This window comes from Rhinoderma darwinii, chromosome 2 (genome assembly GCF_050947455.1).
Source record: "Rhinoderma darwinii isolate aRhiDar2 chromosome 2, aRhiDar2.hap1, whole genome shotgun sequence".
In the NCBI taxonomy this organism is placed as follows: Eukaryota; Metazoa; Chordata; class Amphibia; order Anura; family Rhinodermatidae; genus Rhinoderma; species Rhinoderma darwinii.
Window position 1 is genome coordinate 424971232 of NC_134688.1, and position 144179 is coordinate 425115410.

At 44.4% G+C, this 144179-nt stretch overlaps 1 protein-coding gene across 4 annotated transcripts; it reads left to right on the forward strand.

Moving 5' to 3' along the window:
• Positions 1–261: 261 nt before the first annotated feature.
• Positions 262–94302, forward strand: LOC142741491 (uncharacterized). 4 transcript variants are annotated; one of them, XR_012881162.1, is made up of 23 exons: positions 262–323; positions 424–681; positions 18334–18384; positions 18463–18484; positions 18941–18959; positions 23740–23763; positions 25448–25486; positions 27350–27400; positions 27609–27653; positions 29295–29318; positions 31014–31052; positions 32910–32960; positions 33171–33215; positions 35598–35621; positions 37286–37324; positions 38172–38222; positions 38429–38473; positions 39343–39363; positions 42095–42142; positions 42442–42519; positions 70308–70412; positions 93044–93197; positions 93603–94302. XR_012881162.1 is itself a non-coding variant. In XM_075850864.1 (20 exons), exons 2-19 carry the CDS (start codon positions 652–654, stop codon positions 42138–42140), a joined length of 666 nt encoding a protein of 221 aa, XP_075706979.1. In that variant the 5' UTR covers positions 262–323; positions 424–651; the 3' UTR covers positions 42141–42142; positions 42442–42524. The 4 variants fall into 4 exon arrangements, 1 of the variants encoding a protein (XP_075706979.1); XR_012881164.1 differs by lacking the exon at positions 23740–23763; XR_012881163.1 differs by lacking the exons at positions 93044–93197; positions 93603–94302 and adding an exon at positions 72347–72622.
• Positions 94303–144179: the final 49877 nt, after the last annotated feature.

Sequence of the window (144179 nt, forward strand, 5' to 3'; positions counted from 1 at the left end):
GGCGTTTTTTACATGTGTTTCTCCACAAAAAACATAGCAAAAGAATATAACATTTAGGTACAGAATATACAGTTATTCTTATTAACATTACATGAAAGAAAGACAATCTGCACATATCATGTCAATAGTTTATTATGTAATACATTAGATTTAAAAGACTGTACGCTAAGGGAAATTTATTCCCACTTTTCAGTGGTATTGCATTTTATAGACGGTACCACCTTAAATGGCATGAAGCTGTCCCATTGTGACATCATGAAGGAAGGTGATATAAGCAGCCGCCGACCAGACACTTCTTTGAGGGTTTCAGTTGGAGTTGGATTGTAAGTATGCCTTTCATTGACCACTGTTTATTTTTTGTTTCTTCCCACCTACCTTGTAAATGTTTCCTTCATGTTTATGTTTTTTTCCTCTTATTTATAGGCGTTTTTTGTGAGATTTTTGCGACAGACGACTGTTCAAGGAGGAAGAGGAGCGTTTGAGGAGCGGATTACCGTTGGAGGAGGAAGAGGGGCGGTATACCGTTGGAAGAGGAGCGGATTACCGTTGGAGGAGGAAGAGGAGCGGACTACCGTTGGAGGAGGAAGAGGAGCGGACTACCGTTGGAGGAGGAAGAGGAGCGGATTACGTGGATAAAGACCTGCTGAGGACATGGACTATCCACTATTTTTCCCGGATTATGTAAGTCAGAATTTCCCATCCAATAAAGAATTTGAGGAGAGTGACATTTTGTTAATTTGATAATATAATCCAGGTAATCCCCAGTGTGTGATTTACTTGTACAGGATACAATATAGGAGAATATAGCAGACAGTCTGTACTCTGGGCTGTCTGTGTAGATTGTTCTGTCTGTAATTATTTAAAATTCTCCAGTGATCACATGATGTAACATTGATGACCCCCCTAGAGGAGACCAGTGGTGATAGGGGAGGAAATCTGTAGAATGGAGACCACTAAATAGTAAATACCTTACATTTATTGTCAGTTATTTCCCATGATGGAGCATTTCCAACTGCCAATTTGAATTCTCCCCTGAAGTGGGCGGAGCTTAGTTGGAGCATGAATCTGTGCACCTGATAATGGTGTGTGGTTAGTGTGTGGTCTATGGCCGGGCTCATGACTGTGGGTGTTATGTGGTCTCTACTTTTTTGTTTTTCTTCTGATAAGCAGAAATATATTCCATACATATAAAGAGAAAGCACATTGTCAACATAAAGCATGAACCTGGTCTAAGACCTTATTCAGACTTCACTGCAATAACACGCAGTATTACAGAATTGTAGAACTGGTTCAGGTTGTATCATCTGTAATGTTAATGAAAATGTTTGAAGTTTTTTTTACGGTGTAAAGCTTCTGTTACATGCCAAATTTGCTACAGATTTTGCTGTAGATTTGTCACAGATTTTCTCTTTTGCTTGGTAAAGGGTGACGTTTAAGGTGAAAATCTGCAACATTTCTGCAACAGAATTGACGTGCTGCACATTTTTTTGCTACATCTGGATGGAGTTTTGAAAACGCTATTTACATACAGGGGCATAACTAGAGTCCTATGGGCCCCAGGGGCAATTTTGGACTTAGTCCCACTACCCCCTTCCTGTATGTTGATCGCATCTGCAAGACCCAGTGGCCTTGCTAGGAACTATAAGGCCCTATTCACACGGTGGAATTTTTGCGGCGGAACCCGCCACGGATTACGCCTAAAAATACCGCCTCTCATTCATTTCAATGGGAGTCTGGTGCTTCTTTTTTCCGCTAGCTGATTTTTTCAGCTAGCGGAAAAATTGAAGTCAATGGGAGGAGGAATCTTCCTGCAGGAGTAATTCCGCAGCGAATTTTGCAGTGGGACCCGCCACGCAAAATCTGCCTTGTGAACCGAGCCTTCAACTACGACCCCACAACTATATGTTTTGCCCCCCCTTCAAAAAAAATATACTGTATATATTTATATATAAATGCCAAAAGAGAACAAACACAGCACTCCTCAAAACACTGTAAGGCCCTGTTTTTTTGCCAAGGTTTTTTCTACGGAAACCGCGTCAAAAACCGCGGCAAGAAACGCCCGAAATTGCCTCCCACTGATTTCAATGTGAGATGGAGGCGTTTTTTTCTCGCAAGCTCACGGGAAAAAGAAATGACATGCTCTATCTTGAGGCGTTTTCCACCTCAAAAACCCCATTGAAATCAATGGGAGACAGAAAAAAACATATATAACAAATATAATATCAATAGAATCATATAAAAAGGTACTTATGCTTATACAAAAATATATTAACATAGTGATAAATGTATATAGTGTAATACCCATATTGTGTTAATAAGGTCACTCAAAAAGATTGGCAATGTACCTGTGAATACATGTGAACATTATATAGTCAGGTGTATTTAACATACAAAAATTAAAAACAAACTACTCCACCATCGCTGGATCGGCTGTCAGTGTTCTACAAAGGACTTTCCTGCCATGACTAAGAACGCAGACCGCGTTCGAAACGCGTAGGCTTGGGCATTTACCCCTACTACTCCTACCTTCTGCCTGGGGACTGCGTCTCTCTTCCAATTTTAATATTTTCTGCAATAAACATGGGACTTGCTTTTCCCTTTTAAATCAACACCAGCGCTGGATCATTTTCTTCTCCACCCTACTGCCCTATATTGTACATGCTGTGATCGGCGCTGTAATGTAGATAACAACAGTGTTTTATATTTAGTAAAACTATGATTTTTTACGGAGTTATGACCTAAGCTTTATGCTAATAAGTTTCTTAATGGACAGCTGGGCGTGTTTTACTTTTTGACCAAGTGGGCGTTGTACAGAGGAGTGTATGACGCTGACCAATCAGTGACCAATCAGCGTCATACACTTCTCTCCATTCATTTACACAGCACATAGCGATATAGCTATATCGCTATGTGCAGCCCCATACACACACATTAATGTTAATCAAGTGTCCTGACAATGAATATACATTACCTCCAGCCAGGACGTGATGTGTATCTAGAATCCTGACCACTTCTCTGTGATTTATAGCACAGTGAGATCTCGCTGTGAATGACAGTTTACAGTGTAATCTTGCGAGACTACACCTGCTATGCTGTAACTCACAGAGAAGTGCAGAGAAGTGGTCAGGATTCTGAATACATATCCCGTCCTGGCTGGATGTAATGTCTATTCATTGTCAGGACACTTGATTAACATTAATGTGTGTGTATGCGGCTGCACATAGTGATTTAGTAAGAACACGATGCTGCTGTGTAAATGAATGGGGAGAAGTGTATGACGCTGATTGGTCACTGATTGGTCAGCGTCATACACTCCTCTGTACAACGCCCACTTGGTCAAAAAGTAAAACACGCCCAGTTGGTCATTAAGAAACTCATTAGCATAAAGCTAAAATAGGTCATAACTCCGTCAAAAATGATTGTTTTTCTAAATAAAAAAACACTGCTGTAATCTACATTACAGCGCCGATCATATTATGTACAAGATAGGCCACATATAATGTGGTGACAGAGCCTCTTTAATTATCTAGTATGAATTCATACTAAATGGGGTATAATACAAACTGAAGTTATTATATATATATATATATATATATATATATATATATATATATATATATATTTAAACAAAAAAAAAACTCCGTCGCGAACATAGAAAATCCACCATATACATATATGGAACATATCCATTCCCCTAAAGAGATATAGCTACTGTCACAAACCTATACCAAAATGACACGATTTTATGGTGGGATATAACATATATACCACAGAACGGTCCTCAAATAAATCGGGTACCATAAACGTGATATATTGTAAACAAATACAAGGCGACTATATTCTCATAGAAGCGGAGAGAATAATTATTGATTATATCTAGTTAGTCAAGATTAACAGAATATGTATCAAACAAGCTAGTAGTGAGATAATTGAAATCCATGCAATATGATGTATTATGTATAGATATAATGAATAATTATCCTCTCCGCTTCTGAGAATATAGTCGCCTTGTATTTGTTTACAATATATCCCGTTTATGGTACCTGATTGATTTGAGGACCGTTCTGTGGTCTATATGTTCTGTTATATCCCACCATAAAATTGTGTCCTTTTGGTATAGGTTTGTGACCTTAGCTATGTTTCTTTAGGGGAGTAGATATGTTCCCTATACGTATATGGTGGATTTTCTATGATCGCGATGGAGTTTTTTGTATGTTACATACACCTGAGTGACTATATAATGTTCACATGTATTCACAGGTACGTTGCCAATCTTTTTGATTGACCTTATTAACACAATATGAGTATTACACTATATACATTAATCACTATGTTAAATATATTTTTGTATAAGCATAAGTACCTTTTTATATGATTCTATTGATATTATATTTGTGTGTGATTTTGTATTCTTTTCACTATTTTTGTATGGAATATTTTGTTGAGATTTGTAATTATGAAATGCATATATATCTGCTCACTTCATTGCACTGTTATACATGAGAAAGGCTCAGACTGACCTGAAACGTATGTGAAATTAAACACGATCACTTTTTTCACTCATTTGGCTGTGCTACTTCACTTTCCTTTTTCTCTACATTGAAGGGTCATTGGGCTGTGACCCAGGAGGCGTGCACCCACCCAAGTTGTGGTCCAGTGCGGCTGATCTATATTAATCTATTGAGGACTTCAGGATGGATGAAAAAAAGTTGGTTTAATCACCAGAAAGTTAGCGACGTTGAATGTTTCAGAACCGAAACGTCGCTCACTTTCTGGTGATTAAACCAATATTTTTTTCATCCATCCTGAAAGTCCTCAATAGATTAATATAGATCAGCCGCACTGGACCACAACTTGGGTTGTTACTTTTTCCACGGTTACTTCTATATTTATCTGTTTTCACTTTGTCATTATGGGGTATTGAGTGCAGAATAATGGGGAAAAACTTTTTTTTTTTAGCACAAAACCTCAACATAACAATATGTGAAAAAAAATGTAAAGGGTCGGAAGACTTTCCGAATGCATTGCAACACACACACACACACACACACACACAAACACACACACACACACACACACACACACACACACACACACACACACACACACACACACACACACACACACACACACACACACACTTAGGAGTGGGAGAGCCTATGACAACCTGCCAGCCTGAGTGGTAGAAGATGGAGTCACTCTCTCAGACTTAGGAGCAGGTGCAGACAAATTACCCACGGGCGTCGACACAGAAGCTGTGTCTGGCAGATCCTTTACAGCCGACTTAGTGGGCCCCTTTGCAGGGAAACTCACCGCGGCAGTAAAATGCCAAAAATCGTCACTTTGTGCCCCCATATAGACGTTAGGCCCTGTTTATGCCCCCATATAGAAGTTAGGCCCCCAGTTTGTACCCCAACAAATTTAGTGCCCTCTGTAGATAGTGCCACACAGCCCACCTTCCACGTAGTGAGGTAGTGCCACACATCCCCCTCCTCCCAGGTAGTGCCACACAGCTCCTGCTGTTACTGTCTATATATGGACAGTGTTGTCAGGGGCAACCCCAGATCCATAGTCCCGGGCAGAGCACTACTAGCACTCTGCCTGGCAGTGGCGTAGCAAAAGGCTCATGGGCCCTGGTCCAAGAATTCAGCTTAAGCCCCCCTACCCAACACCACCATACCCCTGCGCACCCCTATGCCCAGCTGCCTTGCCCGACAGACCCCATGTATAATGCCCACAGTATAATGCCCCCATAGCTGCCCCCACAGTATAATGCCCCCCATAGCTGCCCCCACACAGTATAATGCCCCCATAGCTGACCACCACAGTATAATGCTCTCCATAGCTGCCCCCCACAAAGTATAATGCTCCCCATAGCTGCCCCCACACAGTATAATGCCCCCATAGCTGACCACCACAGTACAATGCCCCCATAGCTGCTCCCACAGTATAAATCCACCACACATTATAATGCCCCCCATAGCTGCCCACCACACAGTATAATGCTCCCCATAGCTGCCACCCACACAGTATAATGCCCCCACAGCTGCCCCACACAGTATAATGCCCCCCATAGCTGCTCCCACAGTATAAATCCACCACACAGTATAATGTTCCCCGTAGCTGCCCCACACAGTATAATTCCCGCCATAGCTGCACCATACAGTATAATGCCCCCCATAGCTGCACCATACAGTATAATGCTCCCATAGCTGCACCCTACATTATGATGCCCCCCCATAGCTGCACCATACAGTATAATGCCCCCATAGCTGCACCATACAGTATAATGTCCCCCATAGCTGCGCCGTACAGTATAATGCCCCCCATAGCTGCCCCATACTGTATAATGCCCCCCATAGCTGCCCCATAACGCATAATGCCCCCCATAGCTGCACCATACAGTATAATGCCTCCCATAGCTGCACCATACATTATAATGCCCCCATAGCTTCTCCAAACCGTATAATGCCCCCATAGCTGCACCATACAGTATAATGCCCCCCATAGCTGCACCATACAGTATAATGCCCCCCATAGCTGCATCACACAGTAGAATACCCCCCATAGCTGCACCATACAGTATAATGCCCCCATAGCTGCACCATACAGTATAATACCCCCATAGCTGCACCATACAGTATAATGCCCACCATAGCTGCCCCATACAGTATAATGCCCCCATACAGAATAATGCCCCCATAGCTGACCACCACAGTACAATGCCCCCCATAGCTGCTCCCACAGTATAAATCCACCACACAGTATAATGCCCCCCATAGCTGCCCCCACACAGTATAATGCTCATAGCTGCCCCCCACACAGTATAATGCCCCCATAGCTGCTCCCACAGTATAAATTCACCACACAGTATAATGCTCCCCATAGCTGCCCCACACAGTATAATGCCCGCCATAGTTGCACCATACAGTAGAATGCCCCCCATAGCGGCCCCATACCGTATAATGCCACCATAGCTGCACCATACAGTATAATGCCCCCATAGCTGCACCATAACATATAATGCCCACCATAGCGGCACCATACAGTATAATGCCCGCCATAGCTGCACCATACAATATAATGCCCCCATAGCTGCACCATAACATATAATGCCCACCATAGCGGCACCATACAGTATAATGCCCCCCGTAGCTGCACCATACAGTATAATGCCCCCCGTAGCTGCACCATACAGTATAATGCCCCCATAGTTGCCCCAAATCGTATAATGCACCCATAGCTGCACCATACAGTATAATGCCCCCCATAGCTGCCCCATACAGTATAATGCCCCCATAGCTGCACTATACAGTATAATGCTCCCATAGCTGCAACATACATTATAATGCACCCCATAGTTACTCCATACTGTATAATGCCTGCCATAGCTGCACCATACAGTATAATGCCCCCCCATAGTTGCACCATACAGTATAATGCCCGCCATAGCTGCACCATACAGTATAATGCCCCCATAGCTACCCCATACCGTATAATGCCCCCATAGCTGCACCATACAGTATAATGCTCCCATAGCTGCACCATACACTATAATGCCCCCCATAGCTGCACCATACAGTATAATGCCCCCATAGCTGCACCAAACAGTATAATGTCCCCCATAGCTGCACCGTACAGTATAATGCCCCCATAGCTGCACCGTACAGTATAATGCCCCCATAGCTGCACCATACAGTATAATGCCCCCATAGCTGCACCATAACGTATAATGCCCACCATAGCGGCACCATACAGTATAATGCTCCCCGTAGCTGCAGCATACAGTATAATGCCCCCCTAGCTGCCCCAAATCGTATAATGCCCCTATAGCTGCACCATACAGTATAATCCCCCCATAGCTGCCCCACACTGTATAATGCCCCCATAGCTGCCCCACACTGTATAATGCCCCCATAGCTGCCCCATACTGTATAATGCCCCCCATAGCTGCACCATACAGTACAATGCTCCCATAGCTGCACCATACATTATAATGCCCCCCCATAGCTGCACCATACGGTATAATGCCCCCCACAGTATAATGCCCCCATAGCTGCCCCCACAGTATAATGCCCCCCATAGCTGCCCCCACACAGTATAATGCCCCCCATAGCTGACCACCACAGTATAATGCTCTCCATAGCTGCCCCCCACAAAGTATAATGCTTCCCATAGCTGCCCCCACACAGTATAATGCCCCCATAGCTGACCACCACAGTACAATGCCCCCCATAGCTGCTCCCACAGTATAAATCCACCACACATTATAATGCCCCCCATAGCTGCCCACCACACAGTATAATGCTCCCCATAGCTGCCACCCACACAGTATAATGCCCCCACAGCTGCCCCACACAGTATAATGCCCCCCATAGCTGCTCCCACAGTATAAATCCACCACACAGTATAATGTTCCCCGTAGCTGCCCCACACAGTATAATGCCCGCCATAGCTGCACCATACAGTATAATGCCCCCCCATAGCTGCACCATACAGTATAATGCTCCCATAGCTGCACCCTACATTATAATGCCCCCCATAGCTGCACCATACAGTATAATGCCCCCATAGCTGCACCATACAGTATAATGTCCCCCATAGCTGTGCCGTACAGTATAATGCCCCCCATAGCTGCCCCATACTGTATAATGCCCCCCATAGCTGCACCATAACCCATAACGCATAATGCCCCCCATAGCTGCACCATACAGTATAATGCCTCCCATAGCTGCACCATACATTATAATGCCCCCATAGCTTCTCCAAACCGTATAATGCCCCCATAGCTGCACCATACAGTATAATGCCCCCCATAGCTGCACCATACAGTATAATGCCCCCCATAGCTGCACCACACAGTAGAATACCCCCCATAGCTGCACCATACAGTATAATGCCCCCCATAGCTGCACCATACAGTATAATGCCCCCATACAGAATAATGCCCCCATAGCTGACCACCACAGTACAATGCCCCCCATAGCTGCTCCCACAGTATAAATCAACCACACAGTATAATGCCCCCCATAGCTGCCCCCACACATTATAATGCTCATAGCTGCCCCCCACACAGTATAATGCCCCCCATAGCTGCTCCCACAGTATAAATTCACCACACAGTATAATGCCCGGCATAGCTGCACCATACAGTAGAATGCCCCCCATAGCGGCCCCATACCGTATAATGCCCCCATAGCTGCACCATACAGTATAATGCTCCCATAGCTGCACCCTACATTATAATGCCCCCCATAGCTGCACCATACAGTATAATGCCCCCATAGCTGCACCATACAGTATAATGTCCCCCATAGCTGTGCCGTACAGTATAATGCCCCCCATAGCTGCCCCATACTGTATAATGCCCCCCATAGCTGCACCATAACCCATAATGCATAATGCCCCCCATAGCTGCACCATACAGTATAATGCCTCCCATAGCTGCACCATACATTATAATGCCCCCATAGCTTCTCCAAACCGTATAATGCCCCCATAGCTGCACCATACAGTATAATGCCCCCCATAGCTGCACCATACAGTATAATGCCCCCCATAGCTGCACCATACAGTAGAATACCCCCCATAGCTGCACCATACAGTATAATGCCCACCATAGCTGCCCCATACAGTATAATGCCCCCATACAGAATAATGCCCCCATAGCTGACCACCACAGTACAATGCCCTCCATAGCTGCTCCCACAGTATAAATCCACCACACAGTATAATGCCCCCCATAGCTGCCCCCCACACAGTATAATGCCCCCCATAGCTGCTCCCACAGTATAAATTCACCACACAGTATAATGCCCGCCATAGCTGCACCATACAGTAGAATGCCCCCCATAGCGGCCCCATACCGTATAATGCCCCCATAGCTGCACCATACAGTATAATGCTCCCATAGCTGCACCATACATTATAATGCACCCCATAGTTGCTCCATACTGTATAATGCCCGCCATAGCTGCACCATACAGTATAATGCCCCCATAGCTACCCCATACCGTATAATGCCCCCATAGCTGCACCATAAAGTATAATGCTCCCATAGCCGCACCATACACTATAATGCCCCCCATAGCTGCACCATATAGTATAATGCCCCCATAGCTGCACCAAACAGTATAATGTCCCCCATAGCTGCACCGTACAGTATAATGCCCCCATAGCTGCCCCATAGCTGCACCATACAGTATAATGCCCCCATAGCTGCACCATAACGTATAATGCCCACCATAGCGGCACCATACAGTATAATGCCCCCCGTAGCTGCACCATACAGTATAATGCCCCCATAGTTGCCCCAAATCGTATAATGCACCCATAGCTGCACCATACAGTATAATGCCCCCATAGCTGCACTATACAGTATAATGCTCCCATAGCTGCAACATACATTATAATGCACCCCATAGTTGCTCCATACTGTATAATGCCCGCCATAGCTGCACCATACAGTATAATGCCCCCCATAGTTGCACCATACAGTATAATGACCCCCATAGTTGCACCATACAGTATACTGCCCGCCATAGCTGCACCATACAGTATAATGCCCCCATAGCTACCCCATACCGTATAATGCCCCCCATAGCTGCACCATACAGTATAATGCTCCCATAGCTGCACCATACACTATAATGCCCCACCATAGCTGCACCATACAGTATAATGCCCCCATAGCTGCACCAAACAGTATAATGTCCCCCATAGCTGCACCGTACAGTATAATGCCCCCATAGCTGCACCATACAGTATAATGCCCCCATAGCTGCACCATAGCTGCACCATACAGTATAATGCCCCCATAGCTGCACCATAACGTATAATGCCCACCATAGCGGCACCATAGCTGCACCATACAGTATAATGCCCACCATAGCGGCACCATACAGTATAATGCCCCCCGTAGCTGCACCATACAGTATAATGCCCCCATAGTTGCCCCAAATCGTATAATGCACCCATAGCTGCACCATACAGTATAATGCCCCCATAGCTGCACTATACAGTATAATGCTCCCATAGCTGCAACATACATTATAATGCACCCCATAGTTGCTCCATACTGTATAATGCCCGCCATAGCTGCACCATACAGTATAATGCCCCCCATAGTTGCACCATACAGTATAATGCTCCCATAGCTGCACCATACACTATAATGCCCCACCATAGCTGCACCATACAGTATAATGCCCCCATAGCTGCACCAAACAGTATAATGTCCCCCATAGCTGCACCGTACAGTATAATGCCCCCATAGCTGCACCATACAGTATAATGCCCCCATAGCTGCACCATAACGTATAATGCCCACCATAGCGGCACCATACAGTATAATGCCCCCCGTAGCTGCACCATACAGTATAATGCCCCCATAGCTGCCCCAAATCGTATAATGCCCCTATAGCTGCACCATACAGTATAATGCCCCCCATAGCTGCCCCACACAGTATAATGCCCCCATAGCTGCCCCATACTGTATAATGCCCCCCATAGCTGCACCATACAGTATAATGCTCCCATAGCTGCACCATACATTATAATGCCCCCCCATAGCTGCACCATACGGTATAATGCCCGCCATAGCTGCACCATAGAGTATAATGCCCCCATAGCTGCCCCATACCATATAATGCCTCCCATAGCTGCACCATACAGTATAATGCTCCCATAGCTGCACCATACAGTATAATGCCCCCCATAGCTGCCACATACAGTATAATGCCCCCCATAGCTGCACCATACAGTATAATGCACCCCATAGCTGCAGGTCCGACCGCTGGGACCTCCACCGATCCCGAAAATGGGCTTACCTGCACAGTACCGCTCCTGTCATATGAGGTGCACAGGGACAGTCAGGTAAGCCCATTCTCGGGATCGGTGGGTGTCTCAGTGGTCAGAACAAACCGATAAGATATTTATCACCTATCCTGTGGATAGGTGATAAATATTGATTATGGGAAAACCCCTTTAATAGATACTACTACTATTCAATAAACAAATATCGCTGAACAAAGCCCAGTATACTAAGGCCTAAAACAGACTATGGCTTACAAGAGTAAATGGCAGGGCATGGAGCCAATGGCTCTCTGCGATGCCCTAGTAAGCGGCACTCAACAGGGGAACAAGGTCTACTGCCGGGACCCCTTCCCATCCAGGCCCTGTGGTAGTCGCACCCTCTGCGACCGTGATTGTTAGAACACTGTCCACATGTATTGTATTGTAAGCTGTCACAGATTTTTTTGCAGAACTGCACCAAAAATCCACGAGAAATCTGCGACATCTGAACTCACCCTAAGGCCTAATTCACATGTGTGTCCGTTTTGTGCGCATAAAAAATGCAGCGTTTTTACTGCATTGCATTTCCATTTCGCATCCGTGTACAGTGTGCGTCTGCATTTTTTACGCACGTATGTCATGAATTTTTTACGTCAGCAAAAAAAACCTGAAGGAGGTGTTTTATTTTTTCCTCATCATTTCTTTAGGAACTGTTGCATGAATCACGCACATCCGTGTGCTGTCCGTTTTTTCACGCACCCATTGACTTCAATAAGTGCGTGATGTGCAGAAAACACACAAGAATAGGACATGCAGTGAGTTTCACGCAGCGGAAACACGCTACGTGAAAAACACTGAATGTTTGAATGGCCCCATTGAATTGCATAGGTCCGTGTGACGTCCGTTGTTTTAACGCGCGTAACACGGACGTGAAATATACGCTCGTGTGAATAAGACCTTAGGATAGTTCTAAAGAGTATATTTTATGCTGTGTGAACATAGTCTAAAGGATTTAAAAGCGTATAGTGATGTTCAGACATGGCAAATTTATTATGGGGAATCCGTACCAAAAATCTGCAATAAAGTTACAGTATAATACATATGAATGTGATTTTAAAAACTCCATTTACATGTAGCAGAATTTTTTTTCCCAGATTTCAGGACAATGCAAAGGATGAAATCAGCTTATGTTATTATTATAATTTTTGTGGTGCTTTTTTGTTGCAGCCAGATGTTACATTAAAGTCCATAGTAAGGCTGGGTTCACACGACCACTTTAACGTCCGTAATCGACGGACGTATTTCGGGCGGAAGTTCCGGACCGAACACAGTGCAGGGAGCCGGGCTCCTAGCATCATAGTTATGTACGATGCTAGGAGTCCCTGCCTCTCCGTGGAACTACTGTCCCGTACTGAAAACATGATTACAGTACGGGACAGTTGTCCAGCAGAGAGGCAGGGACTCCTAGCGTCGTACATAACTATGATGCTAGGAGCCCGGCTCTCTGCACTGAGTTCGGTCCGGGACTTCCGCCCGAAATACGTCCGTCGATTACGGACGTTAAAGTGGTCGTGTGAACCCAGCCTAAAATATCAAGAGCACTACATACACTGCGTTTGTGTTTTTGGCAATTTTGAGTCAATTTTTTGGTCAGTGGCTTTTTTTTCCAAAGACCGCATGCTCTGAGTATGACACTAAGGGCATGGTGACACGTGGTGTATTTCTGCAGACACTGTCCGCATCAATGCCGCACATAATCTGCATTGCAGTTTCCGTTGCACCTTTGCCTAAAATGTGAAGTAAATTGCTGCGGAATAGTCGTTGCGGATTCAGGTGAAGAGTACATCCTGCTCTCTTTTAAAACATTCCTTCTCAATCTAGCTATAGACCTCGAAACACATAGGTCCAGCCAGAATGATGAAATATCCTGTTCGTGAAAGCAATCCGCAACGCAACACACATAACATCTGCGGATTTCATTGCGTCATTTTGCAACTCCATTGAAGTCAATGGAGAAATTCTGCCACAAGTCCGCATCAAGTCCGCAACAGCCAGTGTATGCTGCGGACACCAAGTTCCGCACCGCAGCCTATGGTCCGCAGCAGAGTTGTCTGCAACGTCTGCACGAAGATAACTAAAAAGGTGTGGAAACCAATGGACAGACTGTGTGCTGCGAATTTCCAGTGCGGACTGTCCGTAGCAGAATTCCACAGCAATTCCGCCACGTGTGAACATGCCCTAAGGCCTCCATCATACTGAGTATTTTTAGGCAATTTAAACGGCAAAATAAAACACTTCTAAAAATGCTAGCGTTATTAAAAGGTAACATGCTTTTTTTATGGCGTTTTTCATTTGGTATAATTTTGTACGTGCTTTATTTATGGCATTTTTGAATGCCTATAGAGAATCCAATGGGAAAACGCCAGAAAAATCACTATACCCAGAGCATGCTGCGTTTGGAAAAATAAACACTAACTACAAAATTGCCTCAAAAACGCCACAAACCAAAATGAAGTCATACGTAGTGCATGTGATATTTTACTATAGAATTTAATGTGACATTAAAAAAACGAAGCAAAACGTGGCGTGGGAATCCAGCTTAAATGAAAAACGCCACCAAAAACACCACTAGAAACGCCTTAAAAAAAAGCATTTTAAATTTTAATACGGCGAAGCGTTTTTAGAAGCGTTTTTTAAGAAGTTTGAATTGCTTGAAAAATTCAGTGTATGGAAAAGGCCTGAAGCATTTTTTTAAAACATTTTTTTTTAAATTTGTATAATTTTGTACATGTGTTTTTCCAGGCAGTTTTGAAGTTCTATAGAGAAACCTGTGGAGAAAAATTCCTAAAAAAATCTTAATACCTTCAAGCATGCTGCATTTTGATAAAAACGCCACTGACCCCAAAAATTATTATGCTGTGTATATAAAGAGGCTCTGACACTAGTTTTTTTAATTCCCTATCACCTGACTAATCTAATAGGCGCTATGATGCTGATAACTACAGTGTAAAAAAAAAAATCTAAAATGTTTATTATTTGCAAAGTTATGAGCATTTTTCTAAATATGCTAATTTGGCTATACCTGTCAAATAGGAGGTGACTCTCTCTTTTCACTCTGGGCTGTGCAATGTTTTCTGTATGACGCTGTCCAATCAGCATCATACAGTTCTCCTCTTCACAGCCCAGCGTGATCCCATCTTCAATCGCGAGATCACGCTGTGTTGTCACTTCCGGCCACAGGTCCTTCAACACAGCGACTCAGCGCTCCTCCAGGAAAATGGTCCCTGCATCGCTCCATGCTGCTGCTGCGGATGACAGTCATTCTAGCACAGCTGGAGGCGATGCAGGGACCGTCTTACTGGAGGAGCACTTAGTCGCTGTGTTGAAGGACCTGTGGCCGGAAGTGACAACACAGCGTGATCTCGCCATTGAAGCTGGGATCACGCTGGGCTGTGAAGAGGAGAACTGTATGACACTGATTGGACAGCGTCATACAGAAAACATTACACCGCCCACAGTGAAAAGAAAGAGTCACCTCCTATTTGGCTATTAGAGCCAAATTTACATATTTAGAAAAATGATAAACTTTTTTGAAAAAACAATTACACTGTATTTGTCAGCATCATAGCGTCTATTAGATTAGTTAGGAGATAAGGAATGAATAAACTAGTGACAGATCCACTTTAAACATTCTCATATCTTATTATAGCATTTAATCCTTTAACCCGTTAGTGACCGCCAATACGCCTTTTAACGGCGGCCACTAACGGGCTTTATTCTGATGCATGTGCCTTTTTACGGCACTGCATCAGGATGAGTAAACAGAGCAGGGAGCCGTCAAATCTCCCTGCTCTCAGCTGCCATAGGCAGCTGAGGGCTGGGGGCGTCCCTGCTCTGCCGTGTGAGATCGATATAAGTATCGATCCCACATGTTTAACCCCTCAGATGCTGCCTCAATAGCGAGTACCGCATCTGAGTGGTTTTTGAGAGAGGGAGGGAGCTCCCTCTCTCTCCCACCGACACCTGGCAATACGATCGCCGAGTGTCAGTGTCGTCTATGGCAGCCGGGGGCCTAATAAAGGCCCCCAGGTCTGCCTGTCATGAATGCCTGCTAGATCATGCCTCTGGCATGACCTAGCAGATGCTTGTCCGTTTTAAACGGACAGGCAGTAATACACTGCAATACAAAAGTGTATTATAATAGCGATCGGAGAATCGCATAGTGAAGTCCCCTAGTGGGACTAGTAAAAAAAAAAAGTTTAATAAAGTTAATTTAAAAAAAATTTGAAAAAAATGAAAAACCCAGCTTTTCCCCTTACAAAATGCTTTACTATTAAAAAACCAAAATAAATTTAAAAAGTTACGCATATTTGGTATCGCCACGTCCGTAACGACCCCAACTATAAATCTATTACATTATTTAACCCGCACGGTGAGCGCTGTAAAAAATTTAATAAAAAACTATGGAAAAATTGCTGTTTTCTGTGAATCCTAACTTAAAAAAAATGTTATAAAAAGTGATCAAAAAGTCACATCTACTCCAAAATGGTACCAATAAAAACGACAAGTCTTTCCGCAAAAAAAAAAGCCCTCATACAACTGCATCGGCGAAAAAATAAAAACGTTACGGCTCTTCAAACATGGAGACACAAAAACAAATAATTTTGAAAAAAAAGCGTTTTGGGTTGTTCAGGCTAGGGGCTGTTTTTTATACTGATGACCTATCCACAGAATAGGTGATCAGTATATGATTGGTAGGGTTGGGCTCCAGAGGCTATGCAGGGTTGATGCCGGAAGCAGATGGCTCCGACCACTGTATTGCGTCCATGCTGGGGTACTGCAGCTCTGCTCCTATTCAAGTGAATAGGAGCTCAGCTGCAGTACTGCAGCACGACCACTATACTGTGACCAGAGCCATCTGCTTCCAGCACCGACCCTGCATAGCTTTCGGCGCCCGGAGGCAGCTGGAACATCTGATCAGTTGTGGGGTCCGGGGTTTGGACCCCCACGATCATATACTGAGGACCTATCCTGTGGATAGGTCATCAGTATAAAAAAGAGCCCCCTACCTGGACAACCCATTTAACAACCGGGCCTATTTGGGCCTTACTGACCAAACTGTTATTTTTTTATCCTCGCATTCCAAGAGTCATAACTTTATTTTTTATTTTTCTGTCGATGTAGCTTTATGAGGGCTTGTTTTTTTGGGGTACATATAATGTATTGATTATCTTTTATTATGTTTTTGGGAAGGGAATACAAAAAAAGAACAATTCCACTATTGTTTTCTTATTGACAAATTAGTTTTTTTTTATGCCATGTGCCATGTTGTATAAATAACAAGTTATCATTATTCTATGGGTCGTTACAAATGTGGCAGTACCTCATTTTTTATAATATTTAATAAAAAATAGAGGTTTATTTTATTTTGGGGGGGGGGGGGGACTTTTATTTAAATTAAAGGCTATGTAAACATTTGTAAGGCAATTTTTTTTATTTCTTTTTTAATAAAAAGGTGTATCAGTGTGTCTTGTGCAACTTTACAAATACTTTTTATTCAAAAATATTTTTACTTTTTTAGATACAGCTGCTCCGTATTCTCTATACACAGCAGCTGTATCTTCTAACGCTATTCACTGAATCCGTCAGTCCTGCGGACCTGACGGGTTCAGTGACAGCGTGTCCTGCGTGTCCCTGACACGCAAGATCCACCTGTAAACTATCACATCTAAGTTCATAACTTAGATGTGACAGTTTACAGGTGGATCCCGTGTGTCAGAGACACGCAGGAACCGCTGTCACTGAACCCGTCAGCTCCGCAGGACTGACAGATTGAGTAAATAACGCTAGATACAGCTGCTCTGTATGCAGTTAAAAATTCCAATAAAAGAACATTGGGGGACTGGAAGTCTAGTTGCACAGTCTTCTTTGATCACGATATGACTCTTCATCATGTTACCGACACCGCTGTACTCCATGTATATGCAGGAGCAGAAGTATAGTGATTACAGCGGATCCAGTCACATGACAAAGAGTCGTATCGTCATCAAAGAAGACTGTGCAATTAGACTTCTAGTCCCCCGGTAACACTAAATATCTATAAAAATCTCAGAATCAGCGTGACGGTGGACCGGAATATATATTAGCAGTGTACTCACATATTGCAGTGAGTACACGGCGAATCATTTTTGGTCCCCACATAACCCCTTTAAATGAAGGATTATATTTTGACATAATATCAGTGCATGTATGCTATTTTTACTCCATCTTATAAATAAGTATGTACATGTTTGTGTAAGGTGCTTTGCATGTTTGCACTAGTGATATATTGAGTGGTGCCAACCAAACATAAGTATAGAGCCTGTTATATAGGAGTAAATCCCAAAAACTGGAACAGCAAACAGTCCAGCCAGGAAAGTGTTAATGATTTTACTTGTTGCCCCCACCAGACTATCACATACAATCCAATAGATTAGATGGATAAAGAGAGATATTTGATGGTCAGCAGATAACATGTAGGTTTTTTTCTTACTTTTACAGGTTCCGGCATCTCTATATATAAAGGAACTGCAGACGCAGAGCTACATCGAGGTAAACGTAATATTACATAACCGTATACCACGTGGCACATATATATTCTCTGCTTACCCTCTGTCTTTACTATTGCAGGCTGCAGTGAAAGAAGCACAGGGTGAGTGACATTCTATAGCAATTTATCTCCATAGTTTCCATGTTTGACATCTTCTACTGACACATTTGTCACTTCATAACCCCCCATTATGTTATAATATTGTGATAGTTACATGGTGAGGTTGAAAGAAAATCGTCCTATTACACATTGTAGTCGTGCTGCTCAAATATGGCATCTCTGTGATAGGAGTAAAAGGGTCAGTAAAGCCCATTACAAACCAATTGAGTCATAATATGGCTGCATTTTAGTGCCCATGCGTATTATATCTGTAAGACCCAGACCTGCGGCTTCACTGGCTAAGATCTAAGATGATCGGAGTCTATAGTGATCTGACAACTGAGTGGGGTCCTGATCTTGTAGCAATAATATGAACGCTAAAATGAGTTTAGTTTTATTCTTATTTTATATAATTACTTGTGCAAATCTCATTTTAAATTAGTGTTTTTCTTTTTTCAGTTGCAGAACGAAGATTCCGGTAAGTAAATCTTCATTGTTAGGGTATGTGCACACACAAAATCAAAATAGTCTGAAATTACGGAGCTGTTTTCAAGGGTAAAAAAACGCCCACGAAAAAGAAGTGCATGTCACTTCTTGAGACGTTTTTGGAGCCGTTTTTCATTGACTCTATAGAAAAACAGGTCCAAAAACGGCCGTTAAAAACGCTGCGAAAAACGCGAGTTGCTAAAAAAACGGCTGAAAATCAGGAGCTGTTTTCCCTTGAAAAACAACTCTGTATTTTCAGACGTTTTTTAGTAAGCGTGTGCACATATAGTGAATCATCAAGGTACTCAGGAACTCTTGCGGCTTTTCTGTTTCCTTTAATATTTAGCGCACGGATTGGTTGGAGTCCAGTATAATTTCTATATTCCATGCTGCACTATTTTTCTCTTATAAAATCCAGGATATTTAAATAAGGCTAGGGCTACATGGCGACGCTGGTCGGGTGATACAAAGATCGCTAGGTTGCATTGCGACATCGCAAGTATGCTTGTGAATGTGGTTCTCTTACAACATGTGACGTGATGCGACCACATCTGCTGGATTTTTGGTCGCAGATCGCAAGCGACTTTTCCAGCACAGAGTTAAATCGCATGTGACTGTGACTCATTTTCGACATGTGGTTGTATTTTGGATGTCGCAAACCCTAAATAGTATGCGACTTGCAACCAAATAGCACACCAAAATAGTCCTGCAACTTTAATGTAACAGCATGTCGCAGAGAAAACGCACACTTTTTTTTTTCTTGTCGCACAAATTTAATGTAACTTGATGTTGTGCAACCAAACTCGCCGTGTAGTAACAGCCATATGCTCAGTGGATGACAAAGGGGAAAGCTTCAAGTCTCCTATGCTCCCTATCTGGTATGACACAGTGTAGCTGGAAATGTACTCCCCAACGCAGCACGTCTGTTATGACCACATTGCTGAACAACCTAACATTGTTCACTTCACTGGCATTGTTCTGAACAGAAAAGTCCCTTTGAAGCTAAAGTCATTACTTCTGTTTGTGGTGTGGTGTATACGTCAGGAAAATCTTCTGTCATATAAGCCAAATTACCCATAAACTATAATGGGCAATCACATAATTGCCAACTGTCCCGAATTTGCTTGGAATGTCCCGAGTTTTCAGAAACGGTCCCGGAAAATTACTGTCCCAGGACTTGGTCGCAGATACAATTGAATACTATGGCAGAGCAGAAAACTATTCTCTTCCTGCTTTGCCATTCACTCCTGGAGCGAAATCCCCGGCCAAAGCGTTTTGCCGACACCATGTCCAGTGATTCCACTGCAGGAGGTGCGACTGACGTTGCTGCCCTTATATGGACAGTGAAGTCAGGGCTCTCTCTATAAGCGGAATTCCCAGCCATGGCGTTGGCAACGCTTTGGCCGGGATTCCGGCACTCCATGAGTAGCCCATGACATCACTGTCCATATAAGGGCAGTAACGTCAGGGGCACCTCCTGCAGCGGAATCACCGGCCAAAGCATTGCCGACACCTGGCCGGGGATTCTGCTCATAGAGGGAGCCACAATGGCTCTATCTACAGGAGTTGGGGGCTATGTACAGGGGGAGTATGTAGCACTATCTACAGGGGAGTATGTGGCAATATATACAGGGGAAGTATGTTGCACTATATACAGGGGGCATATATGGCACTATATATGGGGTAGTATTGGCACTATCTACAGGGGGAGTAAGTGGCACTATTTACACGGGGCTGTGTGTGGCACTATCTACAGGGGTCTGTGTGTGGCATTATCTACAGGGAGGTGTGTGGCAACATCTACAGAGAGATGTGTGGCCACATCTACAGGGGGTCTGTGTGGCATCATCTACAGAGGGTCTGTGTGGCATAATCTACAGGGGGTCTGTGTAGCATCATCTACACAGGGGCTGTGAGGCATCATCTATAGGGGGGCTGTGTGGCATCGTCTACAGGGGGCTGTGCGGCATTGTTTACAGAGGCTGTGTGGCATCGCCTACAGTGGGTGTGTGTGGCATAATCTACAGCGGGGTGTGTGGCAACATCTACTGGGGGGGTGGCATCTACAGGGGGCTGTATGGTATCATCTACAGGGGGGCTGTATTGCATCATCTACAGGTGATGTGTGTAACATCATCTACAGGGGTGTCTGGGGCATCATCTACAGGCAGGCAGTATGACATCATCAATGGGGGGTCTGTGTGGCATCATCTACAGTGGGTAAGTGTGGCATCTACAGGGGGGCTGTGTGTCACTATCTACAAGGGGCATTGTGGTATTATCTACAGAGGGCACTGTGTGGCATCGTCTACAGGGGGCTGTGCGGCATTGTTTACAGAGGCTGTGTGGCATCGCCTACAGGGGGTATGTGTGGCATAATCTACAGCGGGGTGTGTGGCAACATCTACTGGGGGGGTGGCATCTACAGGGGGCTGTATGGTATCATCTACAGGGGGGCTGTATTGCATCATCTACAGGGGATGTGTGTAACATCATCTACAGGGGTGTCTGGGGCATCATCTACAGGCAGGCAGTATGTGGCATCATCTACAGTGGGTAAGTGTGGCATCTACAGGGGGGCTGTGTATCACTATCTACAAGGGGCATTGTGGTATTATCTACAGAGGGCACTGTGGCACTATCTACAGGGGGTTTGTGTGGCATCTACAGATGGGCTGCGTGGCACCATCTACAGAGGGCACTGTGGCCTTATCTACAGGGTGTATTGGCATAATCTATAGGGAGCAGTGTGTGGCAATATCTACGGGGAGCAGTGTGTGGCAATATCTTCAGGGAGCAGTGTGTAGCACTATCTACTGGGGGCAGTGTGGAGCACTATCTACAAGGGGCAGTGTGGCACTATCTATGCTGGTTTGTACGCTACCAGTAATGGTCAGCACATATCACCTAGCCCTAGTGATGAAGTGAGAGATCACCTGTCTGTAAACAACCGGATAACCAGAGTCATACCGGCCACCACAGTAGTTGTCAGCCAAACTAGTGCAGGCATTTTGCTAGTTTTTTTTGTATGCAGAAATTCTGGAAAGCCACGCCCCACTAGTCACACCCACCAGATAAACCACGCCTCCATAAGCCACACCCGCCTAAGACGCCTCAGCCTAAGTGTCCCTGGAAATTTTTTCAAATATAGGCAACTATGCAATCATACTGCATGCCAAGATGTTGTCCTTTTGGCATATGTTTGGTCAGGATATGTCAGGATCTCACAGACGCAACTAATGTACTGTATATTGAACAGTGCAGTCATCTGTGCATTTCAATGTACACAAAAAATATACCATGTGGTACATACTGTGTATTCTTAACAGTCTTAGGCCTCATTCACACGAGCGTATCCGATTCACGTGCGTGAAAAACGCGCGTGAATCGAGTCCGTGTGTTATGCATCTGTGTGCTTTGCGAGGGGCATGCGTTATTCATGCACTCGCAAAGCACTTTTTTTTGTATTATTTTCAACTGAATTGATGGGCAAATCATGCACCGCACACTCAATGGGCGTGTAGGTGCGTAATAATGCCCCAATATAGGACATGCAGTGAGTTTCACGCAGCGGACTCTCGATGCGTGAAAAATCACGCATATGTGAATGGCCCCATTGAAATCAATGGGTTTGTGTGCTGTGCGTTGTTTCAATGCATAGCACACGGACGTGATTCACGCTCGTGTGAATGAGGCCTAAGGCAGACACACGCAACTGAGGGTACATCTGTAACCTTTTTAAATTATAAAGAACGTAAAAAAAACTGTCAAAATTTAATAAAATTAGCAAAAATACAAAATGAGAGGCAGGTGGCCAAGGATAGTAAAACAAATCCCCAAAAATTCTTCAAGTAAATAAATGCAAAAATGCCAAGGTCTGAACATGTAGGACCCCTTGATAGTGGTAATGGGGAGTTGGTCACAGGGGATCAAGAGAAGGCAGAGTTACTAAATGGGTTCTTCAGCTCTGTGTATACAGCAGGAAAAAGAGCAGCTGATGTAGCCGGTGCCAGTGCTGTTAATATATCAGTTGATATACTGAATTGGATGAATGTAGATATGGTCCAAGCTAAATAAAATAAAATAAATGTGCACAAGGCCCCGGGACCAGATGGGTTACACCCTAGAATTCTTAAAGAGCTTAGTTCAGTTATTTCTGTCCCCCTTTTCATAATATTCAGAGATTCTCTAGTGACTGGTATATATAGGACATGTCGTGAGTTTTACGTAGCGGACACACGCTACGTGAAAATCACAGACTGTCTGAACGGCCCCATTGACTAACAAGTCCGTGCGAGCTGCGTGAAAATCACGCGCGTTGCACGGACGTATTATACGTTCGTCTGAATAAGCCCTTACTGTGAAAACTGTGAATTTATGGAATAGTCACAGCAGGGACAGTGGATGGCTTTAAAAAAGGCTTAGATCATTTCCTAGAACAAAAAAAATATTAGCTCCTATGTGTAGAAATTTTTCCTTCCCTTTCCCGTCCCTTGGTTGAACTTGATGGACATGTGTCTTTTTTCAGCCGTACAAACTATGTAACTATGTAACTGTACAGACACAGTTCCATAAGTTTGTCTATATGTTCAGCAAACATAAACGTGGAACGCAGTGTGAATTTAGCCTCACAGATACAAATGACGACTGTATTATTTCTGGGAGGACATTCACTTATAAATTAGATTCTTCTAGATACTATTACGCCAGAAAACTGATGAAATGAATAATTCTCACTGTACTCACTGTCTTCTCTATTCTGTGACTATCAGGACTCTGTTTCCAGAAGACGTGCTGTAAGTATATCATTGTAAGATATTGTGTAATGAATGAAGACAATGGAGGAGATTTATCAAAAATGATGCAAGTGAGAAGTAGATCAAAAGCCCACATAGCGTTTTTAGGAAAAACCCTGCGCTTTTTGCTGCATTTCTCCAGCTTTTTTTTAAGGAAGAAACAGTGGCGGCCAGATGTTTGCTGAAATTCAACAGGGAAATACTAAACACACTATAAACAATGTTTTTTACTTGTGGCGTTTTTCTGACCTTTTGGTGCGCTTTATGGGTCAGTGGTGTTTTTCTTCAACACGCAACATTCTCCATAGGAGTTTTATATAGACTTTTCTATACTTGAAAAAAATGCATTAAAAACGCATGTTCTATTAAGAAGCGCTAGCAAAAAAAAAGTCCACAAAAAAACAGCGTGAAAAAATCCTTAGGCCCTGTTCGCACGTTTTTTTTGCAGGCAGAAAAATCTGCCTCAAAATTCCTTCAGGAATTTTGAGGCAGATTTTGACCTGCCTGTAAATTCTGCTGCGATCTTTGCTGCGTTTTTTACTCACGGCCATTAAGCGCCGCAGGCAAAAAGCGCCACGAACACTACTTTTTCTGCCTCCCATTGATTTCAATTGAGGCGCAAGAGTGGCAAAAAAAAACAGGGCAATTTTTTTTTTACTGCGAACGGCTAAAACTTGCTGCGGAAAAAAATCCCTCCACCTCCCATTGAAATCAATGGGGAGCGATTTCAGCTGTTTTTTGGTGCTGATTCCGAAGCAGTTTCCACATCAAAGTCAGCATAAAAAAACTCTGTGTGAACTGGTCCTTAGGCCACTTTCACACAGCAGTATTTTGGTCAGTATTTTGAAGCCAAAACCAGGAGTGGAACATAAATTGAAAAAGTATGATGGAAATATTTGCACCTCTCCTGTGTTTTAGACCTACATCTAGTTTTGGCTTACAAATACTGATACAAAATACTCACCTAAATACTGTGAAAGTGGCCCTAGTCTGGACTTACATACAGCGTTACGCTGCGTTTTTCGTGGCGTTTTAATGGTGGTTTTCGCAGCATTATTTTATGTTTTTTTTTTGTGCGGTTAGATGTTATACTTAGGCCCTATGCACACGTCAGTGCCCGTAATCACGATCCGCGTAATTACGTGCAAGGCCGGCCATTGGCGGCCGCGGACAGCCACCCGCATTTTCGGCCCGTGCTTGAATACAAAGTATGGGAGTATGGATGGTATAAATAGGACATGTCCTATCTTTTGCGGAGGCTTTCTACGGCCTGGGCACCTTCCCGAAAATATATGGGAAGGTGTCCGTGATCAATAGAAATAAATGGGTCTGTAATTGCGGACAAAATCTACGGTCGTGTGCATGTCGCCTAAAGTCTATAGTACAATATAAAATGTACTACATAGATAAAAACTGCATGTGTGATTCCAGCCTTGTATTCACACATTGAGGTTGAATTGCAGTTTTTGCTGCGGTTTTGTGCAAAATTGCAGTCAAACTATGATTCAACAACACAGCGTGTGACTGCAACCAGATTAGTTACTATGGGCAACTACTCCTCAATTCACTTTTGATAAATCTCCCCCAATGTGTAGCACCCGGAGGAGTGACTGTTACCCCCTTATTATATGTAACATTGTTACCCCCTTATTATATGTAACATTTCTTCTTTTTTTCACAATAGATGGATTGAGAAGGTGATGAAGGCACCGAGAGAATTCAGGTATTTATCTGTTATCTGTCTTCTTGACATAGGGACTCAGAATTAGCCTGGGATTTGTGTCAATTTAACAACATTAAATCCTGAGGTTTTAATTCATGTAGTTTATTGAGATTTCACTATACGGGTAGCAACACACACAGTGTAAACACTGGGGATTTTCCGCAACGGATTCATTGCCGAAAATCCGCTGCGTATTAGGCCTCATTTACACGAGCGTGTGCGTTTTGCGCACGCAAAAAACGCAGCGTTTTTCATGCGCAAAAGGCACTTGACAGCTCCGTGTGTCATCAGTGTATAATGCGCGGCTGCGTGATTTTCGCGCAGCCGCCATCATAGAGATGAGGCTAGTCGACGTCCGTCACTGTCCAGGGTGCTGAAAGAGCTAACTGATCGGCAGTAACTCTTTCAGCACCCTCGACAGTGAATTCCGATCACAATATACACCAACCTGTGAATAAAAAAAAGACGTTCATACTTACCATGAACTTCCTGCTTCCTCCAGTCCGGTCTCCCTGCCGTTGCCTTGGTGACGCGTCCCTCTCTTGTCATCCGGCCCCACCTCCCAGGATGACGCGGCAGTCCATGTGACCGCTGCAGCCTGTGATTGGCTGCAGCCTGTGCTTGTCCTGTGATTGGCTGCAGCTGTCACTTGGACTGAATTGTCATCCCGGGAGGTCGGACTGGAGGAAGAATCCGGGAGTTATCGGTAAGTCAGAACTTCTGTTTTTTTTTACACGTACATGTATATTGTGATCGGAAGTCACTGTCCATGGTGCTGAACCAGTTTAACTCTTTCAGCACCGTGGACAGTGACTGTCTCCTGACGTCGCGTACCGGAAATTTTTTTGCCGGGTTCGGTCAAAACGAGTTCGGCCGAACCCGGTGAAGTTCGGTGCGCTCATCTCTAATTTGACACTCCGTTTGGATGTTTGTAAACAGAAAAGCACGTGGTGCTTTTCTGTTTACATTCAACCTTTTGACAGCTCTTGCGCGAATCACGCAGTTCGCACGTAAGTGCTTCCGTGCGGCATGCATGGTTTTCACGCACCCATTGACTTCAATGGGTGCGTGATGCGCGAAAAACGCACGATTATAGAACATGTCGTGAGTTTTACGCAACGCACTCGCGCTGCGCAAAATTCACGCATCGTCTGCACTGCCCCATAGAGTAATATAGGTGCGTACGACACGCGTCAAAAGCACGCGCGTCGCACGCGCGTATATTACGCTCGTGTAAATGAGGCCTTACAGTGGCAGCAGTGTGGGTGAGATTTCAACAAATCTTGTCCCCACACTGCGGTAAATCTCCGCCGGAATAACCGCACATAAATTGCCCTGCGGTGCGGTTACTTCAACGTCAGCATGTCAATTAATTCTGTGGATACGCAACAAAGCAGCGTGTGTTGCGATATTTGTGGCGGAATCACAGCGATGCGCCGCAAAAATCGCAAGTAAGAAAAAATAAAGTTATACTTACCCAGAGTTCCCTGCTGCTTCTCCAGTCCAGCCTCCCTGGATGACGTTGCAGGCCATGTGACCGCTGCAGCCAATCACAGGCAACAGTGTCATATGGGCCTGCAACATCATTCAGGGAGGCCAGAGCGGACGTCAGAGGAGGGAGGGGGTAAGTATGTGCGATCGTTTGCACAGCGGAATGTACACATGAAATAACGCACCACAGTGTGGTGTGGGATTTCGGACGGCAATCCCTGCAGTGTTCAGGGCGGATACGCTGCGCAGCTTGATGCAGTGTATCCGCACTGAATACGTTGTGTGTGTTCCTAACCTACATGAGATTTTCTGTAACTTTCAAATAGGACAAAGTCTCAATAATCCTAAACAAATATGTGCTTTTTGTTATAGACCATTTAAGTTCAAGGAATATAAATGGCGCCCTAAACTGGAGACCATCATGTAAGTATGAAGAAGCAGAAGAGCGGACATCATACTGCTGGATACTATGGGTTGACATATGAACCCATTGTGATCTGTTGTAAGGTTTTCCTCTATAATCCCCCCCCCCCCAACAAGTATTTGTATAATCATGTATCCCCGCTGACTGCCAGTCATATATATTATATATTTATATAAGAACTGTTTTATGTAATATATATATAAACAGGGAGGTTGCAGTAGAAGAAACAGAGGATCCCGTGCAGATTCCCAGGTGAGGAACCAATAGTTATAACTCAGCATATGGCATCAAGGGGTTAAACAAAAATTAATTGTAGTTTTCTCTTACATGGCTTTTGCCAGCAGTTGCTCCAAATATGGAAGAATGGAGAAGTCCTGTATGACCTAAACAGACTGTCCAGAGACGTTAGACTCTGTTCACATCTATAGTATAATCGGCCAACACTGGTGCTGCAGTGGCATTTTACTGAATTTTTTTACATTCGTTTTGCCATCTGTACTTTATAGAAAGAAATGTAAAGACATTGACTACGTAATGTCACCCTTTGTTACCAGAACAATATTGTATATCGTTTTAGAAGACTTTTTATAATATGTTTAGAATATTGCAGGGCAGTAATGTTTTGCTGCAAGGATCTAACAATGGGCGTGTAGGTGCGTAATAATGCCCCAATATAGGACATGCAGTGAGTTTCACGCAGCGGACTCTCGATGCGTGAAAAATCACGCATATGTGAATGGCCCCATTGAAATCAATGGGTTTGTGTGCTGTGCGTTGTTTCAATGCATAGCACACGGACGTGATTCACGCTCGTGTGAATGAGGCCTAAGGCAGACACACGCAACTGAGGGTACATCTGTAACCTTTTTAAATTATAAAGAACATAAAAAAAACTGTCAAAATGTAATAAAATTAGCAAAAATACAAAATGAGAGGCAGGTGGCCAAGGATAGTAAAACAAATCCCCAAAAATTCTTCAAGTAAATAAATGCAAAAATGCCAAGGTCTGAACATGTAGGACCCCTAGATAATGGTAATGGGGAGTTGGTCACAGGGGATCAAGAGAAGGCAGAGTTACTAAATGGGTTCTTTAGCTCTGTATATACAGCAGGAAAAAGAGCAGCTGATGTAGCCGGTGCCAGTGCTGTTAATATATCAGTTGATCTACTGAATTGGATGAATGTAGATATGGTCCAAGCTAAATAAAATAAAATAAATGTGCACAAGGCCCCGGGACCAGATGGGTTACATCCTAGATATCTTAAAGAGTTTAGTTCAGTTATTTCTGTCCCCCTTTTCATAATATTCAGAGATTCTCTAGTGACTGGTATATATAGGACATGTCGTGAGTTTTACGCAGCGGACACACGCTACGTGAAAATCACAGACTGTCTGAACGCCCCATTGACTAACAAGTCCGTGCGAGCTGCGTGAAAATCACGCGCGTTGCACGGACGTATTATACGTTCGTCTGAATAAGCCCTTACTGTGAAAACTGTGAATTTATGGAATAGTCACAGCAGGGACAGTGGATGGCTTTAAAAAAGGCTTAGATCATTTCCTAGAACAAAAAAAATATTAGCTCCTATGTGTAGAAATATTTTCCTTCCCTTTTCCCGTCGCTTGGTTGAACTTGATGGATATGTGTCTTTTTTGAGCCGTACAAACTGTGTAACAATGTAACTGTACAGACACAGTTCCATAAGTTTGTCTATATGTTCAGCAAACATAAACGTGGAACGCAGTGTGAATTTAGCCTCACAGATACAAATGACGACTGTATTATTGCTGGGAGGACATTCACTTATAAATTAGATTCTTCTAGATACTATTACGCCAGAAAACTGATGAAATGAATAATTCTCACTGTCTTCTCTATTCTGTGACTATCAGGACTCTGTTTCCAGAAGACGTGCTGTAAGTATATCATTGTAAGATATTGTGTAATGAATGAAGACAATGGAGGAGATTTATCAAAAATGATGCAAGTGAGAAGTAGAGCAAAAGCCCACATAGCGTTTTTAGGAAAAACCCTGCGCTTTTTGCTGCATTTCTCCAGCTTTTTTTTAAGGCAGAAACAGTGGCGGCCAGATGTTTGCTGAAATTCAACAGGGAAATACTAAACACACTATAAACAATGTTTTTTACTTGTGGCGTTTTTCTGACCTTTTGGTGCGCTTTATGGGTCAGTGGTGTTTTTTTTCAACACGCAACATTCTCCATAGGAGTTTTATATAGACTTTTCTATACTTGAAAAAAATGCATTAAAAACGCATGTTCTATTAAGAAGCGCTAGCAAAAAAAAAAGTCCACAAAAAAACAGCGTGAAAAAATCCTTAGGCCCTGTTCGCACGTTTTTTTTGCAGGCAGAAAAATCTGCCTCAAAATTCCTTCAGGAATTTTGAGGCAGATTTTGACCTGCCTGTAAATTCTGCTGCGATCTTTGCTGCGTTTTTTACTCACGGCCATTGAGCGCCGCAGGCAAAAAGCGCCACGAAAACTACTTTTTCTGCCTCCCATTGATTTCAATTGAGGCGCAAGAGTGGCAAAAAAAAACAGGGCAATTTTTTTTTTACTGCGAACGGCTAAAACTTGCTGCGGAAAAAATCCCTCCACCTCCCATTGAAATCAATGGGGGGCGATTTCAGCTGTTTTTTGGTGCTGATTCCGAAGCGGTTTCCACATCAAAATCAGCATAAAAAAACTCTGTGTGAACTGGTCCTTAGGCCACTTTCACACAGCAGTATTTTGGTCAGTATTTTGAAGCCAAAACCAGGAGTGGAACATAAATTGAAAAAGTATGATGGAAATATTTGCACCTCTCCTGTGTAAGCCAAAACTAGACCTACATCTAGTTTTGGCTTACAAATACTGATACAAAATACTGACCTAAATACTGTGAAAGTGGCCCTAGTCTGGACTTACATACAGCGTTACGCTGCGTTTTTCGTGGCGTTTTAATGGTGGTTTTCGCAGCATTATTTTATGTTTTTTTTTTGTGCGGTTAGATGTTATACTTAGGCCCTATGCACACGGCAGTGCCCGTAATCACGATCCGCGTAATTACGTGCAAGGCCGGCCATTGGCGGCCGCGGACAGCCACCCGCATTTTCGGCCCGTGCTTGAATACAAAGTATGGGAGTATGGATGGTATAAATAGGACATGTCCTATCTTTTGCGGAGGCTTTCTACGGCCTGGGCACCTTCCCGAAAATATATGGGAAGGTGTCTGTGATCAATAGAAATAAATGGGTCTGTAATTGCGGACAAAATCTACGGTCGTGTGCATGTCGCCTAAAGTCTATAGTACAATATAAAATGTACTACATAGATAAAAACTGCATGTGTGATTCCCGCCTTGTATTCACACATTGAGGTTGAATTGCAGTTTTTGCTGCGGTTTTGTGCAAAATTGCAGTCAAACTATGATTCAACAACACAGCGTGTGATTGCAACCAGATTAGTTACTATGGGCAACTACTCCTCAATTCACTAGTTTTGATAAATCTCCCCCAATGTGTAGCACCTGGAGGAGTGACTGTTGCCCCCTTATTATATGTAACATTGTTACCCCCTTATTATATGTAACATTTCTTCTTTTTTTCACAATAGATGGATTGAGAAGGTGATGAAGGCACCGAGAGAATTCAGGTATTTATCTGTTATCTGTCTTCTTGACATAGGGACTCAGAATTAGCCTGGGATTTGTGTCAATTTAACAACATTAAATCCTGAGGTTTTAATTCATGTAGTTTATTGAGATTTCACTATACGGGGAGGAACACACACAGTGTAAACACTGCGGATTTTCCGCAACGGATTCATTGCCGAAAATCCGCTGCGTATTAGGCCTCATTTACACGAGCGTGTGCGTTTTGCGCATGCAAAAAATGCAGCGTTTTTCGTGCGCAAAAGGCACTTGACAGCTCCGTGTGTCATCAGTGTATAATGCGCGGCTGCGTGATTTTCGCGCAGCCGCCATCATAGAGATGAGGCTAGTCGACGTCCGTCACTGTCCAGGGTGCTGAAAGAGCTAACTGATCGGCAGTAACTCTTTCAGCACCCTCGACAGTGAATTCCGATCACAATATACACCAACCTGTGAATAAAAAAAAGACGTTCATACTTACCATGAACTTCCTGCTTCCTCCAGTCCGGTCTCCCTGCCGTTGCCTTGGTGACGCGTCCCTCTCTTGTCATCCGGCCCCACCTCCCAGGATGACGCGGCAGTCCATGTGACCGCTGCAGCCTGTGATTGGCTGCAGCCTGTGCTTGTCCTGTGATTGGCTGCAGCTGTCACTTGGACTGAATTGTCATCCCAGGAGGTCGGACTGGAGGAAGAATCCGGGAGTTATCGGTAAGTCAGAACTTCTGTTTTTTTTTACACGTACATGTATATTGTGATCGGAAGTCACTGTCCATGGTGCTGAACCAGTTTAACTCTTTCAGCACCGTGGACAGTGACTGTCTCCTGACGTCGCGTACCGGAAAAATTTTTGCCGGGTTCGGTCAAAACGAGTTCGGCCGAACCCGGTGAAGTTCGGTGCGCTCATCTCTAATTTGACACTCAGTTTGGATGTTTGTAAACAGAAAAGCACGTGGTGCTTTTCTGTTTACATTCAACCTTTTGACAGCTCTTGCGCGAATCACGCAGTTCGCACGTAAGTGCTTCCGTGCGGCATGCGTGGTTTTCACGCAGCCATTGACTTCAATGGGTGCGTGATGCGCGAAAAACGCACGATTATAGAACATGTCGTGAGTTTTACGCAACGCACTCGCGCTGCGCAAAATTCACGCATCGTCTGCACTGCCCCATAGAGTAATATAGGTGCGTACGACACGCGTCAAAAGCACGCGCGTCGCACGCGCGTATATTACGCTCGTGTAAATGAGGCCTTACAGTGGCAGCAGTGTGGGTGAGATTTCAACAAATCTTGTCCCCACACTGCGGTAAATCTCCGCCGGAATAACCGCACATAAATTGCCCTGCGGTTACTTCAACGTCAGCATGTCAATTAATTCTGTGGATACGCAACAAAGCAGCGTGTGTTGCGATATTTGTGGCGGAATCACAGCGATGCGCCGCAAAAATCGCAAGTAAGAAAAAATAAAGTTATACTTACCCAGAGTTCCCTGCTGCTTCTCCAGTCCAGCCTCCCTGGATGACGTTGCAGGCCATGTGACCGCTGCAGCCAATCACAGGCAGCAGTGTCATATGGGCCTGCAACATCATTCAGGGAGGCCAGAGCGGACGTCAGAGGAGGGAGGGGGTAAGTATGTGCGATAGTTACACAGCGGAATGTACACATGAAATAACGCACCACAGTGTGGTGTGGGATTTCGGACGGCAATCCCTGCAGTGTTCAGGGCGGATACGCTGCGCAGCTTGATGCAGTGTATCCGCACTGAATACGTTGTGTGTGTTCCTAACCTACATGAGATTTTCTGTAACTTTCAAATAGGACAAAGTCTCAATAATCCTAAACAAATATGTGCTTTTTGTTATAGACCATTTAAGTTCAAGGAATATAAATGGCGCCCTAAACTGGAGACCACCATGTAAGTATGAAGAAGCAGAAGAGCGGACACCATACTGCTGGAGACTATGGGTTGACATATGAACCCATTGTGATCTGTTGTAAGGTTTTCCTCTATAATCCCCCCCCCCCCCCCCAACAAGTATTTGTATAATCATGTATCCCCGCTGACTGCCAGTCATATATATTGTATATTTATATAAGAACTGTTTTATGTAATATATATAAACAGGGAGGTTGCAGTAGAAGAAACAGAGGATCCCGTGCAGATTCCCAGGTGAGGAACCAATAGTTATAACTCAGCATATGGCATCAAGGGGTTAAACAAAAATTAATTGTAGTTTTCTCTTACATGGCTTTTGCCAGCAGTTGCTCCAAATATGGAAGAATGGAGAAGTCCTGTATGACCTAAACAGACTGTCCAGAGACGTTAGACTCTGTTCACATCTATAGTATAATCGGCCAACACTGGTGCTGCAGTGGCATTTTACTGAATTTTTTTACATTCGTTTTGCCATCTGTACTTTATAGAAAGAAATGTAAAGACATTGACTACGTAATGTCACCCTTTGTTACCAGAACAATATTGTATATCATTTTAGAAGACTTTTTATAATATGTTTAGAATATTGCAGGGCAGTAATGTTTTGCTGCAAGGATGTAACAATGGGCGTGTAGGTGCGTAATAATGCCCCAATATAGGACATGCAGTGAGTTTCACGCAGCGGACTCTCGATGCGTGAAAAATCACGCATATGTGAATGGCCCCATTGAAATCAATGGGTTTGTGTGCTGTGCGTTGTTTCAATGCATAGCACACGGACGTGATTCACGCTCGTGTGAATGAGGCCTAAGGCAGACACACGCAACTGAGGGTACATCTGTAACCTTTTTAAATTATAAAGAACATTAAAAAAACTGTCAAAATGTAATAAAATTAGCAAAAATACAAAATGAGAGGCAGGTGGCCAAGGATAGTAAAACAAATCCCCAAAAATTCTTCAAGTAAATAAATGCAAAAATGCCAAGGTCTGAACATGTAGGACCCCTAGATAATGGTAATGGGGAGTTGGTCACAGGGGATCAAGAGAAGGCAGAGTTACTAAATGGGTTCTTTAGCTCTGTATATACAACAGAAGAAAGAGCAGCTGATGTAGCCGGTGCCAGTGCTGTTAATATATCAGTTGATATACTGAATTGGATGAATGTAGATATGGTCCAAGCTAAATAAAATAAAATAAATGTGCACAAGGCTCCGGGACCAGATGGGTTACACCCTAGAATTCTTAAAGAGCTTAGTTCAGTTATTTCTGTCCCCCTTTTCATAATATTCAGAGATTCTCTAGTGACTGGTATAGTGGCAAGGGACTGGCGCAGGGCAAATGTGGTGCCTATTTTCAAAAAGGGCTCTGGGTAATTATAGACCAGTAAGCTTAACATCCATCGTGGGGAAAATATTTGAGGGGCTATTGTGGGACTATATACAGAATTATGTGACAAAAAATAGTACTATAAGTGATCAGTTCTGGGCACCAGTTCATAGAAAGGATGCCCTGGAGTTGGAAAAAATACAAAGAAGAGCAACGAAGCTAATAAGGGGCATGGAGAATCTAAGTTATGAGGAAAGATTAAAAGAATTAAACCTATTTAGCCTTGAAAAGAGACGACTAAGGGGGGGCATGATTAACTTATATAAATATATGAATGGCACATACAAAAAATATGGTGAAATCCTGTTCCATGTAAAACCCCCTCAAAAAACAAGGGGCACTCACTCCGTCTGGAGAAGAAAAGATTCAACCTGCAGAGGCGACAAACCTTCTTTAGGCCAGATTCACACGAGCGTGTGCGTATTGCACGCGCAAAAAAAGTGGTGTTTTGCGCACGCAAAAGGTACTTAACAGCTCCGTGAGTCATCACATATGATGCGCGGCTGCGTGATTTTCGCGCAGCCGCCATCATTATGACACTCTGTTTGTATGTTTGTAAACAGAAAAGCACGGGGTTCTTTTCTGTTTTCATTCTTAGTTTTTACTGCTGTTGCGCGAATCACGCGCGTCATACGGAAGTGCTTCCGTGTGCTGCGCGTGATTTTCACGCACCCATTGACTTCAAAGGGTGCGTGATGCGCGAAAAACGCACAAATATAGGACATGTCGTGAGTTTTACGCAGCGGACACACGCCATGTCCTATATGTTGCATGTTGCATGGACGTATTATACTATACGTTCGTCTGAATAAGCCCTTACTGTGAAAACTGTGAATTTATGGAATAGTCACAGCAGGGACAGTGGATGGCTTTAAAAAAGGCTTAGATCATTTCCTAGAACAAAAAAAATATTAGCTCCTATGTGTAGAAATATTTTCCTTCCCTTTTCCCGTCCCTTGGTTGAACTTGATGTGTCTTTTTTCAGCCGTACAAACTATGTAACTATGTAACTGTACAGACACAGTTCCATAAGTTTGTCTATATGTTCAGCAAACATAAACGTGGAACGCAGTGTGAATTTAGCCTCACAGATACAAATGACGACTGTATTATTGCTGGGAGGACATTCACTTATAAATTAGATTCTTCTAGATACTATTACGCCAGAAAACTGATGAAATGAATAATTCTCACTGTACTCACTGTCTTCTCTATTCTGTGACTATCAGGACTCTGTTTCCAGAAGACGTGCTGTAAGTATATCATTGTAAGATATTGTGTAATGAATGAAGACAATGGAGGAGATTTATCAAAAATGATGCAAGTGAGAAGTAGAGCAAAAGCCCACATAGCGTTTTTAGGAAAAATCCTGCGCTTTTTGCTGCATTTCTCCAGCTTTTTTTTTAAGGCAGAAACAGTGGCGGCCAGATGTTTGCTGAAATTCAACAGGGAAATACTAAACACACTATAAACAATGTTTTTTTACTTGTGGCGTTTTTCTGACCTTTTGGTGCGCTTTATGGGTCAGTGGTGTTTTTCTTCAACACGCAACATTCTCCATAGGAGTTTTATATAGACTTTTCTATACTTGAAAAAAATGCATTAAAAACGCATGTTCTATTAAGAAGCGCTAGCAAAAAAAAAGTCCACAAAAAAACAGCGTGAAAAAATCCTTAGGCCCTGTTCGCACATTTTTTTTGCAGGCAGAAAAATCTGCCTCAAAATTCCTTCAGGAATTTTGAGGCAGATTTTGACCTGCCTGTAAATTCTGCTGCGATCTTTGCTGCGTTTTTTACTCACGGCCATTGAGCGCCGCAGGCAAAAAGCGCCACGAAAACTACTTTTTCTGCCTCCCATTGATTTCAATTGAGGCGCAAGAGTGGCAAAAAAAAACAGGGCAATTTTTTTTTTTGCTGCGAACGGCTAAAACTTGCTGCGGAAAAAATCCCTCCACCTCCCATTGAAATCAATGGGGAGCGATTTCAGCTGTTTTTTGGTGCTGATTCCGAAGCGGTTTCCACATCAAAATCAGCATAAAAAAACTCTGTGTGAACTGGTCCTTAGGCCACTTTCACACAGCAGTATTTTGGTCAGTATTTTGAAGCCAAAACCAGGAGTGGAACATAAATTGAAAAAGTATGATGGAAATATTTGCACCTCTCCTGTGTTTTAGACCTACATCTAGTTTTGGCTTACAAATACTGATACAAAATACTGACCTAAATACTGTGAAAGTGGCCCTAGTCTGGACTTACATACAGCGTTATGCTGCGTTTTTCGTGGCGTTTTAATGGTGGTTTTCGCAGCATTATTTTATGTTTTTTTTTTTGTGCGGTTAGATGTTATACTTAGGCCCTATGCACACGGCAGTGCCCGTAATCACGATCCGCGTAATTACGTGCAAGGCCGGCCATTGGCGGCCGCGGACAGCCACCCGCATTTTCGGCCCGTGCTTGAATACAAAGTATGGGAGTATGGATGGTATAAATAGGACATGTCCTATCTTTTGCGGAGGCTTTCTACGGCCTGGGCACCTTCCCGAAAATATATGGGAAGGTGTCTGCGATCAATAGAAATAAATGGGTCTTTAATTGCGGACAAAATCTACGGTCGTGTGCATGTCGCCTAAAGTCTATAGTACAATATAAAATGTACTATATAGATAAAAACTGCATGTGTGATTCCAGCCTTGTATTCACACATTGAGGTTGAATTGCAGTTTTTGCTGCGGTTTTGTGCAAAATTGCAGTCAAACTATGATTCAACAACACAGCGTGTGACTGCAACCAGATTAGTTACTATGGGCAACTACTCCTCAATTCACTAGTTTTGATAAATCTCCCCCAATGTGTAGCACCTGGAGGAGTGACTGTTACCCCCTTATTATATGTAACATTTCTTCTTTTTTTCACAATAGATGGATTGAGAAGGTGATGAAGGCACCGAGAGAATTCAGGTATTTATCTGTTATCTGTCTTCTTGACATAGGGACTCAGAATTAGCCTGGGATTTGTGTCAATTTAACAACATTAAATCCTGAGGTTTTAATTCATGTAGTTTATTGAGATTTCACTATACGGGTAGGAACACACACAGTGTAAACACTGCGGATTTTCCGCAACGGATTAATTGGGGAAAATCCGCTGCGTATTACAGTGGCAGCAGTGTGGGTGAGATTTCAACAAATCTTGTCCCCCACACTGCGGTAAATTTCCGCCTAAATAACCGCACATAAATTGACCTGCGGTGCGGTTACTTCAACGGCAGCATGTCGATTAATTCTGTGGATACACAACTCTTCTGTTGGGTGCTTAAACCTGCATCCTAGCAGCGTGTGTTGCGATATTTGTGGCGGAATCACAGCGATGCGCCGCAAAAAACGCAAGTAAGAAAAAATAAAAATAAAGTTATACTTACCCAGAGTTCCCTGCTTCTTCTCCAGTCCAGCCTCCCTGGATGACGTTGCAGGCCCTGTGACCGCTGCAGCCAATCACAGGCTGCAGTGTCACATGGGCCTGCAACATCATTCAGGGAGGCCGGAGCGGACATCAGAGGAGGGAGGGGGTAAGTATGTGCGATTATTTACGCAGCGGAATGTACACCCGAAATAATGCACCACCGTGTGGTGTGGGATTTCGGACGCCATTCCCTGCGGTGTTCAGGGCGGATACCATACGCAGCTTGATGCAGTGTATCCGCACTGAATACGTTGTGTGTGTTCCTAACCTACATGAGATTTTCTGTAACTTTCAAATAGGACAAAGTCACAATAATTCTAAACAAATATGTGCTTTTTGTTATAGACCATTTAAGTTCAAGGAATATAAATGGCGCCCTAAACTGGAGACCACCATGTAAGTATGAAGAAGCAGAAAAGCGGACATCATACTGCTGGAGACTATGGGTTGCCATATGAACCCATTGTGATCTGTTGTAAGGTTTTCCTCTATAATCCCCCCCCCCCCAACAAGTATTTGTATAATCATGTATCCCCGCTGACTGCCAGTCATATATATTATATATTTATATAAGAACTGTTTTATGTAATATATATAAACAGGGAGGTTGCAGTAGAAGAAACAGAGGATCCCGTGCAGATTCCCAGGTGAGGAACCAATAGTTATAACTCAGCATATGGCATCAAGGGGTTAAACAAAAATTAATTGTAGTTTTCTCTTAGGGTATGTGCACACACACTAATTACGTCCGTAATTGACGGACGTATTTCGGCCGCAAGTACCGGACCGAACACAGTGCAGGGAGCCGGGCTCCTAGCATCATACTTATGTACGACGCTAGGAGTCCCTGCCTCGCTGCAGGACAACTGTCACGTACTGTAATCATGTTTTCAGTACGGGACAGTTGTCCTGCAGCGAGGCAGGGACTCCTAGCATCGTACATAAGTATGATGCTAGGAGCCCGGCTCCCTGCACTGTGTTCGGTCCGGTACTTGCGGCCGAAATACGTCCGTCAATTACGGACGTAATTAGTGTGTGTGCACATACCCTTACATGGCTTTTGCCAGCAGTTGCTCCAAATATGGAAGAATGGAGAAGTCCTGTATGACCTAAACAGATTGTCCAGAGACGTTAGACTCTGTTCACATCTATAGTATAATCGGCCAACACTGGTGCTGCAGTGGCATTTTACTGAATTTTTTACATTCGTTTTGCCATCTGTACTTTATAGAAAGAAATGTAAAGACATTGACTACGTAATGTCACCCTTTGTTACCAGAACAATATTGTATATCGTTTTAGAAGACTTTTTATAATATGTTTAGAATATTGCAGGGCAGTAATGTTTTGCTGCAAGGATGTAACTATAATCATTATGAACATAATATATCTACCTGCATGCGTTTGTGACCTGGCTACAAGATTACGTTTTCTTTATATCCTTTTCCATATAATATTTCTAGTTTTGTTAAAGTAATAATTTATTTCTCATCATTTCTTGGTCATTTCTCTTCAGGAAAACCAGTTGGCTATCCAGGTAAATACAAGTGTGGTCAATGCATTTACATGATAAAGAAACTGCTACTGGGACAAACAGCGCTCCAGTGTTGTCACCCTCTTTTTTTCTACACTTGTTAGGCTCTGTTCACATCTCATAGTTTGCACAGATGTTCTTTTCTGGCGCGAGAGCGGAGCATCCAGAGATGCTCCTAACTTATTAAGAGGTGTAATAAAGTAAGAAACATCTTACTTCAGCGCTCTTTAGGGTAAGACTGGCATATGAAACGCCAGTTGTAATAAATTCCCCCTGTACGTTTTATTGTGTGATATATTGTTGGAGTAAATATCTTTATGTGATATAATAACCCGGTTTCAATAGACAAAGGGCTCATTTATCTAACACATCCCACAGTAAAGTAAATTACGTTGTGTCAGCCATAGTCTCTCCGGTGGATAAGTAAATAACTATCAGAAGTTGTTGAGACCTAAAGAGGATCTGTCACTAGTTTAGTAATGCCCAATCTCCTAGCTAATCTAAAACTCTAACACTAATGATAGTAAAAATTGTGTCCCAAAATGTATATTATATAAAAAGTTATGAGCTCTTTTCTATATATGCAAATGAGCCTATACCAGACAAGTGTGTGTCAACACCAGCGATTCTCCTGAGGTGGCGCTACCTCACAGTCTCTGACGCTGTCCTATCAGCATGAAGCTGCTTCACACAGTATGAGAGACTGAGGCTGAAAGGAAGGGGGATCACTCAAAATAGCCATAACTCCGGCTTTGGAAATCTTTTATGGTGGCATATAAAAGATGAGATTCTAATCGATTGCAGTTCTAGCTGTGAAACAACCGGAGGTCTCACCTGTTCAAAACACAGTCTGGAATGGAAGCTGTATGCTATATGATGATTCTGTGTTGCTGGGCTCGGAAGAGGAGAACTGTATGACGCTGATTGGACAGCGTCATACTGAAAACAATACACCGCCCAGAGTTACCTCCCGTTTGGCAAGTATAGCCAAATTAGCATACTGTATTTAGAAGAAAATGCACATTACTTTGCAAATAATAAACGTTTTTGAAAAAAAAAACGTACATTGTAGTTATCAGCATAATAGCACCTATTAGATTAGTTAGGAGATGGGGCATTAATAAGCAAGTGACAGATCCTCTTTAACTCCTTAGTGACCAGCCCATTTTAGGCCCTAATGACCAAGCTATTTTATTCGTTTTTCTATAGTCGCATTCAAAGAGCTATAACTTTTTTATTTTTTCGTCTACGTAGCTGTATTAGGACTTGTTTTTTGCGGGATTAGTTGTACTTTTTAATAGCACCATTTTTGGGTACATAACATTTTTTTATTAACTTTTTTTACCTTTTTTGGGGGGATTATAAAAAAAAACTGAAATTCCATCATTGTTCTATGTGTTTTTAAATTGACGCCGTTCACTGTGCGGCGTAAATAACAAGTTAACTTTATTTTATTACGGCGATACCACATATGTAGAGGTTTTTTTATGTTTTACGACGTTTGCACAAAAAAAAAACTAAAATTATTTGTTTTTGCATCGTTGCTTTCCAAGAGCCGTAACTTTTTTATTTTTCCATCAATGTAGTGATTTTTTGGGCTTGTTTTTTGCGGGACGAGACGTAGTTTTGATTGGTACTGTTTTGGGGTGCATGGGACTTATTAATTCAATTTTATTATGACTTTTTTGGGGGGCGATGGAAAAAAATTGCAATTTCGCCATTGTTTTTTGCGTTTTTTTTTTACGGTGTTCACCTTGCGGTTTAAATTACATATTAACTTTATTAATTGAGTCATTACGGTTGCGGCGATACCATATATGTGTACTTTTATTTATTTTTTACACTTTTACTAAATAAAACCACTTTTTATGGAAAAAAATGTTTGTTTGTTTTTTTTACTATCATTTTTATTATTAATCTTTATTTCACATTTATTACTTATTTTATTAGTCCCACTAGGGGACTTTACTGTGCGATCTTCAGATCGCTGCTATAATGCTTTGGTATACTTCGTATACCAGAGCATTATTGCCTGTCAGTGTAAATCTGACAGGCAATCTATTAGGACGTACCTCCGGCGCGTCCTAACAGGCATATGTCCAGGGCAGACCTGGGGGCTTTTATCAAGCCCCCGGCTGCAATAACACCCCATCGGAGACCCGCGATTGCATTTGCGGGCCTCCGATGGGTGACAGAGGGAGCTCACTCCCTCTGTAAACAAGTTAAATGCCGCAGTCGCTATTGACGGCGGCATTTAACAGGTTAAACGGCCGCGATCTAAGAAAACTTCGATAGCGGGTGTTGGAGCAGGAGCCCAGCTGTCATCAGACAGCAGAGCCCCGGCACCAGCCTGCACGGGAGACCCGTGCAGGGCTTAGACTGGGCCAACGTGAAAAGGCGTCGGCCTAGCCTAAGGCCCCTTAGTGACCAACGTGAAAAGGCGTACTGGTGGTCACTAAGGGGTTAAGCCCCTCAGAAAGTGATAATGACAAACTTTTTCTAGGCATAGACTATGTAAGAAAACATTTTTGTGTAACCATCACATTGGCTTGTATTACTACCCGTATGTGAACCCTCCTGCATGGCACAGCCCCCTGTAACCACTACCAGTGTCTACATCCCACCCACTAGGGTGTCACTGATTCCTTTCTATCCAGGCAAAAGCGTATTCTCCATCACTGCTCTGATGTGTCTAATGTCATGAAAGTAATGATTGGTTTTCTTTTTTTCTTAGACTAAGATCTCTGTTTTGCTGCTCCTCGCGCATTCAAGATCATTAAAAGTGAGTACCGAAAATGTAAATCTGAACACAATCGGCTGTCCTGCTCTCAGGCTAAATATAAAGTGTTACTCTTGTGTTAAGTATCCAAATGATAAACCATATTTATACGACACAAAAAGGTATACATGGACAGGCTAGACCTGTATATTATGTAATAGCAAATGGGGAATGCTGTGGATAATTGTTTTCCTGTTTTTATTTTAAAATGAAGCTTAGAAATCTGAAATATGATATGCTTATAATTTAATACTTGTGTTTATGTTTTACTAATATGTTTGCTTGGTATATCTCCAATCTAGGTCACACCGTACCAGGAGACTCGCCTAACATCTGGAGGAGTCTGAAGGACGCACCCGTACCATCTGTAGACAAATAAGGTGCACTTACCATCAGGAGGAGGAGTAATTTGTCTCATATGGGGGAGGAGGAGGTCCCCCTTTACCATCAGAATGACGTGTAGGCTCGCTTAACATCTGGAGGAGCAGGAGGCGCCCGTACCATCTAGAGACAAATGTGGCGCCCTTACCATCAGGAGGAGGATTCATTTGTCTCATGTGGGGAGGAGAAAACCCCCTTTACCATCAGAATAAGGTGAAGGCTCCCTTAACATCTGAAGGAGACTGGAGGAGGAGGAGGCGCCGTACCATCTAGAGACAAATGAGGTGCCCTTACCATCAGGAGGAGGTCATTTGTCTCATATGGGGAGGAAATGCCCCCTTACCATCAGAATGAGGAGAAGGCTCCGTCAACATCAGGAGTCTGGAGGAGTAGGAGGCGCCTATACCATCGAGAGACAAATGATGCGCCCTTACCATCAGGAGGAGGAGTCATTTGTCTCATATGGGGAGGAAATGCCCCGCTTACCATCAGAATGAGGAGAGGGCTCCCTTAACATCAGGAGTCTGGAGGAGTAGGAGGCGCCTATAACATCAAGAGACAAATGAGGCGCCCTTACCATTAGGAGGAGGAGTCATTTGTCTCATATGGGGAGGAAATGCCCCCTTACCATCAGAATGAGGAGAAGGCTCCGTCAACATCAGGAGTCTGGAGGAGTAGGAGGCGCCTATACCATCGAGAGACAAATGATGCGCCCTTACCATCAGGAGGAGGAGTCATTTGTCTCATATGGGGAGGAAATGCCCCGCTTACCATCAGAATGAGGAGAGGGCTCCCTTAACATCAGGAGTCTGGAGGAGTAGGAGGCGCCTATAACATCAAGAGACAAATGAGGCGCCCTTACCATCAGGAGGAGGATTCATTTGTCTCATATGGGGAGGAGAAAACCTCCTCTACCATCAGAATGAGGTGACGGCTCCCTAAACATCTGAAGGAGCCTGGAGGAGGAGGAGGCGCCCGTAATATCTAGAGACAAATGAGGCGCCCTTACCATCAGGAGGAGGAGTCATTTGTTTCATATGGGGAGGAAGTGGCCCCCTTACCATCAGAATAAGGAGAAGACTCCTTTAACATCTGGGGAAATATGGAGGAGGAGGAGGCGCCCATACCATCTAGAAACAAATGAGGCACCCTTACCATCAGGAGGAGGAGTCATTTGTCTTATTTGGGGAGGAAATGCCCCCTTATCATCAGGAGTCTGGACGACTAGGAGGCGCCTATAACATCAAGAGACAAATGAGGCGCCCTTACCATCATGAGGAGGATTCATTTGTCTCATATGGGGAGGAGAAAACCCCCTTTACCAATAGAATGAGGTGAAGGCTCCCTTAACATCTGAAGGAGCCTGGAGGAGGAGGAGGCGCTGTACCATCTAGGGACAAATGAGGCGCCCTTACCATCAGGAGGAGGAGTTATTTGTTCATATGGGGAGGAAATGCCCCCTTAGCATCCGAATGAGGAGAAGGCTCCCTTAACATCAGGAGTCTGGAGGAGTAGGAGGCACCTATAACATCAAGAGACAAATGAGGCGCCCTTACCATCAGGAGGAGGAGTCATTTGTCTCATATGGGGTGGAGAAAAGCCCCTTTTAACATCAGAATGAGGTGAAGGCTCCCTTAACATGTGAAGGAGCCTGGAGGAGGAGGCGCCGTACCATCTAGAGACAAATGAGGCGCCCTTACCATCAGGAGGAGGAGTCATTTGTCTCATATGGGGAGGAAATGCCCCCTTAGCATCCGAATGAGAAGAAGGCTCCCTTAACATCAGGAGTCTGGAGGAGTAGGAGGCGCCTATAACATCAAGAGACAAATGAGGAGCCCTTACCATCAGGAGGAGGATTCATTTGTCTCATATGGGGAGGAGAAAACCTCCTCTACCATCAGAATGAGGTGACGGCTCCCTAAACATCTGAAGGAGCCTGGAGGAGGAGGAGGCGCCCGTAATATCTAGAGACAAATGAGGCGCCCTTACCATCAGGAGGTGGAGTCATTTGTTTCATATGGGGAGGAAGTGGCCCCTTTACCATCAGAATAAAGAGAAGACTCCTTTAACATCTGGGGAAATATGGAGGAGGAGGAGGTGCCCATACCATCTAGAAACAAATGAGGCACCCTTACCATCAGGATGAGGATTCATTTGTCTCATATGGGGAGGAGAAAACCCCCCTTTACCAATAGAATGAGATGAAGGCTCAATTAACATCTGAAGGAGCCTGGAGCAGGAGGAGGCGCCGTACCATCTAGATACAAATGAGGCACCCTTACCGTCAGGAGGAGGAGTCATTTGTCTCATATGGGGAGGAAATGCCCCCTTAGCATCCGAATGAGGAGAAGGCTCCCTTAACATCAGGAGTCTGGAGGAGTAGGAGGCACCTATAACATCAAGAGACAAATGAGGCGCCCTTACCATCAGGAGGAGGAGTCATTTGTCTCATATGGGGTGGAGAAAAGACCCTTTAACATCAGAATGAGGTGAAGGCTCCCTTAACATGTGAAGGAGCCTGGAGGAGGAGGAGGCGCCGTACCACGTAGAGACAAATGAGGCGCCCTTACCGTCAGGAGGAGGAGTCATTTGTCTCATATGGGGAGGAAATGCCCCCTTAGCATCAGAATGAGGAGAAGGCTCCCTTAGCATCAGGAGTCTGGAGGAGTAGGAGGCACCTATACCATCCAGAGACAAATGAGGCGCCCTTACCATCAGGAAGAGGAGTCATTTGTCTCATATGGGGAGGAAATGCCCCCTTACCATCAGAATGAGGAGAAGGCTTCCTTAACATCAGGAGTCTGGAGGAGTAGGAGGCGCCTATACCATCTAGAGACAAATGAGGCGCTCTTACCATCAGGAGGAGGAGTCATTTGCTTCATATGGGGAGGAAATGGCCCCCTTACCATCAGAATAAGGAGAAGACTCCTTTAACATCTGGGGAAATATGGAGGAGTTGGAGGCACCCATACCATCTAGAAACAAATGAGGCACCCTTACCATCAGGAGGAGGAGTCATTTGTCTTATATGGGGAGGAAATGCCCCCCTTACCATCAGAATGAGGAGAAGGCTCCCTTAACATCAGGAGTCTGGAGGAGTAGGAGGCGCCTGTAACATCAAGAGACAAATGAGGCGCCCTTACCATCAGGAGGAGGATTCATTTGTCTCATATGGGGAGGAGAAAACCTCCTCTACCATCAGAATGAGATGACGGCTCCCTAAACATCTGAAGGAGCCTGGAGGAGGAGGAGGCGCCCGTAATATCTAGAGACAAATGAGGCGCCCTTACCATCAGGAGGTGGAGTCATTTGTTTCATATGGGGAGGAAGTGGCCCCCTTACCATCAGAATAAGGAAAAGACTCCTTTAACATCTGGGGAAATATGGAGGAGGAGGAGGCACCCATACCATCTAGAAACAAATGAGGCACCCTTACCATCAGGAGGAGGAGTCATTTGTCTTATATGGGGAGGAAATGCCCCCCTTACCATCAGAATGAGGAGAAGGCTCCCTTAACATCAGGAGTCTGGACGACTAGGAGGCGCCTATAACATCAAGAGACAAATGAGGCGCCCTTACCATCATGAGGAGGATTCATTTGTCTCATATGGGGAGGAGAAAACCCCCTTTACCAATAGAAAGAGGTGAAGGCTCCCTTAACATCTGAAGGAGCCTGGAGGAGGAGGAGGCGCTGTACCATCTAGAGACAAATGAGGCGCCCTTACCATCAGGAGGAGGAGTTATTTGTTCATATGGGGAGGAAATGCCCCCTTAGCATCCGAATGAGGAGAAGGCTCCCTTAACATCAGGAGTCTTGAGGAGTAGGAGGCACCTATAACATCAAGAGACAAATGAGGAGCCCTTACCATCAGGAGGAGGAGTCATTTGTCTCATATGGGGTGGAGAAAAGCCCCTTTAACATCAGAATGAGGTGAAGGCTCCCTTAACATGTGAAGGAGCCTGGAGGAGGAGGCGCCGTACCATCTAGAGACAAATGAGGCGCCCTTACCATCAGGAGGAGGAGTCATTTGTCTCATATGGGGAGGAAATGCCCCCTTAGCATCCGAATGAGGAGAAGGCTCCCTTAACATCAGGAGTCTGGAGGAGTAGGAGGCGCCTATAACATCAAGAGACAAATGAGGAGCCCTTACCATCAGGAGGAGGAGTCATTTGTCTCATATGGGGAGGAAATGCCCCCTTACCATCAGAATGAGGAGAAGGCTCCCTTAACATCAGGAGTCTGGAAGAGTAGGAGGCACCTATAACATCAAGAGACAAATGAGGCGCCCTTACCATCAGGAGGAGGAGTCATTTGTCTCCCTTAACATTTGCCCCGCTTACCATCAGAATGAGGAGAGGGCTCCCTTAACATCAGGTGTCTGGAGGAGTAGGAGGTGCCTATAACATCAAGAGACAAATGAGGCGCCCTTACCATTAGGAGGAGCATTCATTTGTCTCGTATAGGGAGGAGAAAACCTCCTCTACCATCAGAATGAGGTGAAGTCTCCCTTAACATCTGAAGGAGCCTGGAGGAGGAGGAGTCGCCGTAACATCTAGAGACAAATGACGCACCCTTACCATCAGGAGGAGGAGTCATTTGTCTCATATGGGGAGGAAATGACCCCTTACCATCAGAATAAGGAGAAGACTTCTTTAACATCTGGGGAAATATGGAGGAGGAGGAGGTGCCCATACCATCTAGAAACAAATGAGGCACCCTTACCATCAGGAGGAGGAGTCATTTGTCTTATATGGGGAGGAAATGCCCCCCTTACCATCAGAATGAGGAGAAGGCTCCCTTAACATCAGGAGTCTGGAGGAGTAGGAGGCGCCTGTGACATCAAGAGACAAATGAGGCGCCCTTACCATCAGGAGGAGGATTCATTTGTCTCATATGGGGAGGAGAAAACCCCCTTTACCCACAGAATGAGGTGAAGGCTCCCTTAACATCTGAAGGAGCTAGGAGGAGGAAGAGGCGCCGTGCCATCTAGAGACAAATGAGGCGCCCTTACCATCAGGAGGAGGAGTCATTTGTCTCATATGGGGTGGAGAAAACCCCCTTTAACCTCAGAATGAGGTGAAGGCTCCCTTAACATCTGAAGCAGGCTTGAGGAGGTGCCGTACCATCTAGAAACAAATCAGGCGCCCTTACCATCAGGAGCAGGAGTCATTTGTCTTATATGGGGAGGAAATGCCCCCTTACCATCAGAATGAGGAGAAGGCTCCCTTAACATCTGGAGTCTGGAGGAGTAGGAGGCGCCTGTAACATCAAGAGACAAATGAGGCGCCCTTACTATCTGGAGGAGGAGTCATTTGTCTTGTATGGGGAGGAGATGTCCCCCTTACCATCAGAAAAAAAAGAGAAGGCTCCTTTAACATCTGGAGGAGTCTGGAGGAGTAGGAGGCGCCAATACTATGCAGAGACAAATGAGGCGCCCTTTCCATCAGGAGGAAGATTAATTTGTCTCATATGGGGAGGAGAAAACCCCCTTAACCATCAGAATGAGGTGAAGGCTCCCTTAACATCTAAAGGATCCTGGAGAAGTAGGAGGTGCCCGTAAACGGTACAAAAACGGCTGAAAAGTCGGAAGCAGAACGCCTCCAAACATCTGCCCATTGATTTCAATGGGAAATACGGCGTTTTGTTCTTACGGGGCATATTTTTACGCGGCTGTTTTTAAAACCGGCCGCGTAAAAAAATGCCCGCGACAAAGAAGTGAATGTCACTACTTGAGCTGTTTTTGGAGCCGTTTTTCTCTCCAAAAACGGCCGTAAAAAACGCAGCGAAAAACGCGAGTTGCTAAAAAAAGGCTGAAAATCAGGAGCTGTTTTCCCTGCAGCTCCGTATTTTTAGACGTTTTTTCTAAGAGTGTGAACATAGCCTTACCATCAGGAGGAGCATTCATTACTTTCCTATAGGAAGGAGAATTCCCCCTTACCATTGGAATCAAGTGGAGGCTCCCTTAACATCTGGAGAAGTCTGGAGGAGGAGAAGGCGCCCGTACCATCTAGAGACAAATGAGGCGCCCTTACCATCAGAAAAAGGTGGAGGCGCACTTTACATCTGGAGAAGTCTGGAGGAGGAGGAGGCACCGTACCATCTAGAGATAAATGAGGCTCCCTTACCATTAGGAGGAGGAGTAATTTGTCTTATATGGGGAGGAAATGCCCCCCTTACCATCAGAAAAAAGTGAAGGCTCCCATAACATCTGGAGGAGTAGGATGCACCAATACTATCCAGAGACAAATGATGCACCCTTACCATCAGGAGGAGGATTCATTTGTCTCATATGGGGAGAATAAACCCTCTTTACCATCAGAATGAGGTGAAGGCTCCCTTAACATCTGAAGGAGCCTGGAGAAGTAGGATGCGACCGTACTATCTAGAGACAAATGAGGCGCCCTTACCATCAGGAGGAGGAGGAGTCATTTGTCTCATATGGAGAGGAAATGCCCCCTTAACATCAGAATGAGGAGAAGGCTCCCTTAACATCAGGAGACTGGAGGAGTAGGAGGTGCCTATACCATCGGGAGACAAATGAGGCGCCCTTACTATCCGGAGGAGGAGTAATTTGTCTCGTATGGGGAGATGTCCCCCTTACCATCAGAAACAAGAGAAGGCTCCTTTAACATCTGGAGGAGTAGGAGGCGCCAATACTATGCAGAGACAAATGAGGCGACCTTTCCATCAGGAGGAGGATTCATTTGTCTCATATGGGGAGGAGAAAACCCGCTTTACCATCAGAATGAGGTGACGGCTCCCTAAACATCTGAAGGAGCCTGGAGGAGGAGGCGTCCGTAATATTTAGAGACAAATGAGGCGCTCTTACCATCAGGAGGAGGAGTCATTTGTTTCATATGGGGAGGAAATGGCCCCCTTACCATCAGAATAAGGAGAAGGCTCCCTTAACATCAGGAATCTGGAGGAGTAGGAGGCGCCTGTAACATCAAGAGACAAATGAGGCACCCTTACCATCAGGAGGAGGAGTCATTTGTCTTATATGGGGAGGAAATGTCCCCCTTACCATCAGAATGAGGAGAAGGCTCCCTTAACATCAGGAGTCTGGAGGAGTAGGAGGCACCTATAACATCAAGAGACAAATGAGGTGCCCTTACCATCAGGAGGAGGAGTCATTTGTCTCATATGGGGAGGAAATGCCCCCTTACCATCAGAATGAGGAGAAGGCTCCCTTAACATCAGGAGTCTGGAAGAGTAGGAGGCACCTATAACATCAAGAGACAAATGAGGCGCCCTTACCATCAGGAGGAGGAGTCATTTGTCTCCCTTAACATTTGCCCCGCTTACCATCAGAATGAGGAGAGGGCTCCCTTAACATCAGGTGTCTGGAGGAGTAGGAGGTGCCTATAACATCAAGAGACAAATGAGGCGCCCTTACCATTAGGAGGAGCATTCATTTGTCTCGTATAGGGAGGAGAAAACCTCCTCTACCATCAGAATGAGGTGAAGTCTCCCTTAACATCTGAAGGAGCCTGGAGGAGGAGGAGTCGCCGTAACATCTAGAGACAAATGACGCACCCTTACCATCAGGAGGAGGAGGAGTCATTTGTCTCATATGGGGAGGAAATGACCCCTTACCATCAGAATAAGGAGAAGACTTCTTTAACATCTGGGGAAATATGGAGGAGGAGGAGGTGCCCATACCATCTAGAAACAAATGAGGCACCCTTACCATCAGGAGGAGGAGTCATTTGTCTTATATGGGGAGGAAATGCCCCCCTTACCATCAGAATGAGGAGAAGGCTCCCTTAACATCAGGAGTCTGGAGGAGTAGGAGGCGCCTGTGACATCAAGAGACAAATGAGGCGCCCTTACCATCAGGAGGAGGATTCATTTGTCTCATATGGGGAGGAGAAAACCCCCTTTACCCACAGAATGAGGTGAAGGCTCCCTTAACATCTGAAGGAGCTAGGAGGAGGAAGAGGCGCCGTGCCATCTAGAGACAAATGAGGCGCCCTTACCATCAGGAGGAGGAGTCATTTGTCTCATATGGGGTGGAGAAAACCCCCTTTAACCTCAGAATGAGGTGAAGGCTCCCTTAACATCTGAAGCAGGCTTGAGGAGGTGCCGTACCATCTAGAAACAAATCAGGCGCCCTTACCATCAGGAGCAGGAGTCATTTGTCTTATATGGGGAGGAAATGCCCCCTTACCATCAGAATGAGGAGAAGGCTCCCTTAACATCTGGAGTCTGGAGGAGTAGGAGGCGCCTATAACATCGAGAGACAAATGAGGCGCCCTTACTATCTGGAGGAGGAGTCATTTGTCTTGTATGGGGAGGAGATGTCCCCCTTACCATCAGAAAAAAAAGAGAAGGCTCCTTTAACATCTGGAGGAGTCTGGAGGAGTAGGAGGCGCCAATACTATGCAGAGACAAATGAGGCGCCCTTTCCATCAGGAGGAAGATTAATTTGTCTCATATGGGGAGGAGAAAACCCCCTTAACCATCAGAATGAGGTGAAGGCTCCCTTAACATCTAAAGGATCCTGGAGAAGTAGGAGGTGCCCGTAAACGGTACAAAAACGGCTGAAAAGTCGGAAGCAGAACGCCTCCAAACATCTGCCCATTGATTTCAATGGGAAATACGGCGTTTTGTTCTTACGGGGCATATTTTTACGCGGCCGTTTTTAAAACCGGCCGCGTAAAAAAATGCCCGCGACAAAGAAGTGAATGTCACTACTTGAGCTGTTTTTGGAGCCGTTTTTCTCTCCAAAAACGGCCGTAAAAAACGCAGCGAAAAACGCGAGTTGCTAAAAAAAGGCTGAAAATCAGGAGCTGTTTTCCCTGCAGCTCCGTATTTTTAGACGTTTTTTCTAAGAGTGTGAACATAGCCTTACCATCAGGAGGAGCATTCATTACTTTCCTATAGGAAGGAGAATTCCCCCTTACCATTGGAATCAAGTGGAGGCTCCCTTAACATCTGGAGAAGTCTGGAGGAGGAGAAGGCGCCCGTACCATCTAGAGACAAATGAGGCGCCCTTACCATCAGAAAAAGGTGGAGGCGCACTTTACATCTGGAGAAGTCTGGAGGAGGAGGAGGCACCGTACCATCTAGAGATAAATGAGGCTCCCTTACCATTAGGAGGAGGAGTAATTTGTCTTATATGGGGAGGAAATGCCCCCCTTACCATCAGAAAAAAGTGAAGGCTCCCATAACATCTGGAGGAGTAGGATGCACCAATACTATCCAGAGACAAATGATGCACCCTTACCATCAGGAGGAGGATTCATTTGTCTCATATGGGGAGAATAAACCCTCTTTACCATCAGAATGAGGTGAAGGCTCCCTTAACATCTGAAGGAGCCTGGAGAAGTAGGATGCGACCGTACTATCTAGAGACAAATGAGGCGCCCTTACCATCAGGAGGAGGAGGAGTCATTTGTCTCATATGGAGAGGAAATGCCCCCTTAACATCAGAATGAGGAGAAGGCTCCCTTAACATCAGGAGACTGGAGGAGTAGGAGGCGCCTATACCATCGGGAGACAAATGAGGCGCCCTTACTATCCGGAGGAGGAGTAATTTGTCTCGTATGGGGAGATGTCCCCCTTACCATCAGAAACAAGAGAAGGCTCCTTTAACATCTGGAGGAGTAGGAGGCGCCAATACTATGCAGAGACAAATGAGGCGACCTTTCCATCAGGAGGAGGATTCATTTGTCTCATATGGGGAGGAGAAAACCCGCTTTACCATCAGAATGAGGTGACGGCTCCCTAAACATCTAAAGGAGCCTGGAGGAGGAGGCGTCCGTAATATTTAGAGACAAATGAGGCGCTCTTACCATCAGGAGGAGGAGTCATTTGTTTCATATGGGGAGGAAATGGCCCCCTTACCATCAGAATAAGGAGAAGGCTCCCTTAACATCAGGAATCTGGAGGAGTAGGAGGCGCCTGTAACATCAAGAGACAAATGAGGCACCCTTACCATCAGGAGGAGGAGTCATTTGTCTTATATGGGGAGGAAATGTCCCCCTTACCATCAGAATGAGGAGAAGGCTCCCTTAACATCAGGAGTCTGGAGGAGTAGGAGGCACCTATAACATCAAGAGACAAATGAGGTGCCCTTACCATCAGGAGGAGGAGTCATTTGTCTCATATGGGGAGGAAATGCCCCCTTACCATCAGAATGAGGAGAAGGCTCCCTTAACATCAGGAGTCTGGAAGAGTAGGAGGCACCTATAACATCAAGAGACAAATGAGGCGCCCTTACCATCAGGAGGAGGAGTCATTTGTCTCCCTTAACATTTGCCCCGCTTACCATCAGAATGAGGAGAGGGCTCCCTTAACATCAGGTGTCTGGAGGAGTAGGAGGTGCCTATAACATCAAGAGACAAATGAGGCGCCCTTACCATTAGGAGGAGCATTCATTTGTCTCGTATAGGGAGGAGAAAACCTCCTCTACCATCAGAATGAGGTGAAGTCTCCCTTAACATCTGAAGGAGCCTGGAGGAGGAGGAGTCGCCGTAACATCTAGAGACAAATGACGCACCCTTACCATCAGGAGGAGGAGGAGTCATTTGTCTCATATGGGGAGGAAATGACCCCTTACCATCAGAATAAGGAGAAGACTTCTTTAACATCTGGGGAAATATGGAGGAGGAGGAGGTGCCCATACCATCTAGAAACAAATGAGGCACCCTTACCATCAGGAGGAGGAGTCATTTGTTTTATATGGGGAGGAAATGCCCCCCTTACCATCAGAATGAGGAGAAGGCTCCCTTAACATCAGGAGTCTGGAGGAGTAGGAGGCGCCTGTGACATCAAGAGACAAATGAGGCGCCCTTACCATCAGGAGGAGGATTCATTTGTCTCATATGGGGAGGAGAAAACCCCCTTTACCCACAGAATGAGGTGAAGGCTCCCTTAACATCTGAAGGAGCTAGGAGGAGGAAGAGGCGCCGTGCCATCTAGAGACAAATGAGGCGCCCTTACCATCAGGAGGAGGAGTCATTTGTCTCATATGGGGTGGAGAAAACCCCCTTTAACCTCAGAATGAGGTGAAGGCTCCCTTAACATCTGAAGCAGGCTTGAGGAGGTGCCGTACCATCTAGAAACAAATCAGGCGCCCTTACCATCAGGAGCAGGAGTCATTTGTCTTATATGGGGAGGAAATGCCCCCTTACCATCAGAATGAGGAGAAGGCTCCCTTAACATCTGGAGTCTGGAGGAGTAGGAGGCGCCTATAACATCGAGAGACAAATGAGGCGCCCTTACTATCTGGAGGAGGAGTCATTTGTCTTGTATGGGGAGGAGATGTCCCCCTTACCATCAGAAAAAAAAGAGAAGGCTCCTTTAACATCTGGAGGAGTCTGGAGGAGTAGGAGGCGCCAATACTATGCAGAGACAAATGAGGCGCCCTTTCCATCAGGAGGAAGATTAATTTGTCTCATATGGGGAGGAGAAAACCCCCTTAACCATCAGAATGAGGTGAAGGCTCCCTTAACATCTAAAGGATCCTGGAGAAGTAGGAGGTGCCCGTAAACGGTACAAAAACGGCTGAAAAGTCGGAAGCAGAACGCCTCCAAACATCTGCCCATTGATTTCAATGGGAAATACGGCGTTTTGTTCTTACGGGGCATATTTTTACGCGGCCGTTTTTAAAACCGGCCGCGTAAAAAAATGCCCGCGACAAAGAAGTGAATGTCACTACTTGAGCTGTTTTTGGAGCCGTTTTTCTCCAAAAACGGCCGTAAAAAACGCAGCGAAAAACGCGAGTTGCTAAAAAAAGGCTGAAAATCAGGAGCTGTTTTCCCTGCAGCTCCGTATTTTTAGACGTTTTTTCTAAGAGTGTGAACATAGCCTTACCATCAGGAGGAGCATTCATTACTTTCCTATAGGAAGGAGAATTCCCCCTTACCATTGGAATCAAGTGGAGGCTCCCTTAACATCTGGAGAAGTCTGGAGGAGGAGAAGGCGCCCGTACCATCTAGAGACAAATGAGGCGCCCTTACCATCAGAAAAAGGTGGAGGCGCACTTTACATCTGGAGAAGTCTGGAGGAGGAGGCACCGTACCATCTAGAGATAAATGAGGCTCCCTTACCATTAGGAGGAGGAGTAATTTGTCTTATATGGGGAGGAAATGCCCCCCTTACCATCAGAAAAAAGTGAAGGCTCCCATAACATCTGGAGGAGTAGGTTGCACCAATACTATCCAGAGACAAATGATGCACCCTTACCATCAGGAGGAGGATTCATTTGTCTCATATGGGGAGAATAAACCCTCTTTACCATCAGAATGAGGTGAAGGCTCCCTTAACATCTGAAGGAGCCTGGAGAAGTAGGATGCGACCGTACTATCTAGAGACAAATGAGGCGCCCTTACCATCAGGAGGAGGAGGAGTCATTTGTCTCATATGGAGAGGAAATGCCCCCTTAACATCAGAATGAGGAGAAGGCTCCCTTAACATCAGGAGACTGGAGGAGTAGGAGGCGCCTATACCATCGGGAGACAAATGAGGCGCCCTTACTATCCGGAGGAGGAGTAATTTGTCTCGTATGGGGAGATGTCCCCCTTACCATCAGAAACAAGAGAAGGCTCCTTTAACATCTGGAGGAGTAGGAGGCGCCAATACTATGCAGAGACAAATGAGGCGACCTTTCCATCAGGAGGAGGATTCATTTGTCTCATATGGGGAGGAGAAAACCCGCTTTACCATCAGAATGAGGTGACGGCTCCCTAAACATCTGAAGGAGCCTGGAGGAGGAGGCGTCCGTAATATTTAGAGACAAATGAGGCGCTCTTACCATCAGGAGGAGGAGTCATTTGTTTCATATGGGGAGGAAATGGCCCCCTTACCATCAGAATAAGGAGAAGGCTCCCTTAACATCAGGAATCTGGAGGAGTAGGAGGCGCCTGTAACATCAAGAGACAAATGAGGCACCCTTACCATCAGGAGGAGGAGTCATTTGTCTTATATGGGGAGGAAATGTCCCCCTTACCATCAGAATGAGGAGAAGGCTCCCTTAACATCAGGAGTCTGGAGGAGTAGGAGGCGCCTGTGACATCAAGAGACAAATGAGGCGCCCTTACCATCAGGAGGAGGATTCATTTGTCTCATATGGGGAGGAGAAAACCCCCTTTACCCACAGAATGAGGTGAAGGCTCCCTTAACATCTGAAGGAGCTAGGTTGAGGAAGAGGCGCCGTGCCATCTAGAGACAAATGAGGCGCCCTTACCATCAGGAGGAGGAGTCATTTGTCTCATATGGGGTGGAAATGCCCCCTTAGCATCAGAATGAGGAGAAGGCTCCCTTAACATCTGGAGTCTGGAGGAGTAGGAGGCGCCTATACCATCTAGAGACAAATGAGGCGCCCTTACCAGCAGGAGGAGGAGTCATTTGTCTCATATGGGGTGGAAATGCCCCCTTAGCATCAGAATGAGGAGAAGGCTCCCTTAACATCTGGAGTCTGGAGGAGTAGGACGCGCCTATACCATCGAGAGACAAATGACGCGCCCTTACCATCAGGAGGATGAGTCATTTGTCTCATATGGGGTGGAGAAAACCCCCTTTAACATCAGAATGAGGTGAAGGCTCCCTTAACATCTGAAGCAGCCTGGAGGAGGTGCCGTACCATCTAGAAACAAATGAGGCACCCTTACCATCAGGAGGAGGAGTCATTTGTCTTATATGGGGAGGAAATGCCCCCCTTACCATCAGAATGAGGAGAAGGCTCCCTTAACATCAGGAGTCTGGAGGAGTAGGAGGCGCCTGTGACATCAAGAGACAAATGAGGCGCCCTTACCATCAGGAGGAGGATTCATTTGTCTCATATGGGGAGGAGAAAACCCCCTTTACCCACAGAATGAGGTGAAGGCTCCCTTAACATCTGAAGGAGCTAGGAGGAGGAAGAGGCGCCGTGCCATCTAGAGACAAATGAGTCGCCCTTACCATCAGGAGGAGGAGTCATTTGTCTCATATGGGGTGGAAATGCCCCCTTAGCATCAGAATGAGGAGAAGGCTCCCTTAACATCTGGAGTCTGGAGGAGTATTAGGCGCCTATACCATCGAGAGACAAATGAGGCGCCCTTACCATCAGGAAGAGGAGTCATTTGTCTCATATGGGGAGGAAATGACCCCTTACCATCAGAATGAGGAGAAGGCTCCCTTAACATCAGGAGTCTGGAGGAGTAGGAGGCACCTATAACATCGAGAGACAAATGACGCGCCCTTACCATCAGGAGGAGGAGTCATTTGTCTCATATGGGGAGGAGAAAACCCCCTTTACCAACAGAATGAGGTGAAGGCTCCCTTAACATCTGAAGGAGCCAGGAGGAGGAGGAGGCGCCGTGCCAGCTAGAGACAAATGAGGCGCCCTTACCATCAGGAGGATGAGTCATTTGTCTCATATGGGGTGGAGAAAACCCCCTTTAACATCAGAATGAGGTGAAGGCTCCCTTAACATCTGAAGCAGCCTGGAGGAGGTGCCGTACCATCTAGAGACAAATCAGGCGCCCTTACCATCAGGAGCAGGAGTAATTTGTCTCATATGGGGAGGAAATGCCCCCTTACCATCAGAATGAGGAGAAGGCTCCCTTAACATCTGGAGTCTGGAGGAGTAGGAGGGGCCTATAACATCGAGAGACAAATGAGGCGCCCTTACTATCATTTGTCTTGTATGGGGAGGAGATGTCCCCCTTACCATCAGAAAAAAAAGAGAAGGCTCCTTTAACATCTGGAGGAGTCTGAAGGAGTAGGAGGTGCCAATACTATGCAGAGACAAATGAGGCGACCTTTCCATCAGGAGGAGGATTCATTTGTCTCATATGGGGAGGAGAAAACCCGCTTTACCATCAGAATGAGGTGACGGCTCCCTAAACATCTGAAGGAGCCTGGAGGAGGAGGCGTCCGTAATATTTAGAGACAAATGAGGCGCTCTTACCATCAGGAGGAGGAGTCATTTGTTTCATATGGGGAGGAAATGGCCCCCTTACCATCAGAATAAGGAGAAGGCTCCCTTAACATCAGGAATCTGGAGGAGTAGGAGGCGCCTGTAACATCAAGAGACAAATGAGGCACCCTTACCATCAGGAGGAGGAGTCATTTGTCTTATATGGGGAGGAAATGTCCCCCTTACCATCAGAATGAGGAGAAGGCTCCCTTAACATCAGGAGTCTGGAGGAGTAGGAGGCGCCTGTGACATCAAGAGACAAATGAGGCGCCCTTACCATCAGGAGGAGGATTCATTTGTCTCATATGGGGAGGAGAAAACCCCCTTTACCCACAGAATGAGGTGAAGGCTCCCTTAACATCTGAAGGAGCTAGGTTGAGGAAGAGGCGCCGTGCCATCTAGAGACAAATGAGGCGCCCTTACCATCAGGAGGAGGAGTCATTTGTCTCATATGGGGTGGAAATGCCCCCTTAGCATCAGAATGAGGAGAAGGCTCCCTTAACATCTGGAGTCTGGAGGAGTAGGAGGCGCCTATACCATCTAGAGACAAATGAGGCGCCCTTACCAGCAGGAGGAGGAGTCATTTGTCTCATATGGGGTGGAAATGCCCCCTTAGCATCAGAATGAGGAGAAGGCTCCCTTAACATCTGGAGTCTGGAGGAGTAGGAGGCGCCTATAACATCGAGAGACAAATGAGGCGCCCTTACCATCAGGAGGAGGAGGAGTCATTTGTCTCATATGGAGAGGAAATGCCCCCTTAACATCAGAATGAGGAGAAGGCTCCCTTAACATCAGGAGACTGGAGGAGTAGGAGGCGCCTATACCATCGGGAGACAAATGAGGCGCCCTTACTATCCGGAGGAGGAGTAATTTGTCTCGTATGGGGAGATGTCCCCCTTACCATCAGAAACAAGAGAAGGCTCCTTTAACATCTGGAGGAGTAGGAGGCGCCAATACTATGCAGAGACAAATGAGGCGACCTTTCCATCAGGAGGAGGATTCATTTGTCTCATATGGGGAGGAGAAAACCCGCTTTACCATCAGAATGAGGTGACGGCTCCCTAAACATCTGAAGGAGCCTGGAGGAGGAGGCGTCCGTAATATTTAGAGACAAATGAGGCGCTCTTACCATCAGGAGGAGGAGTCATTTGTCTTATATGGGGAGGAAATGTCCCCCTTACCATCAGAATGAGGAGAAGGCTCCCTTAACATCAGGAGTCTGGAGGAGTAGGAGGCGCCTGTGACATCAAGAGACAAATGAGGCGCCCTTACCATCAGGAGGAGGATTCATTTGTCTCATATGGGGAGGAGAAAACCCCCTTTACCCACAGAATGAGGTGAAGGCTCCCTTAACATCTGAAGGAGCTAGGTTGAGGAAGAGGCGCCGTGCCATCTAGAGACAAATGAGGCGCCCTTACCATCAGGAGGAGGAGTCATTTGTCTCATATGGGGTGGAAATGACCCCTTAGCATCAGAATGAGGAGAAGGTTCCCTTAACATCTGGAGTCTGGAGGAGTAGGAGGCGCCTATACCATCTAGAGACAAATGAGGCGCCCTTACCAGCAGGAGGAGGAGTCATTTGTCTCATATGGGGTGGAAATGCCCCCTTAGCATCAGAATGAGGAGAAGGCTCCCTTAACATCTGGAGTCTGGAGGAGTAGGACGCGCCTATACCATCGAGAGACAAATGACGCGCCCTTACCATCAGGAGGATGAGTCATTTGTCTCATATGGGGTGGAGAAAACCCCCTTTAACATCAGAATGAGGTGAAGGCTCCCTTAACATCTGAAGCAGCCTGGAGGAGGTGCCGTACCATCTAGAAACAAATGAGGCACCCTTACCATCAGGAGGAGGAGTCATTTGTCTTATATGGGGAGGAAATGCCCCCCTTACCATCAGAATGAGGAGAAGGCTCCCTTAACATCAGGAGTCTGGAGGAGTAGGAGGCGCCTGTGACATCAAGAGACAAATGAGGCGCCCTTACCATCAGGAGGAGGATTCATTTGTCTCATATGGGGAGGAGAAAACCCCCTTTACCCACAGAATGAGGTGAAGGCTCCCTTAACATCTGAAGGAGCTAGGAGGAGGAAGAGGCGCCGTGCCATCTAGAGACAAATGAGTCGCCCTTACCATCAGGAGGAGGAGTCATTTGTCTCATATGGGGTGGAAATGCCCCCTTAGCATCAGAATGAGGAGAAGGCTCCCTTAACATCTGGAGTCTGGAGGAGTATTAGGCGCCTATACCATCGAGAGACAAATGAGGCGCCCTTACCATCAGGAAGAGGAGTCATTTGTCTCATATGGGGAGGAAATGACCCCTTACCATCAGAATGAGGAGAAGGCTCCCTTAACATCAGGAGTCTGGAGGAGTAGGAGGCACCTATAACATCGAGAGACAAATGACGCGCCCTTACCATCAGGAGGAGGAGTCATTTGTCTCATATGGGGAGGAGAAAACCCCCTTTACCAACAGAATGAGGTGAAGGCTCCCTTAACATCTGAAGGAGCCAGGAGGAGGAGGAGGCGCCGTGCCAGCTAGAGACAAATGAGGCGCCCTTACCATCAGGAGGATGAGTCATTTGTCTCATATGGGGTGGAGAAAACCCCCTTTAACATCAGAATGATGTGAAGGCTCCCTTAACATCTGAAGCAGCCTGGAGGAGGTGCCGTACCATCTAGAGACAAATCAGGCGCCCTTACCATCAGGAGCAGGAGTAATTTGTCTCATATGGGGAGGAAATGCCCCCTTACCATCAGAATGAGGAGAAGGCTCCCTTAACATCTGGAGTCTGGAGGAGTAGGAGGCGCCTATAACATCGAGAGACAAATGAGGCGCCCTTACTATCATTTGTCTTGTATGGGGAGGAGATGTCCCCCTTACCATCAGAAAAAAAAGAGAAGGCTCCTTTAACATCTGGAGGAGTCTGAAGGAGTAGGAGGCGCCAATACTATGCAGAGACAAATGAGGCGACCTTTCCATCAGGAGGAGGATTCATTTGTCTCATATGGGGAGGAGAAAACCCGCTTTACCATCAGAATGAGGTGACGGCTCCCTAAACATCTGAAGGAGCCTGGAGGAGGAGGCGTCCGTAATATTTAGAGACAAATGAGGCGCTCTTACCATCAGGAGGAGGAGTCATTTGTTTCATATGGGGAGGAAATGGCCCCCTTACCATCAGAATAAGGAGAAGGCTCCCTTAACATCAGGAATCTGGAGGAGTAGGAGGCGCCTGTAACATCAAGAGACAAATGAGGCACCCTTACCATCAGGAGGAGGAGTCATTTGTCTTATATGGGGAGGAAATGTCCCCCTTACCATCAGAATGAGGAGAAGGCTCCCTTAACATCAGGAGTCTGGAGGAGTAGGAGGCGCCTGTGACATCAAGAGACAAATGAGGCGCCCTTACCATCAGGAGGAGGATTCATTTGTCTCATATGGGGAGGAGAAAACCCCCTTTACCCACAGAATGAGGTGAAGGCTCCCTTAACATCTGAAGGAGCTAGGTTGAGGAAGAGGCGCCGTGCCATCTAGAGACAAATGAGGCGCCCTTACCATCAGGAGGAGGAGTCATTTGTCTCATATGGGGTGGAAATGCCCCCTTAGCATCAGAATGAGGAGAAGGCTCCCTTAACATCTGGAGTCTGGAGGAGTAGGAGGCGCCTATACCATCTAGAGACAAATGAGGCGCCCTTACCAGCAGGAGGAGGAGTCATTTGTCTCATATGGGGTGGAAATGCCCCCTTAGCATCAGAATGAGGAGAAGGCTCCCTTAACATCTGGAGTCTGGAGGAGTAGGACGCGCCTATACCATCGAGAGACAAATGACGCGCCCTTACCATCAGGAGGATGAGTCATTTGTCTCATATGGGGTGGAGAAAACCCCCTTTAACATCAGAATGAGGTGAAGGCTCCCTTAACATCTGAAGCAGCCTGGAGGAGGTGCCGTACCATCTAGAAACAAATGAGGCACCCTTACCATCAGGAGGAGGAGTCATTTGTCTTATATGGGGAGGAAATGCCCCCCTTACCATCAGAATGAGGAGAAGGCTCCCTTAACATCAGGAGTCTGGAGGAGTAGGAGGCGCCTGTGACATCAAGAGACAAATGAGGCGCCCTTACCATCAGGAGGAGGATTCATTTGTCTCATATGGGGAGGAGAAAACCCCCTTTACCCACAGAATGAGGTGAAGGCTCCCTTAACATCTGAAGGAGCTAGGAGGAGGAAGAGGCGCCGTGCCATCTAGAGACAAATGAGTCGCCCTTACCATCAGGAGGAGGAGTCATTTGTCTCATATGGGGTGGAAATGCCCCCTTAGCATCAGAATGAGGAGAAGGCTCCCTTAACATCTGGAGTCTGGAGGAGTATTAGGCGCCTATACCATCGAGAGACAAATGAGGCGCCCTTACCATCAGGAAGAGGAGTCATTTGTCTCATATGGGGAGGAAATGACCCCTTACCATCAGAATGAGGAGAAGGCTCCCTTAACATCAGGAGTCTGGAGGAGTAGGAGGCACCTATAACATCGAGAGACAAATGACGCGCCCTTACCATCAGGAGGAGGAGTCATTTGTCTCATATGGGGAGGAGAAAACCCCCTTTACCAACAGAATGAGGTGAAGGCTCCCTTAACATCTGAAGGAGCCAGGAGGAGGAGGAGGCGCCGTGCCAGCTAGAGACAAATGAGGCGCCCTTACCATCAGGAGGATGAGTCATTTGTCTCATATGGGGTGGAGAAAACCCCCTTTAACATCAGAATGAGGTGAAGGCTCCCTTAACATCTGAAGCAGCCTGGAGGAGGTGCCGTACCATCTAGAGACAAATCAGGCGCCCTTACCATCAGGAGCAGGAGTAATTTGTCTCATATGGGGAGGAAATGCCCCCTTACCATCAGAATGAGGAGAAGGCTCCCTTAACATCTGGAGTCTGGAGGAGTAGGAGGCGCCTATAACATCGAGAGACAAATGAGGCGCCCTTACTATCATTTGTCTTGTATGGGGAGGAGATGTCCCCCTTACCATCAGAAAAAAAAGAGAAGGCTCCTTTAACATCTGGAGGAGTCTGAAGGAGTAGGAGGCGCCAATACTATGCAGAGACAAATGAGGCGACCTTTCCATCAGGAGGAGGATTCATTTGTCTCATATGGGGAGGAGAAAACCCGCTTTACCATCAGAATGAGGTGACGGCTCCCTAAACATCTGAAGGAGCCTGGAGGAGGAGGCGTCCGTAATATTTAGAGACAAATGAGGCGCTCTTACCATCAGGAGGAGGAGTCATTTGTTTCATATGGGGAGGAAATGGCCCCCTTACCATCAGAATAAGGAGAAGGCTCCCTTAACATCAGGAATCTGGAGGAGTAGGAGGCGCCTGTAACATCAAGAGACAAATGAGGCACCCTTACCATCAGGAGGAGGAGTCATTTGTCTTATATGGGGAGGAAATGTCCCCCTTACCATCAGAATGAGGAGAAGGCTCCCTTAACATCAGGAGTCTGGAGGAGTAGGAGGCGCCTGTGACATCAAGAGACAAATGAGGCGCCCTTACCATCAGGAGGAGGATTAATTTGTCTCATATGGGGAGGAGAAAACCCCCTTTACCCACAGAATGAGGTGAAGGCTCCCTTAACATCTGAAGGAGCTAGGTTGAGGAAGAGGCGCCGTGCCATCTAGAGACAAATGAGGCGCCCTTACCATCAGGAGGAGGAGTCATTTGTCTCATATGGGGTGGAAATGCCCCCTTAGCATCAGAATGAGGAGAAGGCTCCCTTAACATCTGGAGTCTGGAGGAGTAGGAGGCGCCTATACCATCTAGAGACAAATGAGGCGCCCTTACCAGCAGGAGGAGGAGTCATTTGTCTCATATGGGGTGGAAATGCCCCCTTAGCATCAGAATGAGGAGAAGGCTCCCTTAACATCTGGAGTCTGGAGGAGTAGGAGGCGCCTATAACATCGAGAGACAAATGAGGCGCCCTTACCATCAGGAGGAGGAGGAGTCATTTGTCTCATATGGAGAGGAAATGCCCCCTTAACATCAGAATGAGGAGAAGGCTCCCTTAACATCAGGAGACTGGAGGAGTAGGAGGCGCCTATACCATCGGGAGACAAATGAGGCGCCCTTACTATCCGGAGGAGGAGTAATTTGTCTCGTATGGGGAGATGTCCCCCTTACCATCAGAAACAAGAGAAGGCTCCTTTAACATCTGGAGGAGTAGGAGGCGCCAATACTATGCAGAGACAAATGAGGCGACCTTTCCATCAGGAGGAGGATTCATTTGTCTCATATGGGGAGGAGAAAACCCGCTTTACCATCAGAATGAGGTGACGGCTCCCTTAACATCTGAAGCAGCCTGGAGGAGGTGCCGTACCATCTAGAAACAAATGAGGCACCCTTACCATCAGGAGGAGGAGTCATTTGTCTTATATGGGGAGGAAATGCCCCCCTTACCATCAGAATGAGGAGAAGGCTCCCTTAACATCAGGAGTCTGGAGGAGTAGGAGGCGCCTGTGACATCAAGAGACAAATGAGGCGCCCTTACCATCAGGAGGAGGATTCATTTGTCTCATATGGGGAGGAGAAAACCCCCTTTACCCACAGAATGAGGTGAAGGCTCCCTTAACATCTGAAGGAGCTAGGAGGAGGAAGAGGCGCCGTGCCATCTAGAGACAAATGAGTCGCCCTTACCATCAGGAGGAGGAGTCATTTGTCTCATATGGGGTGGAAATGCCCCCTTAGCATCAGAATGAGGAGAAGGCTCCCTTAACATCTGGAGTCTGGAGGAGTATTAGGCGCCTATACCATCGAGAGACAAATGAGGCGCCCTTACCATCAGGAAGAGGAGTCATTTGTCTCATATGGGGAGGAAATGACCCCTTACCATCAGAATGAGGAGAAGGCTCCCTTAACATCAGGAGTCTGGAGGAGTAGGAGGCACCTATAACATCGAGAGACAAATGACGCGCCCTTACCATCAGGAGGAGGAGTCATTTGTCTCATATGGGGAGGAGAAAACCCCCTTTACCAACAGAATGAGGTGAAGGCTCCCTTAACATCTGAAGGAGCCAGGAGGAGGAGGAGGCGCCGTGCCAGCTAGAGACAAATGAGGCGCCCTTACCATCAGGAGGATGAGTCATTTGTCTCATATGGGGTGGAGAAAACCCCCTTTAACATCAGAATGAGGTGAAGGCTCCCTTAACATCTGAAGCAGCCTGGAGGAGGTGCCGTACCATCTAGAGACAAATCAGGCGCCCTTACCATCAGGAGCAGGAGTAATTTGTCTCATATGGGGAGGAAATGCCCCCTTACCATCAGAATGAGGAGAAGGCTCCCTTAACATCTGGAGTCTGGAGGAGTAGGAGGCGCCTATAACATCGAGAGACAAATGAGGCGCCCTTACTATCATTTGTCTTGTATGGGGAGGAGATGTCCCCCTTACCATCAGAAAAAAAAGAGAAGGCTCCTTTAACATCTGGAGGAGTCTGAAGGAGTAGGAGGCGCCAATACTATGCAGAGACAAATGAGGCGCCCTTTCTATCAGGAGGAAGATTAATTTGTCTCATATGGGGAGGAGAAAACCCCCTTAACCATCAGAATGAGGTGAAGGCTCCCTTAACATCTAAAGGATCCTGGAGAAGTAGGAGGTGCCCGTAAACGGTACAAAAACGGCTGAAAAGTCGGAAGCAGAACGCCTCCAAACATCTGCCCATTGATTTCAATGGGAAATACGGCGTTCTGTTCTTACGGGGCATATTTTTACGCGGCCGTTTTTAAAACCGGCCGCGTAAAAAAATGCCCGCGACAAAGAAGTGAATGTCACTACTTGAGCTGTTTTTGGAGCCGTTTTTCTCTCCAAAAACGGCCGTAAAAAACGCAGCGAAAAACGCGAGTTGCTAAAAAAAGGCTGAAAATCAGGAGCTGTTTTCCCTGCAGCTCCGTATTTTTAGACGTTTTTTCTAAGCGTGTGAACATAGCCTTACCATCAGGAGGAGCATTCATTACTTTCCTATAGGAAGGAGAATTCCCCCTTACCATTGGAATCAAGTGGAGGCTCCCTTAACATCTGGAGAAGTCTGGATGAGGAGAAGGCGCCCGTACCATCTAGAGACAAATGAGGCGCCCTTACCATCAGAAAAAGGTGGAGGCGCACTTTACATCTGGAGAAGTCTGGAGGAGGAGGAGGCACCGTACCATCTAGAGATAAATGAGGCTCCCTTACCATCAGGAGGAGGAGTAATTTGTCTTATATGGGGAGGAAATGCCCCCCTTACCATCAGAAAAAAGTGAAGGCTCCCATAACATCTGGAGGAGTAGGATGCACCAATACTATCCAGAGACAAATGATGCACCCTTACCATCAGGAGGAGGATTCATTTGTCTCATATGGGGAGAATAAACCCTCTTTACCATCAGAATGAGGTGAAGGCTCCCTTAACATCTGAAGGAGCCTGGAGAAGTAGGATGCGACCGTACTATCTAGAGACAAATGAGGCGCCCTTACCATCAGGAGGAGGAGTCATTTGTCTCATATGGGGAGGAAATGGCCCCTTTACCATGAGAACGAGGAGAAGGCTTCCTTAACATCAAGAGGAGTCTGGAAGAGTAGGAGGCGCCCATACCATCAAGTGACAAATGAGGCGCCCTTACCATCAGGAGGAGGATTCATTTGTCTGCAATGGGGAGATGAAGGCCCCCTTACCATCAGAATAAGGAGGAGGCTCCTTTAACATCTGGAGCGGTCTGCAGGAGAAGGAGGCGCTCGTACCATCTAGAGACAAATGAGGAGCTAAAACCATCAGGAGGAAAAGTCATTTGCCTCATATGGGGGAGAAGGAGGCCCCCGTACGATCAGAATGAGGAAAAGGCTCTGTTAACATCTGGAGGAGTAGGGGGCACCAATACCATCTAGGGACAAATGAGACACCCTTACTATCAGGAAAAGGATTCAATTGTCTCATAAGGGGAGGAGAAGGCCCCCTTACTTTCAGAATAAGGAGGAGGCTCCTTTAACTTCTGGGAGGAGGAGGCGCCCATACCATATAGAGACAAATGAGGCGCCTTTGCCATCAGGCGAAGTCATTTGTCTCATTGTCTCATATGGGTAGGAAGTGGCCCCCTAACCATCAGAATGAGGTGAAGGCTCCCTAAACATCTGGAGAAGTCCGAAGGAACAGGAGTTGCCCATACCATCTAGAGACAAATCAGAAGCCCTTAAGAAACAGCAGCAGGAGTCATTTGTCTTATATGGGGTGTTAAAAGCACCCCTTATCATCAGAATGAGGAAAAGTCTTCCTTAACATCAGGAGGAGTCTGGAAGAGTAGAAGGTGCCTATACCATCGATAGACAAATGAGGTGCCCTTACCATTAGGAGGAGGAGTCATTTGTCTCATATGGGGAGGAGGAGGCCACCTTATTATCAGAAAAAGGAGAAGGCAGGGAAACCTTGTCGAGAAGGCAGGGAAACCCTGTCGTGTGAATAGGGCCTAAGGCAAACCTGTGCTTAGTGATACAGTATTCTGCCAGCTGAAGCTATAATTATGAATCTAAAATGTCTGGAATCTATTGTGAAGTATGTACCAAACCAGAGTTCCCAATTTTGAACAAATACTTACAACACTCTCAGGCCAGATCCACACGTGACAGAAATGCTGCAGATTTGCTGTGCGCATTTCCGGCCAGAAAATCGACTGCGGAATACAGTACCAGCCATGTAGATGAGATTTGAAGAAATCCCATTTACATGCTGAGGAATATTCCAGCACGGATCTTGACATGCGTAGTGGATTTTAAAATCCACATTATGTCACCTGCTGTTGCGGATGTTTCCTGTTTTTTTTAATGAGTGGTGAAATCCGCAGCAAAATCCGCGAAATCCACCGCGTGGAGACCGAGCCTAAAAGATACAATGTTGCAGTAGATATTATTAGTCGAATTGCTCCGTTCAATTTAGTTGATGAAAGTTGTTAAGATTTTGGAAAGCAATTGTGCATGACTGGGAAATGTGATACTGCAGCAGTGTGGGGTGGGATCCGGCTGCACCCACTACTTACTCTTGTAAGCCTTAGGCTGTTTTAGGCATTGGTATACTGGGTTTTGTTCAGTAACATTATGGTGATATTTCTGTATTAAATAGTAGTAATATTTATTAAAGGGGTTTTCCCATAATCAATATTTATCACCTGTCCAAAGGATAGGTGATAAATATGTTATTGGTTGCGTTCCGATCGCTGGTATCCCCACCGATCTTGAGAATGGGCTAACCTGACTGTCCCGATGCACCTCATATGACAGGAGCGGTAATGTGCAGCCGAGCATGCGCAGTACTGCTCCTTTCATATGGGGATAGATGTAAAATATTGATTATAGGAAAACCCCTTTAACTGTATTACTGTATCATTGGAGGTATATTATTATACATAGAAAATTGCCTTATAACTATGTTGTCTTAAGTAAGTACAGCTGCATAACTACTGCTGTAGCAGCCATAGCGGATGCCAGGGGGCCCGCGGCATGAGGTGTCCCCCATGCCTTGTGGTTCCGCTAGCAACCGCTATGGCTGCTACAGTGGTAACGACACCACATTCAATAGTATCTGCGTCCTTAGGACGCAGATACCATTGAACACTATGGCAGAGCAGGGAGATATCTCCCTGCTCTGAGATTTACTGGGCTACAGGTAGGGGCGGAATGGCAATGTAAACTACCGGGAAGATTCCCGGTGGGCTGGTCAGTCAACGGGCCTCTCCAATACCTCCACCTCCCCTGCACACAGCACACTCTGTGCCACTTGGAATTGCTAATTGGATGAGAGTTTTTAGTCCATTAGCCCATAAGTCCATTAGCCCATTAGTCCAATCAGCAGGTCCTCTTGCAGCTATGGGAGAACCAATGGAGTGATAGTGGGCGGAGCCATGACGTGAAGGTGGCACTGCAAGGCAAGTTGCAGGAGAGAGTAAAAGAGCCTAGGCTGCAATGTACTAGTAAAAGTTAGGGCTTATTCAGACGAACGTGATATACGTCCGTGCAACGCGCGTGATTTTCACGTGCCTCGCACGGACCTATGTTCATCAAAGGGGCCATTCAGACAGTCCGTGAGTTTCAAGCAGCGTGTGCCCGCTGCGTAAAACTCACGACATGTCCTATATTTGTGCGTTTTTCGCGCATCACACACCCATTGAAGTCAATGGGTGCGTGAAAATCACGCGCAGCCCACGGAAGCACTTCCGTGTGACGCGCGTGATTCGCGCAACAGCAGTAAAAACTATGAATATAAACATAAAAGCACCACGTGCTTTTCTGTTTCCAAACATACAAACAGAGTGTCATAATGATAGTAGCTGCGCGAAAATCACGCAGCCACGCATCATACGCTGCTGACACACGGAGCTGTTATGTACATTTTGCGCGTGCAAAACGCAGCGTTTTTTGCGCGCGCAAAACGCACACGCTCGTGTGTATCCGGCCTAAGAGTAATGTTGGGGGGAAATGTCTGATATATTTAATGTGCTGGGGCAGGTGGGATGAAAATGTGAAAAAAAATTGCCACATTCAAAAGGCTGGTTTCATATGCAGCGATCAAAAAATGTGTTTAACCGCACCATTATCCCGCGATTTTCCAAAAATATAGGCAAAATCACACCATTTTTTGTTGCGATTTTCTGAATTTTTTTTTCAAAATGGTGCTGTAAGGGTATGTGCACACACACTAATTACGTCCAAAATTGACGGACGTATTTCGGCCGCAAGTACCGGACCGAACACAGTGCAGGGAGCCGGGCTCCTAGCATCATAGTTATGTACGATGCTAGGAGTCCCTGCCTCGCTGCAGGACAACTGTCCCGTACTGTAATCATGTTTTCAGTACGGGACAGTAGTTCCACGGAGAGGCAGGGACTCCTAGCAACGTACATAACTATGATGCTAGGAGCCCGGCTCCCTGCACTGTGTTCGGTCCACTACTTGCGGCCGAAATACGTCCATCAATTACGGACGTAATTAGTGTGTATGCACATACCCTAAGAAATGAATTTTGACCATGGCATGTGAATCCAGCCTCATGAATATGTGCCACTCCTGTGCCCTGTTCTATAACTTTGGGTTTAACGTCGCGGTAAAAATGTGTCTTGACTGCGCTGGGAAAACCCAGTTTCAGCCTCAGCCTCGGAATTTCCACAACGGAAATCTGTGTTGAAATCCCGCAGCATTTACAGTAGCAGCAAAGTGAATAATATTTAGAAAATCTCATGCCCACACTGCAGAAAAAAAACACAGCGTAGACATTAATAAATTGACCTGCGGTGCGGAATTTAAATCCACAGCATGTCAATTTATGCTGTGTTTTCTTTGATTTTCTGTTGTGGCTTTTCCCTTTTGAATTCAATTGGGTTGCAAAACCCGCAAAAGAAAGCCATGTGCGATTCCGCCGCAAAAATCGCAACTCAGAAAAAAAAAATCATACTTACCCAGAACTTTCTCCTTCTTCCTTTTAAGACGAAACGTGCTGCGGGTCCCAGGTCAGATACACTGAGCAGTTTTTACGCAGCATATCCGACCCGTGGGAACCCGACCTCAGGCTGGGTTTAAAAAGCTGCAGCTTTGGTCCTTATTTTGCGGCGATTAGCGCAATATAGTTTCTAAATGCTACAGGTTTTTTTGTGATTTTGCAAAAACGACAACCGCAGTGTGTGAACCCAGCCTAAAGTATGACACGGGACCGCTGAGGTGCAATGCCTTGCTTAATTGGGTGTTAGCCCCCCCTACTGTAATTGCTCCGACTTTGTATTTTTGCATTGGCTTGAACTACCACCAATGTGACTATGGCTAATGATTTTTTTTGCCTGTCTACTTGTGTTGGCCCCGCCTGCCACCAATTTTGATTTTTTTCCAGGGCCAGTTTAAGCTCCCAATCCGACCCTGGCTACAGACGCCGCCTACACATGGATCCCATCGGCGTTGAGGATGCTTTGGAGAAGCTCCGTTAGTCACGGGAATGGTGGGTATAATTTTTTTCGTTTTATTTGTTTGCGGGGGCGTTATCTTCAAGGGAGAGGTGCGGGTGCTATCTACAAGTAGGGGCTGTATGGCACTATCTACAGGGTGCTGTATGCCACTATCTACAGGGGGGCTGTATGGCACAATCTACAGGAGGGCTGTATGACACAATCTACAGGGGGGCTGTATGGCACAATCTACAGGGGGGCTGTATGGCACAATCTACAGGGGGGCTGTATGGCACAATCTACAGGGGGGCTGTATGGCACAATCTACAGGGGGGCTGTATGGCACAATCTACAGGGGGGCTGTATGGCACAATCTACAGGGGGGCTGTATGGCACAATCTACAGGGAGGCTGTATGGCACAATCTACAGGGGGGGCTGTTTGGCGCTGTCTACCATGGGTGGGGCCCAGTCAACAGTTTGCTATGGGGCCCAGTTTTCCCCAGTTACGCCCCTGAGTAAGTAATATATATATATGTATATATATATACACATACAGTGGATATAAAAAGTCTACACACCCCTGTTAAAATGCAAGGTGCTTGCGTGTTAAAAAATCAGTACAAGATTAATCATTTCAGAACTTTTTCGACCTTTAATGTGATCCATAATCTGTACAATTCCATTGAAAAACAAACAAATAATTTACGGGGATAAATAAAAATAACAAAACTACAATAGTGTGGTTGCATAAGTGTGAACACCCTTTTATAATTGCGGATGTACTTGTGTTCTGAATTAGCCAATCACATTTAGGCCTCATTTACACGAGCGTAATATACGCGCATGCGACGCGCGTGCTTTTCACGCGTGTCGTACGCACCTATATTACTCTATGGGGCAGTGCAGACGATGCGTGAATTTTGCGCAGCGCGAGTGCGTTGCGTAAAACTCACGACATGTTCTATAATCGTGCGTTTTTTGCGCATCACGCACCCATTGAAGTCAATGGGTGCGTGAAAATCACGCATACCGCACGGAAGCACTTCCGTGCGAATTGCGTGATTCGCGCAAGAGCTGTCAAAAGGATGAATGTAAACAGAAAAGCACCACGTGCTTTTCTGTTTACAAACATCCAAACGGAGTGTCAAATTAGAGATGAGCGCACCGAACTTCACCGGGTTCGGCCAAACTCATTTTGACCGAACCCGGCAAAAATTTTTCCGGTACGCGACGTCGGGAGACAGTCACTGTCCACGGTGCTGAAAGAGTTAAACTGGTTCAGCACCATGGACAGTGACTTCCGATCACAATATACATGTACGTGTAAAAAAAAACAGAAGTTCTGACTTACCGATAACTCCCGGGTTCTTCCTCCAGTCTGACCTCCCGGGATGACAATTCAGTCCAAGTGACAGCTGCAGCCAATCACAGGCCAAGCACAGGCTGCAGCCAATCACAGGCTGCAGCGGTCACTTGGACTGCCGAGTCATCCTGGGAGGTGGGGCCGGATGACAAGAGAGGGACGCGTCACCAAGGCAACGGCCGGGAGACCGGACTGGAGGAAGCAGGAAGTTCATGGTAAGTATTAAAGTCTTTTTTTTATTCACAGATTGGTGTATATTTTGATCGGAATTCACTGTCGAGGGTGCTGAAAGAGTTACTGCCGATCAGTTAGCTCTTTCAGCACCCTGGACAGTGACGGACGTCGACTGGCCTCATCTCTATGATGGCGGCTGCGCGAAAATCACGCAGCCGCGCATCATACATGGATGACACACGGAGCTGTCAAGTGCCTTTTGCGCGCGCAAAACGCAGCGTTTTTTGCGCGCGCAAAACGCACACGCTCATGTAAATCAGGCCTTAAACTCATGTTAAATAGTAGTCAGTACACAGCTGCCATTATTTAAAGTGATTCTGACTACCCCCATATAAAGTTCAGCTGTTCTATTAGGATTTTCCTGACATTTTCTTTGTTGCATGTGACAGCAAAATTCATGCTCCGTAAAGAGCTTACAACACATCAAAGGGATCTGATTGTTGAAAGGCATCGGTCAGAAGAAGGGTACCAAAGAATTTTCAAAGCATTAGATATACCATGGAACACAGTGAAGACTGTCATCAAGAAGTGGATTGTATTTGGCACAATAGTGACAATACCAAGAACTGGACGTCCCTCAAAACTTGATGAAAGGACAAGACAAAAATTGGTCCGGGAGGCTACCAAGAGGCCTACAGCAACATTAAAGGAGCTGCAGGACTTTCTGAAAGGTAAGGGTTTTGTAGTGCATGTGACAACAATCTCCCATATTCTTCATATGTCTGGGATGTGGGGTAGGGTGGCAAGATGGAAGCCTTTTCTAACAAAGAAAAACATCCAACCTGGCTATGTTTTGCAAAGACCTACATCAAGTCTGCCAAAAGCATGCAGGAAAACGTGTTATGGTCTGATGAGACCAAGGTTCAACTTTTTGGCTATAATTCCAAACGGTATGTTTGGCACAAATTCAACACTGCACATCACCAAAAGAACACCATACCCACAGTGAAGCATGGTAGAGGCAGCATCAGTGGCGTAACTACCACAGTAGCAGCAGTAGCAGCTGCTACGGGGCCCGGGCATGGGGGGGCCCGTGTCGCCCTGACAGTCAGGCACATTACATTATGTGCCACTGCCAGGCCTGGAGGCAAGGGCCCCCTCATGCCTAGTAGTAGCATCACGAGTCACGACACTAACGTTACACTAGGCATCCGGGGGGGGGGCCCGGTGACAGCCGCGGGGGGGGGGGTCCGGGGGCCCGGTGATATTCACTGCACACTGTGCACTCCACTGATAGTCCTCCCACACACAGTGGAATAGGACGGCGATACGTGGTAGGAGGAGCGCTCAGGCAGGGGAGAGGACAGGGGGCAGAGCTAAACGACTGACGCGAGACTTCGGGCGGAGGACAGTACAGTGAGGAGCCAAGGACTGCCGGAGTAAAGTCAGGACTGCCGGAGTACTAGCATCCCATAGGACGGGCGGAGGACGTGCAGACTGCAGAGGACAGGTACATGATGTACATCAAATAAAAAAGTTCATGGGAGAAGGGAAAAGTTTTTAGGTAGAAAAATCTGCCTCATAATTCCTTCCGGAATTTTGAGGCATATTTTGAACACTTCCCGCATTTTTGTTGCGGGCCGTGGGCAGAAAAACGCAGCAAAAAATGCATTTTCTGCCTGCCATTGTTGTCAATGGGAAGTCGGAGACAGAAACGCCCGAAGAAAGGGCATTAGGCTATGTTTACACAGAGTATTTTGACTAGTTTTTTGACGCGGAAACCGCGTCGCAAAACTCGTCAAAAACGGCCAGAAAATGCCTCCCATTGATTTCAATGGGAGGCGTCGGCGTCTTTTTCCCGCGAGCAGTAAAACTGCCTCGCGAGAAAAAGAAGCGACATGCCCTATCTTCGGGCGTTTACACCTCTGACCTCCCATTGACTTCAATGGGAGGCAGACAAAGCGTATTTCGCTGTGTTTTATGCCCGCGGCGGTCAATGGCCGCTGGCCAAAAACGCCGATTCGGCGTGCAGGGAGAGGAAAATCTGCCTCAAACTTCCAAACAGAATTTTGAGGCAGATATTCCTCCTGCAAAAAACTCTGTGTGAACATAGCCTAACGCTTCTTTTTCCCGCAGGCGTTTTTTACTGCTCGCAGGAAAAATGTCATGGTTTTCAATGGGAGGCACTTTCTGACGTTTTTTGCCACGGTTTTCGCGTAAAAAAACTCAGTGGGAACTCCCCCTAACACAGTGGCGGAACTACCGCTATAGCAGCCGTAGCAGCTGCTACGGGGCCCGCGGCATGAGGGGGCCCATGTCGCCCGCCGGCACGGGCCCCCACCATGGCCAGAGGCTCCGCTAGCAGCCGCTATGGCTGCTACAGCGGGACGCCACTGAACACTACGGCAGAGAAGGGAGGTATCTCCCCGCTCTGCCATTAAACATAAGACATGTATCCCCTCTCCACAGGATCTCCACAGGACAGGGTATACATGTGTGATCGCTGGCATTGATAGGGAGAACGGGGGACTGAAAGTCCCCTGAAGTTCTCCATCACAAGCCTCGGACTTCCGGGGTCTGTGTCGGCAGTTCCGTAGAAATGAATGGAGCGCCGGTCGCGCTTGTGCGCATGCGTGACCAGCGCTCCTTTCATTTTTCTTGAGCTGCGCAGACGCCGGAAGTCAGAGGTGAGTGATGGAGAACTTCGGGGGACTTTCGATCCCCCATTCTCCCTATCAATGCCAGCGATCACACATGTATCCCCTATCCTGTGGAGAGGGGATACATGTCTTTTGTCTTTTCACACTGTAGGTCGCATTTTTTTGGGGGGTTGGGGCTGTATGGCGTTCCCTACAGGGGGGGCTGGAAGGCGTTCCCTACAGGGGGGGCTGTATAGCGTTCCCTACTGGGGGGGCTGTATGGTGGTCCCTACAGGGGGGGCTGTATGGCGTTCCCTACAGGGGGGGCTGTATGGCGTTCCCTACAGACCCCCCTGTAGGGAACGCCATACAGACCCCCTGTAGATAACGCCATACAGACCCCCCTGTAGATAACGCCATACAGACCCCCCTGTAGATAACGCCATACAGTCCCCCCTGTAGATAACGCCATACAGACCCCCCTGTAGGGAACGCCATACAGCCCCCCTGTAGATAGCGTCATACAGCCCCCTCTGTAGATAGCGCCATACAGCCCCCTCTGTAGATAGCGCCATACAGTCCCCCTGTAGATAACGCCATACAGCCCCCTCTGTAGATAGCGCCATACAGACCCCCCTGTAGATAACGCCATACAGTCCCCCCTGTAGATAACGCCATACAGACCCCCCTGTAGGGAACGCCATACAGCCCCCCTGTAGATAGCGCCATACAGCCCCCTCTGTAGATAGCGTCATACAGCCCCCTCTGTAGATAGCGCCATACAGTCCCCCTGTAGATAACGCCATACAGCCCCCTCTGTAGATAGCGCCATACAGTCCCCCTGTAGATAACGCCATACAGCCCCCTCTGTAGATAACGCCATACAGACCCCCTGTAGATAACGCCATACAGACCCCCTGTAGATAACGCCATACAGACCCCCCTGTAGGGAACGCCATACAGACCCCCCTGTAGATAACGCCATACAGTCCCCCCTGTAGATAACGCCATACAGACCCCCTGTAGATAACGCCATACATACCCCCTGTAGGGAACGCCATACAGACCCCCCCCTGTAGATAACGCCATACAGTCCCCCCTGTAGATAGCGCCATACAGCCCCCCTGTAGATAGCGCCATACAGCCCCCTCTGCAGATAACGCCATACAGCCCCCCTGTAGATAGCGTCATACAGCCCCCTCTGTAGATAGCGCCATACAGCCCCCTCTGTAGATAGCGCCATACAGTCCCCCTGTAGATAACGCCATACAGCCCCCTCTGTAGATAGCGCCATACAGACCCCCCTGTAGATAACGCCATACAGTCCCCCCTGTAGATAACGCCATACAGACCCCCCTGTAGGGAACGCCATACAGCCCCCCTGTAGATAGCGCCATACAGCCCCCTCTGTAGATAGCGTCATACAGCCCCCTCTGTAGATAGCGCCATACAGTCCCCCTGTAGATAACGCCATACAGCCCCCTCTGTAGATAGCGCCATACAGTCCCCCTGTAGATAACGCCATACAGCCCCCTCTGTAGATAACGCCATACAGACCCCCTGTAGATAACGCCATACAGACCCCCTGTAGATTACGCCATACAGACCCCCCTGTAGGGAACGCCATACAGACCCCCCTGTAGATAACGCCATACAGTCCCCCCTGTAGATAACGCCATACAGACCCCCTGTAGATAACGCCATACATACCCCCCTGTAGGGAACGCCATACAGACCCCCCCTGTAGATAACGCCATACAGTCCCCCCTGTAGATAGCGCCATACAGCCCCCCTGTAGATAGCGCCATACAGCCCCCTCTGCAGATAACGCCATACAGCCCCCCTGTAGATAGTGTCATACAGCCCCCTCTGTAGATAGCGCCATACAGCCCCCTCTGTAGATAGCGCCATACAGTCCCCCTGTAGATAACGCCATACAGCCCCCTCTGTAGATAGCGCCATACAGTCCCCCCTGTAGATAGCGCCATACAGTCCCCCCTGTAGATAGCGCCATACAGTCCCCCCTGTAGATAGCGCCATACAGTCCCCCCTGTAGAGAACGCCATACATACCCCCCTGTAGGGAACGCCATACAGACAACCCCCTGTAGATAACGCCATACAGTCCCCCCTGTAGATAGCGCCATACAGCCCCCTGTAGATAGCGCCATACAGCCCCCTCTGCAGATAACGCCATACAGCCCCCCTGTAGATAGCGTCATACAGCCCCCTCTGTAGATAGCGCCATACAGCCCCCTCTGTAGATAGCGCCATACAGTCCCCCTGTAGATAACGCCATACAGACCCCTCTGTAGATAGCGCCATACAGTCCCCCCTGTAGATAGCGCCATACAGTCCCCCCTGTAGATAGCGCCATACAGTCCCCCCTGTAGATAACGCCATACATACCCCCCTCCCTGTAGATACCGCCATACAGTCCCCCCTGTAGATAGCGCCATACAGCCCCCTCTGTAGATAGCGCCATACAGTCCCCCCTGTAGATAACGCCATACAGTCCCCCCTGTAGATAGCGCCATACAGCCCCCCTGTAGATAGCGCTATACAGCCCCATCTACAGATAACGCCATACAGCCCCCCTGTAGATAGCGTCATACAGCCCCCTGTAGATAACGCCATACAGCCCCCTCTGTAGATAGCGCCATACAGTCCCCCCTGTAGATAGCGCCATACATACCCCCCTGTAGGGAATGCCATACAGATAACCCCCTGTAGATAACGCCATACAGTCCCCCCTGTAGATAGCGCCATACAGCCCCCTGTAGATAGCGCCATACAGCCCCCTCTGCAGATAAGGCCATACAGCCCCCCTGTAGATAGCGTCATACAGCCCCCTCTGTAGATAGCGTCATACAGCCCCCTCTGTAGATAGCGCCATACAGCCCCCTCTGTAGATAGCGCCATACAGTCCCCCCTGTAGATAGCGCCATACAGTCCCCCCTGTAGATAGCGCCATACAGTCCCCCCTGTAGATAACGCCATACATACCCCCCTGTAGATAGCGCCATACAGCCCCCTCTGTAGATAGCGCCATAAAGTCCCCCCTGTAGATAACGCCATACAGTCCCCCCTGTAGATAACGGCATACAGCCCCCTGTAGATAACGCCATAGAGCCCCCTGTAGATAACGCCATACAGTCCCCCCTGTAGATAGCGCCATACAGTCCCCACTGTAGATAACGCCATACAGCCCCCTCTGTAGATAGCGCCATACAGTCCCCCCTGTAGATAGCGCCATACCGTCCCCCCTGTAGATAGCGCCATACAGTCCCCCCTGTAGATAACGCCATACAGCCCCCTCTGTAGATAGCGCCATACAGTCCCCCTCTGTAGATATCTACAGGGGGGCTGTATGGCGTTATCTACAGGGGGGACTGTATGGCGCTATCTACAAAGGGGGCTGTATGGCGTTATCTACAGGGGGGACTGTATGGCACTATCTACAGAGGGGGCTGTATGGCGTTATCTACAGGGGGGACTGTATGGCGCTATCTACAAAGGGGGCTGTATGGTGTTATCTACAGGGGGGACTGTATGGCGCTAACGCCATACAGCCCCCTTTGTAGATAGCGCCATACAGTCCCCCCTGTAGATAACGCCATACAGCCCCCCTGTAGATATCTACAGAGGGGGACTGTATGGCGCTATCTACAGAGGGGGCTGTATGGCGCTATCTACTAGGGGGGGGGGGGGCCCAGTCAAAAGTTTGCTATGGGGCCCAGCCTTTCCTAGTTACGCCCCTGGGCAGCATTATGCTTTGGGGCTGTTTTTCTGCAGCTGGAACTGGGGCTTTAGGCCTCATGCACACGACCGTAGCCGTGTGCACGGCCGTGATTTTCGGGTCGGCCGGCTGCGGACTGTCAGCGGACTGTCAGCCGCAAGCCGCCCGCACATGCACATGGCCGCGGCCATTGTTTTCAATGAGCCCGGACCGCAGCTCCGGACCGTAATAAGACATGGCCGTACTTTCTGCGGTCCGGGCTCCCGGGCCGTGCACGGACCGCAAAAACTACGGTCGTGTGCACGGCCCCATAGAAAAGAATGGGGCCGCAATTCTCCCGTGGATTTTCGGGGGAATTGCGGACGCAAAAACACGGTCGTGTGCATGAGGCCTTAGTCAAGGTGGAGGGAATTATGAACAGTTCTAAGTATCAGTCAATATTGACACAAAACCTGCAGGCCTCTGCTAAAAAGCTGAAGATGAAGAAGAATTTCACCTTTCACCACGACAACAACTCAAAGCATACCTCCAAATCAACAAAATAATGGCTTCACCAGAAGAAGATCATTATTTTGGAATGGCCCAGCCAGAGCCCAGACCTAAATCCCATTGAAACTCTGTGGGGTGACCTGAAGAGGGCTGTACACAGGAGATGCCCTCGCAATTTTGACAGATTTGGAGCGCTTTTGCAAGGAAAAGTGGGCAACAATTGCCAAGTCAAGGTGTGCCATGCTGATAGACTTCTACCCATACGACTGAATTCTATCATAAAGTCAAAGGGTAATGCACCAATGTATTAGTTTAAGGGTGTGCATATTTATGCAATCACATTATTTTTGTTCATTATTTTTATATTTCCACACTAAATGATTTCAGTTTGTTTTTCAATGGAATTGCACAGATTATAGGTGACATAAAAGGTGGAAAAAGTTCTGAAATTATTCATCTTGTAATGATTTTAACATGCAAAAACCTGGCATTTTAACAGGGCTGTGCAGACTTTTTATATCTACTGTATATACACAGTCAAGTCACATTATTATGACCACCTCCTATTTTCGACGTCGGCAGAGAGTAGCACATAAAGGAAGTGTTGTGTCATGGGCTGGCTTGGTGGGTATATAAGGTGTGCGATGGGCTGTCTGAACACATATCACTTGTTGTTGCCATGGGTAATAGGGGTGCTTTATCCAAGTTGCAAAAAGGGATGATTTTTGGCTTTTCGGCCCAAGGGTGGCAGTATTTACCAAAACGGCGCAGTTTGTGAACTGTTTGCATGCTGCTCTGGTGAAAGTGTATTGGGAGTGGCAAATGGCACCATTGGAAATAACTGACGTGGAAACTGTGGAGCACCACATGCCATTGATGTGAGAGGTGAACGCTGGCTACGAAGGCACGCATGGGCCGAACGACATGCTGCAGTGGAGCAGCTCATTGTGAAAATGAACCAGTGGGCTACCAGATGTGTGTCTAAAACAACAGGTCAGCGAATCTCCTACCGCCAATTGATGATACGAGGCAGATGGATGGTCACTGCTCCTATGCTAACAAAGATGCATCGGAAAAAAAGGCTTGAATTTGCACAGCAGAATCAGAATTGGACCACCGATGATTGGCAAAGGGTTGCCTTCTCCGATGAGTTAGGGTTTCTGCTTCATCAAACAGATGGACGTTGGCGTGTCAGGCGAGAAACATCAGAGAACAAACACACTGGAACCATTGCTGGCAGAACACAAGCTGGTGGCGGCAGCGTTATAGTCTGGGGAATTTTTTCATGGCATTCTCTGGGCCCACTTATCCATGTGGAAGGCACTCTGAACCGATTTTGGTATGAATCCATCGTTGTAGATCACGTCCACCCATACATGCTGTTTGTCTTTCCTGGGGCAGATAGAATCTTCCAGCAAGAAAATGCGACATGCCACACAGCTAGAAATGTCCAACAGTGGATGGAAGAGCACAACCAAGAATTCTAAGTACTTCCCTGGCCCCCTAATTCACCAGACTTGAACCCAATTGAGCATCTGTGGGACCACCTCGATCGACTTGTTCGCTCTATGGATCCTCTCCACGCACGCTCCAGCAAATGTGGGATGCACTGCAGTCAGCATGGCTCCAGATACCTGAGACAACCTACCATCTAGCTGCTGTCCATGCTGCACACGGCAGTTACTCTGGATATTAGCTGGTGGCCATAATAATGTGACTCGACTGTGTATGTATTGGGCTTGGTTCTGGTGTTGTATATTTGTACTGAGCTTGGTTCTGGTGTTGTATATATGTATTGAGCTTGGTTCTGATGCTGTATTTATGTACTGAGCTTGGTTCTGGTGCTGTATTTATGTACTGAGCTTTGTTCTGGTACCGTATATATGTATTGAGCTTGGTTCTGACACTGTATATGTGTACTGAACTTTGTTCTGGTGGTGTATATATGTAGTGAGCTTGGTTCTGGTGCTGTATTTATGTACTGAGCTTGGTTCTGGTGTTGTATTTATGTACTGATGTTCTGATGTTGTATTTATGTATTGAACTTTGTTCTGGTGCTGTATATATGTACTGAGCTTCTCTTTGGTGCTGTATATATGTTTTGAGCTTGGTTTTGGTGCAGCATATATGTATTTAGCTTGGTTCTGGAGTTGTATATTTGTACTGAGCTTGGTTCTGGTGTTGTATATATGTATTGAGCTTGGTTCTGGAGTTGTATATTTGTACTGAGCTTTGTTCTGGTGTTCTATATATGTATTGAGCTTTGTTCTGATGCTGTATTTATGTACTGAGCTTAGTTCTAGTGCTGTATATTTGTATTGAGCTTGGTACCGGCAGCGTATCTGTTCGTTAGCCGAGAGATTTGTCACAGCTTACTGCGCACGCCGCACACTCCTCAGAACTCCCAGTGCATACGTCAAATGTATCCATAGGGTCCCACTATACCAACGGAGACCAAAAGAGCGAGTCGCTTTAACAAAAATACAGACAGACATATATATATATATATATATATATATATATACAGTGAAGGAAATAAGTATTTGATCCCTTGCTGAATTTGTAAGTTTGACCACTGTCAAGGACATGAACAGTCTAGAATTTTTAGGCTAGGTTAGTTTTACCAGTGAGAGATAGATTATATAAAAAAAAAAACAGAAAATCACATTGTCAAAATTATATATATTTATTTGCATTGTGCACAGAGAAATAAGTATTTGATCCCCTACCAACCATTAAGAGTTCAGCCTCCTCCAGACCAGTTACACGCTCCAAATCAACTTGGTGCCTGCATTAAAGACAGCTGTCTTACATGGTCACCTGTATAAAAGACTCCTGTCCACAGACTCAATTAATCAGTCTGACTCTAACCTCTACAACATGGGCAAGACCAAAGAGCTTTCTAAGGATGTCAGGGACAAGATCATAGACCTGCACAAGGCTGGAATGGGCTACAAAACCATAAGTAAGACGCTGGGTGAGAAGGAGACAACTGTTGGTGCAATAGTAAGAAAATGGAAGACATACAAAATGACTGTCAATCGACATCGATCTGGGGCTCCATGCAAAATCTCACCTTGTGGGGTATCCTTGATCCTGAGGAAGGTGAGAGCTCAGCCGAAAACTACACGGGGGGAACTTGTTAATGATCTCGAGGCAGCTGGGACCACATTCACCAAGAAAACCATTGGTAACACATTACGCCGTAATGGATTAAAATCCTGCAGTGCCCGCAAGGTCCCCCTGTTCAAGAAGGCACATGTACAGGCCCGTCTGAAGTTTGCAAATGAACATCTGGATGATTCTGAGAGTGATTGGGAGAAGGTGCTGTGGTCAGATGAGACTAAAATTGAGCTCTTTGGCATTAACTCAACTCGCCGTGTTTGGAGGAAGAGAAATGCTGCCTATGACCCAAAGAACACCGTCCCCACTGTCAAGCATGGAGGTGGAAACATTATGTTTTGGGGGTGTTTCTCTGCTAAGGGCACAGGACTACTTCACCGCATCAATGGGAGAATGGATGGAGCCATGTACCGTCAAATCCTGAGTGGCAAACTCCTTCCCTCTACCAGGACATGAAAAATGGCTCATGGCTGGGTCTTCCAGCACGACAATGACCCGAAACATACAGCCAAGGCAACAAAGGAGTGGCTCAAAAAGAAGCACATTAAGGTCATGGAGTGGCCTAGCCAGTCTCCAGACCTTAATCCCATCGAAAACTTATGGAGGGAGCTGAAGATCCGAGTTGCCAAGCCACAGCCTCGAAATGTTAATCATTTACAGATGATCTGCAAAGAGGAGTGGGCCAAAATTCCATCTAACATGTGTGCAAACCTCATCATCAACTACAAAAAACGTCTGCCTGCTGTGCTTGCCAACAAGTATTAAGTCTTGTTTGCCAAAGGGATCAAATACTTATTTCTCTGTGCACAATGCAAATAAATATATATAATTTTGACAATGTGATTTATTTTTATTTTTTTTATATATATATATATATATAATCTATCTCTCACTGGTAAAATTAACCTAGCCTAAAAATTCTAGACTGTTCATGTCTTTGACAGTGGGCAAACTTACAAAATCAGCAAGGGATCAAATACTTATTTACTTCACTGTATATATATCATGCAGAGATACAGGTATACTGTATGATAACTTGTAAAAGAAAATTATATTAAATAAAATTAAATTAAAACACTGCAAAAAAACCAATAAAACTGATTTCATAAAAAAAATCCTGAGCAAATATTTTTATCAAAATAAATAGGCCCACATTTTCTAAGACTCGTGTATACGAGAGTGTTTGGTGATGTGCACCAAATTTATCAAAAGGCATATTTGAACTAACTGGCAGTCCAAAAAAAAAATCTACGCCTGCTATGAGCAGGAGTAGATTATTGCCAAAGTTGCACCTTTTCCCCTATGTTGCCTAAACTACGTCTTCTTGGAGAGCACGCCCACTATTCTCATCACTTCCAAATTTGGTGAGCAGCGAGAAAAATTGCTCGTTTTTGTACATATTTGCAACTGAGTTTTCTTGGGTGCACTTTATCCCAAAACCTGGAATAAACTGCATAATAATTGTAGATCAATGTATGGGGACACAGACCTCATTATTTAGATACTTCGGGGTGTTTAGGCAATTATATCACTGAAGAGAATACCCCAAAAAATGTAATGATAATGATAAACTGTCAAAAACATTTCCACCAAGAATATGTGCATAGGGTAGTAGCAGAGAGGTCAGGTTGAAGATATACAACTCATGGGTGTCTATCCCTATAATACTGTAAAATCATCCTACCTCACCACAGAGCTACTTAACCAGAATTCTAGCCCTAATAATGCCCAACAAAATAATAATTCTACAAATACAATACTAAGTAACACATGAATTCAAAGTAAATGTCCCTGATATGTTTCACCCCTGAGCCCAGTGTACATCAGGTGAAGCAATAAAGTCAGTGAGCGAGAAAAAAAAATTATTCAAATATCAAAAAAAATATCAAAGCTATTAGTCATCTATATTGTAACTCCCGTTGGCTATGAAAACTGGATGGATTTAGCTAAAAACCCATAATAAGCTGATGTCCGTGATGCAAAATAGGTCTGTTAAATAAAAGGTTGTTAAGGCAACAGAACAATTACAGCGTTTTCTCAGCTCATTTTGTGTAAATGAAAAGATGATGCGCTTTATTAGACTACCTGCTGTTTTGAGTTGGGATTGTCTCCCCACATACCGGAGAACATAAAATGTGTCCTATATTATTATTTGCAAATATTTTTTCTCAGTTAAAACAATGTAGAATTGTATTGCTTTCTTAGACTTCTCATCTGTCCAAATATTCAGGGTGTCCTGAATGTGAAAGCCTATCTATAATGAAAGATACAGGTATGATACTTCTACTCCAGAATACCACCTTTCAAACGGCTCTCACAGCAGAAATCGAAATACAGGACAGTTTGAGAAAGCAAGGAATGATGTTTAAATTGGATTCCCAATTTTATCAGCATTGGGGGTCTTTTTCAAAGAAGATAGGGAAGGTGGGGTAAGGCTCTCTTTATCAGCAGGTAGTTGGAATAGTACGATAAAGATAGTATGTGTTTTTTCCCATTAGCGTCACTGCAGTAAAATCAAGATGTGTTAAAGGAGTTTTCCAGTCTCTAAAAATTGATGGCTCAGTATAGGCCATTAATAGCTGTAGGCCAGGGTCCGACTGCCGGGAACACGCCAATTAGCTGTTTTGAAGGGGCCGCAGCACTCGTACGAGCGCTGGTTCCCCATCATTCCGGTCACTGCTCGTATTGTGAATTGTCGACCCACTTGTAGCAGCGGTTCACAGTATTACAGCCTTTTCAGCTCACCGCTCACCGCAGAGTGAATGCTGGAGCAAGGAGCCGTCAGCTCCTTGCTCCAGCATTCAGGAAGCGGGACCAGCATGGTCAGCGCTATGTGGCTACGGGGGCTTGGTCGCAATTGCGACCGTCGCTACTCCTAGAGCTACGCCACTGTTACAGTAGCCCATGGCAGAGCAGGGAGATACCTCCCTGCTCTGTCATAGTATTCAATAGCATCTAATTTATTTGAACTTGATTTACTAAACTTCTATTTACATTTTTTAGATTTTCAGCAACCTATTATTAGTTTTCTAAGGAGAATAAGCAGCTTAAAATGGCCATGTGATGCTTTTATTTTATGATAAAGAATACGTTTTAATTAGGCTATTAAGCAATTTGGCCTGAATGGAATAAAATCTAAAGTATAATTATCTCTCTGTTACTGTTTAGTAATTGTGCCATGTTGATGATAGGGCAATATGATTCAGCAAAGTGGCCGGGTTATTTGATCTTACATTAGACTGAATGTATACTGATTGCAAACTGTAGTCAAGATTACATGACTCATATAGTACTTAAACTTTGGGTATATGACCCAAAATGTACTATACATGCGTTTTCTTTTTAGAGAAATGTTTATCAAAAGCATTTTTATTTTGCTTTAAAATATTCTAGATAATAAAAATAAAAGAAATGCTGAGAAGATCGTATTCAATAGAACTTAGAATCTTTAGAAGACAAAAACCGTTATGGAGCAGGCTACCAGTTCTTATCATATGCAGGAAATTATAGCACACGTATTTAGTCTTAAAGAGGCTCTGTCACCAGTTTATAAGTGCCCTATCTCCTCCCTAATCTGATCGGCGCTGTAATATAGATAACAGGAGTGGTTTTTATTAAACGATAATTTTTGAGCAAATTATGAACAATTTTATATCTCTGCTAATTCGTTCCTAATGACCAACTAGGCTTTTTTTTACTTTTTACCAAGTGGGTGTTGTAAAGAAAAGTGTATGACGCTGACTAATCAGTGACCAATCAGCGTCATACATTTATCTCCATTCCAGCCCAGCTTGTTTCACTGAACAGTGTGATCTCGCAAGATCACGCTGTTCAGTGAAACAAATGAATGACCCAGTTGGTCATTAAGAACTAATTAGCATACATTTAAAATTGTTCATAACGTGCTTAAAAATTGTCATTTTTTCAAAATAAAAACCACTGTTGTTATCTACATTACAGTGCCGATCAGATTAGGGAGGAGAGGGGGAACTTATAAACTGGCGACAGAGCCTCTTAAAAGCGTACCTAACCTTTCAAAAGGATTTTCACAATAAGCTGTTGTGTGTGTGTGTGTGTGTGTGTGTGTGTGTGTGTGTGTGTGTGTGTGTGTGTGAGAATAACACTATTTTTGGCCACTATATAGCTTGTATGTGGCACTTTTTAGCCGTTTTCCTCTCTCTAATTCTCAGATTTCTCTGAGCTAGTCGGTGGAGCGTAACTGCTATCATGTCTCCCACACACAGCGCACATGGAGAAGAGAACATCCTTCTCTCCTGTCTCTTTGTAGCACACACATATAAGCAGTAGCAGCATGGAGGACATTATACAGCAGTAATGAGCAGTACATTTAAAGCAAAAAACATTGCAAAAACACTCTGCAAACACATAGGCCTTATTCACACGACAGAGAAAAATGGCCGTGTGACAGCCGTTCTTTTAACGGCCGTCACACGGCTGTTTTTAGAACAATGATGGTCTACGGGTGTATTCACCCGGCCGTTTTAATAATGGCCGTCAAAAAATAGGAGATGTCCTATTTTTGACCGCTTTCACGACCTGGCGGCCCCCATAGAAGTCAATGGATCCATTTTTAAAGGCTGTCAATACATGTAATAACCGTTAAAAACGGATCTGTGACATGGGGATTGGCAGGGGAACTACTAGTTCCCTTGCTGGCTTTCGATGGCTCGATGACACACACTCACCGATGCAGGGCGAACCTCTTCAGGTGTGGTCTCTCATCTTCACGGGCTCTGTGAAGGTGACGCGATTACGTCATCGCGCCGCCTTCACAGATCCCATGAAGATGAGAAACCACACGTGAAGACGAGCTGCATCGGTGAGTGTCATTGTGTCGCCGCAGATCTCGTGAAGACGAGACCTTACCTGAAGAGTATGTAGGTCATTCATGTCGGACTGTGTGGCATCATCTACATCGGTGGTTGTGTGGCATCATATACAGGGGGTTGTGTGGCATATACATGGAGGTTTGTGGCATATACAGAGAGGCTGTGTGGCATATACAGGGAGGCGGTGTGGCATATACAGGGAAGTTTGTGGCATATACAGCGAGGTGTGTGGCATATACAGGGAGGCTGTGTGGCATATACAGGGAGGTGTGCGGCATATACAGGGAAGCTGTGTGGCATATACAGGGAGGTGTGTGGCATCATATACAGGGAGGTGTGATGCAAAACGGATGTCAAATGGCCATTAAAAAGGGACAGACGGAGTTGAAATGTATGAAAATTTAGAGACACACTGATGCAAAATGGCCATGAAAAACTGACAGTTGATCAGTTTTTAATGGACATTTTTTTTCACGGTCATGTGAATATAGCCCAAGATTACCTAATACACTATATATAGATACATTTGCATTACTTCTACATTTACCTACAAAATTGTGGTTATTAGCGCACATTTTGATCAAATTGTATGAGCCCACCTGCTATGACAAGGCGACCTCTTTAAGTGGGTCCCTAACATAAAAATACACCTCTGTTCTATATATATTAATTAAAATAAAAAGCTCTCCAAGGAAATAGGTGAAAAAGGTGATGTGCTTTAATCACCCCACAAGCAGGCAACGTTTCGATCCGTCTCAATGGGATCTTTGTCAAGCTTGACAAAGATCCCATTGAGACGGATCGAAACATTGCCTGCCTGTGGGGTGATTAAAGCACTTCACCTATTTCCTTGGAGAGCTGTCTCTTTATCAGAATTTTTGTATCTACAAGGGAATCCTAGCCACAACCGAGGAGGTTTGCACCCACCGCTGTAGCTGTGCTGCTTTACTATTTTTACATTATGTATATACATATATATATATATATATATATATATATATATATATATATATACACTACAGTTCAAAAGTTTGGGGTCACTCAGACAATTTTGTGTTTTCCATGAAAACTCACGCTTATATTTATCAAATGAGTTGCAAAATGACTAGAAAATATAGTCAAGACATTGACAAGGTTAGAAATAATGATTTTTATTTGAAATAATAATTTTCTCCTTCAAACTTTGCTTTCGTCAAAGAATGCTCCATTTGCCGCAATTACAGCATTGCAGACCTTTGGCATTCTAGCTGTTAATTTGCTGAGGTAATCGGGAGAAATTTCACCCCATGCTTCCAGAAGCCCCTCCCACAAGTTGGATTGGCTTGATGGACACTTCTTGCGTACCATACGGTCAAGCTGCTCCCACAACAGCTCTATGGGGTTGAGATCTGGTGACTGCGCTGGCCACTCCATTACAGATAGAATACCAGCTGCCTGCTTCTTCCCTAAATAGTTCTTGCATAATTTGGAGGTGTGCTTTGGGTCATTGTCTTGTTGTAGGATGAAATTGGCTCCAATCAAGCGCTGTCCACAGGGTATGGCATGGCGTTTCAAAATGGAGTGATAGCCTTCCTTATTCAAAATCCCTTTTACCTTGTACAAATCTCCCACTTTACCAGCACCAAAGCAACCCCAGACCATCACATTACCTCCACCATGCTTGACAGATGGCGTCAGGCACTCTTCCAGCATCTTTTCAGTTGTTCTGCATCTCACAAATGTTCTTCTGTGTCATCCAAACACCTCAAACTTAGATTCGTCTGTCCATAACACTTTTTTCCAAACTTCCTCTGTCCAATGTCTGTGTGCTTTTGCCCATATTAATCTTTTCCTTTTATTAGCCAGTCTCAGATATGGCTTTTTCTTTGCCACTCTGCCCTGAAGGCCAGTATCCCGGAGTCACCTCTTCACTGTAGACGTTGACACTGGCGTTTTGCGGGTACTATTTAATGAACCTGCCAGTTGAGGACCTCAGAGGCGTCTATTTCTCAAACTAGAGACTCTAATGTACTTGTCTTGTTGCTCAGTTGTGCAGCGGGGCCTCCCACTTCTCTTTCTACTCTGGTTAGAGCCTGTTTGTGCTGTCCTCTGAAGGGAGTAGTACACACCGTTGTAGGAAATCTTCAGTTTCTTGGCAATTTCTCGCATGGAATAGCCTTCATTTCTAAGAACAAGAATAGACTGTCGAGTTTCACATGAAAGCTCTCTTTTTCTAGCCATTTTGAGAGTTTAATCGAACCCACAAATGTAATGCTCCAGATTCTCAACTAGCTCAAAGGAAGGTCTGTTTTATAGCTCCTCTAAACAGCAAAACTATTTACAGCAGTGCTAACATAATTGCACAAGGGTTTTCAAGTGTTTTCTAATCATCCATTAGCCTTCTAACACAGTTAGCAAACACAATCTACCATTAGAACACTGCAGTGATGGTTGCTTGAAATGGGCCTCTATACACCTATGTAGATATTGCATAAAAAACCAGACGTTTGCAGCTAGAATAGTCATTTAGCACATTAACAATGTATAGAGTGTATTTTTGATTAATTTAATGTTATCTTCATTGAAAAAACTGTGCTTTTCTTTCAAAAATAAGGAAATTTCTAAGTGACCCTAAACTTTTGAACGGTAGTGTATATATACACATTTGCATTACTGCTACGTCTACCTACAAAGAGTGCTGTTGCAATATTTTTTCTTTACATGCATTGTAAAGAAAAAACAATAGTGTTATATTGTCTAATTGTCGCACACGTGTATTATTTTAAAGTAATTGGTTTGTAAAAAAAAGTAGCCTGGAATTTTTCCACACCATTTGCCCAGGATAATGTAAGATTTATTGTCATTGATAAAGTTATTGCAGAGTGAAGGAATGCACACAGGAGATATGTAGAAATGGTATCATATCTGAATACATAAAATTATTACTTTACGGGTAAATGAAAAATCATCTTTATAGCATGTTTTTTTTTTTTGTTTTTTTTTTAAATGTTACTAAAACTTCACAGGAAAACTGTGGAGAGGGGGGTCTATAATTGGTTTTCCTTTAGCAGATCTTAGAAATGTTTTTTACAAGCATCTCAAGGCTCAACAGTGATATTTGTGTGCAGTAATAGGCATCACAAATTGAACTGCTGTCTCCAGAGATAGACAGTGGTACGCAGCAGAAGTCAATCTTGAAAACAATATCTCTCTTTGCAAATCTAAGGCCTCATGCACACGACCGTGTTTTTGCGTCCGCAATTCCCCCGCAAATCCACGGGAGAATTGCGGACCCATTCATTTCTATGGGCCCATACACACTATCCGTGTTTTCACGGGTGTCCGCATGTCCGCACATCCGTGCCGCTGAAACTCAGGACATGTCTTATTACGGGCCGCAAATTCGATGCGGACATGCCAATAGAAGTCAATGGGCCCGTGGAAATTGCGGATACACCTCCGTATGTCATCCGCAGTTTGCGGATTTGCGGAAGTGTTGCTAGGCGACGAGCGGGAATGAGTTCTGTCGTCATCCTGTTTTACCTAGGCTTTTTTTTTTTTCATCCGCATTTTGCGGATTACATACGGATGAAATGCAGATTACATACGGATGAACTGCGGATGACATTTCACAGAACACGGTCCTGGAATTTGCGGACCAGAAAAACACTACGGTCGTGTGCATGAGGCCTAATGCTGCTTGCAACACATCAAAGTGATATCATATGACTGCAGTTTCCAAGCCCGATTAGTGCAAATGCTCCCCAAGGTAGAGAGGTGTGGGTGAGGGTATCATACTGTCTGGACCCAATAAGCTGTGTACAGCTAAATAATATTTAAAAACAATGGAAACCCTCCCTAATACAACATGAAATGAAGCATGGGCATAGCTATAGGGGGTGCAAAGGTAGCAGTCACTCTTGGGCCCTGGTGCCTGAGAGTATCCAAAGTTACCTCTGCCACAAAAGAACACACCAGTGTAATATATGGCATTTCATAAATGGGAACCCTGTAACAGATTTTGTATTGAGGCCCAGAACCTCTGATGTTTTTTGTTTCTCTCCTGGATTCTCATGGAATCTGTGAACGTGTCTCCATGTAAAAATGGTGGCACAAAGAGGTACAGAATGGACCTATAGAATTAATTTAATACAGATCAAAGACCTGTTAACTCCTTCCTGCATTTTCACATACATGTATGTCATGGGAAGGGTTCCCTTCCTGCATCCTGATGCGTATGTACATGATGTGATCACCCGGGCACAGAAGCTAAGAAAACGCGCGTCGGGGTTTATACGGCAGAGCAGACACTCTTTTACTCTCTGTTGCCACTTATGGGTAAGTCCATGATTTGACAGCTAACTTTGTTCAATGCACTGTCTCTAATACATTTCTGTAATAGATGTCTATCTAATATATCTACAAGCTTGCCCATAGACTATAGTTAGCAACAAAATTTTGTGCAGTCTCTGCCTGTTATACTAGAGTCATATCTTTTTGTTTATTTTAACTTGTATGGTGTTTGTTTAATAAAATTTAAAACTTTTATATATATATATACATTGGCGTTAAAGGCTCTCAATTGTTTCTCTGTGTTATATACAGAAGCTAAGCCGTAGCGATCGCCGCAGTGGCCCAGCTGTGACTGACGGCTGGTTTCCAGCTGCAAAGGTTGGGATCGGAGAGACCTTCTGGTCTAGTCGTTCAACCCCTTAAATGTTGCGGCCAATAGTGACCACAGCATTTAAGTCGTTTGACAGAGGAAGGGGGCTCGATCTGTTTTCCGGTCACCAATGGGTTGCCATGACAGCCCGGAGGCCTCAGAAGGGCCCAAATAGACTGCCTGTCAGACTCACTGACAGGCAGTAGTGCTTTGGTATACACTTTTGGGTATACCAAAGTATTATGTCAGCGATCACAGGATCACAATGTGAAGATCCCTAATGGAAAAAAAATAATTATTAAATACAGTTAAAGAAATCTAAAACCTTTTTTTCATAATAAGTGGTTTTATTTTGTAAAATAGTGAAAAAAAGAAAAAAAATGCACTAATATTGTATCGCTGTGATCGTAACGACCTGAACAATAAAGTTAACACATCAAATAAACCGGAATTGCTTTTTATTTCCATTTCCCCCAAAATAAAACAAAAAGTTAATAAATAAGTCCCATGTACCCCAAAATGGTGCCAATAAAAACCACATCTTGTCTAGCAAAACACAAGCCACATATGGCCAAATCGACGGTAAAAAACAAAATTTATGTCTCTTGGAACGCAACAAAAACCAATGCATGCCAGTCCCCACCAAGACTGATTTATTCAGGGGGTCTGGTTTGAGGTCTGAATTCATTTTATGGTCTGATCTCCGGAGCACTCGCAAATATAGCACAGGGGGCATTCAAACGTTGATTACTCAGAATCTTGCATGACCGACACCACTGGTATAGTTACATCACACTTCCCACCCTGTATATAGAACCATAAACAGCTTTGAGGGCTCAAAACTGCTCGCAGTTTCCCTTTAAAATTTTACTTAGGCCCCATGCCCACTTCCGTTTTTTCCTTCAGGGTGCTATCCGTTTTTGTCACTGATAGCACCCAGAACCCATTCATTGCAATGGCCCCATGCACACTTCCGTTATTTAAACGGATCCGTTGTTCCGTTCCGTGCAAAGTAGAGCATGTCCTACTTTGCTCAGTGATTCAGTGACCGTGTGGCCCATAGAAGTCAATGGGTCAGTCAAAAACACGGATGGCACACGGAAGGCTTCCGTGTGCCGTCCGTTTTTGACGGATCCGTTGCCATAGCAACGGCTAGGTGGGCCAAAGTTCACAGACTCACAGTCTACAGTAGACAGTCAGTTCTGAAGATGGATGTGGAAAGACTGATAGCATTGGTGCAGGATCACCCAGAACTGGGGGATACGCGCACAGAATGCTACCACGACCATTATAAAAAGGACGCCGCGTGGGAGGAACTAGCCAAGGAGCTTTTGACACGCAGATGGCAGAAGGGAACTAGTGCCCAGCGTCACAAAATAAGTAAGTAAATGCACACATTGCACTGCTTTTTTTCTGAGCATGCTTTTCTTTTGTTCCATTGTATGTAATTCTCAGTAGGTTAAACTTTACACACCCACAGTAATGTTATTTTCGCATTGACCTGCTGTCTCATAACATGTGCTTTGCAATCCCAAAATTCTGACCGGTATAGACTTTGCGCAGTTTCAAGTGTGTCAGAGGGTAGCGTAGAGCTTGCACAGTTGTATTCTGTATTATTTCTAGTGCAATATTAATTTATTTTTATTTATTTTTTTAATTTCAAAGTCCAGGAGGTGAAAACTCGCTGGAATTCTTGTCGGGACCATTTCAGACGTGAGCAGTTGAAGAAATCCAAAAGTGGTCAGGCGGGCAGCCAAAAAAAACCTTACATTTATACTAAACAGCTTATGTTCCTGAAACAAGTAATTGAACTTCGTCCGTAAGTAAATTTGTTTATGCTTGATTTCAAGTTAATATATTCATGTCATACTAAAATATTCTACATGACGTAGGCATATTATTAATTGTTATTTCAAAGTGTATGCATATTTAGTTTTTTTGTGACAGCTGCTCTTGTACGAGAGCTGCTTACCCTTTTTTTATAACAACTTCCCTCCAAGTTTCGGAAAATGACCGTCAGTTGTGGTCATAAAAACCGTAGGTCCGAGCACTATGCCCTGTTCCTGACAGCTGATATAAATGGGTTCATGTAGTCGCAACACCCACCAATTTGATGTACAGTAGAAGTATGTGGGTATAATATTTTAATAATGCAAAAAGTAATACTTTCCACAAACAAATTGTATTGTACTAAAAATTTCTGTTTTCCTTCACAACATCGAAGAACAATTGACAATCTGGAGGAGGCACAGGAGGAGGACAGCGATGTCCAAGAACAGGAGGAGCCGGAGGCACAGTCTACTCCCAACGAATCAATGTGTCTCACAGACGACTCGATGCAGGCATCTACCAGTTCGACGATGGCTTCTGGTGAAGTAACTGCCCGGGGTGCAAGGCGCAAACGCGGGTCTGTTGCAGTGGACAATAGGGCTGTTGTGGAGTCCCACGTTATAGACTACTTAAAAAAAAGTAGTGCAGAGAGCCCTGAGGAGACCTTCCTCCGGAGCCTCACCCCACATCTTACATGTTTCCCTGAAGACCGGCGTCTACGTGTCCAGGAAGCAATTATGGCGATGCTTGAGGCGGCCAAACCACCAAATGATCCAAGGCCCATATTTAGGGCAGTTGACTTGTGGCGGCTGCATAACAATGAGCTGTTATATGTTGGTGCGCAGCGAGGGCATGAATCCCGACCACAATTCCAACAGCATCCAGATTTTTATGGCTCCTCGAGTAGCACGCAAAGCTACCAGGCAGGTAGCGGACCAAGCTACCTGCCATCAAGCGGCCAAACCTACCAGGGGAACGTGGGTCACCCCTACCAAGGGCACCATCATGGGCCTGAATCGCAGGAAAGACATGCCCCCCGCTCGACCGCCAACCTCTCCTGCAGGAGCAAGTGGACCAGAGGTTTTCAACTTGTAATCAGTGTGTAATGTTTATATTGTTATTCACCATGTTGGTGATTTTGAACCATGTTGGTTTTATTTTGTTGTTCTGCAATAAAACTTTTATAGTTTGACTAATAATTTTATTATTTTCTATAACTTTGTATGATGAAATTGTGTGGCATTTTTGGGTAAGATAATCTGCAGACAGCTCATTTCACATATAATGAGGTATTTGTTTATATTTTTGCAAATTAAATTTCAAATCATAGACAAAGTTTTTGGCCTTGCCCAAATACTATTTTTGGTTAAGTTTTGAAATTTAGGTTCCAAAATAAAAAATTACATTTGCCAAAATATTATTAGCTCACAAGCCCAAGTCAAGGGTCCTCATTGCCTTGTGAGCCATTACACTAACGAAACAGGTATTAACTTTGAAACAGACTAAATAACAACAAAAAACATTCTAGCAAATTACATGTTTAACGAGCAGAAGAAATAGAGTTCCGCTGCGAGGGAACTGCTGCTCCCTCTGGGGTCAGGAAATATGCGGCATAAATGTCACGGATAGCCAGGCCAGCCGATCCAGGTCTTCTATGTGACGTCAGATCAAGAGGGACCTCTGCGGAAGTGGTGTATTGATCAATATCCGTGTCCAAACAGGTATCGTGAACCCTGGTGAAGTTGTGTAATAGGACACATGCTTGTGTCACCAGGGTCACATTGTCTGCATCCATCTGTATGGCGGACATCAGCACTCTCCATTTATGGGTTAAAATTCCAAAGGCGCACTCGACAAACCGACGTGCACGTGTTAGGCGGTAATTGAAAATGCGCCTCCTGTTGTCCAAACTTCTACGAGGGAATGGACGCATGACGTGGGGAGAAAGTGCAAATCCTTCGTCCGCCACAATGACAAATGGGGCTGGCGGTTCTGATGATCCCGGTAGTGGTCTGGGTTTCCTGGAGGGAGAGTTGATTGGATTGGAGCCGTTCACCCATTCGGGAAGCCCTGAAAATGCGAGCATCCGCAGTGCTCCCATAGGCCCCAATATCTACAATTATAAACCTGTAGTTGCTGTCAGCCAAGGCCAACAGTACTACAGAGAAATACTGCTTATAATTGTAGTATTGGGACCCTGAGTGAGGCGGCTTCCGCACACGAATGTGCTTCCCATCAAGTGCCCCAATGCAGTTTGGAAATTGTGTGGTTTCCAGGAAGCCATCGGCAATTCGTAGCCAATCTTCTGCTGTTGGCTGTGGCATCACCGTCTCCCTGAGTATACGCCAGATTGCCTCGCATGTCAACCGGATAATACGAGATATGGTGCTGTTCCCCAGCAGAAACTCGAAGTGAAGAGAGGCAATGGAGTTGCCAGTTGCCAGAAATCTGAAAAACAATGTTAAACAAAAAATTATTTAAAATAAGAGACATGTATCAGGGGGACATGGCAGCTTTTTTGAAAGGGAGCATTTACCTTAATGTGACGAGCAGTCCTTCCTCAGAAGAAATACAGCGCCTCATATATGTGTCCTGGAGAGTGATTCCAGGACGCACAGCCTCCAGCAGACAATCAAATGTGCTTACTGACATACGACAGAAATTGACAAATTTTTCAGGGTGCTCTCGCAGGTCATCGTAGAGGGTATGGAAATGCCCTTTAGAAGTCCGTTGGGAGACAATGGGATGAACCCAATACCTCCTTCTCCTCCTCGGTTCTTCTTCCAATCTAGCAGATTGCTGTCCAAAGGATCGATAAAGAAGCCAGGCAAAAAGGACACGGTCAACAGGTTTGGAGCTCATATTTTCACTCCAAAAATCCCAAAAAACCAAAGTAAGCCAAGCAGAGTAATCTCAAACTGTTCTCAATGCTCTGAAAGCTAAAGAAAACAGCACCAAAAAGTTCTTGTAACCTTTCTATGGGTGTTCCCTGGGACATGTGACAAGTTCAAATGAAGTTCACATCCGTTTTTTCAACGGAAGCAAAGCGGAAGCACAACGTCCGTGTAAAACGGAAACACGGAACGGAAACGGAGTGCACACGGATCCGTCAACAACGGCCGCTAAAACGGTGATGGACGTGTGCATGAGGCCTTATTCCTTTACTTTTGGTCATTCTGACAATATAAAAATATATGGCCTCAGTTATGTTTTCATTCTTTCCAGTGTGCACGTTTCCTGGTACACATTTAAACCCACACAACTAGTGATTTTCTATGTCTTATTATGACAACTAGACAAGCTTGAGTCATAAAGTTACCAGAGACAGGTAGGGAGCAAGACATTTATCCACCAAGGAGGTTTTCCTTATTAAGTGATTTAAAGGTTTGAGTGCTTTAAAGGGGCTTTAGAGGTCAATCTGAGTGCTGCAACTATGAGATCTTTCCAGCAAAAAAGGAGGGTGCAACTTTAGTGCTCCTTCATGCCAGGCTACACAGAATCCAGGAGGATCCACTTGCTTGTCTAGACATTGCATGTAAAACAGGAAGACATTTTTGTTTTACCTATACAAAATGTTTTTGTCACCCCCAAAAGTTAAGGGTTAGTGTAATTTCAAACAGGTCAAGCCAATCTTGTTTTACAAGGCCATATTTAAATGCTGTTTTTGCAAAAGTTCAGCAAGAATGAATAGATCTCACTGATCAGCCCCCCTGTAGATACACCCAGAAGGAAATAAATCTTACACATATATATATATATATATATATATATATATATATATATATATATATATATATATATATATATATATATATAGTATTATACATTATGCAATATCTTTGATACGTTAAAAATATTAGCATACCTCCCAACTTTTGAATTCGGAAAAGAGGGACATTTTAAGCCACGCCCCTAACCACGCTCAATGTCCCGCATAAACACGTCAAATCACAGCCAGATCCTTCTTCAAATAACAAGATCATATTCTCACTGCGGATCTCTAGACTTACAAAAAAAAAAATGGATATCACCAATATTATGGATCAGGTTATATCGTCTTTATGTTACTTTTCCTAACTTGGATATAACATATGCTCATCACGGCAGCAGCAGCTGCAGGATAAGGCCTCATGCACACGACCGTAGCCCGACCGTAGCCGTGTGCACGCCCGTGATTTTCGTGTCGGCCGGCTGCGGACTGTCAGCGGACTGTCAGCCGCAAGCCGCCCGCACATGCACATGGCCGGGCCATTGTTTTCAATGAGCCCGGACCGCAACTCCGGACCATAATAGGACATGTCCGTACTTTCTGCGGTCCGGGTTCCCGGGCCGTGCACGGACCGCAAAAACTACGGTCGTGTGCACGGCCCCATAGAAAAGAATGGGTCCGCAATTCTCCCGTGGATTTGCGGGGGAATTGCGGACGCAAAAACACGGTCGTGTGCATGAGGCCTAAACCAAAAGGCTGAGAACAATGAAAGTCAAGAGGAAGACCCTGTGGTTGATAACTTTTCAATTGACAGGTTACAGAGTTACATGATGGGGTTTTTTTTTCTCCAGTTGTGTAACTGCTACCAGTCAATTGAAAAATCATCCACCAGAGCCCCCTTGTAGATCGCTCCACACACAGCCCCCTGTACGTATCTCCACACACACAGCCCCCCTGTAGATAGCTCCACACACAGCCCCCTGTAGATAGCTCCACACACAGCCCCCTGTAGAAAGCGCCACACACAGCCCCCCTGTAGATAGCTCCACACACAGCCCCCCTATAGATAGCTCCACACACAGCCCCCCTGTAGATAGCTATACACAGCCCCCTGTAGATAGCTCCACACACACAGCCCGCCTGTAGATAATACTACACACAGCCCCTTGTAGATAATACCCTACACAGCCCCCCTGTATATAGCGCCACACACAGGCCCCCCTCTAGATAGCTCCACATACAGCCCCCTGTAGATAGCTCCACACACAGCCCCCCTGTAGATAGCGCCACACACAGCCCCCCTGTAGATAGCGCCACACTGGTCCCCCTGTAGATAGCTCCAAACAAAGCCCCCCTGTAGATAGCGCCACACTCAGCCCGTGTAGATAGCGCCACACACAGCCGCCTTTAGATAGCGCCACACACAGGCCCCCTGTACATAGCGCCACAAACAGGCCCCCTGTAGATAGCTCCACACACGGCCCCCCTGTAGATTGCTCCACACACAGCCGCCCTGTAGATTGCTCCACACACAGCCGCCCTGTAGATAGCGCCACACACAGCCGCCTGTAGATAGCTCCACACACAGCCCCCCTGTAGATAGCTCGACACACAGACCCCCTGTACATAGCGCCACATGCAGCCCCCCTGTACATAGCACCACACACAGCCGCCTGTAGATAGTTCCTCACACAGCCCACCTGTAGATAGCGCCACACGCAGCCCCCCTGTACATTGCGCCACACACAGCCCCCCTGTAGATAGCTCCACACACAGCCCCCCTGTAGATAGCGCCACACTCAGCCCCATGTAGATAGCGCCACACACAGCCCCCTGTAGATAGCTCCACACACAGCCCCCCTGTAGATAGCACCACACACAGCCCCCCTGTAGATTGCTCCACACACAGCCACCCTGTAGATAGCTCCACACACAGCCCCCCTGTAGATCGCTCTACACGCAGCCCCCTGTAGATAGCAGCCCCCTGTAGCCCCCTTGTACATAGTGCCACACACAGCCCCCCTGTAAATAGCTCCACACGCCTGTAGATAGCACCACACACAGCCCCCCTGTACATTGCACCACACACAGCCCCCCTGTAGATAGCTCCGCACACAGGCCCCCTGTACTTGGCGCCACAAACAGGCCACCTGTAGATAGCGCCACACGCAGCCCCCCTGTACATTGCGCCACACACAGCCCCCCTGTAGATAGCTCCACACACAGCCCCCCTGTAGATAGCGCCACACTCAGCCCCATGTAGATAGCGCCACACACAGCCCACCTGTAGATTGCTACACACACACAGCCGCCCTGTAGATAGCGCCACACACAGCCGCCTGTAGATAGCTCCACACACACAGCCCCCCTGTAGATAGCTCTACATACAGTCCCCTGTAGATAGCGCCAAATGCAGCCCCCCTGTGCATAGCGACACACACAGCCCCCCTGTAGATAGCTTCACACACAGCCACCTGTAGATAGCTCCACACACAGCCCACCTGTAGATAGCACCACACGCAGCCCCCCTGTACATTGCACCACAAACAGCCCCCCTGTAGATAGCTCCACACATAGCCCCCCTGTAGATTGCTCCACACACAGTTGCCCTGTAGATAGCGCCACACACAGCCGTCTGTAGATAGCTCCACACACAGCCCCCTGTAGATAGCTCTATACACAGTCCCCCTGTAGATAGCGCCACATGCAGCCCCCCTGTACATAGTGCCACACACAGCCCTCCTGTAGATAGCTCCACACACAGCCGCCTGTAGATAGCTCCACACACAGCCCACCTGTAGATAGCGCCACACGCAGCCCCCCTGTAGATAGCGCCCAACACAGGCCCCCTGTACATAGCGCCACAAACAGCCCCCCTGTAGATTGCTCAACACACAGCCCCCCTGTTAATCAAAAGGTGCTTACATTATAAATATTAGAGAGGGTTGGAAAATTCTGTAATTTCTACCTGAGGTAGAGACCGCAGCGATTAGTGAATACGGTTGCCATGAAAAGGTATACTTCATCTGTAACAATGTTTAGGTAGGTGGAAGTGTCAAGTAACATCCAAATGAATGCCAGGAGGAGCCAAGGTTTCCCAGCAGAACATTACCCAGAGAATCACACTGCCTCCACTGGCTTGCCTTCTTCCCCTAGTGCTTCCTATTGCCATCTTAGGTAAATGACACACACGCAACATCCACAACATGTAAAGAAAATGTTTAATACTGTCAAAGTTTTAGTGAAGGCAGTCAGAAAATTTACCAAATTTATTACAATGGTTCAGGCTTTATCTTAAATTTGGCGCATCTCGCTAAACACTTTTCCACCTATTCCACACTTTTCCACCTATTAGTTTACGTAGTTTACTGCAGTTCTTTTGCATCCAAATTTTGGTGCATTTTTGGTGTTTGGTGTCACATTTTAAGCCACGCGCTTTTGTTCGATCACATATCTTTCTCGCTAAGCCGCACCCAGCTTGTCAAGCGTGTCGAAAAAAGTGTCTAAAACAGTTAATAAATTGGCGCATGGCATGTACGCCAGAATTCTGGGACATTTGAATAGTAAACCTGCTGCATTATATTTTTATATATTTTTATAATATCTTCATGAATACCCTTTAAAATACAAGTGAATAGGCAATGATACAGCAAATAAGTTATTGGTTTGTCTTAGATCAACATTTGTCGACATAACAGGAAAAAGTAATTGCTAATCCTTAATGTGCAGCTTGAGCAAAGCCAGTGAAAATAAATGCTTCAGTGCCATTTGTGCCTTTTAAAATTTACCCTGATCTTCCCTGAGGATGTAATTGGTAGTCATTCACAATAGATTTTCTGCTACACCTGTTCCTTAGCAGGGGATGTCATGTGTGCCTCACTTGCTGTAATTTGCTCTGCGTGTGACCCTCTCAAAACCTTAAATTTGACAATATGTCACACTTCTGAAAATTAGCATTCAGGATGCCCAAATTTATTCGAGGCATTAGACACTTAACCAACTGCATTTCAGCTACATGTTAATGAAAAACGAAGTCTGATCAGGACTTTAACCCCTTAGTACTGCACGTGTTTTAGGCCTTAAAGGGAAAGTGTCGCTAGAAAAAAATGTATTTTTTTTTTTAGTTAAACAATTAGTGTATAGGTGATTAAACATTGTTCTAATTTTTTAATTTTTTTTCAAGAGTCAGGAAATATTATAAATTAGATTCTAATTTATAATATTTCCCAGCACTGGTCACTAGATGGAGCAATTCCCAAAATTGCAGCATTGCATGTGGTAAAGCAACCACATTGCTTTATGCTGCAAAATTTGAGAAAACTCACTCGCTCTAGTGAGCTCTCAGAATCCCCCCTCCTTTATCCTGGCTAGTACCGGGAGAAACGAGGGGATTGAACGGTCAAACCTCCTACACTGTGTGTCGCCATTTTTTGAGCTAACACACAGTGTAGTAGGTTAACATACAGTAGTAAACACACACTAAAACACGAACATGCATAGAAATAACTTACCTGCTCCTGCCGCCGCCGCTCCCTCCGGTCCGTCCGCTCCGTCTGCTACCGCCGCTCCAGGTGCACAAGTCCGGAAGCCGCGACCGGAAGTAGTAATCTTACTGTCCGGCCGCGACTTCCGGTCCACAGGAAAATGGCGCCGGACGTCGCACAGTTCAACTTGAACTGTGTGGGAGCGGCTCATGTGCCGTTCCCACACAGACGGCGTACAGCATAGTGGATGGAACGGGCCTAGTTCGCATTCACTATGGGACTGTAGCTGCCGTATTCCATGTCTGTATGTGTCGTTAATTGACACATACAGAAATGGAAAAAAAAATGACAGCCCCCATAGGGAAGAAAAAGTGAAAAAATAAAAAAAAGTAAAACACAAACACACAAATAAATTAAAAAATGTTTAATAACACACTAAAGTCAAATTGATGTAAAAAATTTTTTTCCCGTGACACTGGTCCTTTAAAGCAATTGACCCACATATACTTCCCCTCCCTAATTTTTTTAATATTAGCTACATTGAATATATGGTGACATCTGCTACATTCCAAGACCGACAATCTGATTTCATCAAAAGTTAACCTCCCTCCCTGTAATATATCTTTTAAAACTCCCCATTTATCTTCAGTATTCCGATTTACCATTACATGATCCCGGTCAACACGACTAAGTGGTTTCTTCAGTCGATTGAATTTTCCTGTCCAAAATTCCAGGTATTGTCGCTCTTCTTCATACTGTTTTATTGAATATTATATTAAAACTTACCATACTGTGGTCCCTATTGTCCAAGTGTTCCCAGACCTCCAGATCTGATATTGTGTCTGGTCTATTAGATAAGATCAGATCTAGCACATTATTCCATCTAGCTGGTTTATCAACCAACTGAGCGAAATAATTGTCTTAAATGGTGTATGAAAACTTACAGATTTTAGCATATCCAGCGGCCTTTATGTCCCAATCACAGCGCTTGCCGGCACGGGACCATTCTGATTGGTTCCATGCCGGCATCTCCTGCCCAGCAACTCTGCTTTAGAGCTGAGACATCGGTTCTGTCACTCTGTCGCTTGACAAAGTAACAATTTGAAGTAGTGACGTGTCTGGTACGTCGGATTGCAGTAAGTTACTTGCAATACCGACGCACTAGACACTTCAGTTTTCGGGAAGGGGTTAAAGTGCCATTATAATTAATATTAAATACAGAGGGGTTTAAACACATAGCACATGATACAATCAACTCCAATAGATAGCATAACCTTCCAGAGTAACAGACTGACACTGACCGGGAAGGCCCTGCCTGAAAGTACTTGCAATCTATGAACAGTAAAGGTACAGAGAGTATGGCTACCAGGAACATATGAAGTTCTACAAACATTTTGTAATATATACAGTAATGTAAGCAAGTAGGGACACCCCAAGTAAAGTTTTTTTTTATTGCTTAACATTTATGGACAAATCCATATTTTACCTTTACAGAAAATAAATCTAAAGACAAAGGTGATGTAATTTAAAAAAATAAAATAAACAAACTGACTTGCAATAATTTATTAGGCCTCGTTCACATCAGCATCGGGTTCCGTTCATACGTTTCGTTAGAACTTTCCGTCGGAGGAACCCATGAACGGGAAACCATAGCTCCCGTTTGTATTACAATTACAAAGTCAGGACCCACTGTGCTTGCTGTCAGTGAGTAGCTGACAGTTCTAATACACTGCACTACGCATGTAGTGCAGTGTATTAGAATAGCGATCAGGGCCTCCTGCCCTCAAGTCCCCTAGTGGGACAAAGTAATAAAGTAAAAAATGTGTAAAAATAAGAAAATAAAAGTTTTAAAAGTGATAAAATTAAAAATCCCCCTTTTTCCCTTATCAGTCCTTTATTATTAATAAAAATATATAAACAAACAAATAAACTATACATAATTGGTATCGCCGCGTCCGTAACGGCCTGAACTACTAAATTATTTTATTATTTAACCCACGCGGTGAACGCCGTAAAAGAAAATAATAATAAACCGTACCAGAATCACAATTGTTTGGTCACTTCACCTCCCAAAAATTGTAATAAATAGAGATCAAAAAGTCGCATGCGTCTAAAAATGATAATGATCGAAACTACAATTCGTTACGCAAAAAATAAGTCCTCGTACGGAATATGGTAACATAAAATGTAAATGATTTTTTACAAAACTTATTTTATTGTGCAAATGCCATAAGACATAAAAAAAACTAAAAACATCTGGTATCGCCGTAATCGTATCGCCCCGCAGAATAAAGTGAATATGTCATTTATAGCGCACGGTGAACTCTGTAAAAAAAAAATTAATAAAAAAACAATAGTAGAATTGCTGTTTTTTAGTCACCACGCCACTTAAAAATAGAATAAAAACGGATCAAAAAGCCACATGCACCCCAAGAAAACTACAATGAATTCCTCAAGGGGTCTAGTTTCCAAAATGGGGTCACTTTTTGGGGGTTTCCACTGTTTTGGCACCACAAGACCTCTTCAAACTGGACATGGTGCCTAATAAAAAGGAGGCCTCATAATCCTATAGGTGCTCCTTTGCTTCGGAGGCCGATGCTTCAGTCCATTACCACACTCGGACCACATGTGGGATATTTCTCAAAACTGCAGAATCTGGGCAATAAGTATTGAGTTGCGTTTCTCTGTTAAAACCTTTTGCGTTATAGGAAAAAATGGTATAAAAAGGATTTTCTGACCAAAAAAAAATATATGTAAATTTCACCTCTACTTTGCTCTAAATTCCTGTGAAACACCTAAAGAGTTCATAAACTTTCTAAATGCTCTTGTGAATACTTTGAGGGGGTCTAGTTTCTAAAATGGGGTGTTTGATGGGGGTGCCTAATATATAGGCCCCTCAAAGCAACTTCAGAACTGAACTGGAACCTATTAGACCGTTTCAGTGCCCGGTTTTCCCAAGCATACACCCCTGAGAAGTGTATTTCTATTGATGAGTCCTTGGTAGATTTTAAAGGGAGGCTTCAATTCCGCCAGTACCTGCCGAGTAAGAGGGCAAGGTCTAGTGTGAAGATGAATAAGCTGTGCGAGAGTGCATCAGGGTATACCTACAAATTTAGGATATATGAAGGGAAGGACAGCTGTATTCAGCCCCCAGAATGCCCCCCCTTACTGGAAGTTAATGCAAAAATTGTGTGGGATTTGGTGCACCCACTGCTGGATCAGGGTTACCAACTCTACCTGGATAATTTTTATACCAGCGTCCCACTCTTCAAGTGCCTCGCTTCCAGAAGTCCTGCGGCATGCGACACTGCTAGAAGAAATCTGAGAGGCCTCCCTAAGACTCTGCTTGGGCAAACACTCAGAAGGGGTGAGAGAAGGGCACATTCTAGCAGCAACATATTGTGTATCAAGCACAAGACAAGAAAAATGTCCTTGTATTGACAAAAATACATGGCCACACCAGTACACATGTACCTGTACGAGGTACCAGTACAGAGACCCCCAAACCAGACTGCATTCTGGACTACAATAGGTACATGGGAGGGGTGGACTTGTCAGATCAAGTCCTGAAGCCATGCGGTGTGGTATAAGAAGCTGGCCAGGCACCTCATTATCAAGAACCTAATCTTTAGGGACCAAGAAGGGGGCACCCAGTACTTCTGGAAGCGAGGCCACACGCATCGTACCAGGGCAACACTTTCCAGAAGAAGTGGAAGCAAGAAGGGAAAAAATCAAAAGAGGTGCAAAGTCTGCTATAAGAGGGGGATAAGGGAGGACACAATATATCAATGTGACACGTGTCCCGAAAAACCAGGGCTCTGTATGAAAGTGTTTTAAAATTTACCAAACATCCCTTAGATTTTTCATCTACCCTCATGCACTCCCACAGCTTATCCCCCTCATCTATCCCTTTTGAGCCCTGCTGTGTGCCCAGGCAGCTGATAACAGCCACATGTAGGGTATGGCCGTACCCAGGAGAACCCACATTACAGTTTATGGGGTGTATATCTCTGGTGGCGCATGCTGGGCACATTATATTGGACACTGAAATGGCATATATATATAGAAAATTGCAAATCTCACACTGCACTATCTGCTGCGCATTACCTTTTACACAATACCTGTGGAGTCAAAATGCTCACTACACCTCTAGATGAATGTCTTAAGCGGTGTAGTTTTTAAAATGGGGTCACTTCTCCGGGGTTTCAACTTTACTGGTACCTCAGGGGCTTCTGCATACATGACTTAGCACCAGAAAAGCTCCAGTAGGCCAAATGGTGGTCCTTCCCTTCTGAGCCCTGCCGTGTGCCCAGGCAGGTAATAACAGCCACATGTAGGGCATTGCCATACCCGGGAGAACCCACATTACAGTTTATGGGGTGTATATCTCCAGTGGCACATGCTGGGCACAATATATTGGGCACTGACATGGCATATATATAGAAAAAATTGCAAATCTCACTCTGCACCATCTGCTGCGCATTATCTTTTACACAGTACCTGTGGGGTAAAAATGCTAACTACACCTCTAGATGAATGTCTTAAGGGGTGTCGTTTTTAAAATGGGGTCACTTCTCAGGGGTTTCAACTGTACTGGTACCTCAGGGGCTTCTGTATACATGACTTAGCACCAGAAAAGCTGCAGTAGGCCAAATGGCGGTCCTTTCCTTCTGAGCCCTCCCATGGGCCCAAACGGCAGTTTATCACCACAAATGGGATATTGCCGCACGCAGGACAAATTGGACAACAAAATGGGGTATTTTGTTCCCTCTAAAAATAAGAAATTTTGATAAAAATTGACATCTTATTGGAAAAAATATTTTTTTTTTATTTCCCAGCCCAATCCAAATACATGTTGTGAAAAAAGTGTGCGGTCAAAATGGTAACAACAACCATAAATAAAGTCCTTGAGGGGTGTCGTTTCCAAAATCGGGTCACTTCTGGTGGGCTTCCATTGCTTTGATACCTCTGGGGCTCTGCAAATGCGACATGGCACCCGAAAACCAATCCAGCAAAATCTGGACTCCAACAAACACATAGCGCTCCTTTCCTTCTGAGCCCTCCCATGGGCCCAAACGGCAGTTTATCACCGCAAATGGGGTATTGCCGCAATCAGGACAAATTGGGCAACAAAATGGGGTATTTTATTTCTTGTGAAAATAGGAAACTTTATAAAAAATGACATCTTATTGGAAAAAATTTCATTTTTTAAATTTCACAGCCCAATTCAAATACGTGCTGTGAAAACATTGTGTGGTCAAAATGGTAACAACAACCATACATTAATTCCTTGAGGGGTGTAGTTTCCAAAATGTGGTCACTTTTGGGGGATTCCTACTGTTTTGGCACCTCAACACCTCTTCAAACCTGGCATGCTGCCTAAACTATATTTGGCCCCAAAATGCACTAGGCACTTCTTTGCTTCTGGGGCTTGTGTTTTAGTCCACGAGCACACTAGAGCCAAATGTGGGACATTTCTAAAAACTGCAGAATCTGGACAATACATATTTAGTAGTGTTTCTCTGGTAAAACCATCTGTGTTACAGAAAAAAAATTGAATAAAATTGAAATTCAGCAAGAAAAATGAAATTTGCAAATTTCCCCTCTACTTTACTTTAATTCCTGTGAAATTCCTAAAGGGTTAAAAAAACTTTCTAAAAGCTGTTTTGAATACTTTAAGGGGTCTAGTTTTCAAAATGGGGTGTTTCATGGGGGTTTCTAATACATAGTCCCCTCATAGCCACTTCGGAACCGAACAGGTACCTTAAAAAAAAGGCTTTTGAAATTTTCTTCAAAATATGAGAAATTGCTGTTTATGTTCTAAGCCTTGTAATGTCCAAGAAAAATAAAAGAATGTTCAAAAAACAATGCCAATCTAAAGTAGACATATGGGAAATGTGAACTAGTAACTATTTTGGGAGGTCTAACCATCTGTTTTAAAAGCAGATGCATTTAAATTCTGAAAAATGTAATTTTTTTTTATACATTTTCTCTAAATTTTGCAATTTTTCACCAATAAACACTGAATATATCATCAAAATTTCACCACTAACATAAAGTCCAATGTGTCACGAGAAAACAATCTCAGAATCGCTTGGATTGGTTTAAGCATTCCAACGTTATTACCACATAAAGTGAAATACGGCAGATTTGAAAAATGGGCTCTGAGCCTTAAGGCCCAAACTAGGCTGCGTCCCTAAGGGATTGAAAGGAATTTGTTCTTTATTCGGTGGACGACGCATTTCTGGACCGTACCGGTCCCTTCATCAGGTCTGTAATACATGATGAAGTCACCAAATTACGCCTCAATTTTGCATGGTACTCTTTCACTCCTGAGCCTGGTCGATCGTCCTGGCAAAAGATTAGGGCCACATGTAGGGTGTTTCTAAAACCAGGAAACACAGCATAATAATTATGTTGTTATGGTGGCACAAGCTGGGCACCACATATTGGCATATCTATGGAAAAATTCCCATTTTCACTCTGCAACATCGAGTGCACAACTAATTTCTGGAAAAAACCTGTGGGGTTAACATGTTCACAACACCCCTAGGTGAATACCTTAAGGAGTGTAGTTTCAAAAATGTGGTCACTTCTGGGAGGTTCCCACTGTTTTGGTCCCACAGGGGCTTTGCAAATGCGACATAGCAGCCAGAAACCAATCCAGCAAAATCTGCACTACAAAAGCCAAATAGCGCTCCTTCCTTCCTGAGCCTCATTGGGTGCACAAACAGCAGTTTATGACCATATACCGGGTAGTGCCGTACTCGGGAGAAATTGCTTTACCAATGTTGAGGTGATTTTTCTCCTTTTATGTGTTGAAAATGAAACATTTTGAGCTAAAACTATGTCTTATTGGAAAAAAAAATTTTTATGTTCACTGCCCAATTCTGACAAAATCTATGAAACACCTGTGGGGTCAAAATGCTCACTACACCCCTAGATTAACCCCTTAAGGACGCAGCCTAGTTTGGGCCTTAAGGCTCAGAGCCCATTTTTCAAATCTGACATATTTCACTTTATGTGGTAATAACGTCGGAATGCTTAAACCTATGCAAGCGATTCCGAGATTGTTTTCTCGTGACACTTTGGGCTTCATGTTCGTGGTAAAATTTGGTCGATATATTCAGTCTTTATTTGAGAAAAATTGCAAAATTTAGAGAAAATTTAGAAAAAATAGCATTTTTCAGAATTTAAATGCATCTGCTTGAAAAACAGACGGTTATACCACCCAAAATAGTTACTAGTTCACATTTCCCATATGTCTACTTTAGATTAGCATCGTTTTTAGAACATTATTTTATTTTTCTTGGACGTTACAAGGCTTAGAACATAAACAGCAATTTCTCATATTTTTAAGAAAATTTCAAAAGCCTTTTTTTTAAGGTACCTGTTCAGTTCTGAAGTGGCTTTGAGGGGCCTATGTATTAGAAACCCCCATAAAGCACCCCATTTTAAAAACTAGACCCTTCAAAGTATTCAAAACAGCATTTAGAAAGTTTTTTAACCCTTCAGGAATTTCACAGGAATTAAAGCAAAGTGGAGGTGAAATTTGCAAATTTCGTTTTTATTTCTGAATTTCAATTTTATTCTATTTTTTTTCTGTAACAAAGAAGGTTTTACCAGAGAAACACAACTAAATATGTATTGTCCAGATTCTTCAGTTTTTAGAAATGTCCCACATGTGGCTCTAGTGCGCTCGTGGAATAAAACACAAGCCCCAGAAGCAAAGAAGCACCTAGTGCATTTTGGTGGTGCTTTTTTATTAGCATATATTTTAGGCAGCATGCCAGGTTTGGAGAGGTGTTGAGGTGCCAAAACAGTAGGAATCCCCCAAAACTGACCCCATTTTGGAAACTGCACCCCTCAAGGAATTAATTTATGGTTATTGTTACCATTTTGACCCCGTAGTTTTTTCACAGCGCGTATTTGAATTGGGCTGTGAAATTAAAAGAATGACAATTTTTCCAATAAGATGTCATTTTTGATCAGAATTTCTTATTTTCACAGGGAACAAAATGCCCCATTTTGTTGCCCAATTTGTCCTGAGTGCGGCAATACCCCATTTGTGGTGATAAACTGCCGTTTGGGCCCATGGGAGGGCTCAGAAGGAAAGGAGCGCTATGTGTTTGTTGGAGTCCAGATTTTGCTGTATTGGTTTTCGGGTGCCATGTCGCATTTGCAGAGCCTCAGAGGTATCAAAGCAATGGAAACCCACCAAAAGTGACCCCATTTTGGAAACAAAACCCCTCAAGGAATTTATTTATGGGTGTTGTGACCATTTAGACCCCACAGTTTTTTCACAGAACTTATTTGAATTGGGCTGTGAATTTAAAAAGAAAAACTTTTTTCCAATAAGATGTAGTTTTGGCTCAAAATGTCTTATTTTCACAACGAATAAAATACCCCATTTTGTTGCCAAATTTGTCCTGAGTGCGGCAATACCCTATTTGTGCCCATAAACTGCCGTTTGGGCCCATGGGAGGTATTAGAAGGAAAGGAGCGCTATGTGTTCTTTGGAGCAGAGATTTTGCTGGATTGGTTTTCGGGTGCCATGTCGCATTTGCAGAGCCCCAAAGGTATCAAAGCAATGGAAACCCACCAGAAGTGACCCCATTTTGGAAACTACACCCCTCAAGGAATTCATTTATGGGTGTTGTGACCATTTAGACTCCACAGTTTTTTCACAGAATTTATTTGAATTGGGCTGTGAATTCAAAAAAATTAAATTTTTTCCAATAAGAGGTAGTTTTGGCTCAAAATTTCTTATTTTCACAAGGAATAAAATACCCCAAATTGTTGCCCAATTTGTCCTGAGTGCGGCAATACCCCATTTGTGGTGATAAACTGCCGTTTGGGCCCATGGGAGGCCTCAGAAGGAAAGGAGCGCTATGTGTTCTTTGGAGCCCAGATTTTGCTGGATTGGTTTTCGGGTGCCATGTCGCATTTGCAGAGCCCCAAAGGTATCAAAGCAATGGAAACCCACCAGAAGTCACCCCATTTTGGAAACTACACCCCTCAAAGAATTTATTTATGGGTGTTGTGACCATTTAGACCCCACAGTTTTTTCACAGAATTTATTTTAATTGGACTGTGAATTAAAAAAAAAATTATTTTTTCCAATAAGAGGTAGTTTTGGCTCAAAATTTCTTATTTTCACAAGGAATAAAATACCGCATTTTGTTGCCCAATTTGTCCTGAGTGTGGCAATACCCTATTTGTGGTGATAAACTGCCGTTTGGGCCCATGGGAGGGCTCAGAAGGAAAGGACCACCATGTGGCCTACTGGGAATTTTCTGGTGCTAAGTCGTGTGTGCAGAAGCCCCTGAGGTATCAGTACAGTTGAAACCCCCGAGAAGTGACCCCGTTTTAAAAACGACACCCCTTAAGGAATTCATCTAGAGGTGTAGTGAGCATTTTGACCCCACAGGTATTGTGTAAAAGATAATGCGCAGCAGATGGTGCAGAGTGAGATTTGCAATTTTCTATATATATGCCATGTCAGTGTCCGATATATTGTGCCCAGCATGTGCCACCGGAGACCTACACCCCATAAACTGTAATGTTGGCTCTCCCGGGTACGGCAATACCCTACATGTGGCTGTTATCAGCTGCCTGGGCATACAGCAGGGCTCAGAGGGGAAAGATGAGGATGGGTAAGCTGTGCGAAGTGGATCAGAGCGAGTAAAACTGGGGTAAATTAAAAATAAAGGGATGGATGATAAATTTGAAAACACTCTTTCATACAGAGCTCTGGTTTTTCGGGACACGTGTCACATTGATATATTGTGTCCTTCCTTATCCCCCTCTTATAGCAGACTCTGCACCTCTTTTGACTTTTTCCCTTCTTGCCAGTTTGGGGAACTTCTCCTAAAAAGTGTTGCCCTGGTACGATGCCTGTGGCCCCGCTTCCAGAAGTACTGTAAGGCTTCAGGACTTGATCTGACAAGTCCACCCCTCCCATGTACCTATTGTAGTCCAGGATGCAGTCTAGTTTGGGGGTCCCTGTACTGGTACCTCGTACAGGTACATGGGTACTGGTGTGGCATCTCCCTGGTCTTGTACTTGACACACAATATGTTGCTGCTAGATTGTGCCCTGCTCTCACCCCTTCTGAGTGTTTGCCCAAGCAGAGTCTTAGGGAGGCCTCTCAGATTTCTTCTAGCAGTGGCGCATGCCGCAGGACTTCTGGAAGCGAGGCAGTTGAAGAGTGGGACGCTGGTATAAAAATTATCCAGGTAGAGGTGGTAACCCTGGTCCAGCAGTGGGTGCACCAAATCCCACACAATTTTTGTATTAACTCCCAGTAAGGGGGGGCATTCTGGGGGCTGAGAACTGGTGTCCTTCCCTTCATATATCCTAAATTTGTAGGTATACCCTGATGCACTCTCGCAGCTTATACATCTTCACGCCATACCTTGCCCTCTTACACGGCAGGTACTCGCGGAATTGAAGCCTCCCTTTCAAATGTACCAGGGATTCATCTATAGAAATACACTTCTCGGGGGTGAATGCTGGGAAAACCGGGCACTGAAACGGTCTAATAGGGGTCTCCGTTTATACAAACGGTCAAAACTGGGGTCATCTCGGGGTGGGCACGGCTCATTATCAGTATAATGTAAGAAGCGAAGTATTGCCTCATTTTTATTTTATTTTTTAGTTTCCAGCTCAGTTCTGAAGTTGCTTTGAGGGGCCCATATATTAGACACCCTTATCAAACACCCCATTTCAGAAACTAGACCCCTCAAAGTATTCACAACAGCATTTAAAAAGTTTATTAACCCTTTAGGCGTTTCACAGGAATTTAGAGCAAAGTAGAGGTGACATTTAATTAATTTAATTTAATTTATTAGGCACCATGTCCGGTTTGAAGAGGTCTTGTGGTGCTAAAACAGTGGAAACCCCCCAAAAGTGACCCCTTTTTGGAAACTAGACCCCTTGAGGAATCCATTGTAGTTTTCATGGGGTGCATGCGGCTTTTTGATCAGTTTTTATTCTATTTTTAGGTGGCGTGGTGACTAAAAAAACAGCAATTTTACTATTGTTTTTTATTCAATTTTTTTTACAGCGTTCACCGTGCGCTATAAATGACATATTCACTTTATTCTGCGGGGCGATACGATTACGGCGATACCAGATGTTTATAGTTTTTTTTTATGTCTTATGTCGTTTGCACAATAAAATACATTTTGTAAAATATAATTTATTTTTTGTGTTCCCTTATTCTAAGAGCCATAACTGTTTTATTTTTCCATCAGGAAAGCCGTGCGAGGACTTATTTTTTGCGTAACGAACTGTAGTTTCGATCAGTACAATTTTTAGGTGCATTCGACTTTTTGATCTCTTTTTATTCCATTTTTTGGGAGGTGAAGTGACCAAAGAATTGTGATTGTGGTACGGTTTATTATTATTTTCTCTTACGGCGTTCACCGCGCGGGATAAATAATGACATCGTTTTGTAGTTCAGGACGTTACGGACGCGGCGATACCAATTATGTATAGTTTATTTGTTTATTTATATATTTTTATTAATAATAAAGAACTGATAAGGGAAAAAGGGGGACTTTTACTTTTATTACTTTTAAATCTTTTATTTTCTTATTTTTACACAACTTTTTTTTACTTTTTCACACTTTTTTTACTTTGTCCCACTAGGGGACATGAGAGCAGGAGGCTCTGATCGCTATTCTAATACACTGCACTACATGCGTAGTGCAGTGTATTAGAGCTGTCAGCTGTTCGCTGACAGCAAGCATAGTGGGTCCTGATTTTGTCGGGACCCACTAGGCTTCCGTCGATGGCGTAGCCAGAGTCCATTGTTAGGATTCTGGTTGCCATAGTAGCCATCACGGCCCGCTATCGTGTAGCAGGCCGGCGATGGCAGCTTAACCCCTAAGAAGCCGCGATCGCTATTGAACGCGGCTTCTAAGGGGTTAATCGGCGGGGACCACCGCGATCGGTCCCTGCACACTAAGCTGTGATAGCCTGCTGTCGGAAACAGCAGGTATCACAGCTCAGACACGCGCCGGGGAAAGATGGCGCCGTGTTTACTCAGGTCAGTAATAGTACTGACCTGAGCGCGAACGTTCTACTTAGCAGGACGTACTATTACTGACCTGAGCGCGAAGGGGTTAATTCCTCAAGGGGCGTAGTTTCCTAAATGGAGTCACTTTTGGGGAGTTTCCACTGTTCTGGTCCCACAGGGCCTTTGCATATGCGACATGGTGCCAAAATCTGCGCTCCAAAAGCCATATAACGCTCCTTCCCTTCTAAGCCTTGCCATGTGCCCAAACAGCAGTTTATGACCACATATGGGGTATTTACATACTGTGGAGAAGTTGCTTTAGAAATGATGGGGGGGCTTTTTCTTGTTTATTCCTTGTGGAAATTGTTTTTTGTTTTTTTTTAGCTAAAACGACAATTTTAAAAAAAATATTTTCACGTCCAAATTCTAATAAAATCTATAAAACACCAGTGGATTCAAAATGCTCGCTACACCCCGAAATGAATTCCTTGTGGGGTGTAGTTTCCAAAATGGGGTCTTTTTGGGGGTGTCTAAAATATAATGCCTGAAATATAATGTAATAAAAAGAAGGCCCCAAAATCCACTAGCTGCTCCTTTGCTTCTGAGGCCTGTACATTACCACACTAGGCCCACATGTGGGATATTTCTAAAAACTACAGAATATGGAAATAAATATTGAGTTGCGTTTCTCTTGTAAAACCTTCTGTGTTACAGAAAAAAATGAATTAAAAATGAATTTCTGCAAAAAAAATTAATTTATTTGTAAATTTCACTTCTACCTTGCTTTAATTCTCTAAAGGTTAAGAAACTTTCTAAATGCTGTTTTGAATACTTTGAGGGGGGCAGTTTTTAAAATGGTGTGATTTATGTGTAATTTCTAAAATATAGGGCCCTCAAAACCACTTCAGAACTGAACTGGTCAATGAAAAAGTAGCCTTTTGAAATTTTATTGAAAATGTTAGAAATTGCTGCTAAAGTTCTAAGCCTTGTAACGTCCTAGAAAAATAAAAGGACATTCAAAAAACTATGCAAACATAAAGTAGACATGTGGGAAATGTTAACTAGTAACTATTTTGTGTGGTATAACGATCAGTCTTTCAAGCAGATAAATGTAAATTTAGAAAAATGCTAATTTTTGCAAATTTTCTCTAAATTTTGGTGTTTCTCACAAATAAATATTGAATTTGTTGACTAAATTTTTTCACTAACATAAAGGCCAATCTGTCACGAGAAAACTATCTCAAAATCGCTTGGATAGGTAAAAGCATTCCAAAGTTATTACCACATAAAGTGACACGTCAGATTTGAAAAATTAGGCTCTGTCAGGAAGGTCAAAAGTGGCCACAGCGGGATAAAAAGTGATCAAAAAGTCGCATGTACCCCAAAATGGTACCAATAATAACTACAGCTCGTCCCGCAAAAAAAAAGCCCTTATACCACTACGCCTATGAAAAACTAAAATTAGTTAAGGCTCTAATAAGTCATGAAATTAAAATATGCAGTTGTGTAGATCAGAGGGGAATATTTCGTCTGTTTCAAGAGGCGATTTATCGGGGCCCTAAAATTAGGGAACTAGGAAGGGGAGGGCCCAAACATATCTGCTAGAAGCGAGGGTGCCCGTATTATACCAGGACAACACTTCCCAGCAAAATTCCCCAAAGGTGCGGAGTGTGGACCAAAAGGGGGATAAGTAAGGACACCATTTATCAGTGCGACACCGGCCTGTGCAGAAAGGATTCTTCACAGCGTAACACACATCTATGGATTCTTTTATTGTTTACCCCATTAATATACCACCTCACTATGCCCCTGATGTACTCTGCTCAACTTACATGTGCCCCCACATTATAAACTGAAATAGCAGTAATACTCAAACAAAACTCCTACCAAGCAAAATCTACACTTCAAAAGCCAAATGGCGCTCCCACCCATCTGAGCCCTACAGTGTGCCCAAACAGCAGTTGACTTCCACATATATGGCACCGCCATACCCGGGAGCACCCTTTTAACAATTTTTGGGGTGTGTCTCTCTAGTGGCATAAGTTTGGCACAACATATTTGACACTGAATTGGCATATCTGAGGAAAAATTTTAATTTTTACTTTGCACCATCCGCAGCGCAATCATTTATGGAAAAGACCTGTGGGAGGAAAATGCTCACTACACCCCTTAATAATTGCCTAGAGGGGTGTAGTTTCTAAAATGGTGTCACTTCTCAGGGGTTTCTTTTATTATTTCACATGAGAGATCTGCAACTGTGAACCAATACTTTTATCTGTCGCCAAATTAGGCCTCTATTTTGCATGGTACTCTTTCACTCCTGAGCCCTGTCGAATGTCCAGGCAAAAGATTAGGTCCCCATGTTGGGTGATTCTAAAACCGGGAAACACTGCATAATAATTTGAGAGCTGTCTTGTTATGGTGGCACAAGCTGGGCACCACATATTGGCATATCTATTGAAAAATCCCAATTTCACTCTGCACACTATTTTATGCAAAACACCTGCGGCGTTAACATGCTCACTACACCCCTAGGTAAATACCTTGAGGGGTGTAGTTTCCAAAATGGGGTCACTTTTTTGGAGTTTCCACTGTTTTGGTCCCACAGGGGATTTGCAAATGCGACATAGCGACCAGAAACCAATCCAGCAAAATCTGTACTCCAAAAGCCAAATGGCGCTCCTTCCCTTCTGAGCCCTGCCGTGTGCCCAAACAGCCGTTTATTACCACATGTTGGCTACTGTTTTACTCGGGAGAACTTGCTTTACAAATGTTGTGGTGCTTTTTCTCCTTTAGTCCTTGTGAAACATTAGCTAAACCTACGTTTTCTTTGAAAGTATGTAGATTTCCAATTTCACGGCCTAACTCCAATAATTTCTGCAATAAACCTGTATGGTCAAAATGCTCACTATACCCCTAGATAATTTCCTTAAGGGGTGTAGTTTCCAAAATGGGGTCACTTTTGGGGTATTTCCACTGTTTTGGCACCGCAATAGCCCTTCAAACCCGACATGGTGCCTAAAATATATTCTAATAAAAAGGAGGCCCAAAATACACTAGGTGCACCTTTGCTTCTGAGGACGGTGCTTCAGTCCATTAGCACACTAGGGCCACATGTGTGATATTTCCTAAAACTGCAGAATCTGGGCAATAAATATTGAGTTGTGTTTCTCTGGTAAAACTGTGTTAAAAAAAAAAAAAATTGATTAAAAATGTATTTCTGCAAAAACATCAAAAAATGAAATTTGTAAATTTAACATCTACTTTGGTAGATTCCTGTGAAACGTCTAAAGGGTTAAGAAACGTTCTAAATGCTCTTTTGAATACTTTGAGGGGTGACGTTTTTAAAATTGGGCAAATTTTTCGAGGTTTCTAATATATAAGGCCCTAAAAGCCACTTCACAACTGAACTGGCCCCTGCAAAAATAGCCTTTTGAAATTTTCTTGAAAATGTGAGAATTTGCTGCTAAAGTTCTAAGCCTTGTAACGTCCTAGAAAAATAAAAGGATGTTCAAGACACAATGTCAATCTAATGTAGACATATGGAGGATGTTAATTAGCGACTATTTTGTGTGGTACAAGCAGATACATTTAAATTTAGAAAAATTCTAATTCTTGCAATTTTTCGCTAAATTTTGGTATCAAGCAAATTTTGCGAGTAACATAAAGTCCAATGTGTCACGAGAAAACAATCTCAGAATCGCTTGGATAGATTAAAGCATTCCGAAGTTATTTCCACATAAAGTGAAACATGTCAGATTTGAAAAATGAGGCTCTGTCAAAGTGGCTAAAGTGGGAATGGGTTAATGATATGTCCTGTGTGTGCAATGATAACAACAATGTTTATGATGCAATTAAAAGTGGACATGCACATGTTCTGTGTAGATGGAGGGTGATCTCTCAGAACTACTTTTTCTGATGGGTCCAAAGAACTCCACATACGGTAAAACACATTACCTCCATAACTCCACATACATCACATTACCTTTGTGACTCCATATACAGCACATTATCTCCCTAGCTCCACATGTAGCACATCACCTCCCTGGCTCCATATAATTACATTATCTCCCTAGCTCCACATGCAGCATATCATCTCAGTGGCTCCACATACAGAACATTATGGCCATAACGCACAATAGATCACATTGCCTCCCTAACTCTACATAGAGTGTATTACCTCCCTAACTCCATATACAGCACATTACCTCAGTAACTCCACATAGATCACATTACCTTCCTGACTCCACATACTTCACATTACCTCCTTGACTCCATGTACAGCACATCACCTCACTGACTCCACATACAGCACATTATCTCCCTGACTCCACATGCAGCACATCACCTCCCTGACTATACATACATTACATTATCTCCCTGACTCCACATGCAGCACATCACCTCACTGACTCCACATACAGCACATTATCTCCCTGACTCCACATGAAGCACATCACCTCCCTAACTACACATACAGCACATTATCTCCCTGACTCCACATGCAGCACATCACCTCCCTGACTATACATACAGGACATTATCTCCCTGACTCCACATGCAGCACATCACGTTCCTGACTATACATACAGCACATTATCTCCCTGACTCCACATGCAGCACATCACCTCCCTGACTACACATACATCACATTATCTCCCTGACTCCAAATCCAGCACATCACCTCCCTGACTACACATACAGCACATTATCTCCCTGACTCCACATGCAGCACATCACCTCCCTGACTATACATACAGCACATTATCTCCCTGACTCCACATGCAGCACATCACCTCCCTAACTACACATACAGCACATTATCTCCCTGACTCCACATGCAGCACATCACCTCCCTGACTCCACATACAGCACATTATCTCCCTGACTCCACATGCAGCACATTATCTCCCTGACTCCACATGCAGCACATTATCTCACTGACTCCACATGCAGCACATCACGTCCCTGACTATACATACAGCACATTATCTCCCTGACTCCACATGCAGCACATCACCTCCCTGACTCCACATACAGCACATTATCTCCCTGACTCCACATGCAGCACATCACCTCCCTGACTATACATGCAGCACATCACCTCCCTGACTCCACATACAGCACATTATCTCCCTGACTCCACATGCAGCACATCACCTCCCTGACTATACATACAGCACATTATCTCCCTGACTCCACATGCAGCACATCACCTCCCTGACTACACATACATCACATTATCTCCCTGACTCCAAATCCAGCACATCATCTCCCTGACTCCACAAGCAGCTCATCACCTTTCTAACTCCACATACAGCACATTATGGAAATGCACATCTGTTATGGTACTTCTTATGTAGTGATACTTTATCTAACATGGGCCATTGACAGGAAAGATGATTTACATGTAGATGCCATAAAGAGGGGTTTTGCCAGCTTACGCTTTCTTCTATTAGCCAAAGCAGAGAGTCACTGTAAAAAGTAGCTCCCGCACTGGGGGATGCAATGCGGCCATGTCTTACATGGTCACCGATTTATTTAAAAGAGTGACATATAATCCTTAATACCACATACTGTGCTCCACCACTGCAAATGTGGCGCCATTGAACAGTGGGGAGCTGTTTAAGAAATTAAGGGAGAGTTGGACCCCTACCGAACAGATATTGATGGCGTATCCTAAAATAGGCTATCACTTTATTTCACTGGATAATCCCATTAAGACAACCCCTTTAATCTGACATATTTTATATAAAATCTCAATCCATGCTATTTTACTAGCCTACGAAGCACAGAAATGAAATTCATACTGGAGAGGGGTTTAGATCAGACCTATTATTCATGGGTATATAATATATGCATTAGTATCAAATTTATTATTATATATTGCCTTGTATTTGCTAATAAGTGTCACAATCATAAAATAACCCTGTGTGTTTATTCTATTTCTATGAAATTTTGCAGGTTTTAAAAATAGCAACTTTCATCTGAATAAAGTGTCTCTAACATCAAAGCTTTGTAACTAGGTTGTTGGAGAAACCTGTCAGAGCCACATTAACACTAAATGTAACCACAGCGACTCCTAATATCTCTTCCAAGTTTAACTGCTGGTAACATGTATTTCTCTTAAAAAAAAATAAGCAGCATGAAGGATAGCTCTTTAGCAAAAGACCGTTCTTTGGATCTAACATTCTCTGAAATGCAATTTAGACATGTTAGAAAATTACACTGGTGGGTTTCTAAAAACTAGGACCCCATCCAATTACGTATCTGCTCTTCTCTCTGTTGAAATCAATGGCTTTCCAAAGGCCGTTCAAAACAGCACGAGTTTGGTAATATACTGATTTGCAGAAGCCCTTTATGTAGGGCATCTGTGGGAGTCCAATCTGTAATTAATGTAATTTACTATTTATATGTATATAATAATAAATATTGCTATTGGTTGGTCTTCATAACGGCTGTTTCGAATGAGTGTAGATGACAAAGAAAGCTTAACTCTCTTTCATCGCCAATATGGCTTTGTACCTAATGCTGCAGCGCTGTAAATAGACGGGATCTTCTTTAATGGTAGATTCTCCTGAAATAACAAGGAGCTGAAATGATCAGCTTCCTGTAAAAAAAATACGCAAAACAGTGCTCAAAATGAGCGCTGTGTTCTGCTATGGGACCCAACTGCAGAAAGAATTCTTCCTGAATTTGGGCCATTGCCATGGAAACCTGTGACAGCTCGATGATGTAACAGGCTTCCAATAATCTGATGGGGGGAGAATATGCTGGGAGGACATGATCAATCCTCTGCATGCAGATCACTAAGGGCTTGTCCACACGTAGCGGAATTGTTGCGTTTTTTCTGTCCGGAATTGCAGACGAAAAAAAGCAGCAGAATACAGTAGCAGCAAAATGGATGAGATTGAATAAATCTCATACACACTCTGCAAAAATACTGAGTGGAAAAAACGCTCAGAAATGGACCTGCAGTGCGGAATTGATGGCAGTGATTCTGCAGCAAAAAACAGGCGTGCTGGAATAAAATGGTGACCTATGTTCTCAGGTGTTATAGCGATGATGTCGGTGGGGCAAAGAACACATATTTTGTATCATTATACACAGGAGAGAGCAGGGATAATTTTGTGACATAAATTTGTCCGATTAAACTATTTATGTTAAATTACAAAAGGAAAAAAGAAAAGGCATTTGCATTTGTACCCCTATTTTTCCCCTACATAAAACGAAAAAAATGTAAAAGATGACGGTTCTGTCTTGGTACCACAGTAAAGCCCAATCTGTGCCTCAAAAAATAAAAAAGAAGAGGTGACCCTTTGCTGTGGACATTCAGAGATTGAAAGAGTTAAAGGCTTTGAACCCTATTTAAAATCTTTTATATATATATCATCTATATATAATTTGAGTTATTTTTTAAGTATTGTACATTGTATTATGGATCTTGTACTGACCCTCAGCTATGGTTTTATTATAGATTATTATTATTATAGGACAGTTGTGTAGGTCGTCATTGGAAACAGTCAATACGCTTGTTGTCTCTCTAAACTTCTCTCTAAACCTTCCATATTATATCGTCTAGATTGTTCTCTCATCTAGAAACAAATGTTGTATCCAAGGACGCTGTTTACAATTAAATTGATTAAGTCTGAAAACTGCAGAAAAGTGAGATATTTCAAAAAGCATTAGGCCTCATGCACAGGGCCGTAGCCATGTGCACGGCCGTGATTACGGCACGGAGGGCCGCAGAGTGTCATCCGCAGGGCGTCCACAATTCACAGTCCGTGCACACATTGATTTCAATGCAACATGTAAACCACGGTCGTGTGTGTAGGCCCATAGAAATGAATAGGTCCGCAATTCATCCGCATTTTTGCGGATGAATTGCGGACGCAAAAACACATGTGTGTCTATGAGGCCTTACCCTGTTGATCTGCTATTCCTGTAGAGATGTACAATGCTTGCGCTTCAATAACGGATGATTATTAACCGAACCAGGAATCACATTTGTAAAATGAAAATATTTGAACAATGTAATCTTTCTTAAGCTCTCATCATATCGCAAAGTACAAAGAATAAGATGGTCAGGAACCAAGAAAACATTTCCAATATATGTTAGAACCTCTCTCCAATATCTACATCATTTTGGACAATTCCAGAGCAGGTGAACAGGGTCTGCATTGGGCATTAATCATTTTAAACAATTGGCGGTATTAATGATTTTGCAATTATGTAAGAACTTAGGAGAGTAATGCCAGCTAGGGTTTATTATAAATGAGAAACTCGGTGAGAAAAATGTAAGTGAAATCCCCATATATACTTTGCAATTAATCTTCCAAGTTTCCTTAGTAATGGGTCCCAAATCTCTTTCCCATTTAACATTGCTCTGATCAGCATGTTATTTTCTGAATCTTATATTGGGGGAAAAAAAAAAGAAAAGATCATCATGCAGGAAAAAGCATTGTACGTCACCATATTGCTCCTGGATCGTTGGGAGAAGTTGCTCTTGGAGAATGCTTAGATACCGTTTTTTAATCATGGAAGTGTTCTTAGGCAGAATTGTGAGTGAGGCCACTCCCTTTTGGACGAAAAGCAACCCCACAAATGAATGGTCTCAGGATGCTTTACTGCGGGCATAACACAGGACTCAAGGTAGCTTTCACCTTTTTCTTTTCTGGACAATCCTTCTTGCAGATGGCCCAGCAGTGAAGGGGGCTTCATCAGAGAAAATAACTACCAATATATCTTGTTGGTCGTTCTAAATCTTTTCTTTATTGTGCAAACATCACTACAGTATTCAGTCATTACCTTATATTTTGGATTTCGTTCACATGAAATGGCTTCAATTCTACCACTGGATACACTAAACATTTAGCTTTTTTGTGCAAATGTAAGAATTTCGACATAAAAGTGACAAAAATAAGCTATCAGTATGCCGTATGATCGTCCTCCTCTGTAATGCCTGTTTTGTATTCTATAGCCAATGATGGCAATTGTTTGTATAGTATGTGTAATGATCTGCAGCAGAATGATTTATGGAGGGTTGTAGGATGCTCCTCGAAAGAATTAACATCCATTTAATGTGTTTGATGAAGTTTTTTTTTTCGTTTTTAGTCTTTAATTTTAGTATGATGGAGATGGAACTTGCTGCATTTAGCCTAAAGATGAACTTCAGGGAATAACGTCACTTTCTATCACCTGTCTTTATTACACGCACTTATAAACATATCCAGGGGGGTCCTGGCCTGGAACTCTGTTTTCAATTCATGAGCCAAAGGCAGAACACATGAACGTGTTTATTGTGGAAAAGAGAATGCCCCAAGTAATACAGACACTAGTAACAAGCAAGTGTCATTGACTTGAGGAGAAAGGTTATAGCAATAAAGTCATGCCCTTACTAATAAGTGGTGATACGAAATAAAACAGAGCATTTACATACAGTACCCTAGCACACCGTCTCTTCAAAACACAAAAACTGATGCTCCGTTATTATCAAATAGCATCCATGTAACTTATCACTATAGTCAGACAGGTAATACAGACTTTGAGAGGAGACCTGGGGACACTATGAACATATTTGGAGAGATTTATTAATAGTTTCATAAGATGCCTGATTTTACAGGTTGGTAAATGGCTCTAAGTTTATCATAGTGGTGCACATGGAATGATAAATTTGTCGCAACTCCATGGTCCAGGGGTCCTCAACTGGCAAACCGCGGTCCAAACTTGGACCTCAGACACCAGTTGTCCGAAACCCTGCTATTTGGACTGGTAAGCAGCACTTAGTATTATGCCAGAGTCAGGACGAAACCGGAAGTTTGGCAGCGCAACTTCTGGTTTTGTCCTGAAATTACAGCAGTGAAGGAGGGAGGTCCCTTTTCTGCTGTAGCAGCACGTAAGTGGGCTCTTCGCTCCAAAGCATACTTAGGTGGTGCTGGACCAGAGGAGGGTGTGGACCACTGCCACCAATGCAATAAACAGTTTGGGGAGTGAGGGAGGGAGAATTGGAGGGGGAAGGGCAGAGGCGGGATCACATCACTGCAGGGAAGGACCGCCACCGCAGTGTCAGTGGCTTGTTCCCATCGTGTCTGTGCCTCTCTGTCCGTGGTCCGCTGTGAAGACAGTGGATATTTCAAAGGTAATACAAAAAAATATTGACATTACATGTTATTAATCTGGTGAAGAACAGATACCGCACTCGGATCACAAATCAGCATTTGCATCAGTCTATATGAATGGCAAACTCCCCTTGTACCTCATTTCAAAGGCCTGATGAAAGAGAAGTGATGCTGGTTTTCCCACTAATAAACAATAAATCTGGATGTAAATAGTTAAAACAAGTTTGCAAAAAGTTAGCAAGACAACCTCTTTACTACTGGTGTTCAGCTCAGACATTCACCTGACGACAGACCCCGGTAAGGGGACCTTTGCTAGTATAAGGTAAAGCACAGTATACATTTAACTCTATGTGATTTTGTATATTAGAACATTTATGTACTTTTCGTGCGTAAATGAGCAGTATTAATAATACCAAAGAACCCCTGTAAAGCACATACCCAACTATGAAGACAGTGGTACAAAATTCATCTAGAAAAAATCTGGATACAAAGTGGTGTAACTGTGTTGCATTATTTATTTTGTATTTTGAATTATAGCCTATATTATAGTCCAGATTTGTATTCACAATTCTGCATGCTTCTGAGCTGAAATCACCTAACATTCCTCGCTGGCTCGATGTCTTCACAAAGCCTGCTCTAGTGGTTTGTATTCTGGGTAGTGGAGTGTTTACACCAGGCAATGCACGGTAATCTGATGTGGGAAAAACTAACTGGCATATCTGACAACAAGCGTTTTGACTGTTTCCAATGACGACCTACACAACTGTCCTATAATAATAATCTATAATAAAACCATAGCTGAGGGTCAGTATAAGTTCCATAATACAATGTACAATACTTATAAAATAACTCAAATTATATATAGATTATATATATATATATATATATATATATATATATATATATATATATATATATATAAAAGATTTTAAATAGGGTTCAAAGCCTTTAACTCTTTCAATCTCTGAATGTCCACAGCGAAGCGCCACCTCTTTTTTATTTTTTGAGGCACAGATTGGGCTTTACTGTGGTACCAAGACAGAACCGTCATCTTTTACATTTTCTTTGTTTTATGTAGGGGAAAAATAGGGGTACAAATGCAAATGCCTTTTCTTTTTTCCTTTTGTAATTTAACATAATTAGTTTAAATTTATGTCACAAAATTATCCCTGCTCATAATGATACAAAATATGTGTTCTTTGCCCCTCCGACATCATCACTATAACACCCGAGAACATAGGTCACCATTTTATTCCAGCACGCCTACTGCCTTTAGGTGATATGTGGGATCTGTAAATAGGCACAAAGCACAAAAATGTTTTATTGTAGGCATAAGAGCAGATGAGGGTGAGGCTAGGGAGACAAAGACTAGTGACAGGTAATAATTTGTGTGGATTTGACATACTGTAACATAGATTCTGTAATATGGATGCATTATTATATGCGTCCATGTAAAATGCGTCCATATGTCCGCTGCGGAAAACTGCTGCATTAAAGAGACTCTGTCACCACATTATAAGTGCCCTATCTCCTACATCAGGAGATGGGCGCTGTAATGTGGGTGACAGTAATGCTTTTTATTTAAAAAAAACGATCTTTTTTCACAAAGTTAGGAGCGATTTTGGTTTATGCTAATGAGCTTTCTTAATGCCCAAGTGGGCGTACTTTTACTTTCGACCAAGTGGGCGTTGCACAGAGGAGTGCATGACGCTGACCAATCAGCATCATGCACTGCACTCCATTCATTTACACTGCACTAGCGATATAGATATATCGCTATGTGCAGCCTCATACACAAGCCCTAACATTACTAGTGTCCTGATAATGAATACACATGAAATCCAGCCTGGACGTCATGTGTACTCAGAATCCTGACACTTCTGAATCTTTTTTTGTGAGATTCCGGCAAGTGAAACCAAATCTCGTTTAGCTCCGTGATCTCGCGAGATTTCGTATCCGTTGCTGGAATCTCACAAAAAAGAGTCAGAAGTGTCAGGATTCTGAGTACACATGACGTCCAGGCTGGATTTCATGTGTATTCATTATCAGGACACTGTAGTAATGTTAGGGCTTGTGTATGATGCTGCACATAGCGATATATCTATATCGCTAGTGCAGTGTAAATGAATGGAGAGGAGTGCATGATGCTGATTGGTCAGCGTCATGCACTCCTCTGTACAACGCCCACTTGGTCGAAAGTAAAAGTACGCCCACTTGGGCATTAAGAAAGCTCATTAGCATAAACTAAAATCGCTCCTAACGTTGTGAAAAAAGATCGTTTTTTTAAATAAAAAGCATTACTGTCACCTACATTACAGCGCCCATCTCCTTATGTAGGAGATAGGGCACTTATAATGTGGTGACAGAGTCTCTTTAACTGGCCTGCTAGCAGGCGGGTCTCCATGAGACCGCTGCAGCCTGTGATTGGTTGCAGCTTCGGTTACATGGGATAAAGCAACATCCCAGGAGGCCGGCCCTCTGACGTCATCCAGGCCGGCCTCTTGGGATGATGTTTCATCCCATGTGACCGCCACTATAGCCTGTGAATGGCTGCAGCGGTTACATGGGATGAAATGTCATCCCAGGAGGACGGCCTGGAGGAAGAAACACAGACTCCTACAAAAGTATAGTTGTTTTTTTTCAGAGTTGTGTTTTTTGCGGCGGAATCACTGCCATCAATTCCGCACTGCAGGTCCATTTCTGAGCGTTTTTTCCACTCAGTATTTTTTCAGAGTGTGTATGAGATTTATTCAATCTCATCCATTTTGCTGCTACTGTATTCTGATGCATTTTTTCCGTCTGCCATTCCGGACAGAAAAAAAAAACGCAGCAATTCCGCTACGTGTGGACAAGCCCTTAGTGATCTGCATGCAGAGGATTGATCATGTCCTCCCAGCATATTCTCCCCCCATCAGATCATTGGAAGTCTGTTACATCATCGAGCTGTCACAGGTTTCCATGGCAATGGCCCAAATTCAGGAAGAATGCTTTCTGCAGTTGGGTCCCATAGCAGAACACAGCGCTCATTTCACCTCCCTAATATTTCAGAAGAATCTACCATTAAAGAGGATCCCGTCTATTTACAGCGCTGCAGCATTAGGTAAAGAGCCATATTGGCGACGTGAGGGAGTTAAGCTTCCTTTATCATCTACACTCATTCGAAACAGCCGTTATGAAGACCAACCAATAGAAATATTTATTATTATATACATATACATAGTAAATTACATCAATTACAGATTGGACTCCCACAGATGCCCTACATAAAGGGCTTCTGCAAATCAGTATATTACCAAACTCATGCGGTTTTGAACGGCCTTTGGAAAACCATTGATTTCAACAGAGAGAAGAGCAGATACGTAATTGGATGGGGTCCTAGTTTTTAGAAACCCACCAGTATAATTTTCTAACATGTCTAAATTGCATTGGATTGTTGGATCCAAAGAACGGTCTTTTGCTAAAGAGCTATCCTTCATGCTGCTTATTTTTTTTAAGAGAAATACATGTTACCAGCAGTTAAAGAGGCTTTGTCACCAGATTTTGCAACCCCTATCTGCTATTGCAGCAGATAGGCGCTGCAATGTAGATTACAGTAACGTTTTTATTTTTAAAAAACGAGCATTTTTGGCCAAGTTATGACCATTTTTGTATTTATGCAAATGAGGCTTGCAAAAGTACAACTGGGAGTGTTTGAAAGTAAAAGTACAACTGGGCGTGTATTATGTGTGTTACATCGAGGCGTTTTTACTACTTTTGCTAGCTGGGCGTTGTGTATAGAAGTATCATCCACTTCTCTTCAGAACGCCCAGCTTCTGGCAGTGCAGACACAGCCGTGTTCTCGAGAGATCACGCTGTGACGTCACTCACAGGTCCTGCATCGTGTCAGACGAGCGAGGACACATCGGCACCAGAGGCTACAGTTGATTCTGCAGCAGCATCGGCGTTTGCAGGTAAGTCCATGTAGCTACTTACCTGCAAACGCTGATGCTGCTGCAGAATCAACTGTAGCCTCTGGTGCCGATGTGTCTGACACGATGCAGGACCTGTGAGTGACGTCACAGCGTGATCTCTCGAGAACACGGCTGTGTCTGCACTGCCAGAAGCTGGGCGTTCTGAAGAGAAGTGGATGATACTTCTTTCTCATCAGAACGCCCAGCTAGTAAAAGTAGTAAAAACGCCCCGATGTACGCACATAATACATGCCCAGTTGTACTTTTACTTTTAAACACGCCCAGTTGTACTTTTGCAAGCCTCATTTGCATAAATACAAAAATGGTCATAACTTGGCCAAAAATGCTCGTTTTTTTAAAAATAAAAACGTTACTGTAATCTACATTGCAGCGCCTATCTGCTGCAATAGCAGATAGGGGTTGCAAAATCTGGTGACAGAGCCTCTTTAAACTTGGAAGAGATATTAGGAGTCGCTGTGGTTACATTTAGTGTTAATGTGGCTCTGACAGGTTTCTCCAACAACCTAGTTACAAAGCTTTGATGTTAGAGACACTTTATTCAGATGAAAGTTGCTATTTTTAAAACCTGCAAAATTTGATAGAAATACAAAAAACACACAGGGTTATTTTATGATTGTGACACTTATTAGCAAATACAAGGCAATGTTATGAAATATATAAAAATAAGTTTGATATTAATGCATATATTATATACCCATGAATAATAGGTCTGATCTAAACCCCTCTCCAGTATGAATTTCATTTCTGTGCTTCGTAGGCTAGTAAAATAGCATGGATTGAGATTTTATATAAAACATGTCAGATTAAAGGGGTTGTCTTAATGGGGTTATCCAGTGAAATAAAGTGATAGCCTATTTTAGGATACGCCATCAATATCTGTTCAGTAGGGGTCCAACTCTTGACATGCACATTGATCAGTTGTTTGAAGGGGCCGCGGCGCTCCAGCAAGCGCTGCTTTCCCTTCATTTCTTAAACAGCTCCATACTGTTCAATGGCGCCATATTCACAAATAAATCGGTGACCATGTAAGACATGGCCGTATTGCATCCTCCAGTGCAGGAGCTACTCTTTAGGCCAAAGCCACACGTGACGGAATTGCTCTTGAATTCCGCTGCGGACATTCCGCAGCGTTAATCCGCAGCGGAGCCGTTTCTCCATTGACTTCCACTTCTATTTCGTAGTGTTCGTTTAGACGATGCGGAAAATTCCGCTGCAGAGCATAGGCTGCGGTGCGGAATTTGGTGTCCGCAGCATGCAATGGCTGTTGCGGAGTTGTGGCGGACTGGTTGCGGACTCATGGCGGAATTTCTCCATTGACTTCAATGGAGAGTCAAAATTCCGCAATCGAATCCGCACATTTTATGTGTGGTGCGGATTTCGGCTGTGTTGCGGTGCGGATTTCAAGCAGGAGCAGGATATGACATCATTCTGTAGAGGAAAGGAAGCCGCCATTTTCGGCTTGCAGCCTGACAGCAATTTACAAGAAGAGACTGAAAAGTCAGAACCCAGGGTGCAATGTCAAGATACAGGCGCATGGACATGGAAGTTTCCGCACTGATAAATCTGGTAAGTACATGTATATGTATATGTCATGTTGTTTCAAGTGGACTAGTATGTATGGTTTATCACTAGCAGCACCTTCAGTATTTACATATTCTAAGGCAGATCAACATGTAACAGATCCAACGTTAATCCTAAATACCAAGCAAACTGCAATATGCACTGTGTATTTCTTTTGTAGGTGCATAATAGGCCAGAAATATGGGACACCTCAAGTGCTGGTTATAGTGACCGTAATGCACGTGAGGACGGATGGACCTACGTGTGTCGCGGTCTGTACCCCGAGTGGGATGGCATGCTGGAGAGAGAGCAGGGAGTGATTGGTAAGTTTGCATATAGGTTGTAATGCAGATGGTTTCAAACACTGTATGCTAACGTTGTTTTGCATCATTTGAATGCTGAAATGTCTATTCAAATCTTTGGCCTTTCCTGGCTAGCTAAACCATACACCAACTTCTGTCATGTCACTATGACATGTGCGAAGTTGTTGACCACTTTCTTCCAACTGTAAGGGTATGTTCACATGGCCTATTTACGGCCGTAAATCGTGCGTTTGACACCCCAATTTACGTGAGAAAGTACGTCTTGAAAGCGTTGACAAACATATGCCCATTGAAAGCAATGTCCAGATGTTTGCCAGTGTATTGGAGCAGTCTTTTCATGCGTCATTATAGGCGTAAAATGCCTCCATTTCGCATGGAAAGAGGTCGTGGGAACCCAGCCGTAGCCATATCCACTGTCTAGTCGAGTTCTGACCCTATGATGTTGTTGCATTGATGATCTGTCCTCAGGACAGGCCATTTGAAGCGATTGCTCTGGATACACCTTACTTCATCCCCTATGCCCTAATTTTCAAACATCATTCCTTTTCCAGAAAATGATGTGCGAAACAGATGGCGGACAGTCCGCGACCGTTTCCGGAAGCAGCTGTCAAAAACACCTGCTAGTGGCTCCTCTCCGGCACGTGGCGCAACGATTGCACACTATGAGGAACAGGCTTTCCTGATTCCGTGCAGGGAGCTACGAACGTAAGTCTCTATTTGCACACACACCTGGGTTAAAAGGGAGCGCATGAACCAACTGATTACAATCAATTGGATTTCAATTTCCCTCCTGTGTCGATTACAGTGGACATGTTTGTTTGGATTTTGCCAGTGTCGTCACTAAAATGTCCCTTGACCTTACACATTATGACATCACTCTGCGTTGCTTATGTAACTCATTCTCTTCTTGAAGAGAATGAGTCTTTAGTTTCCACCCTCAAGCTTGTTGTCAGATCGTGTGTGTGTAGAATGGCAACCGGCAATGTTAGCGATATTTGCGACTGACAAACTGTCAGAGAAATGTGTTAACATTCCCAAAACTCATTGCCTTTTTTTGGCTTGCAGATCTCAGGGCAATGTACCACCTCGCCCTCCGCAAGTGAGTGCCCTTGCCCAGGTGCAGCAGCAGACCTTGGGAGCATCGTCTGACTATGTGGTGGGGGACATGACTGAGGAAGATGTGCCCCACGACTAAACTCCGGCCCCAGCAGTTCCTCGTGAACACACCTCTCCAGCCCCCCGGCAGGATCTTCCCGTCATAGGCAACGAGTGTGTGGGCGAAAGCGCGTGGCCACACCGGAAACGAGCAACACGGTGGAGGCACAAGCATTAACAATGATTCGGAGGGTGGAGGCCGAGGATGAGTTCCACAATTTTGGTTATTCCCTCGCTGGCCGCTGTCGCGGGATATGGACAAAAATCGCCAGACAGCATATATGACATGTGCCTATGCGCTGGCAGATATATTTGAGGCCCCCCAGCCCCTACCAGATGTGGCCGACATTATTTTCCACCTGCGCACCTGGGCGTAGGGCTGACCCGTCTGCCGCTGTGCCGCACGCCCCACCTCCTGCCTCTGCACCCTCACTGCAGCCCGATCCATATTTTTCACCCTGGTCTCATGGACATCCTTCTGCTTCCTCTTTCCGTCCATACCCCAATGTCCCAAACACTTTGCCCACCTCCTACTCTTCCAATCTCCCATCTCTTCACATTCATCCTCCCACCTCTGCGGCATACATGCCTCCTACCACTACCTCCTCCTCTGTCCCCTCTTCGTTTCCCCAATTGACCCCTCCTCGCTACCATACGTTGCATTAGGTTTTCTGTTTTTGTTGGTCGCTAATGTACCTGTGGGATTATTTATGGTCCAAGTTCATCCCTGACTGTTCTCAGGGCGTCTATTTGTGATGTGTTGACGTGTCATAAAAGTTTCGTTCAATTGCTGACTCTGCCTTGTGTCTTTGCCGTTTTTAATGTGTGGGCGACAAAATGTGGAAGGGCATCAAGGGGACGATACAGAATGTTCACGGTGTGGTCGCTTTCATGAAGGAAATACTGTGTGGTTGGATATGCTATGGTGTGCTGAACAAAGAAAGGCAACCTGAACATCATACTCACTTTTCAGACATGTGATTTCTCAAATACACACACTTAGGCAAAATCTGAATCATCGTGCATTTTTTTATTTCTAAGGAAGCACATCCAACAGACAATTTAGCAATCCATAGGAGTATCATTGACAGAATAGCCTACTGTTTGGACATGAGATGGATTACTGCTGGGTAGGCTGCACACCACCAACAAAGGAGTATTGCAAAGGCACGGCCCCTTCAGAAGTCCAGAAAAAATCCGAGAAAATATCTCGAACTCGTACACCACGACTGGCCTACCCAACAGAACCTCAGGGGCAGTGACAATGAAAGATTGTATCCAAAATATATACCTTCTTAGATCGCGATAAATAAGTGCAAAATGACCTTTGGTTGATCTTACAGCAACCAAAGGGTCAACCCACAGTCGGACACGGCCTCTTTCTTCAGCCTGCGTGAAAAAAATGAGAGTGAAATCCAAGAAACATGTTACTATATCATTAGCAGACAGAAACATATACTTTTGCCTAGGACGTGTGTAAGTGACAAAATATTACTTACACGTTGCCTTTGCCGACGACGGACAATGCTCACTATGGTGCGCAGCAGCAGAATCAAATATTGTCGGCGTAATTGAAGTGGTCGCTCCTGAATGTCAGCCATTGTCCCACACTTCGGACTAGTATACTTCTCCAGGCAGATTCACTTCTCCTTCTGGCCACACTTATACATGCCATGGGTGTGTCCAGCACGTGCTCATAGGAAATGACCTCACAAATGATGTCAGTGCCTTTTTTGGAAGACTTGCCTTGGAAATCCGCACCTAAATCCACAACGCAATCCGCAACGCAATCCGCAGCACTTTGGCAAAATCCGCAGCGTAATCCGCAACGCGGATTATGTGCGGCATCGATGCAGACAGTGTCTGCAGAAATCCGCCACGTGTGGGCATGCCCTTACAGTGACTCTCTGCTTTGGCTAATAAGAAAGCTTAAGCTGGCAATGCCCCTCTTTATGGCATCTACATGTAAATCATCTTTCTGGTCAATGGCCCATGTTAGATAAAGTATCACTACATAAGAAGTACACTAACAGATGTGCATTTCCATAATGTGCTGTATGTGGAGTTAGAAAGGTGATGAGCTGCATGTGGAGTCAGGGAGATAATGTGCTGTACATGGAGTCATTGAGGTAATGTGAAGTATGTGGAGTCAGGAAGGTAATGTGATCTATGTGGAGTTACTGAGGTAATGTGCTGTATATGGAGTTAGGGAGGTAATACACTCTATGTAGAGTTAGGGAGGCAATGTGATCTATTGTGAGTTATCGACATAATGTGCTGTATGTAGAGCCACTGAGGTGATATGCTGCATGTGGAGCTAGGGAGATAATGTAATTATATGGACCCAGAGAGGTGATATGCTGCATGTGGAGTTATGGAGGCAATGTGCTGTACCGTATGTGGAGTTCTTTGGACCCATCAGAAAAAATAGTTCTAAGGGATCACCCTCTGTCTACACAGAACATGTGCATGTCCACTTTTAATTGCATCATAAACATTGTTGTTATCATTGCACACACAGGACATATTATTAATAACCCTTTCCTGCTGTGGCCACTTTTGACCTTCCTGACAGAGCCTTATTTTTCAAATCTGACATGTGTCACTTTGGAATGCTTTTACCTATCCAAGGGATTTTGAGATTGTTTTCTAGTGACATATTGGACTTTATGTTAGTGAAAAATTAGTCGATAAATTCAATATTTATTTGTGAGAAACACCAAAATTTAGGGAAAGTTTTAAAAAATTAGCATTTATCTGCTTGAAAGACTGATAGTTATACCACACAAAATAGTTACTAGTTAACATTCCCCATATGTCTACTTTATGTTGGCATCGTTTTTTGAACGTCCTTTTATTTTTCTAGGACGTTACAAGGCTTAGAACTTTAGCAGCAATTTCTTATATTTTCAAGAAAGTTTCAAAAGGCTATTTTTACAGGGGCCAGTTCAGTTCTGAAGTGGCTTTAAGCAGGGGCGTAGCTACGGGGGGGCAGGCGGGGCATGTTCCCTGGCCGCAACTTAGAGGGGGGCACCAGCGCCACCTCCTCCTGCACTATAATTGTACCTGCGTCTATAGGACACAGGTACAATTAGAAGCGATGAATGGCCGGGTACGTTCCGTGCCCGGCCATTCAGCTATTTTCTATGAGTGGTATTGCGCTTCTGTCGTTGAAAGGCGCTGACTGACAGGGAAAGTCATTCTGCCCAGCCAATCAGCGCCTTTCATAGACGCTTCGTTCAACAACATGTGACCTGCGCAGAAGAGAGCAGGTCTCCATTGCTGCCGGCCGGCGTGGGAGTGGGATTAAGGTGAGTTTGAATAGTTTGTTATTTTATTGGAATAAAAAAGTGTGTGGCTTTATCTACAGGGGGGGGCTTTAGCTACAAGGGGGGCTTTATATACGGGGTGGCTTTATCTACAGTGGGGGCTTTATCTACAGGGGGGCTTTATCTACAGGGGAGCTTTATCTATGGGTGGGGCTATATACTGGGGTGGGCTATCTATGGAGCATTATATACAGGGGTAGGCTATATCTACAGGGGGGCTATATACAGGGGTGGGCTATCTATGGAGCACTATATGCAGGGGTGGGCTATATCTACAGGGGGGTTATATACAGGGGTGGGCTATCTATGGAGCACTATATACAGGGGTGGGCTATATCTACAGGGGGCTATATACAGGGGTGGGCTATCTGTGGAGCACTATATACAGGGGTGGACTATATGTGGAGCACTATATACAGGGGTGGACTATATGTGGAGCACTATATACAGGGGTGGGCTATATCTACAGGGGGCTATATACAGGGGTGAGCTATCTGTGGAGCACTATAGGGGGTGCTATTTGTGGGACACTATATACAGGGGTTGGCTATATGGTGGCACTATCTACAGGGGGCTCTATGGCAGGCACCATCTATAGGGGGCACGGTGTGTGTGTGTGTGTGTGTGCGTGTGTGTGTGAGACACAGTGTATGGTGCTATTGTAATTAGAGGTACAGTGTATGGTGCTATTATATTTAGAGGCGTAGTGTGTGGTATAATGAGAACTTTATCTTTATTTATAGGTGTAGAAATGTTGAAAAAGTGAGAAGCTGAAGACATCTGAGCGGCAAACTGCAGAAATGGTCTGTGACCGGGAGAAGTCCTCATAGAGGTCTGGACCGGATGGAGAAAAAGAACTAGAATCTGAGACGTCACCGGTAAGTCACTTAATGTAAATGTTTATTCTGCCTCTGTATGTGAATGTAGTCACTGTATAATCTGCAGTGAGATGATGGGTGGTATGATTATGATATGATTTATTTTTTGTGAAACAGCATCTTCCAGCATATCCTTACCATTATTCGGGCCATGCTGGGAGCTGTAGTTTTATGCCATGCATACCTATACGGCAGGTGTTGCACTAGATTGAGCTGGATTTGTGCTGGTGTTCTATTTATGTAATGAGCTTAGTTCTGGTGCTATATATATGTATGAGCTTGGTTCTAGTGCTGCATTTATGTACGGAGCTTGGTTTTGGTGGTGTATATATATGTACTGAGGTTTGTTCTAGTGCTGTATATATATGTACTGAGCTTGGTTCTGGTGTTGTGTATAGAGCTATATTGCTTGTAAAATGTACAAATGTTTTTATGCTCGAGTTACATAAAAAGAAATGTGGAAAAGAAATGACACGTCATTGATTGGTAGAGAAAACAAACACGGCGAGGGGGAAGCAGATGTTGGGAAAGAGGTTGAATCTTTGCCCCGGGTGCTGGAGAACCTAGCTACGCCTCTGCTTTGAGGGCCTTATATATTAGAAAGTCCCCATAAATCACCTCATTTTTAAAACTGCACCCCTCAAAGTATTCAAAACAGCATTCAGAAAGTATTTTCTTTTCAACAAATTTGATAGAGATTTTACAATAAAATAAAGAAAAACAAATCATTTGCGCAGAAGAGTAATATGCAACAAGCATCAAGTGATACAGCAGTGAAGCATAATCAGTATCACAGAATCATTGCAGTAATATTAATAATAAACAAAACAAAAAAAACATAAGTTGTAAATGGAAAGAGGGGGAGGAAAAGGAGGGAGGGGAAGCTAGGAGGGGCAAAGGAGATGTCCATCTGAGGTCTATAAAAAAAAAAAAAAAATTAATAAAAAATTTAAAAAGCAGTAATCGTATTAGTGGGTAGGTGAGAATAGGCGTATGTGATCCAGGGCTGCCAAAGTTTCTCAAATTTAGTAATCTTGTTAAGTAAAATGCTCGTAAGCTTTTCATTATTAAATATTTGATTTATTCTGGATTTGACATCCGCATAGATGACCAAGTTTTTTATCCAGGAGCGAGCAATAGTCATTTTAGAAGCCAAAAGGATGTAGGAAAACAACTGGAATTGTGCGTACGTAAGTTCAGGGGGTTTGAGATGAAGGAGAGCTAACTTGGGGTCTTTATGGAGAATTATACTAAATAGGCTCTGAGCAAGGCCGAAGACTCTGCTCCAGAATCTAGTAAGCTTAGGACAGAAGCACCATATGTGTAGCATGTCACCGGGCGAGGGGCAACCACAGAAGCAGGAGGCAGAATGAGTAGGAAATGCGTGTGCAATCCGGCTAGGGACTAAGTACCACTGCATCATGACTTTATAGGCAGACTCCAAAATAATGTGTTGATGGAGCAGTGTGAAACTATACTCCAAATAGTGCGCCAATCTGCTATTTCAATAGTTGTCCCCAAATCCCGATGCCATCTGCCATCTCCCTAAGTATGGGGAGTAGGGGTTGGATTACTGAGTAGCCATTTATATAACAAGGATATTACACCTCTAAAGGTTGGGCAGGTTTCGCAGAGTCTCTCGAACTGGGAATAAGAATCAGATTCAGCTTTATTGCTGAGTAGAGAATTAATCCAGTTCTTGAGCTGCAGATATCTAAACAACTCTCTGCTGGGGACCTGCCTAGAGGCATATTCATAGGCATTAATCTAGTTAAAGATGCTACCATAGCTGCTTGGTAATATTTAGAAATATTTGGAACATCACTCCCCCGTCAGGTTTCAACGAGCATAGGGTAGACCTGGATATCCTAGGACGAGCGCCACGCCAAATAAATGAAGAAATGCGGTTCTGAAGGAGGCGGGGTTTGGAACAAATATAGAAGCCTGGGGAGGATAGACATTTTAACTGTATGTATACGCCCAATCCAGGAAAGGTGAGAGTACGAATAAGGGAGGGATAATTGTCAGAATATAGCTATTCTTAGGAAGGGGTTAAGTGGACGCCCAGGTATTTCAGTGACTGTTTAGCTCATTGGAAGGGGAAGTGGTTACAAAGAGAGAATGCATGGCTTCAGAGGAAAGGTTAATATTTAATGCTACAGATTTTGAGGGGTTTATAGCGAGGCCAGAGATTGAGGCAAAATCGAACAGAGTGTTCATTAAGTTGGGAAGAAAAACCGTGGGTTGGGAGAGTATTATGAGCATATCATCGGCAAAAAGGGATCATTTATGGCGCATGCCCGCTAGTTCCAATCCCTTAATATTCGGATTTTGGCGAATCATCATGACCAGGGGCTCAAGAGCCAGGATGAACAAAATGGGAGAGAGAGGGCATCCCTGTCTCGATAACCGGCATAACAAACTTTGGCAGTTGGGGTAGAATAGAGGGCATGGACCCAGGACATAAAATGGCGCTGGAAACCCCACTTCCCCAAGGCGAAATCCATGTATGACCAGGATACCGTATCAAAGGCTTTTTGTATATCAAGTGAAAGAAGCATCGAAGACACATTTCTTTTACGAGCCATATGGATGAGAGATATAACCCGCTTAGTGCAGTCACTAGTCTGTCTGCCCGGGAGAAAACCATGGATAATTTCGTCAAGGAAGCGGTTAACCCGAGTCGCCAATATTTTAGCCAGGAGTTTAATATCAGTATTTAATAAAGATATTGGCCTGTAGTTGGCAATTTGGAGGGAATCCTTTTGGGGTTTGTGGATCATTGCAATATGGGCTTTGATTGTGGGTGGGAGAGGGCCAGTGCCAGATCTAAGGGCATTAAAGAGTTGGGTTAAATACGGAGTTAGTAATGGGGAAAGCTTTTTGTAATATAATGGTGAAAAACCATCTGGGAGATTTGGAGGGTTTCAAATCCTTGATGGCTGTCTGAACCTCTGATTCAGTTATCTCGGCCTCCAAGGTGTCAAGGTTGGAAGGAGAGATCTCTGGAAAGGTCAGATTGGCAAATAGGCCTTCTGCCTTCAAGGAGTCAAATGGTGGCGAAGAGGAATAAAGATTGGAGAGGAAGTTCTGAAATAGAGAGGTAATTTTACTGGGATCAGCTGTTATAGAGCCCGTGGTGGTTTTTAATCTAATAGGCTCCTTTGGTGAGACATGAACCCTCAATTGATGAGCCAGGAGTTTACCTGGATTGTTGCTTTGCGAGTAATAACGTTGTTTGGACCATCTTAGTTTTCTCTCAACCTGCTCTGTCAAGAGAAGGTTCAGCTCCAACCTAGTGGCATCCATAGAGGTCTTGTTAGGGAGGGAGGGGTTCTGTTCCCATACACGTTCCCTTTGTTCTAATGTTTTATATAAATCCGCAATTTTCCGTTCTCTATTTTTCTTTTTAATTGACCCTAGACAAATGAGGGCACCTGGCAATGTAGCTTTGTGGGCTTCCCACAGTATAATTGGGGAGGATGTGGACCCGACATTAAGGTCAAACTATTCTTTCACAGCAGCTTCAACTTGTGTAAAGGTGTCTTTAGAAGACAAAAGGGAGTCATTAAGGCGCCAATTAAAGGAGAGCCCCGTGAGACCAGAGAAAAGAGGGAAACCTCCACAGGGTTATGGTTGGAGCAGGGTGTGCTTAAAATCTTAGCTTTAGAGCAAAGTGGTAATGATCGTTGAGATGTGAAAATGTGGTCAATACGGCTAAAAGAGGAGTGGGGACAGGAGTAAAAGGTGAAATCTTTAGTTAAGGGGTGGAGTTCACGCCAGACATCATGGAGGTCGTGAAGTTGTAGCATTTCCATGAACTCAGAAGAGGGGGTTTGGGGTGTAGACGGACTTGGAGCTGGGGATTTGTCCAGAGAGGGATTACTAGATTTGAGTCACCCATAACCATTAGGAGACCCTGGCAATTAGCGTCTATAAGCTTAAATATGTGAGAAAAAAAAGTGTTTGAAAGTCGTTAGGGCCATAATAGCCTACTAGAGTCACATCGACATCATATAGTAATCCGACTAATATCACATAGCGACCAGTAGGATCAATGATTTCCTTGGTACAGATGAAAGGGAGATTCTTTCTAAAGGCAATAACAACTCCACGGCTCTTTTCATGAGCATAGGCACCATGGAAAACGGGAAAGTGTGAGTGTCAGTATTGTGGCCTAGAAGTGGCAGAAAATCTAGTTTCCTGAAGACATATAATGTCAAGGTGACTAGCTTTATAAAAGTGAAAAGCCTTTGAGCATTTATTTGGGGAGTTAAAGCCTTGGACATTGTGAGAAATTAATTTCAGGATTGGTGGAGCCATACCAAGGGCCTAACAGTACTGACGTTTATCTCTGATCGACAGCGGGAGAAGGGAAGAGGGGAAAGAGAGAAGGGGGAGGGAGAGAATAAAATTTTAAAAAAAACAAAAAAAAAACGTACATGTAGAAATTGAGGAACGAAATGTGCCTGGAGTGGCAAAAAAAAGGGGGCTCCGTAGTACAGGGAGTACTACTTGTAGATACAGGGGTCGCCTGCACCTGGGCACAAAGGTGTGGTAACAACAGTGCGGTTGAGGCGAACTAGAAAGTGTATCAGGGGTGTTAAGAGAAGGGTAAGGGTCATAATTGTTATTAGCAGGAAATGCATACTAAAGAATATTATAGCGGGCCAAACACATAGTCCACCAGTTGGCAAAGCAAAATATATTCGGCAGGCTAGGTGTTAGAGCATTGGACTTCTAAGGGATAAGGGGATCATATTCTGTATTTTAGGCGAGATGATGCGTACAACGAGTGCCCGCATCCTAGGTAGCAATAGCAAGGGTATACTTGTAGGAGAATAGCAGAACAAACCATGATACAGCGGGCCAGACATACAGTGCCACCAAATGGTAAAGCAAAACATGTCAGGCAGACCGGACCACGAATTTTCAATGTAATGAGAAACGGGAAGCCCGTAAGCCTTGCAGTAGGGAAAGGGAGAGCATATAAGGTACTAAACATTACACGTAGCAAGCATGTCCCAGTGGTCAGTATGAGCTAAAGACGAACAATAACATAGATGGAAACATAGCGGGCCATACACGTCATGCCACCAAATAGCAAAGCAGAACGCGACTGGCAGGCCAAACATAGAGTCTGTAAATCTGTGAGAGGGAGAAGGATAAAAGGATAAGGACAAAGGCAAGTGTACATTACGATCCCAGGAAGATAATCAAAACATCAACCTAGACCGAGAGGAATATTTCACAGAGGGCAGGCAATCAGCCGAAATCCAAATACGAGACGTGACTTGGTACACGGAACAATCTCCAGTATGGGGAGACGACATGGGACAGGGAGCCAGGGGTCAATATGGGTTACAAAGATATAATAGAATTCCAAGTCTATTGGAGAAAGGTCATGCAGACCATAAAAACAGTAGAGTGAATATCGACCAAGGTAAAAGTACTCATCCATCAGGTGGGATCATCGCGGGCTCCAAACATGATCTCCCAAGCGGTCGGCGAGGAGGCACTTTGTACCAGATAGGGCGAAGATTAGGCCTTAAACGATATGATTGTGAGGATTGGCTCGATCTGTCAGCATCAGCGGGCAGGAGTTGCAGGGCTTGTTGTCGAGAGAGAATTGGAGCTTAAAGGTATGTCCCCAGTGGTATCTGATCTGGCGATGCTGAAGGACGGCCAACAGAGGTTTCATGTTCCGTCGTTTTTGAATGGTGATTGGAGAAAGGTCGGCAAATATTTGATATTCATGGCCCTGGAACAACAGGGTAGAGGCAGCCCTGGCTTTTTGAGTCAGGGTTTCTTTAGTGGCATAGTATGTAAGTTTCACCACTATGTCTCGTGGCTTGCCATCTTGTCTTTTAGGGCCAAGAGATCTGTGAACGCGGTCCATCTCCAACCATTCAATAGGGAGATTCGGCGCCAGTTCCTGGAAGAGCGCAGTAACAGAGGAATTTAGGTCTTCATAAGTTTCAGGTAAGCCTCTGATTCGAAGGTTTCCCCTTCGTGCACGATTTTCAAAGTCCTCCAAACGTATCATAGCAGAATCCAAATCCACCCTCAGAGACTCAAACTCAGCATCATGCGCATTTAGGACTTCAATAGTGTCGTCCATTTTAGTTTCAAGAACATTCGTTCTGGCTCCCAACTCACGTATCTCCCGCGTGTGGTCTCTGGATAAATTAGAAGTTGTAAGTTGCAGTTCCTGTTGAAGTAACTGTTTAAATTTCTGGAGCAAGGAGGCATCTCTGGGGGTAAACTGATGTTCAGTTTGGTGGGACTCTTCCTCATGAGAGCCGGTAATGAGCTCAGGCGAAGCCTGCATTTCTTCTTCTGAAATTGCTGACATGGCGGGAGAAGTTTAGTTCTCTGATGTGGGGGCAGGGGTAGAGGGGTCTGATGGTTTTAAGTCCCTTCGCCCCGCTACGCTCCTCCGAACCATGAACAAACTGGTCAGGGGGTTGTTAGGAGTGTAAAATGAAGCTAGTTAATGAACTAGTTTGCTTCAAAAGTTAGCTTTAGGTAGCTGTTGTGCCCAGGAGTCGCGGAGCTACCTCAACGTGCGGCCATCTTGGTTAGCTGCTCACGAGCGCCCTATTCAGAAAGTATTTTAACCCTTTAGGCGTTTCACAGGAATTAAGGCAAATTAGAGGTGAAATTTGCCAATTACATTTTTTTTGCTGCAATTCATTTGTAAAATATTTTTTTCTGAAACACAGGAGATTTTACCAGAGAAACGCAACTCAATATTTATTGCCCAGTTTCTGCAGTTTTTAGAAATATCCCACATGTGGCCCTAGTGTGCTAATGGACTGAAGCACCGGCCTAAGAAGCAAAGAAGCACCTAGTGGATTTTGGGGCCTCCTTTTTTTAGGAATATATTTTAGGCACCATGTCAGGTTTGAAGAGGTCTTGTGGGGCCTAAACAGTCGAAACCCACCAAAAGTGACCCCATTTTGGAAACTACACCCCTCAAGGCGTTTTTCTAGGGGTATAGTTACCCCACAGTTTTTTTGCAGAATTTAGTGGAACTACTCTGTGAAGATGAAAATTTCAAAAGGCTATTTTTTCATTGACCAGTTCAGTTCTGAAGTGGTTTTGAGGGCCCTATATATTAGAAATCCCCATAAATCACACCATTTTAAAAACTTCACCCCTCAAAGTATTCAAAACAGCAAACAGCATTTAGAAAGTTTCTTAACCTTTAGGCGTTTTACAAGAATGAAAGCAATTTAGAGGTGAAATTTACAAATAATTTTTTTTGTTGCAGAAATTCATTTTTAATTCATTTTTTCTGTAACACGGAAGGTTTTGCAAGAGAAACGCAACTCAATATTTGTTGCCCATATTCTGCTGTATTTGGAAATATCCCACATGTGGGCCTAGTGTGTTAATGTACTGAAGCACAGGCCTCAGAAGCAAAGGAGCACCTAGTGGATTTTGGGGCCTTCTTTTTATTAGATTATATTTTAGGCAGCATGTCAGGTTTGAATAAGTCTTGTGATGCCAAAACAAAGGAAACACCCCAAAAGAGACCCCATTTTGGAAACTACACCCTACAAGGAATTAATCTAGGAGTGTAGTGAGTATTTTGAACCCACAGGTGTTTCATAGATTTTATTAGAATTTGGACGTGAAAATAAATTTTCCAATAAGATGTCGTTTTAGCTAAAAAAAACAATTTCCACAAGGAATAAACAAGAAAAATATCCACAACATTTGTAAAGAAACTTCTACAGAATATGTAAATACCCCTATGTGGTCATAAACTGCTGTTTGGGCACACGGCAGGGCTCAGAAAGGAAGGAGCGCCATTTGGCTTTTGGAGCGCAGATTTTGCTGGATTGTTTTCTTGGCAAATTGTCGCATTTGCAAAGCCCCTGAGGTATCAGTACAGTGGAAACTACCCAAAAGTGACTCCATTTAGGAAACTACACCTGTTGAGGAATTAATCTAGGTGTGTAGTGAGCATTTTGACCCCACAGATGTTTTCTTAGTTTTTATTAGAAATGGACAGTGAAAAATAAATAAATGTTTTTTTAAATAAAATGTAGCTTCAATTTTCAATTTTTTCAACAAATAAAGGAAAAGAAGACCCCCAACATTTGTAAAACAACTTCTCCAGAGTACGGAAATACCTCATATGTTGTCATAAACTGCTGTTTGGGCACACAGCAGGGCTCAGGAAGGAAGGAGCGCTATTTGGCTTTTGGAGTGCAGATTTTGCTGGATTGGTTTCTGGATGCTATGTCGCATTTGCAAAGCCCCTGTGGGACCAAAACAGTGGAAACCCCCCAAAAGTGACCACATTTTTTAAACTACACCCCTCAAGGTATTCACCTAGGGGTTTTGTGAGCATGTTAACACCACAGGTGTTTTCCAGAAATTAGTGTGCACTCAATGTTGCAGAGTGAAAATGGGAATTTTTCCACAGATATGTCAATATGTGTTGCCCAGCTTGTGTCACCATAACAACATAATGTAATGATTTGATCCAGCGCTGCAATGATGTGCTTTAAAAAGGAACGTATTCCCAATTTTATTGGTATCAAAAAACTCGTTTAAAAATTCGATAACAGGCTTGGCGTTTAATTCTTTCAAAATTACCAAAATCATGTCCAAACTTATAATCTAGTAAAATAATAAAAGCATTCGCCAAGTTTTTTGCGTTAATAGAGTGACAGCCGACATAAAGTTTATATAACAACTTTCCAAGTTATAAGTATATATGAGTATCCGGGTAGATATAATAAAATATTAAACCCCTATATACACTATTATGATATGATTACATTTCAAACAAATTTATATAACTGAAAGTTTCCACTATATATATTTTATTCACTTCTTTCCGGAAGAATCCCCAAAAAAATCTAATGCAAAACCCAGCTGATTATATCTCCACGGTTACATCATTGTTAGGGCTTATTCAGACGAACGTAAAATACGCGCGTGCAACGCGCGTGATTTTCACGTGCGTTGCCCGTAGCTATATTAGACAATGGGGCCGTGCAGACATGGCAGCGTTTTTTGCGCAGCGTTGCTCCGTTGCAAAAAACTCACGACATGTCCGTTGATTCACCGTTTTCAACGCATCACGCACCCATTGAAGTCAATGGGTGCGTGAAAACCACGCATGTCGCACGGAAGCACTTCCGTGCGAACTGCGTGTTTGCGCAACAGCTGTCAAAAGGATGAATGTAAACAGAAAAGCACCACGTGCTTTTCTGTTTCCAAGCATCCAAACGGAGTGTCTTTGCAATTAGCGAACCCCGACAACCGAAGCTAACTTCACCGGGTTCGGCCAAACTCGTTTTGGCCGAACCCGGCAAAAAAATTTCCGGTCCGCGACGTCGGGAGACATTCACTGTGCATGGTGCTGAAAGAGTTAAACTGGTTCAGCACCATGGACA

Coding starts and splice junctions, on each gene's coding strand:
- LOC142741491 (XM_075850864.1), top strand. CDS start 652: ATGGACTATCCACTATTTTTCCCGGATTAT. Junction 27,654..29,294: donor GATCCCGTGCAGATTCCCAG/GTGAGGAACCAA, acceptor TGTGACTATCAG/GACTCTGTTTCCAGAAGACG. Junction 33,216..35,597: donor GATCCCGTGCAGATTCCCAG/GTGAGGAACCAA, acceptor TGTGACTATCAG/GACTCTGTTTCCAGAAGACG.